Source organism: Anoplopoma fimbria, chromosome 24 (assembly GCF_027596085.1).
Source record: "Anoplopoma fimbria isolate UVic2021 breed Golden Eagle Sablefish chromosome 24, Afim_UVic_2022, whole genome shotgun sequence".
Lineage (NCBI taxonomy): Eukaryota > Metazoa > Chordata > Actinopteri > Perciformes > Anoplopomatidae > Anoplopoma > Anoplopoma fimbria.
The window spans coordinates 14,245,734-14,381,710 of NC_072472.1; the positions used below are offsets into that span (position 1 = coordinate 14,245,734).

Genomic DNA, 135,977 nt, shown 5'->3' on the forward strand with positions numbered 1-135,977 from the left:
GAACAAGGAAGTATAAAGACTGCAAAAGCCCACACAGGGTCCATCAGACGCTCACCCAGAAAACCGCTGTTCTTTCCCCGTGTTAACAAGAAGTTAACCTTGATTTATTTGTTATGCAATTTGCATACTTCAGTAATGGCACTACCGTTGTTATTTGGACCCAAACAATGATCTATTCCTTATCCTAGCTAAGTCGTTTTAGCTAGGATAAGGAAACCCTAACCCTAACCCTATAAACCTAAGTATGTATTTCCAGATCTACTCCTAAACATAACTGAGTTGTACCCTGTGTAGACGTCAGTTTATTTTGAAAGGACTGTATGCATCTAATGAGTGGGAATTGACACTAGAAAAACCATACAGCCTATGAGGAAAACACATGAAACATGAGGATTTACTTTTTGTAGAATATCATACAAACTGGTGTATTTGGATGTGTTGGATTGTTACTGACATGAAAATTGTTGTACATTCACTAAGAAAACTTTAAGCTGCCTCTAAAATATTGATGCGACGCCATGTCTAACTAGTTATATTAAAATATATACAGAAATGCACCACAGAACAACCAAACTCACTTTGTTGTCATTATTGAGTAGATCTTTCCTTTATGAATGATTATGTTGTTGACGTTGTTGATCTGGACTGAACATACTGCAGCTAAGATTAATAACCTCTACTCTGATGGATGCACAGTTCAGTAATACACTGTTTTTTAAATGCAGCAAAGGAGACAAAGGCATCCCATTCTCCAAGGCAAATTAACAAAATGTTTTATATAGTGCTGGTTTATTAAGACAGTTTTGATAAGCTTTGAAGTATTGAAACGTTATATAATACATACAGCTACTAGAGAGTTGTTCCAGTGAAAACTGATTATTAAGGGTGACAGTATGTTTTCAAAGCTGTGAGCACCATACATAATACAAATGATAACCTTTATTTAATCAAGTAAATCCTATTGAGATTGACATCTCATTAAACCAGGAAGGTTTAGGAAGGTTTAGGAAACTAAACCAAAACAATTTATCTTGTCATTTGGGTGAGCCATCATTGACTGGAGGTACTAGTGTCATTCCTCACCTGTCCACCAGGCTACCTCCGTGCTTTCCCACCTGCTGCCTGCCTCAACAGCTCCACCTTGTTCCACCCGCTACCTTCCAAGTGGTTTGGAACATAACAGCATTGCAAGATGTAGAATGTTTCCAAATGTAATTAAGCTTTAATATGCTTTACTATTCCTCCTGCTGCACCCATCCAGTGGCTCAACATGTTTCAGTCAGTCAATGTGATGTTATCTGTGTGCACCTGTAGTGTCTTCAGGATGAGCCAGGAGATAACCGTCTTAAACTTCCATCTGCATAACCTCTATCTGATCTCAGAGAGATGACAGCTTAAACTCCCCCTTGTTTGCTTTGCTTATCTGCAGAATTAGATACACCTGCTGGTGTATACTTATTCTACTTTTCCATTATCAGGTCAGAAAAAGGGTAAGAGGTGTGAGCTATGACAATGAAGTCTTCATAGATGGCTGAGACTTAGCTTTTCATACATTCATGAATGAACTGGTGGTTTTCCACCGTTACATTACCGTGCATGTTGATTTTTAAACTCATTCAGGCCTTGCATCATAATGACACAAGCAACTTGTTCATTCAAATATTCAGAATAAATTCTTTTTTTTTTAAAAGATCCTAGGGATGTATCAAATTAAACAAAGTACAGGGGTTTAGTGAGAAAGTTAATTATTGACCTTTGGAAAAAGTCTGCTTGCTTGTCTTGTCTTTCAACTGCATCTCATTGTCTCAAAACTTCATCAGCGACTGTAGATCACATCATAATTATGGTACAGTCGCTGATACTGATTAAATTAACCAAATCAGATTTATTGGATGGAAGATTGTTTGAAAAGAAACTAATATGGCAAAAATCAAATACTCACATCCTCATACTGTGCATGGTTGTGGAGAAATATCTGCTTGGTGCGTTTGTTTTCTTACAAAAGACGCTTCAGGAGGGGAGGGGTAAACATAAAAGGGAACGGTGGTGATTGTCTATGCAGCATTTGGATAATTCTCATTATGCTAGCATATGTTTTGTAACGATTTGTTAAGGAATTGCATTATCCTGCTATGGAATCAGAGTCGGCAGATGATGTGATGTTGCTGTCTGCTGCTCTGCTCGCTCCTCTCCACGTTTCCAGCTGAGAGCGAAGTAGAAACACGGCTAATTACCTAGTGTACACCACAAACGTAATTACACCCCTACGGAGACTTACATGTTGAGTCTGCGGTACGTGCTGAATATGAGGAAGTTGAGTGTGTGGAGTGTCTTTGCTCTGAGTGTGTGGATTTGTCACAGGTACATAAGTGAAATGTTTTTGGGAGGATCTTCTTAAAGCTTACAGTGCAGATTAATATTTAATTAAGCATTCAAACACCTGTCCAAGCAGGATTAATAGATGAATAGAAGAAGCATTTAATAGGGGGAACATAAAAGCACATGTGTGTCGAGCTATTGAGCTTTCAATACCTTATATCTGACTGAGAATAAAACAATGCAGCTTAAAGCTCATAAATCTTTCTCCCAGAGGGACGTGGCTAATCACAGATGCACCACATGTCTGAATCTGTTATTTAGCCAGATTATCAGAGCAGGAGGTAGTGAGCAACAATCCTGCAAACCACATTCCTCAACATACAACCTCAGGAGGTGGTGATTGCTGAAATTTTGCAACCTTGTATTAAATTAAATTTAAAAGAAAAAAAAAAGAAAGGGCTTATATTAAATGGGGGATTGGAGAATAGAGGCTGTCAGAGTGGAGTTAATGTGTAAAAATGATCTCTCTTCCTTGTGCTGTTATATCAACCTGCTCGCTTTCTTTGTCGTGAATTTAACCTACATGTAGCATGTGAGCTCACTTATTGAATCACACACTCACACAAAGCCCCCACTAATCAATCACACTCCCAAAAGGCTGCAATTATTTCAACGTCTTCTTTTTTTAAATTGTCATCATGGCCTCAAGTCTCTTTCCTGCCTGCTGAACATAGGAAGAGATGAAAAAAAACACAGTAATAGAAACTGGAATAAAAGTAATAGACCCAATCAAAAACCTATCATGATTGCACATAAGGTGTAGCATCTGTCCTTCATGTTTGAGGACGGCGAGCTGTAGCGGCACCATTTTAAGTAGAAATTAGAGGAGTGTTTAATTGTCCCTGTAGGGAAATTTGCCTTGGACTCCATGTTGCTGCGTCTTTTACCGGAACAGATAAAGCACTTATGTGACAGACGTAATCTGACATATCAATAAACAGTTTAGAAGAGGGTATTGCACAACCCGAGACAATACAGAGAAGAAGCAAGAGACAGATGGGGTGTGTCCTGTCACAGCACAAATGTCTCTGTCTTTGTGCAATACCTGCTTCTTTTCTTTGTCCCCTAAAAAATGATAATGTTTGCTCCTCCGTTCTCCTGACTGTATTATTAGAAAATGAAAAGACATCTTTGTTGGAGGATACGCTTCAGTATCCTTTTAGGAAGTGGTTTTACAAAGTGGTAACCACATATTGCACATAGACTGTAACTGCTCTTTAAAGGTTAATGTACATGAACATGTTCACTGCTTAAAGCTGTTGACATATTATTTTTATGAGCACATTGTATAAGGACCCACATCCTGGTGGCATGATTCACTGCAGACGCGGTAATGCATATTGAGATTAAGTGGCCATAATGCTCTAAAAGAGGAGAAGACTGCAAGCGGACTATATAACAATGCAAGTTAAAAACATTTTAAATAATGCAATGGAAGTGTTTCATAAGGTGAAATGGCCTCAACGTGTTTGCAAGGCATTGAGGATATACACCATTCATCTTGGTAAAATGCATGTTGAAAACATTTTACTCCAAAAATCTGATATTTAGGGGCCAGTTTTACTTCTTTAATGAGCCATTTTTTTTAAAAACTGATCGCAAAGAAGGACTTCAAAGCATAAAGACAGGTATCTTTTGCATCATTTACCAACACTCTGGTTGCTGTTTCTTTATCAAACTTTTTGATTTTCTGGCTGAAAAAGAGAAACTATCAGCTCCATTTCAAAGTCAACACCTTCAACACAAAAAGACACCGTGTTTATGTTCTTACACAAATACCCCTAGTTATACTGATGGCAGATTATACAGAATATTACTGATGATAATTTGTAGGGATATGGTTTTAATATGGTTTTATCATTATTGTTGGCTAGTTTTTTGTAAATATTTCAGCTATTTTCCTCTTTACAGGAATCCCAATGTTCTATTCTCTTGATGTCTTTTGAAACTGCAACTATGTGACACTTGCCCTAGGTGTTATCAGTTTTTTATAATATGCTTGCACTATTAATGAATGTAATACTAATCAATGCAATAATAGTACACAGCAAATATTTAAAGATAATAATTAAATATGTGAAACAAGCTGTATGACTGTGAGATCCCCTCTTAGGAAAATGTATCTAGCTTCATAGCTACACACTTCGTTTTGAAATACACTTTGTGATTGTGAGCTTTTCCCACAGCATCATCAATTTTATAGTGACATGTTCCATACATCCTCCTATCATGGATGTCAACAACATATTGCTCTAATCAAACAAGCTGTCAATATATAGACCTGCCTGAGTTCAGCTCTCCTACCTCAAACTCCCTAGCCTCCCCCTGTTGAATTAAAATGTGTATTATAGCAATACATCATTAAAACCTTAACTAAAATGTTTATTGCTTAAAATCTTACAAATTTCGGCAGCGAGAATCCATATTCATTAAGGCTCAAACATGACAGAAGTTAGCAAAATAAAACTAAAAGGAAAATTCGTATTTGTTCTTCTATCAAATGAGGTATCAGAATTGATACTAAAAAAGGAGAATGTAAATTTGGATGTGCTCTAATAAGGGCATCCGCCCCTTTAATCTTCTGTTAGTGGCAACTTTTCCCCTTTTAAAATGTAGATGTCTTTCTAATAACATAACAGAGATCCTCTCTGGTCGTTTTGTCTTCAGTCTAGTTAGAAACACTCTCTCATCAGTTCTTTGCCTTCCCATTTATCCTGCACCTTCTGCTAATGAGTTGGGTTTAATCAGGCATCCCATTTCACTTAGAAACCAATGAAATGTTGAGATCATTCACAAGGAGTTTTCATTTCATAAGAAAAATGATTTCTTGCTCTGCCTGTTCTTTTTTTTAATTTTTTTTAATACAGCCGTTCTCTTTGTGCTCATTCAAGAGTCACAGTAGATTACTTTAACACAAAGAACTCTCTTCTCGAAGCGTGTTTCTGAAGCGCAGATATAATTGGAGGGAAGGTTATCATACTGTGGAAGCTGAGAGACTTGTTTCGCAGAGGAATAATGACATATTTCATTACTTATAGTCTTGTAGTGAGGGTGTTCAGGGGAATAGAGAGTTATTGTGTTGTTTTAAGGCTGCGGGAGGACATTGTTCACATTGCTCCCTGCTCCAATCTCTTGGACGACAATTGCGAGGAAAAGAGCCAGAGAGCTAAAGACGCGGAAATATACTTCATGTAATATGCTGCATTCAGGCTCATACAGTAAAAACAAATAATTGATCAGTGTAGCCACTTATTTATGATTTCCAAAAGCACTGACTCAGAAGGCAACATGTTGTGAGTAGGCAGCTTCAATCAGTGACACACCTCCTTCTGCTAAGTGTGTGTTTGTAAGATACACAGAGGTAGGGAGTGAGAAACACACAGCAGGTTGCAGTCACAGGAAGAAGTACAGTACTGCACTGACTTTGGTTCCTAATTCCCTAATGCTGTATTTGTTCACAATACATCTGTCTACCATTACGTTTTACTGTTCCTCTATTTTAAGAACATTTCCAGCTGCCCACACAGGATTGGAATGATCATTTTAATCTAACATGAACCCAGAATTAGTTGGTAGTTTGAAAGCATATGGACATTTCTGGATTGTTCAGTGCTGATGCTCCACTTAACATCGAGTGATTATGAAGAGTCCACTGAGTTCAGTGGGATACTCAGAGCAGTTGAGTTATTCATTGTCCTGGTTACAATTGATCTTATAGAGTTGAGTATGCTGTTAGAATAAGTGTTAGGACTGCGATCAAAAGTGGATGCAGGTCAATGGTTTCATAGTCTAAAGTGTCTGGGTGAAGGGGCAGAGGGCGCGCCCCCTGAACTTTTCTTAAAGTGGCGTAACAACAGGTCAGAAATATATTTAGATATCTTAATAAAATTCACACAGGAAGCCAGTTTACAGATCTGAGAACTGGAGTAATCCTCTCCTCTGTCTATGTTCTATCAAGGATGCTAGCAGCAGCTTTCTGAATGAGCTGTAGTTGTCTGACTGACCTCTTAGAGAGACCTGTGAAGACAGAGTTTTTCTAAACCTTGCTGAGACATTCGTGTTATATTCTTAAGGCGATAAAGGGCTGATGTATTTGTCTTGATGTGGAGTAGTCTTTTAGCTGGGATATGTTATATATAATGTTGTAACTCACACACACAAATCATGCAGACATCGAGGTTACCTTCGATGCTTGATTTCTGTTGGTTTAACAACAATAATTTAGGGTAAAACTGCATTAGAGGACTCCTGAGGTTACCCGCTCTATAGCAAAAAGAGAGTCTGTTTCCACGTTCATAAGATAGAGGGGTTGTGTAGACCACCAGGCAGAACTAGGACGCACATACAATGTAGGTTACCATTTATGAGGGAGCAGGACTATCTGTCTGGGACAATACACCCGAGACAAAGTGTGTGTATGTCTATGTGTATAACCTCAGGAGTAACACCTGAGAGGCATGGTTATATGTAGGTGTTTGTGTGCCTGATACCCAGAAGTCCTAGGAGAGAGCAAAAGTTCCCCGGCCTGAGGAGTAAGTTAGCTGTCATCGGTAAACAGCTGCATGTGTGGTACTGGGCCACTGGGCAGGCAGAAAATAATGAGGACCGGCCGACAGAGCCAGATGGAGCTTCCCTTCATGCAGCATGCCTCTGCCCGACTTTTTAATGGACTGCGTTTTGTTATGTGAAAGAAAAAAATTGGGTCAGATTTCTATCAGTTGTCTTTCACGCCAAAAATAGAGGACTCTTTATTAGTGTTGAAAATGCTGATGTAGAACAACTGAAGGCCTGAACAAGAGGATGTTACAGAACACGGACGTGGTTCAGCAGCCTCCATATGGGAACCGTCTGGAGCCTTGTCAGATCAGAATGATTTTAATCTCAGCATGAAAAATGATACTGTAGTTGGTAATTAAATAAAATAATATAATAAAACAATAAAAGCAAAAGTAAAAAGGCTATATATTTGGAAAGATGACGGCAGTTTACTTGAGATATGTTATATAAGTGATCATGACTATGCTGGATTTGTTTTGACAGAACTTGGTGCTAAGTGAACATCATCACGCGCATGTGGACAATTGTGAATGTGCATGTTTGTTTTTGTGTCTGGAGCATTGACATGTGTGTTTGCAGAACAAATGGTTTAGTGGAGTGTACAAGCATGGCCTGCTGTATTTGTCTGCTGTAAACCCCCCGCCAATCTGGTACAACCAGAGCACACTGTCTGAGTCACCCAAATGTGTGTGTTTGCATGTGTATGTATGACTTAAGCTAACTCCTTGTGAATTGTAGGATAATGCATGAACAGAAAATGTCTTTCTCTGAACTCTCTTTTGAACAACAGCCCAGTGTCAGTCACAAATATGAAGTGATTGGGGTGAAGTTGGATGAAGTTATTAGATACTGTAATATGTTTTCAGCACTGAGGCCAAATATTAAATCACCAGAGCTTTAGTAAGTCAACTGTTTTTACTCAGAGGATAAACATTCTTTATACAATCCTGGGCAGAGCAAGGAGAGGGGTTACTTTAAAGTACTGGGGCATATCAATGGTTTCAAATACAGACCAGTTTATACCTCACAGGGTCGTCATCTTGGTGGATATAACAAAAACAGATTGATTACACCTTGAACCTCAAGTATAGACAGTCCACATTAATTTATTACATTTTGGAAAAAAACTAAACAAAAAATATCAAATCAAATCACAATGATATTGAAATATCAACAAAAAATCAAAGTCAGTGGACTGTAGTATGTAGAGTAAGTGCAAAAACATGCAGTCCAGCAACTTCAGCAGCATAGGTTGAGCCTCTAGACAAATTGATATGCGGGTTTAAGAATACAAGACAAGTTAGAGTACAGCTCATTGAAGACGGCTTCTTCCTGCTCGAGACTGCAGCTTGTGTTCACGTTGCGTTAAGGATTTGAGACATTTTAAAACAGGCATTTGTCAAATCACACAGGAAATATAAGAAATCTGTATTCCCATACCTGATAAATATAATATAATATAATAAAATATTATTTTACTTTTTTGTCATTTGAGGGCAGTGGAAATGCAACCGTTAACACAATGCTGATATATAACCACCTTTTAAGTTGTCCTGATCAACTGGTTGAAAACAATTGCTTATTTACACATACAGCAGATATTGTTTGCGTAAATTCAGTATCTATAATGACATGGAGCTTCACTGGCTTTCATTTAATGTTTCTGGCCATATGGCAATTATTCATTTTTTCTTTTTGGTCTACACCAACTCCTGAGAGAAAATCAGTCTTTTCAGCTGCCAAAATCCACCATGTTCACCAGCTAGCTGTTCACTATGAAAGTCAGGTGTACAGTGAGTTTTTATAGCATTTTTTTGCTGAAAATAGTTGCCTGCCGCCTCCCGTTGGTCGCCTCGATGGGAGGCGACCAAAAGCATATCTGGTGAGAGTGAACCAGGACAGCAAGTCACAGGCTGAAAAACACAAACGAGTTAAAAAACAGAGGAGACGGTTGATAATTCTCGGAAGGTCTGTCAGTGCCCCCTTTCACATTCACAGTTTTTCGATCCATTGTTGAAAATAGCATTGACTATAGCAGATTGGAAGAAAGACAATAGCAACTGCAGCGTAATATCTATTATTGTCTTATGTTTTTGTGCTGCCTGGGTAAAGTACAGATTTGTTTTTGCCAGAAATGTGAACTCATGTAGCCTCCTTTTTTTTTTTTTGTCAAGGTAACCATAACTTTAACTATATTTTTTAGCCCACATATCCACCAACAATTAAAGAAACAACTACAGGTTAAAAAGTCAAAATGAGACAAAGCCGCAAGATTACAGCTGAACACGTGACTGAATCATTCCCAAATCCTTCAAGGTAATGCATTATGTAGCTCTGTTTTAAAATACAGATCTGATATAGCAATCTTGTTTGTTTTGGTGAAACCACTAAACCATATATGATCCCTATACAGTGTATATATAGAATCCTTCTATTTAGGCCTTCATGAGAAGACGGTGAAGCAACTTTGTCACAGAACGACATAGAAAAAAGTCTCACACAGTAACAAAGAGGAGAGGAGGTGATTCACTTGACAAGGATGGAGGAAGTGATGGATCTCAGAAAAGCTGCTGTAGAAGAAAAGATGGGAGGCCTCCACACAGAGGCATGAAGAGGGAGTGACAGGGTGACATGGATGGGTGTCGCACCCTCCGTTTCTATTGGTCTTACAGTGATGAAAGTGTCGGCAGTGAAGACAGTTATCTATGAGACACAGGGGGAGGCAGGAAAAAACGGTGGGAGAAAAAGAAGAAATGAGGAGAAGGGAAAGAACGAGGGAGAGAGGAGCACAGCTGAGAGAGGGAGAAACCGAGAGGATGAGGTAAGAGTGGGAGGGTGGAAGGAAAGAGAAGAACAGCAGGACATATTAACACTTTGAATGTGAATCATAGGCATCTGGCAGGATAGAGGAGGGGGAGGGAAGGGGGACTGAGATGTGAGACATAAGGAGAGGTGACAGAGTTAGAGAGTGGGTGTGGGTGACAAAAGTAGACAGAATGATGGCGAAAACAAGAAGTAGAGAGGGTTTGATGGAGGAAACAAAAACCAGCAAGTAAGGCAGGGATGATGAGCAGAGAAAGAGAGGCAAATTAAAGTGTTATACATGTAAATCAGCTTGTTTATCCTATTCCTTCATTGCTCTCTTATTTTTTTGAGCTTTAGAGCTTGTAAGGGCGATGGGCTTTCCCTGCTTGTGTGTGAGTGAGAGAGAAAGAGAGAGAGAGCAGGAGGGAGGAAGAGAGTGAAAACTGACAAATCTTGTCAACTTGCTGTCCTCCCACATAATCTGCTGACAGCTTTTCTGCCCAGTAAAGATGAAAAAAAAGAAAAGAAAGATTTCAATTCCATCACTTTTTCTTCAGATATTAATGGGCTCTCCGATGGGGAGCTGAAAAAAGCTTTAGCGAGAAACAGTGAGTGACAATGAGTATTGGATGGCTTTTTTTTCAGGGGGACTTTTTAGAAGAGCGTGAGCAATTCGCAGCTCCATTGAGTTTATCATGAACCAGCAAGTGATGGATAGATTCCCTCCGTTTCTGGGGAATTCATTCTTTAGAATTTAGTCACTCTGTTGCATACGAAAAAGAAAGTTCAGGCATGTTATAACATTTAAAGCCACTTTTAAATCACCTCAATGTTTAGTTACATTTCAATATCTGTTACTGATTTTTAATAATTATTTCTCCTATGCAGTTTTGAATTTCAAAATTTGTTATTTTGTTCAACTAATTTTGAGATAAAAGATGTGTCTGACACTGGATCAAATTGCCATAATTTAGTTTGGGTAAAAAAAAACAACAAAAAAAAAACACTCGGTCAAGACAGCCCACTGGTGTCTGGAAAAGTTAAAGGTTCTTTATATGGAATCCAACATGAAGGCGCCTAGCAGGTAACGGGGATAACAGCGCAAACAAGAGCAACGGTGTTGACAGAGCTAACAGTATTGACCTGAGGGGGACCGGAGAGTGAGCGCTATTCCACGAAGACACCACAGGTTGGGATTTCGTTATCAGCTGTTACTGCTGTATGAGCACAGTGCAGAGCGGCGGCCATGAGCTAGCAAGTGGGACGCATACTCATTACAAGGTGATGAATGATGACTGTTGAACAAACTGTCTACTTTGTGTAGAGATATATTTGGATGGTTATGGCATTTACCTCAAAGGCTTATTTTCATTTTCATTTGCCGGAAGCAACAGTCTAAGTTTGAGAAGAGACACTTTGAATTTCCTAAGATCGAATACTCACTTAAAGACACAATACAACAAGATCTTCTAAGACTAAACTAAACATGGATCATTTCAGGCATTTGAACAAACAACTAAGCATTTCACCCCTTAACACAAGTTGTTAAGGTTGGATGATCCACTTAATCACAAAGACATGTATATATTGATGTATCAGCTTGTTCCAACCCTTCATTATAGCTGTATATGTCCACAGTTGATTGATATATTAAAATTACATGTTTTTATGACTGCACCACCTAATTTCCCCCAAGTTGAGCCTGATGTATTTGGTATCTTTGGAAACTTTTAGATTTAAGTACTACGCGTTTCTAATTACTGACCCAACGGCACAAGGTTTAAGGGGTTAAATATGCTGCTCCCTCAATGTGAAATAGCCAAAGGTAATTTCTCTTGATGAATTAAAGTCAGTATTTAAGAAATGACTTCACTTAACTCTCTCAGTCAAAGGTTTTGAATTCTAATTTATTCGGATGGTCACCTGAGAATTAAAAACACTTTTAAAGTTTAACTGAATTGTATTCTCTATGCTCTATTGTGTAGTTTGGAGCAGTTTACACAGCTTGTTAATATTGTATGCATCATATTTTTCGTTTTTATACTGTTTTATGCTGCCCTCTTGGAAAAAAATATCTTGAAAATTATTGTAATTTTACTTTTATCTTTCTATTACCTGCTTGAATAAAGGAATAAAAACAAGAAGAAGCAACACTATGATATATATATAAAGTTTATTTGTTGGAGCCAGTCATGATTCCTCTGATTAGTTCTGTTCTGCATGCACACATGTTCTAGTCTCCATCTCTAAACTACTTTCTGCTGGTCTACAACTAAGCTGCCTACCGAACAGCATTCTTATCCATAATGATGATAAATACCGTGGCAACTATCCCTGCAAAGGATTTGTTAATAAATACCGTTGCAACATGTTGTCAATAGTATTCCTGCCTTGAGGACTTACATGAATGCTACATCAGCCTTGGTCTCTAAGGACACACTGAGCAGTCTTGCGAGTCGGAATTAATGATAACCAAATAAACACTGCATTCTTTGCTGTAGCCAGCCCTCTGCGACACACACACACACACACCACACACACACACACACACACACACACACACACACACACACACACACACACACACACACACACACACACACACACGCACACACTCACACTCACACACGGCTCAGGAAGACTCATAAAAAACAGATTATACCATGATGGATCAGCACATCTGCAACACAAGTCAGATAAACAGGGTGAGGTTATGAAGTGGAGGAGAAGATAAGGATGAGAATGGCAAGAAGCTCTATTGTTTCTCCGTTAGTTTCTGAGTTCTGCTACCGCCCTGCTTTCTCCCTCCTCCTGACTGTTTTGTCTGCCATTATGTGAACACTAAAAATGTGCGCACGCACACACAAAACGCTCAAGGCACCACCCACCTACACTTCACTCATTGTTCTCTCCCTCTCTCTCTTTCGCTCTCTCTATGTGGTTTGAAATTTTCCAAATGCTTATTCTTTAATTAATAAGGGAAAGAGAGAAGCCCATTAATTGAAAGCATTCCTGAGAATATGAACTATTACTCCTGAGGACTGCTCCATTTTCTCCCTCTCAACAATGCAATGCTTTTCACTCCTCTTGCTAGAGCACCACATACTTCAATCCTAAAATACCACAGGACAAATTCTTCAAATCTCACAATATCTCTCAAATAATATGTCTGCGTGATGTGACGTATTCATGAAAACACATTTTGGCGGCTTGACCTCGTGTGATTTACTCATGGCACAAGAGAAGCCATGTAAGTAACCTTACGGACAGTTTCTGACACCGATGATCAAAATGGAGCGGTGCAGAGTTGAAACCTGCACTCCGGGCTAAGAGGATTACAGCTGAACATCATCCGCGGCCAGACAAAAGTCATTCTTGACTTTAAGAAGGACAGTCTCAGTATTGTGTGCTCTGAGGCCTGATTGGCCCTTTTGTATGGTGGCCTACTGCACTTTGAGATACTCACAACTCTCCACTGTTAAGAGCTGTGACACAGCTGCGACACTGGCTGGCGATGTACGCTTATATTGTCATTCTGTTTATTCCAATCTCACACATGATGAGATCTGAGAATTTCTGTTACTATGCAGCCATTTAACAGACGTGCAATATGAGTAAGATCTACCAAGTTCATGAGAGAGTTCACAGTGATTTGATGCAGTATTGATCCTTGCACTCAGGACTAAGAGGATTAAAAGTGAACATCTCCCTGTGTGTGCTGACTACAGATTTATAATTATTCATAACTTTGTCTTTGTTACTAAGACGTAGACTCAGTGCAATGAACTCTTGTCGGCCATATGGTGCATTCGCCTGCCCACCTCTCTACTGTTCTCAATGTGCTAAAGTTGCTGCAATGAGACAGTTATTTAAATACAATGAAGTCTGCCTGCATTTCAGGAAGAACTGGACAGTAATACAGCAATAAATTGCAATTATTTGTATTTATTATTTTTTAATTTACTCAAGTGATGTACCTAGTAAATATATTTTTTTGCTACTTAAATTGAGTATTAGCTTTCCCCTGCTTATACTCCCCAAAGGGAAATACCATTGTACTTCACCATCTAACAGCTGTAGTTGCTATTAACTTTGCAGTTTAAGATTTCACATAACTACGAGTTCATGAAATATGACAAATTATTATAGAGCAAACTATACAATAACATATAAAAGACTTCAAATTAGCTCCCCTTTTTTCTAGCTTCACCACTAAAATACTGCTTACATCTTTGACCAAACATATTAATACAAACCGAACACCATGCAGAGTTTTACCCACACGTGGAATCATTTTGCATAATCTGCATGGATTAACTCCCTATTTTTTCTTTTAATTTGCTAGTTGTTTGTCTGATGCATTATGATGCTTTCTGTTTATCTACAAGTGGTGAATTAGGATGTTTGAATATAATTAACTTGTTTCCATGCACTGATGGTTGGCTGCTTATAATTGTCTGATCCAAGCCATGTATTTGTTTTTAATATTTAATGGGCTCGTGTCAGTGAGTGAAAGTGCAGTGCATGTGTTTAGCCTGGCTGCTGCTGCTGCTGCAAATCAAGTGGATTGGTTGGATTATATTTATCCATATCGGTGGACTAATTAGAATATACCCCGCTCTGGTTGGAGTTGCTCTTCCAGGGAATAACCCCACGTCCACAAAATATCTAAGCTCTGTATCTATAATGTGGTTTTGGAAGGAGTTTTATCATCACTGTTCGATCGGGCTCTGCTGTGCTGATCTTGGTGTGAGCTTGTGGGATATCACGAGATCAGAGTGTTGCTGACAGATATCAGCTCTGTACATATTCTGTGTTCACATGAGTCCAGTCTTTGTGAGTCGTCTAACTATGTATTGTGTGTGTTGTGCTTGTGATGCCAATGTGTGTTTATGTCTTGTTTGGTAATACAATCAGAAGCAGCAGTTTAAAATGGATAGTTCAGGGCTAATTAGGAATTGACCTTATTGTCCAGAGTCAGTGAAATTCATTAATACCTTTTATGTAATTTCACACAGCGTGAAGGTTTACAACATCAGCTCTTCTCTAAAAACAGAGGTAACTCCATTTTTAGCTTGCAACATAGCTGACCTCAAAGTAAAATGAACAACAAAAAAGCTATCTCTCTTGTCACTCATACCATGGACGTGGATGTTGATAAGATTTACAGGTTAAAGCTGCTTAGTTATGCAGTTGACTTCAAGCAGTTTAGCCAATTGAGCTTCTCATACTATCCAACTGAGTGACACAAAGTAAAAATCCAACCAAAATCCAACCAAAAAACACCTAATTTTTCACTCTAAGTAAGCAGGGAAGTAGGCACAATCCTACAAAACTGAACTTACTTAAGCAAAGTGCAATGGTTTGTTGAATGTGAGTTCAGATGTTTGGATATAGTTAGTGAAGATTGATAAAAAATCATCATGCAGGGGTCGGACTTTTGCATCTGAAACACTAAAAAGAGTATGAGTCAATGCTTTAAAGCTGCAAATAATTAATAATAGACAGATTTGTTGTGTAGGAATTAATTTAAGACAGCATCTAAATGACAGGTAGAGGACTGAAAGTGAGATGCTGTCTCTTTTAGAAAAACCAGCACAGCAGAGCACTGAGAAATAATAGATGGGACCCCATTAGAGGGGGAGCTCTGGGTGATGTTCCCAACTTTTTTTTTTCTTATTTTAGAAAAAAAGTAGGAAAAAACACAGGAAAAGTTTTTTTTCACATTACTCAGCAAAGGTTTCTAGTGGGAGGAGCTGAGAATACATGGCATCACATTGAATAGAACTCTACCGCTGTAGCGATTCTTGGCACGATGATGCTTTTCTTTTTCACACATTGGTCTTGAAGTGAGTCATCTTCACAGGTCACTGGGCACTAGGCTTGACTGGTGTCTGACCTAATTTGAGATCTTGGTGTGTGTATAATCTCGGACTGTTATGCATTTTCAGTAGACGGGTGCTCAGTACATTGTTCAGGCAGCCACACACAGTACCCTGTTGGCAGCCAGTGTGGGTCGAAATGGGCAAATGTGTGAGACATAACTACATGTTCATGTGCAGATGCTTCAATTATGTGAGTCAAAAGGCCATCACTTCCAAGTGTTCTGTTCAAACATTTTACTATCGCTGACACATTTAAGCCACGCCAACGCTGTTGCTTTAAGGACGGCAATGTTTGACCGCCAGTTTGCCGTTTGATCCATACTGAAATATTTTGAAAAACTACTGGATTGTTATGAAATTGTCCCCAGAGGATGTATCGTACTGACTTTTATGATCCCCTGACTTTTCCATTAGCGCCACCATCGGGTGAAAGTTTTTTTTATCAAAAACCTTACCTTAGTGCTTATTAACACATGTTGGCATGCTTATATGATTAAATGGAAGTCTGAGAAAATGACTCTCACTTGAATTATTACCTCAGTAAACATCGTAAACACTAGTTTATGGTCTGAATTGCTCGTCTTGAGTCTTCTTCATTACAGTCTAACATTCATTTAGAAAATGATGGTCCCAATTAGAGTAAAATAGACGATAAAGCAGGTTATGCTTTAGGTTGTGGCTACCTTGTGATTGACAGGTCACAACCACGACGTTGTCTGTTCTAGGAGGAGTCTGTGTTTTTGTCTGACAACTTTAACCCTTTCACAGTGTGTTTTCAGTTCATGACCTGTCTTTTTCAGAGTTCAGTTGCACATAGTTCCACCCTCTCAAGTAGATTTTTCTAGACTACTTTCTTATTCTCACTGTGAGCATATTAGGATGCTGATGTTATCATTTAGCTCCATAGTGCTTAAGTACAGTCTCGCAGAGCTTCCAGTGTTCCTGTAGACTCTCTTTAATGTATGTTTGCTTCAAAATACATTTCTGTCACCTCTGTCTTCGTTTTGCTCTCCGCAGTATTGATTATTTAGGCCCACAAATATGTTTCATTCAAGCATGGTTTGTCAGTGTTATTCAGCCGTCTCTTCTCTACAGATGTGCCTCAATTGATTTGTTTGATCTGTTTTTTTGAGATTGTTTGGATGAGTGAGCAGTGCATTAAAAATGTAGTTAGAAACAGAAATCTTGTTTCTGACACAACACAGAGCGCCATGTTACAGTGCAGATATAGAGACTTTAACTTGTTTAGAACGTTAATCCAGGATGATGCAACATTTATTAAAGCTGCAGCAAGACTCCAAAACTGAGGAAACGCACTGACATGTTAGATTCAGCATGAACAGCAGATGATGAAGACACATTCAAATGCCATTTCTTTGATTTCCCGGTGCAAGTCCCTTCTGCGAAAAGGTTGGAAAATATCTCCAACTGTGTCTGACTGGTTCCCTTTTTTGTTAATGTGCACATGAACTTTTGTTACCCTTTGAAAAGACGTAGACGTCTTGAATAATTGAACCACTTGGTTTGGCCGAGTTAGGACTAAGATGGAGTAAAAGCTGTCGATAAATGTACAGTAAAAGTGCGTGTGAATGTTTTAGCGTTTATTCTTCTTTTAGACAGCTCCGGTCTGATCTAACAGGATAACCTCATGGTTTCATAGCTGCATATTCTTGTTGCGTCTTTTCCGGCCCCACACTTTGACCTTCCTCCTAATTAGAATCAGATATCTGCTTGTAATGAGTGCAGTGAAGCCTGATGGAGTTATGGTACTGAGGAGACGGCTGGTGTTAAATGGTGCTTACAGGGAGGGTGCTGTAAGGCATGTGAGCTGGTGCGTGATGGATGCCACGCGCTTGGATGGCGAATGACGAGCGAAAATCCAATCATGTAGTCGGGACATTCGGCTTCGGAGAGAGAGACAGTGAATACGGGACAAATGTTCGGTTTGGTGGAAACATCATACATTTGCATTTCAAGGTGTCTCTCATTTCTTAGTCTTCCAGCTTGTTTCACAAAATCTCCCACTGTTCTATCTGGCAGCGCTTTATTTCTTTCTTTCCACTCTCCCTCACTCTTTTTTTTTTTTTGCTTTTCTCTTGCTGAGTCTCAACTCTTTGGGGATTCACACAGAGAAATCAATTTTGCTTGGCCTCTTTGCCTTTGGAAGGGAACATAGGCATATATAAATATTCACATGCGGCTATTTCAGATCCTCAGCTTGGGGAATGAACCAGTGGATGAGCTGTTCTTCTGTTTGATCATGAAGCCTGTATACATGTGTCTCTATGGATGATTTCCGTCTTTCCCTGTGCGTCCCTCTCTTTCCACAACTCTTTCCTCGCTACCTTGTTTTCTCCCTAAAACCCCTTCCTTCCTTAACTTCTCTCATGCCTCTGATGGTCCTATAAGTACATCTTTGAATCTTTTGATTTGCTTTTCTATTGCCTTCTATCACATCTCTTTACAACTTTATTCCATTTGTTCCTTGTTCTCTTCATCCATCCTTCCCTCCTCACTTATTATCTTATCCTCTTTGTCCTTAACTTTTTCATCATACAAAGCCTTCACTATTCTACTGTTTTTACTAACTCTGCCATCTTTCTTTCTTTTTATCACTGCATTACTTCTTTCCTTATAAGAGATCATCGCTTGCATCACTGTTCATTTAATTGTTGTATCTTTAATGTTGCTGCCTATACAACATTTTATTCTTCCTTTCCTCATTACTTTACTCCTTTTTGTTGTTTATTTGATTCCTTCCTCCCTCTATTCACTCATCTTTCCTCCTTTTTAACATTTTAAGTCCCTTCAATAATTAATGGGCCTTTACCAGTGTGACTTCTGTTTTTAAAATCTGATTCATATTTCATATTCTCCCTGAACTCATTGAGACTGGAGCTCCTCATCACACATAGTGTCTCTACATGGTGGAACAGATGTAAACTGCAGCCCCCGGCTCTGTTTGGGACTCATGCAGTGATGGACGGACACAACTCTGAGCTGATGCTGCAGCCACCCGTACTTTGCCCACTTCCTCTCCCCTGGCTGCTGGTCTGTTTGGTACTGATAACTTCTTCATGGGCTTCTTCCTCAGATATCTCCACCTCTCTGCCTTTAAATCCTTCTGCTTTAGTCATTCTCTCTCTCTCTCTCTCTCTCTCTCTCTCTCCCCCTCCTTATTGTCAGCTTTGTTTTACAAACAGAGCAGTGATACTGTCTCTCAGAGGCACACCTCTTCCCTAGCCCTAGCCGACTGTCAGCCTGGATCTGCTGTGACAGCGGGCATACTCGGTACACCGGTGGACACGAACATATAATACACATACACACCGGCACGGAACAATCCAGTATCACGTGTAAACACTCATGCATCAATGTGAACACTGTGCAAATGGTCAGAGTGGACGCAGCACGTGCTCGCCCTCCATTTGACCTCACCTTGACCTGACGCAAGACGCCTCCTTTTGCCCCCCCCCTTCTTACAGCTAATACAGCTCGACAGGTGCGTGTGTTTTTTGAGTTTGTGCGTGCTGGTGCTTACAGTCATTCTAATGCATATTTTATATGAGGCTGCTGAGCATATGAGTGAAACTAGGGCAAGAAGGAGGCCAGAATACATCCTGGTTCAATGTGGGTATGTTTCTCTCCCAGCAGTAATAGATGAATTTGTGCACTTATTCCATTACCTTTTTTACTATAACATTTTTTTTCTTTCCTTTCGCTGTCTTATCCGTCATTCTCAGGGCTCATTTTGTAGGTCTGTCTATTAGCCACACACACACACACACGCACACACACACTTAGAGATGTTCATGTTACAAACGCAAGGCAAGCAAACACAGATCACCTCAGCCATTTGAGGACACTTTCTGTTTAATGTTATTTATAAACAGCTTTTGAGTCTGGCATTGTTTGATAACCACATACAAAACATTTGGGTTGCACGAAGGAGGAGAGGAGGGAAAAAGAAGAGGGGGAGAAGGAGGGAGCAACGAGGATGGAAGAGAAAGGAGAGGAGAAGGTGGAGAGGGAGGGAGAGAAATGCAGACATGAAAGAAGGGAGGGAGGGGTAGGTGAGGAGAAGGTGGAAGGGAAAGACAGAGGGATGAATAAGGGGGGATAGAGGGGGAGGATCAGGAGGGGGGCAGTGTTGTGTTAGTGTACCGTATCAATGAGTCAGCAAAACAAAAGAACTGCAAAAAATGAAATAATGATAATAATCTTATTGAATAAAAAATAAAGTTCCAGCTCCTAGCTCCCTGTTCAATTTTTTTTAAGGGAACTACCGAGACACAGCGGCGAGTTTCCCCTTTTTTTTCTTTCTCTTTTTTTTTTTTTTTTTTTTTTTTTTTTTTTTTTTTACAAAACGAAAAAAAAAGTCATCCTCACAGGAATAAACAGACACAATTTACATCACCTCTGGGTTCACGGCAGCACAAACAAGTTCACCAGAAGGGGTCTCTAATCCTACATGTCAGAAGAATGACACCGGTGACAGGCTTCTGTTCGTCCCCCAACATTTAGATAGATAGACATAAAAAGGCGGGGCTCGGCAGACACAAGCAGGGACCGAATGTGGCCCCTGCTCTCTGATTCCCGTCCAAACCACACGTGTGTTTAGGTTGCCAGCAAAACAAACTGATAACTTCTTGTGCTTTTTGTCAGCATGCCATGATTCTAGCTTTTTAGCTGAGTCATATTTTGCATACAAGGGCAGCTCCATCTTAAAATAGAATTTATAACTTTGTTATGCTATAAGAAATAAAGACTTTTAGCATTTCTGGCTAGTTAGAGTACCCGGATGGACCCTTGCGTGTCTGTACAGGTTTCACCTATTGTTGCTGAGCACTTGAGACTTAAAGTGAATGACTCTGAAATAGTTCAGGTCTGAAGTCATAACCTGCGGTGGTCCGCTCTGGGATTTGAAGTCCCTGCACTAACAGGGGTTAGTAGTTTGCAGTGTGACAGGAAGGCTGTGAAGGTTATCGGGCCGCGTTAGGGTTGTGTGTGTGCTTGAACCGCTCCAGTTCACTCCAGAACACCGTGTCCCATAGTCCTCTCTGTCCTTGTTATTTTCCTGAAGAAGCCTCAGAAAAGTGGCGGTCTTCTCGGATGTAGCAGCATTAATATCCAACTCTCCACTCAGTGCTTACAGATTGTCGAATCCCATCTGTTTTGGAGCACATTAAACACACACCAGAGAGGACAAGGACAAGAAATGCAGTCGGAGTTTGTCAGTCCCTTTTGCCCTGTGGTGATCATCATCACATATTCTGAGCTGTTTTTGTTATGCAGTTGTTTAGACCATTGCAGGAGATGAATTGTGGTGTTGTGGTGGTCATCAGCACATTCTTTTTCCATCATTTGGAACCTTCCAGTGACTATTTGGATTGACTCATCTGTGATTGATTGAAGGATATATTTTTTCCATTAGCCTCCACAGCATTACAAAGGAAAGTACATAACAGCTTCTGGAAGTCGAACATTTTGTGAGCCAGGCTCTGGGGTCTCCTTGGCCTGCATGTGTTGACCCTTCAGGCTCGTTGATGCCTCTGTTTTGTAACCAGTGATGTCAAAGAGTGATAAAGCCCTCCCTTAGCTCCACAGTTTGCCCTTCCTAGCCACTGGCTCTCATTAGGCTTTATTATCTAGTGTCGTTCTACCCGCATGGCTTTAGTGTTTTTTTGTGTTTGTATTTTTTAAGTGGACACACGCACACGCATACAATACAAACGGTTACACCGACATTCATTAACTCACTCATTTACACTTGTTTGGCTCTTTACAATGAAAGGTTGCTTCTGAATGGCTTTTTAAGTTGATCTGTTGCAAGGACAAAGAACACCTTTTAACAGGACTAGTATGAAGAATTTTCAGTTATATAGATGCGTCACAACTCCACAGGTGTTTTTACAGGAGTTTAGACTGTGAGACATGCAAGTAAAATCCCTTTTTTAACTAGAGATACAGTGATTCTAGTTATTACTGCTCTGACAGTACGATGATTGACTTTAGTGCCACTTGTGTCTGCAGTATCTTTCTTCTGGATCTTAAGGTGCTGTTGAGTGAGCAGTGTGACAGTTATGAATGACTGTCTTCATCTCAGCGTGAGTGACAGTTGGAGGTTTCCACCGAGAGAGCACTATTGTGTGGAGGGTTAAACATAGAGGCAGAGCCTTGAACTGTTTTGATCCTTATTGTGAGTTTTTTCTCACTGTTACTTGAATGAGTCATCGGCTTGTTATTCAATGTGGCTGTACGTTTTTTTAACAAGTACATGGATTTTAGTGAAGCAGTCAATGCCACAGAGACAAATGTTTAGTTTTCCTGATGTTTCCCTTGGTGACATCATCAAAGCAGTGGGCTAAATTGTTTTCCCTGCATTCCCATGTTTTGATTATGACTGGTAAAGATCCCTGCCTTAATACAGCAGGGATACTCTGACAGTAGATATTTGATATTGTTCTTTATACACAGTCATGTACATACACACAGTTATGCACACATGCCCGATTTGAAGAGCCAGAACAGGGTTGGTTCAGGAGAATGAATCATAAGGTTGGATCACCAGCACAAAAGTGTCCGTTTCCTGTCTCAGCGTAGGATGACAGAGATGAGTGACAGCAGCAGAGCTGTTAGTAAACAGAAGGTATAATCTGCAAAGTGTGACCCTGCGTTATTATTGACCCTCTGGACCCCACTCGGTGGGCCGACAGAAGTTCTGGGGATGCACTTGTTCTTCCTCCTCCCAGTTCCAGACAAATCATATTTACCTCCATCTGGACCATAGTCTTTCTCACCCCCCTCCTGCAGTACCTGCACCTCGTTCGGCCCCCCTTTTGCCTTGCGGCCCCGACGGGTGCAGTTTCTGCGGCCTCCCTTAGGTGGCCGCGGCAGGGGCGAGGGTGAAGGCAAGCTGTACTGATCCCCGTGGGGCAAGTACGGCCGCTGATGGTGGTTGTGATGGTTTCTGTGACGATTAAGGTGGTTCAAAGACTCTCCATGCTCCATCTCCCCACCTGGGCCGCCGTGTGCATGACCCTCTGCTGAGGGGCAGCTGGGCAGCTCCTCTTTCTTCAGCGTTTTTAGGTCCTTCTCCGCCAGCTCTGGCGGCGAAGCGCACATCAGAGACGAGGTAGAGCCTCTGAACCTACGCAGCCAATCCCAAAGCGACAGCGCCTTGCAGTCACACTCCCAGGGGTTGTCGTTCAGTCGTAGGTACTCCAGGGACGGCAGTAGAGTCAAGCTGGATCCGGACAGCTCGGTGAGGGAGTTATTAAACAGGTACAGGGTGGTGAGGCGCCGCAGGTCATGGAAAGCTTGGCGGTCAACCCACTGGATTCGGTTCTGGTGCAGAAGCAGTCGGTCTAAGACCCCCAGACCACGGAAAGTGTTCTGGCGAAGGCTCCATAGTTTATTGCCGTGCAGGAAGAGATGACTTAGGTTCAGAAGGTCGATGAACAGATCGTCCTCCAAGAACTCCAACTGGTTGTCCTGCCAGGATGTAGGGAAGGATGGAGGGTAGAAAACAAACAAAACAGAAGCTTAAATGGGGTTCAGTGCATTGAGCACCACTTTGATACTGTATCAGTCATTTTAGATACATTTGCTGAATTATGATATATTGTAATAGGAAAAACATTTTTATCCTACTGTACATTGATGTCAGCAGTATTCTGCTCTTGTAAAGTTTTTAGCACAGTTCCGGCATGTACAGTATAACATACATACATACAATACATACATTATGGAACACAAAGAATATGTTTGACTTATGGTACATAATCCCTTAACGAAGCAGATAATAGCTGGGCTATGCAAGGAATTCAAAGTCTGTATTGTTTTTTGGATGCAGAATGATCTGTAAGGCTTCCTGAGGGCAGTAGCCAAAAAATAAGTGAGTGGTGTTAGAGGGGTCAGAAAGGATTTTCTATGCCCTTTTGAGTGGTGCGTTTGAGGTCGAGGACTCTGTTAAAGGAAGGGGGCCCTTGGGCAATGATCGTGGTTGATTTACTCTCACATACACACACACACACACACACACACACACACACACACACACACACACACCCACTAGCTGTACATTTGACAAACTGTTACAGATGACATCTGAGTGCTATCAAACATCCAAGCTGTAACCTTCATCCCACTCACTCAGTGTCAATATTAATCGATTTTCCTATCAATAATATGGAGAGGAGCTTTCCTCTTCATAAACCCACAATCTAAATAATGAGATCACATACCCAACCTTGCATTTTAATTCCTGTACTGCTTTCAGCGGTTCATCACAGAAGCTATCCTGTAGGTTACTTTAATGTAAGGGCTGGTTTGTGCTATTTTCCCCCTGCACTCAGGATAAGAGCTAGCATTTCATCATTCTCCAATTGAAATAAATCAGAATATGCAGTAAGTGCTGAGGCAGGCTGATGGACAGATTACACCATAATGTGATTTGTGGTGGCAGATGTAATATATATTAGAGCTAAAAGCAGGCTGTCGTCCATGTACCTGTAAGTAGAGATACTGGAGATTATTGAGGCCCGCGAAGATGCCTGGAGGCAGCGTGATCAGGCCACAGTGGTAGAGGTGCAGCGCGTGTAGCCTCCCCAGGCCCAGGAAGGTGTCCGACGCCACGGCCTGCAGGTGACGGTTGTCCCCAAGATCGAGCTCCTCCAGACGGTCGAAGCCGTGGAAAGTGGAGGGTTGTATGTATGAGATGTTGTTGGAGTAAAGCCACAACATGGTGGTGGTGGGCGAGAAGTGGCCGCGGAGCAGCCGCTGGATCTTGTTGTTCTGCAGGAAGACGCGTTCGCTCTGGGCAGGGATGCCCTCGGGCACGGCATGGAAGTTGTGGGCCTGGCAGGAGACGGTGCTAGGTGAGGTGTAGCAGATGCAGTGGCGAGGGCAGGGCTGAGAGAGATCCAGGCCACACAGCACCAACAGTAACTCCACCCCACCATAACCTGAGAGAGGAGAGGGGAATTAAAGAAAGGAAAGAGAGCATTAGAAAAGGACGAGCAGATTTAATTGAATTCATACAGCAGAGCTCCTGTTATCAGTCACATCCTAAATTAAACACTCATTGCTCTCAGTTTACAAGGACAACAATAAGCATAGTTCAGTGCAGACAGATTACAATGCTCACAAAAATATCTTACAAACACACACAAACATTCATTTTCCTTCCCCAACTGTTTACTCTAAACCTTAACCTCATCTACCCACCACTGTTATCTTCATCCTAATCTCAAATCCAAACTCTGGGGAACATTTTTCACGTTTTGCAAAAACCTTGAAAATGCTTAACACTAAGAAGCGCCTTCACCACCACGCACGCTTGAAAACAAATTATTTTTGGAGCAGTGTGTGTGCGGTCTATTTTTTTATTTATTATTTATTTAAAGGTGGTATGATTGTGACATTTTCTTTATGTGTTCCTGGGACCAATCTTGATGATAAAGCACACAGAGCATCCTATCAAGCACCGCACAGTGTTATATCTTTTGGTTATCATCCAAAGGCGACAGGAAAAAAATCTATATTTCTCCTGCTTACAAGTGAACACGCACCTCCCTGTAATACATTCCCACAATAAGGGAACAGCGAGAAAATGGGAAGAGAGGAGGTGGAGGATGAAGCGGGAATCATCTGCAGCATGCCTGTGAAGTGGATATTACTTTTTGTTTCCAGACTCCCCTCATCTCACTCCTTATTTATTTATTTGATTATTCTTTTTCCCCTGCATTGGATCACTCCGGTGTTTGATGTATTGTGGTGTCGGAGAAGTAAAAAAAAAATAAAAAAAGAAAGTGGTAAAGGTAAAAGAAGAGGAGATGAGGATGGAGACATGCTAATCTGGGGAGTGATTACCAGACAGGGAGTGTTAGGATGCAATATGAACATCATGTGCTGACATGTGTCCAGCCTAATGTGTGTGCGCGTCAGTGATATGGACAGATGTCCGTTTGTCCCGGATACTGCTGCTCTGTAAAGAACAACATGTTCTGAAATCTCAGCAGAGGACAGAAGAGTATTATGTGTGTGTATGGCTCTGTACAAACGGACACACAGGTACATATGTGTTTGTCCTCACGTCTCTCTGTATATGTGACATTTTATCTGGAACATATTGTGAGAGCAGTGTCTGTTGTATTTGACAAGGCTGACCTTTACAACAACAAAAAACACAGCTATCCTGATGGCAGACGGTCTTCTGTCCTGTGGTACCAACAAGAAATCAATACTGTGCAGTCGTCTTTAATACTGTATGAATTAACATTTATAAATATAGATGGTTAAAGGGAGTCCATGAATATCACCATGGAACTTTCCCATTTTTTTAATTACATTAAGACAATTTTTTTTTATTCTACAAGTTTTCAGAAATGTTATGTTTAAATAACCAAATAGGGGATTATCTAATGCTTACTTTTGGTGAATTTTAGAGAAAGCTACGGATGCAAATAGACAACATTTAGTATGAACACCTCAATGTTGTATTTTCTTTCCACTCTGTAAAAATACATGTTATGGAAGTAAAATAGCCAAAAATCCCAAAATTGATCAGTAGGTGAAAAAATATGTTTTGCCTTAAGTGTCTGCAACAGAAACTTAATTATTTGTGAATGTAACTCATGTTTTTTACTATTTCATCATTAATAGAAATACATAATTTATCATCAATTTATGAAACAAACACTAATCACTAATGATGTAGGATAAAACAATACAACATTGTTTTATTACTTATTGGTAACATTATTTACAGCTCCATACTATAAACCTATATTAGACTTAGGGTTATGTTTAAGAAATTATTTGTAATCATATTGAGCCACTCTGGTGATGCAGCTCTATGAACGGCTGGGTGGCAATGTGGGTCTGCTGATCAGTCCAGACTGATATATCTCAACAACTACTGCATAGATTGCCATGTCATTTTATAAAGACATTTATGGTCCCCAGATTATGAACACTGTAGCAACTTCTTTAAAGTTAGAGACATCATACCATACAGTATATAATAGGTGAAATGAGCAATAAACAAGCGGGAGATAAATAAATAGATGGTTCCTACCAACCCTAAGGACTCAGGCATTAGCCTGACATTTCCTCTTGTGCCATCACAAGGTTGACATTTGTAGAAGTGAAATGTGAAATTTCTATTATAACTACTGGATGGATTAGAGTATAATTTGGTACAGATATTAATGTCATGTGTTCATAGGATGAATTGTAATCCCTTTGCTGACCATTGGGTCAGTACTTGGGTTTATGACCAAATACCTACAAAACTAAGCATGTAATTAGCAAGAGTTAGCATGAGGTAAGCATTTAGGTTGCAGCACCTATTTGGTTAACCGTATGGTCTCACAGAGCTGCTAGCATGGCTGCAAACTCTGTTATCTAGATAACAATGAATTAATAAAAATATGACAAATCATGTCTTCTTCAACAATTATCATTGACAATTTTTTGAATACAGTATGCCAATTTGTAATTTCGTTAGTGATTAACCAATTAACAAACTTAAATCTTTAACTAGCTGCTTATTTACTGTTGGAGTAATATTTGTTTATATGTTTAACACTCTGATCTCTACGTACACCGTACGTAGAGATCAGAGTACTTCCTCCACCATTGTATGTTAACATTAGTTTATGGAAATCTTCAAAGGGGTTTCTTTCTCACACACACACACACACACACACACACACACACACACACACACACACACACACACACACACACACACACACACACACACACACACACACACACACACACACACACACACACTCTTCAGATACAGTTTGTGCATTGTTATTGTTGTTTTCCATAATAGTTTGCTTTACATTCTTTCAAATATAAAAAAATCTGTGTATTCAGTCCCTTAGGGTAATCAAAATGATTTTATCTTTCTCTTCTGTCCTCCTCTTCTCTATTCCTCTACTGTGTCTGTCCATCTGTGATGCCCTTCGCTTCATTCTTCTCTGCCTCCTTCCGACACAGCTTTATCTTCATGTGCTGCTCTGCCCCGCATGCTGTTTCTATTAATTAGGTATAAAGCTGCAGTTTTGCTACCAAATGTATGTGTTAAAATGTGTTATGGGGTATCTTTGACTGTATGTGCATGTCTATATGTATCCGTGACTTTGTGCCCTTGTGTTTCTTTCAGTAAAACGCCTGACAAAACTGTATTTTTATGGCTTGAATATAAGTTGTATTAGTTCCTTTGAGCTGTTACATTTTATTGTATCAATTGACATGAACATGATACTAAGCTCTTCATGTACTTATATATCTTAAGGTCTTCATGTCCTGGTAAAGTACGCTCTACATGGGACTACAGAGGGTTTTGATAAATGAGAGTTAAGCAATTTTATTTGTTCAAACAGAGATGACAATTCTCAGCTGGTAGTGTAAGTTTACATTGTTAAACTCCCCAATATGGTGTTCCCACTGGTCCCATTCTTTTTTTTTTCTCCATACAAATTGTCAACAGTATAAGTCTGCTTGACACGTACTTGTGATAGTGCTTCTGGTGTTAGTTTGCATTTCCAATTGCTTTTGCTCCGTTGTTGCCTTCTGTTTACCCCTGCAGTCTTTCTTTTATATTTTTATTTTCATCATCATCGCCTTATATCTGACTTCCTTCTTCCTCCGCATTGCCTCTTTCATTCTTTCCAATTATATCCTCCAAATCATCCTGCTTTCATTGCGCAATATAATGTGCACGTGTTCGTAGTTGTGTGTGTGTATACTGTACATTTGAGCCCATCTGAGGGAAATGTACACCTCTGCTTGCTGCTTGTGGGTGTTTAAAGTGTATGGATTGAGATATGGATGTGATTTTATCAGATACTACAGCTAATAAATAGCTGTATACAGTAACTGTGGTACCGTATGGCTGTGACACAGGGGGCAGCAAATCTCCCACCAGCATCAACTCGTTAGAATATTTTATAATTTGCATCGTAAAAGAGGGCATTATCTTTATTAACTTATAGATATATATTGTTAGTCTACTGTTGATACTATAGTAGTATATGTAGTTATTTAAATCTATTGCTCTCAGCACCAGTGAGGAAGAATCTCCAATCCTGTTTCAACAAATTGCAAATTGCAAATCAGCAATTAGCATACGTATCAAGCTGGCATTATGCCAAGCATCAGACCTCCCAGTCTAGGTACATAAAAAGTATGTTTCACCAGTATTTCTTCATGACTCATATCCATGTGAACTGCTGTTAAATAGGAAAATTAATCAGGGTGAGTTTCTGTAAATGTGGTTTGGCCCGCTGTGAATCTCTGGTGAAGGGCGGTGTAATGTTTTATGGCTAATTTGATACCTACTACCTATTTAAGATTGATATATTTTAGTGATTTAGTCAACCAGGTGCTCTGTTGGAGCGCAGTATGTGGGCTGCAGCTTAATTTTTATGTTTGCTTGTGCTAAATCATTTGCAAATTTGATTACGCGATCATAATAAAAATAACAACTTTATTTTTATGGCACCTTTTATAAAATGAAGTTACAAAATGCTTTACAAATAAACATGATAAAATGCTAAGGGAAATTAATGGGGGGAAAAGGCAGCAAGCAAAGAAATATTTTTCTCTGCTGCTCATCTAACATGCACTGAACCAAAATACTAAACAATGACAGTAAACTTCAATCACTATAGATAGACTATATAAGTATGTGGACACCTGCGCAATACAACTACACAGCATGTCATTTTGAATCATCTCATTCCTAAAGCATTGGAATTTATTTGCTGCTACTGGCGACCCCGTAGCTCAGGGGTTAAGATGCTGACTGAACCACAATGTCCAGCTGGGACGTTTTGTTGCAGCTCCCTCATTTCCTGTTGTCTCTTAGCTGACTGTAATAAAGGCTTAAAATGACCCAAAATTAAACTCTGCTGTTACAGAAAAACAGACTCCACTCTTTTGGAAAAGATTTCTGCAAGGTTTTTAACCTGGCTGCAGGGATTTGCATTCTTGAGATCTGACATTGATGATGAGTGGTCTGGCCTTGTTTGTATTCAGAGTTTCAGTTAATCCCAGAAGAATCCCAGGGCTCTGTGCAGGCCTGGACCTCACAGCAAACTGGACCTGGCTTTATGCACGGGGGTATTGTCATGTTGATACAGAAAAGTGTTATCCTCAAAGTGTTAAAGCACTCTATTATCTTAAAGTTAAGATTTCCTGTATTTAAACTGTAGCAATCCCAAACCATAAAAACAGCCAGAGACCAAAAGAACACAACAGTATATAGCTAGCAGTCTCCACATATTGTGTCATTCTGATTTTAGAAAAGTGATGGTGTTGTCTATTATAGCACACTGTCAAATATGTTTGGCTGGTCAAATTCCAGCTTGATTGTATCTTAATCAAAATGGTGACAATGTCCTTTTGTCCTCTGGGTTGGTATATATGCATGGCTTTCACTTTACACCAGTAATTGTCCATTTCAGCAAGCGATGCCTTTTTAATCACAACTCTCTTTCATTTTCTCTCTTTGCTCTCTATGCCTCTCCATCCCCTTCCTGCTGGTTGTTTGTCTAAATTCTCACCTTAGCCTCCCCGGATGGATATTAGCTGAAAGCTTCATCAAGCACAGCCGGGGTTCAATTACAAGAGCCATCTCGCTCCTCTGTCTCTGCCCCATCACTCCACACCAGGCATAATTCACACACACACACACACACACACACACACACACACACACACACACACACACACACACACACACACACACACACACACAAACAGAGAAGAAAAGAAGCACATCCACATGCTGCTTGTCAGGCCATCATCACAACTGCCTCCCAACTACAACTTGGCATCTGTAGGAGACACCTGCCACTCATGCTGGCAAACATAAGGGAAAAAGAAACAGAGGGGGGAATGCGAGAGAGGGAGGGAAAAGGAAAGGAGGGGAGCCAGAGAGAGAGGGGAGGAATGGGCAATATCAAACTCAAAGGGAATGAGGAGCTCTTAAAACATGAAAGCTGAGGGAAGGGGAGAGAGGCACAGCATGGCGGTGTGGGTGGGAAAGCGAGCGGGGCGAGTGAGAGTGTAGCTTATAAAGGATGATGGGGTGACAGGGATCTACGGCGAAGCGTAGAACATTATATACGTAGGTGTCTAACTGTCTGCCTGCTCGGCACAGAACACAGCTGTGACTTCCGATGAATTGCCAACTAATTCTATGACCTTCTGTGAGGTGAGTCAGATAAACACTTGCAAATTGATTTACACACATGCATACTCAACTTGCAGAGAAAAAACATTTAGTCACACTGAATCACATGTATTCCCTTGTGCATCCAGGTGCGCACACACAGACACGTGCACGCAGGCCGCAGGCGCATACACCCACATACAGATACAGATAATCAACCGTAATTAAGCAGCAGTGGCAGGGTTTCACCTGAAAAAATTAATAAATCTAAAAGCAAGACAGAAACAGAGTGGGGGGAAAAAAGGAGAGAAATAAGAGTGGAATTTACAAAAATGAGGAGGCAGATAATGACACGGGGTGCAGGAGGGACGGCGGCTATAGCTCAGACACTCAATATAGATGCTGCTCCTCTCTTGTTGGTGGTTGATTTAGCTTAGCATAATCCCAAAGATCATTTAGCGTTGCTCATTCAAATGGTGATAAATCTCTGGCAGAGTTAATGAGAGATTTAAATGGTGTCATTGCCTCAAAGACACAGCTGAAATATCTCTGCACTATATAATCCTCCCCTCATGTAATATAGTACATAACCATTACATCCATCTTCATATTGGAGACAAACCAGGTCAATATTGCCGGCACTGCCCCACTGATCCTCTGCGGCCTCGGAATAACTATTTTGTAGTCTTGAAAGTTGTTTTTATTTAAAGTCGCACTTCTGTAACCTGAAACAAAAAAACTTAAAGCAAAGCTTACAGACAGATCAGTGGCTGACCAGGCAGAGTAGGAGTGACAATTGATTTATTGAAACCAACCTGAGCTACATTCCAGTCCTGATCCATGATCCGGTCTGACTGCTTGTGTTCGGGTAGTAATGCCATTGGGACATGACTTGAAGGTAAAAAACTATTGCAGTTTACACATCCCAAAATGGTCAGAGCACTCGTATTAAATGGATTTTTCCGTTAGTGTGTCCTTAACTGTCTTGAGCAGAATAAGTTGCATGCTAAACAAACAACCAAACATATGTCTTGCTTTTTATAAATTATTTACAAACAGTTGACACTACCAGAGACTTTTCAAAACTCTCCGTGCTTGTGAGTATACAGTATTAAAATAAATGGCAATAAAGTGCTCACTATGGATTACCATTCTCAAGCAAGTTAATGTCTATAGCATGTACATCAGTGGCTGCCTGGACAGGATGAGATCTAAAAATCTACAGTATAGTATACTAATGCACTAGAGCATCCAAATCCACCAGCTATAGTCCTTTATTTTATCTTGTATGATAATAGGAAACCGCAGACTCTTTAACCTCAGGATCTCCAGCACAGCGGTGTTGTCTGCCTCTGTCCAGCAGGGAAGCAAAGTGTTTAAATTTAAAAGAAGAATCGATGTTCATTATCATGAAGCACCTTAAGTGGTACCTCGCCTGTTTAACAAATCCGAGAGGGCCTGCTTAAAAACTATTTTCAAAGGTATCTAGGTATTGTACAATTAGTGCCGAACCAGTCCCGTGTGGTCTGTCTATCCCCCCCCCCCGCCTGACACTTCCTGGTCTGATCCTCTGCTGTGGCCCGGCGTAGCGACAGCTGTTCAGCAAGCAACATACTAACCCATTAAAAACGTACTCACAATCTACTCTGAGTGTGTATATGGGAGACAGAGAGGCAGAGAGGCAAAGACTTTGATAGAGAGAGAGAATGCAAAAATAACCTCTACCCTCTTTGCATGCAGTAATTGGGTCATTTAAAGGGTAAGCTTATCTCAACACTAATCAAGCTCTTATTATACTCAGAAAAACTTTGCCCAGCCCTCCCTCCCATATGCTTACTTTCCACATGCATAATCAGATGATGCAGGTCACAGCTTTCCATATTTAACTCCTGCCTATTAGTGTAGGAAAGATGTCAGCGGTAGTAGAGTAGTGCTGCTGCTGCTGCTCTCCATCTCGTCCTGCCTCAATGAAAACCACGATAACACAGACCGACAGGGTGACACGTGTCGATGGGAAACGGGGGACATGGTCCGACTTCGATGAGGAGGTGTGCCACCCCCTCCTTGGGCATCCAACACTAATGCATTCAGGCACGCAAGGACACAGGAAGCCGAGACCCACGCACTCCATATTCTACACAGAAACACAATGTACACTGCACTTGGGGAGCACTTGATCATTAAAAAAAGTGAAGAAAACTGGAAAACAAAAATCAAGGTGCAACTGCTTATTTACATGGAAAATCACAATCAGACGCTCATTTGTGCCATTGTTTTCAATATCTGAGTATCTGAGCTGCTAGTATTGGGGAAAAAACCTTGTTTATTATGAACTGAGAAAAAATGTTTTGTCGAAAATAATCAAGTAAGTGATAACAATGAGCATACTGAAAACTATGAGACGTGCACTATTCCGAAAACAATAACACACAAGCCTGAAGGCCTAAATGCAGATGCAAAGTGACACCCACACTAACACACAGATTTACAGCCCCAATGGAGCTAATTCACAGGATTTTCACAGCTGACTGACCCTGATCTGGCAGAAGGCATCTGTGTCTGCTGAGATGGTATGTATGAACGTGTGTGTACAGTTTTAACATCTGTGGAGTGTGTGTGTGTGTGTGTGTGTGTGTGTGTGTGTGTGTGTGTGTGTGTGTACATCATCACACACTCTACAGCCATTGTGGTTGAGGTTCTGGTTGGCATCCTGTGTCTTGCCATGACTGAATCTGGAACGCTCTTTGGCAGATATCCTCAGTGGAGAGCGGGGAGAAATGAGGCTGTCCAACAAGCCAATGAGAGGAGGAAGGGAAAGTGCAGCATGGCAGCCCAGAGGTTTCCTCTCTTAATAGCTGTTTGTCCAATTCCCCTCAGCACAAGGAAAATCTCTCTTTCTTTTCTTGTGATTCGCCGCTCTTTCTCCTCTATATACTGCAGGTATGAATCACCCTTTGTCACCCTCCTCCGCTCTCCTCCCTGTTGTTCGGTTAGTTTCCCATCTGTCTCCATTACAAAGACTGCTAAAAGTACATCAGGACTTATTATTGCATAAACCTTTCACGGCAATGCGCTCTTACACATCGTTTCCACAGTGTTTGTTTTTAAAGGCTCTCGAAATTTCCGTCTCGGAGTGAGAAATTTCCGTCATGCTCGGGGATTACACTTGTAAATCAGACACACACAGATTCAAGAGAATAGAGAAAGGAAAAAAAGAGGAAGGAGGCTGAAGGCGAAGGAGATGAAGGGTTACAAATCCAAATGTACAGAATGACAAGTGAAGGGAGCGATTTCAGCTCGGTGACATGTCCGAGGCAGCATCCGTCATCGGGCTGTTTTATTGGATAACGCGCTGTTTGTGCACACTTGCCTTTATACTGAGCCAATCACATTCAGAGATGGGCCATTTTCCAGACTGATTGGCCAAACAAGCAGGGGATGGGGGGGGAATCAGCATCAGGTCTCTCATTAAACGGGCTCCCCATGGAGAATGATTTTAAGCACTATAGAACTGTCAGTGCTTGATGCGATCAGTTTCGTTCCAAAATGAGTTATCTAGCAGCTGACAAATGTGAAACCTACTGCAATAGAATGATTAATGACTTGAGAGTGCAAGCACACATACAGTATATATACTGGAATAAAAATTGCCTGATCAACCCCGTCCATCTAAATCCAGAGTGTCGGAACGATATGTCTCTAATAGTTTACAACTGACAGCAATTTTAAGCGTTCTCACAACACCATTAGCATGATATTAGTGTAGCAAACAGCTGTGCCTCCCCCCCAATCAGCCTGCTTTTTTCTTGTTGACACTTTTCACACTAAGGTGCCGAAGAGAAGTACATTCGGGTGGCATGACAGAGAAATAGCCGAGAGAAGACATCAGTCAGGAAATATGAGAAGGGCAGTGAAAGGGAGAGGAAAGGATGTATGGCAGGCGAACAGGAGGAGGTGTCACAGCTTTGCTCCATCAGCTAAAGAGAGATGGATGTAGCGAGAAGAGCATGTCGGTTAAACTCCCTCCCATCAGTTATCGGATCTGGCCAATCTGAAGGTTGCTGGTTAAACTCCGCTATCAGTCACAGTGTTCGGCTCCTGCGAAGGTTAGAATCATCTGGAGATGTCTCGTCTCGCTTTTCTTTTGCTTTCTAGTTTGTTATGCTACGTTTCCTCCTAGTTGCTTAAAGGTTTTGCTCTATTTTTTTCTCAATTACCTTTTGATTTTCATCATGAACCTGCCTGCCCTCCCATTCTGGAAGTCCTGTTTCTATATAAAGAGATACTCCACTGATCCTCTCACTGCCTGAAGGATTGAAAGGTGGCTGTGAAAAGTTTGCTCCTCCATGGAGGAGAGCAGCAGTACAGCTTGAATTCAAAGCGGTTACAATGGATTCCAGCGATGACTCACAATCCCAGCATAATGATGTCTCCAAACATTCACAGAAGCCCTTCAGACCGCTCCTGCAGTAGAATCATCTTCTCTACTGTTGGGATACATGCTAACTGTCCACACTTCATCTTGAAGTCACACTCTGTGTCTTACTGCTGATGTGAACTGTGGCTTCCTTAAATGTTGCATCGTCCTACTGAAGATGGATAAAAATAGCCAAAGACACACTGGCATTGAAGTGTTTCTAAAAATAATCTCAAGGTTATTTTCTGTAGTGCAGTATGGCAAGGATTAAAAGAACAGAACGACAGTAGTTATAATTATAGTAATTATATACAATAGACACTGTTTTTCTGCAGTACAAATATAGGTGTACCTAAACAGTACATATAGAGAGGCACAATTGAAGTGATTTCTTGTCGACTCTAAAATGTCAAGCGTAATGTTTAAGATTCACATCCAGGTGATAGCATAAGAGTTGAGGAAATGTGTTCAAGCCTAAAATGGCAAATGACAAATTATGAATGTTAGTAATTTGTACTACTATTTGAAAATCTTGAAGTGCAGCCTCTCATTTGAAGTAAATGTTTAACTCTCTGTGTCCACACTAGTACGTTCAATCTCATTTCTATTAGAGTGACTTGGAAGACAAAAGCGTCAGAAAAGTACCAGAAGTTGTGAAGTTTGTGCGTGGCATGTTTTTTTGTTTCGTTTTTTTCCTCATTTGAAATGAACAAAAGCTCAAAAGCGGAGCTGAAAGCTTCTGGTGGCTTTGTGTGAGCGTCGAGCATGGCTGTACACCAGAAATGATGTGGCATGACATCCGTTCACATGATTCAGGCTGTGCTGTGAGATTTCTTGACCGTGAATATTCCCACGCTCAGCCATCATAATTCAATCACTCCCTTTCTCTTTATTCCTCTTCTCACTCTCCTCTGTTCATTCACTTCCTGTTTCCATTGCCCTTTTGGTTTGCTGCTGTTTCTTTTCAGAGTCTTACGTTTTCTGCCCACATTTGGATGCTCCCTCTATTCCTGTCTCTTTCTACACTTTATTTATCTTCTTTCATTGAGCAGCTCTCAGTTCATTGACAGTACTTGTTTTGGTAGAGAGCAATTTAAATAAAAGCAGTTCACAGAGAGGTCTGCGGATTATCCATGGTAACTGGGACACAGTTTCTAAGAAGACGTGTCGCCATTGAGGTTTTCATATGTCATTTTTCAGTGCTTTGAACATCATGAAGCACAATTTGAAAATTCCCTTGAAACTTTTTTTTATTCCAAAAGTAATTCCATCTCTTTTTCACACACACACACACACACACACACACACACACACACACACACACACACACACACACACACACACACACACACACACACACACACACACACACACACACACAGGTTTCTCCAACAAAAGACATCTTGGTCATTTTAAACTGAAACATTTTATTCCAGGCTGAGTGACTCCTATCTCTCCCTCACCTGAGGCGAGTCACGAAGAGAGAAGCGTAGCCACAGTGCAGCGTGTCCCTGATCTTTTTCAGCACAGGGGCAACGGCACTCATCACAACTCCATCAGTGTTTCGATTTCCTTCCTCGAGGCCACAAACGTTGCACACAAACACGCTTGCAAGAAAACCGCACACACACATGTGAGCTTGGTTGAAAAACACAAAAACATACATTCACAGGCACACACCAACACACACAGCACTGACCTAAAAACACCTGAAAACACACACACACATCACTACGCCCACATTTAGATGCTAAGAAGCATCACACATTTTGGCATCCGTTCGCATGATTCAGGACACACATTTCTGGACACACATTTTTACCTCCGCAATGGGTACTACTTGGATGGTTTCACAAAAACACGCGATCTGACGCTCGCACACATTGTACATCACAACTAAAACCTCACACACACACATGCACACACAAGCTTGGAAATTAATTATGAATGCATATCTCTGACTCCATCCTCACTCCCGACTCTCTATGTCCGTCCACTCAATCCACCTTCACCTTGGCTACATAATCCTCTCAATTTCTCACCTGCTTTGTACCACCTTCCTCTGACCCCTCTCCTCATTCTGTTTCCACTCTTCTCTTCCTTCTCTTCATCTTCCCCCTCCTCCTCCTCTTCTCCCTCCAAATGTGTCTTTGTATCTGAATAAGGATTGACCCATGCAGTGTGGCTCTGAATTCTGATGCTTCATTTCAAGGATTTTTCCGACAGTTGATAGTGTGTGTGTGTGTGTGAGAGAATTAGCGAAAATTGATAGAAAGAATGTGTGTGAAAGGGAGGTTTCTGGTCCATGCGTGTAGCTGAGTCGACGTTCATACTAAGCCAGTTAATTTGAACATGCTGTCTGTGTTTTTAAGGGTTATTTTTATTCCTGAACATTAGGAAAACTGCTGAATCTCTTCTTGTTCTGCACCCTATTTTGGTTGTCAAACAATCAAACTGTTTCACAGCCCCAGTTGTTTAAAGCTCTGTTCTGTCTCAATCACTTACACCGTTTCAAAACAGCTGAACTCAGTGTAGTTGGTCTCATAAATATTATCTTTTGAATACCAGGCAACCATTATGTACTATGCTACTGAACCAAGACGTCAATGGAAACCTCTATTTTATGATTCAAATGAACGTCAACAGTTGAGCCATGTCATTGGCTGCAGCAACGTTTAAAATGAATCATCATAGAGAAAGTTAGAGGAGACGGAAAGTTTACTTTTCTGCTAATATTAGGGGCTCGGATTACTCAATTATCAGCAACTGTTTTGACGATCAATCCCTTTCTAAACATGCCAAACAATCTTTTATCTCATCTCCTTAAATGTGAGGATTTGTTCCTTTCTTTTTTAAATTAAGGCTGCACGATGGATCGTTTCACCTTCGACATTTGGATGTGCACAAACAGTCATACACAGGCAAATTAACTTAAACACATCATGATACATGTCATGATAACTGGGAAATATAATGGACAGTTTCAATATTTTCTGATATTGCATTGGAAAAACAATGAAATGGAAAATAATTAGCAGATTATTCAAAAATGACAAAACAAATTTAGACAGCTTGGTGTGGGAATATTTAAGATGGTATTTCATTATTAAGTTGTTGCAATGCCAGTAACATAAGACTGTGTGTTTATGTGTGTGTGTGTTATGTATCTTACATATACTACTTTCTACTGCCAGCTTATGGCAGCCCTGGAGACAACACACACAGACACACAGACACACACACACACACACACACACACACGCACAGGGTTGTTCTACGCTGCAGGGTTTTGCATGATGGTAAAGTGTCTCTCTGCACTGAGGTAACACCCTTTACACACACACACACACACACACACACACACACACACACACACACACACACACACACACACACACACACACACACACACATAAACACACTCAACCTTAAATTTTCTCTCTCTCTCTCTCGCTCTCTCTCTCTGTCTTTATCTGTCTGTTTGTATGTCTCTCCTTAGAGCCCATATGCTAGAAGGCCCCGAGCTCTCCATGTGCCCCTTTGAAGTGAAGTCGATTAAAAAAACAAACGTTTGGAAAACCATAAATGAGCATTTGCAGAGCTGAGACACTCACATACTCACACGCACACATTCTGAGAAATACATTTATTAACAAGCATAGACTAAATTCCCCCTCAAACACGCAGTCACCATATTAATATTTGATTCAATATTCCTTCTGACCCCTGCCTTTTTCAGAACCGTACAGTATGACGCATGTGCTGAGAGATGGATAGAAATAGGAAAAAAAAATACCAACTTGTGCTGTATTCAGGAATAAGTATTCCCTGCTGAATGTAAAGCAGGTTTGGGAAATTGGATTTTGAAGCCATTTTGTCCACTTCTTTAACTCCATAGATTTCTCTGCTCAATGTATTCAGTGCATAGGGATTTGTTACCTGTAGAGCAGTGCATTATCTGTCTCTCACCGGTGGGCTCTCAGAAAACGTACACAGCAATTACACTCTGACTTTGCAAAATGTGCATAACACTACAGACACACTGAGGCTCACACACACACTGCAATGTAGCATTCACATGCACACGAACATCCTGCTGTGTTCAGCTGGTATTTACACCCCATCCCATAAGGCAATCAACAATTAACTAATTAAAATTCTTCTCAGCTCGAAAGATGAGATAAACTTCAGACACACATTAACAAGTACACAAAAACACACCAACACAAATATGCACGTGCTAAAAATGTAGAGAATATGATGCATTTTTTAAGGATAATTCCCGGTTCATTTACCCAGAAGTGAACTAAATGAGATTTTAATTTGTTGCAGACGACAGCGAATTATATCATCTGTAGCGTAACTGCTGATTAAATGCTACTGCTAATTCTTAAACTTCGATGGTTTGTCTAGAAACGGTCTTCAGCTGATGTTTAAATGTTTTTAGTGGAGTCGTTTCAAAAGAATCTGAAGGTTTTTGGATATGCACAGATATCGAATGGCCAACCTTTTGAAGGAAGGTGGTTTAAGGGAATAAAAGAGGGAGGCTGTTTTTGCACATGTAGTCGCAACCGGTGAATAACTTTTAAAAAACATATTTTGACCAAGAGGCGAAATGGCATGTAAACGCAGTCAGTGTAAACCTCTCCAACCTCAATGAACAGCATTCTAAACGCCAATATTCTGGCACCATGGCTTCCACTCATGAAAGTACCTGTTCAGAACTGAAATCTCCACTGAAGTAACCTGTAATCCCCCTGTGATATTAATATAAGACATGACAAGACTTCAAAAATAATGCTAAGTTACTACTATAGGGAATAACTGGTTAATTGCTGAGACTTTAAAATGCGTCACCCTCGTTTCTATACATTTCTTTGTGAGGGCAATGAATCATGCAGGTTTTCAACAAACCCTCAGGGTAGTCAAACTTGTTGGAAGAGTAAACATTAGTAAAGTAAAATTATTACCCAAGCTGTCTGGTGTCAACAGTTTATTTCTGGATCAACTCCTGCCGCTCTGACTGTAGTTATGCACACACAATTTTTCTTCAGGATGTAATGAGGGATAAGTACCGTCATTTCCAGTGTTCTTGCTTTTGGTTTAACCTCCAAAACAATCTGACTGAACTCTACTGATCACAGTTTTCTGATTGCCTTGTGTTTTTTTCCCTGTCAGACTTCGTAGCGACGTCACCGAGATTTAAGCAATTACTTTGTTGAGAACTCCCATCATCATATATTAGACACCAATAGAAATGATGGCCAAAACATTGTAATAAACCGAAATTGTCCTTTAAAGCTCCTGCTGGTAAACAAAAACTGTTGACAAAGAACAGACCTGAGAATGTTTTAATAAACTGCCACAAAGCAAACATTTTTGCTGATGTGAAAGGAAACCTGGACGACACCCCCACAATTTCCAAATGCAAGAGCAACTTTTCTGTCTCCTTTGATAAGACAAAGTCTGACAGCACTTCTGGAGCAGAGAGGAGAGTGTTTTCTCTTGTTTCTCATTTGGTCTCCTGAGGTTAAACTATTTGTTTGTTGGGTTTTAGTTTTATGGCCATTATGTAACAGCTTTGACAGTGACAAGAGGTTGAGCAGGGTCGAGGGGGAGCAGGGTGAGGGGGGGGGGAGCAGTGGCACATGCTCATTGCGTGGGCAAGGTGTGTCTGCATGCATGTGTAGTGTGTCTGAGTATATGTAGGCATGTGCCTGTGTGCGTCAGTGATCCTCAAATCCAGTTAAAATTTTCTGGGCTTCCATGCAATTAACTGCAGTCACCTGTCGGCTCAGGTGTGAATCGGACCCTAATTAGAGCGCTAGAATGAAAACTATCTGACAGGATAGAAAGAAATCCAGGACGAGAGGATTTAGGGAACTCTGCTACATGTATTCAAATCTACACTGCAGAGCACTGAATCCCACCTGCCTGTTGAAAAGACTTGTCTCCTCTCAAACACTTAATTTACATGCACACCAGAAACACAGATTATTGTGAGAGATCAGTCCAAGCAAGACGATTTACATATTTACATGTACTCAAGTAGTCTCATTACTGCAAAAAACTTCCCTCTTCCCTACCAACCTACTACATTGCCACCAAAGCAGTACTTTACCTGTCCTTTGTCTTTGACATGCAAATGGTAACACTTTCAGAAAGAGTTTAACTGGCCATATAATCCGGTTTCCCTTTTAATCCAGTTCAGTCTGGTTTCTCGTATTTAGGCCAATTTGCTAAAGAAACCTGTTTACATAATGTTTCAAAAATCTGGATTATGCCAAGAACTTTTTGTCAAATTCATATTTGGCCTCTTTTGTTGTTCATTGGTTCAGGTGCCACATTTGATACTTACATGTATTCAAAATATGAGACATGATATTAGTTTAGATATAATTTAGATGTTTGAGACGTTTTTTCCTCTGTTGTGTAATGAAATATTTCCTTGCTCATTTTAAGATTTCATATCTTGCAGGTCTAAAAGCTGGACATACAAATGTTTATTTCCTCTATTATGCGATAAAAGCTTTCAATATTGCATCTTCTTCTAATGCATTAGAAGATCTAAAATACAAATTAGAGTAGCGTAGGTGAGTTGAGACGTCCTTTACCTTCTTGGCAAATGCAGTGTTATTTTACACCCATGCATACTATCTTCCATTAAACCCACACTGCATATGTCTATCTCCTGTTATCCTGTGTGAGGTTATAAATCTGTAAAAGCACAATGTGAGAGGTTTGAAGTAGATCTTCCAGTTCTCTATGTGCCATTGCAGTATGTTTGTATGGTATTATCAGTCTTGCTCTCTTAGATGACCTATCTAAGAGACCTATCTTAGATCTCTCTCAACAGCTATTCAGTTTTCCAAAGCAAATTATCAAACTCTCTCTTCTGACCTTCTGAAGCTGTTTTATGGCAACTACACAGCGGCAAACTGTTTACTGAGCAGCTCCCCAGTATGTTAACATGAATAGCATTTTTGGCATCCTGTGAAGCAGTACAGTGCACCGCTGTGATTGACCAAGTGGTGAGCCACATGTGAGCTGCTGCATTTACAGGAGTTGTTTCCATGAAAGAAAACCCCAAATACTGCATATTTAGTCAGGCTGAAGCTGGGGAAATTACTATACAAAATAATGCTTAAAACATCTAGGATATTCCCACTTACTGTAATACCTGCTGCCTTAAAAACATGAAAAGCAGATGCAACATATACATGTGACATATTGGAACAATTTAAGAGGAGAATAAGGGTTTGAGGGTATAAAATACTAATGAATATATCAATATTCCTGTAATAATAGTCTGTATTTATACATCATTTTTCAAAAACAATTATAAAGTGCTATGCAATATCTGTCATCTATACATTTGAATCATCATCCGATGTGTACAGTAAAATGATTTTTTCATTGTACAGACAATGACAAGTTGTTTCTTAACCTCATCCTGTGTTCAGTTGGGATGTGGTTTGTTCTTTTGTTGTGTGCATTTCTCTTTGAGATCGTACTCTATATATTTGGGATGTGATTGTTGTAAAGAGAGCACAGCGCTACACTTTACTGTACGCAGCCAAGCTGCCCTTATGGAGATCCTAAAATACTGCACAGCGGGTTTTCTGCCTAGAGACAGATACAGACGCACTGAAAGATTGAGTAAGGGAGCAAAGATGAAAGCCGGAGAAGAGCACAGCACAAGGCGAGTTGGGCCTGAATGAATAATAGGCAATCTATAATGGATGACAAGTTGACAAAGTTCTTTCTCTCTCTGTCTTTCTCTCTCTCTCTCTTTCCTTCTCTCTTTTTCTCCCCCCCACCCTTCGCTTCTTTCACTTTCTCCTCTCTTCCTCTGTGCTCCTCTCACTATGACACCATGTCACTGCTTTGAGGCACATGTTCTGGAAGAAGACAGCGACTGCCATCCTCCCCTGAGCCTCTTAGCTGCCTTTGGAAGAGAGCCGCTTTACTTTATGGGCTTCTCAAATCTCCCGGAGCAGTCTCTCTCGTCTCGCTACTTCTCAGAAAAGTCCGATTAGAGGACAAGGGGTGTAAAACAGGGAGAGAGGAAAGACGAAGGGGGAGGGTGGAGAGGGAGGAGGGAAAATGACTGGAAAACTGAAGTAAACACTCAAAGATTTTCACAAGAATGTAAAAGGGGAAACAGCAAATGGGTGAGAGACACTCTGGGGTGCAACATTTGGCACCTGTTTATGGTTGGTTTTTGCACTTCAAGTGGAGCAATGCCATTATCCAGCAATAAAATGGAAACATGATGCATTTGAAACATGCAGCAACGCATTAAATGAGTGGGAGATTTAACTCAGTTGTAAAAAATCATTTATTATAGCCTCCATTCTTTGTAATGATAAAACAACCCCAATGCCTGCAGGAACAGACACTAAGACAGAGTTTGTTGAGTCGAGTTTCAACACCATCATATTTTTCTACTGCTTATTTATTCATTCATTCATTGTCATGAACATTTGCACCTGTTAGGAAAAAGCAACACTGCATGATTTGTCATGCTTGGCAGCAAGCACGATGAAAAATGGTTTAACTCTGTGTTGTTTTGTCTACAACAGCTGTGTTGGTCGTCCATAAGCTCCTAAGCTGCCTTCCCTACCGCGGCACTCCCAGTGTTGCACGGACCTCCTGTGGCGTTCCTCTGATAAGTTTATTGTACACATCAAAACAGAGCGTTGCGCGTATTACAACGTGGAGAGAGATGGAAAACAATATCCGGGGAAACATCTTCAACCTCTCGCTGCTTTTTAGTTCTGGTATTTGAGATTGTAACAGGAAAGAGGCAGGCAGAGGTTTTTCATGGATCAGATTTTTTGGCTTGTTATTGGATTTTAATGTCGTACAAACATACGTATTCTAGTAGAGGCCAGTTCAGTGACCGAGACAGTGAGAGTAAACACAAGAAAAACATGTGTCAAAGGAGGGATGAAAGCAACAACAGCTGAAGTGATTTATTTTTCCACATCGACTCGATTCCCCGTTGGTCTAACAGTTGTGTGGGAGGCAGCTGGGATCCAAATCGAACGGCACTCTGGGACAAGCTCAGTTTTTTCCATTACTCCAGCTCAGTCCATAACATTTGAGTTTTTCCAGCTCACACTTTCACCTCAAATGATACTCCAAACGGTCGTCATTTTAGCGTGAAAATCAAAGATAATAAACTGTTATTGCCTTATTGCTTATTGCTGCTTTAATGTGATCTATCCGCATCCATCTTCCAGCTGTTAACCACATCAATAGTGTCTCTCTGTCTCTTTCTTTGAATACAGCGAACGAGGACATCAGCTGAAATATTTAACACTGCTCTCATCGGCGTACAAGCGACACTATGTTAGCAGCATTAAACACACTCCAAACAATGTTGATGTGGTCTCCTCTCTACCCATCGATAATTGGCATGCTTCACGGTTTACGAGGTCAAAACTTGATTTTAATGAATATGACTTTGTTTCCAATTACGGAGCCGTGACTGAGACCAGGATGCATATATACATAAGTCAACACCCATTTGATACATGATTCGTTCAAACTAGACATATCCTAGTGAAAGCACACATTTTAGTGAAATGTAAACACCAATTCTAGGCTCCTGTCACATCTGGAGATGTGTTGCCGGATGATATAATAATTGGTTGTTGGTTTGTTTCGCACTCGTACTTAGTGACAGCTGAATGGTGTTATTTCATGCCAAACAGCATGGAAATGATATTTTAACAATTTAATTCTGTGCACGTTGTTTCGGGTGACTGACAGGGTATTTTCGTAATCTGTTTTGAAATGGGAGTGTAGGGTTTTTATTTTCATTGTATATTTTTTTTCCATTTACTGTTGCCATACCCCAAAGATGTCTCTCTGTATAAAATCCTGCACACCATTAGGTTAATACCAAATCTCTGGCCTACAGATATTTAGTTTTTTACTGTAGCACACCCACCACTATCCCTGCACAGCATTCTAGGAGAATTCCTTTAAAGCTAGACCCCCTAATTAGCTCAGTAATTTTTGGATGTGTTAAGGTTTCCTCAAGCAACACGATCGGTTGCAGAAGGGGAATCTAAAAAGGCGACCTTCGGTGACCCACAAGAATCTTGCACGAGTCAGCAGAGAACAAACTGCCCCACAGAGACTTAAGAGTCATTATAAAAACATAAAAATCAGGCAGATACATGCACATACACAAACAGGAGCACAAATACTAACACACATTTACGCATTACACACCAGATAATTCTCCTTTTAGTTACTCGTACTGTAAGTCAGCCTTTGTTGGCACCAGAACTGGGACACACAGCAGGAGGTTGGGCAGATGGAGCAGTATTTTCCTACATAAAGTAAAAGATCCAAATATACAATAACAGTCCTACTGACTTCACAAGGTGTGTGTGTGTGTGTGTGTGAGTGTGAGTGTGTTGTGTGTGCAGACGCACTGCTGTTTGACTGACAGCTGAGGTAATTATAGTTCCACAATGGCAGTAACCCCCGTGCAACCTCTCAGGCTGAGTCCTCACACCCTGGCACCGATGAACCCCAGCACGGAGGCTAATGCCAAAACGTACGCTGCCTCTGCTGAAAATATAGCTACTAAATGACCGCGAGAGGAGAGATGGACCGATTTGAGGAGGAGGGAGAAAGAGAAGATAAACAAGAGGGAGAAGGCACACAACGTGGCCTAGACTGAACCGACCAACCAGGATGGGGATGGGGGGGGGGGGGAATTATCAAAAGAGATAGGCGAAGATGAATATTACCAGGAAGAAAATGATTTAGGCCAGTGTGAAGAGGGGGGAGAGTGAGGGGTGGGTAGCAAAGAGGTGGTGTATAAGGGTGACAACCAGCGTACGCTTCTAACAGGCACAGGACCAAAATAAACCAGCAAGACCGAGCAGAGGTGATAAGAGGAACTATTTTAGATAGAGAGTGAGGAGGTAGAGAGAGAGAGCGGAGGCTGAGGGGAAGGAGAAAATATAAGTGATTGTATGAGCAGGGGGAAAAGTCAGTGTGGCGGAAAACAAGGCATGGAGGAGGTATAAAAGAGAGGAAGGAGAGCAAATTCCTTTCTGACGTCTAAGTAGCTGCTAGCTAGTTTAAAACTGCATCAGGTTACAAAATTAAATCAACACATGTATATTAACACAATAAGCTTCAGACTATGACGCACTTCGTACCCCTCAAGCGACAGCTTTGCCCATTGTGCAATATACCCTTGTTGTGGGCACAGCGTCTTTTAAAAATAATCTTGTTTACAGGAAGTTAGGTTTAGGCAACACAACTTCTTAGTAAGGTTCAGAGAAGACTGTGGTGGAGGATAACCGGACTAGGTATGTGACTACCGCAAGTGAGTCATGTGACTAACAACACTTACAACTGTCAACGTTCACTTATAGTTTCTCACAGTGAGCTTTGCTACTATGTTGTATCCTTACTCTGTGCAAACTCTGCTTCATTCTGCATGCTGACTGATATTCTGGCAATCCCCCACCCATGTGTGTTTTGTGGTTATCTATTTTTTTATTTTATTGATTTTCCTTTTTCTCAAAAATGAAAAATACACTATAACTAGACTCAAGTTTGAACCCATTAACAGCTGTAGATGTGAATGTCCTTCCCTTGTTCATTCTCTCTCTCTCTCTCTCTCTCTCTCTGTCTTTCTCTCTCTCTCTCTCTCTCTGTGTTTCAGGTCTTCACGAGCTTGATGAAATATTCATCTTCTTCTGACGTAGATTTGCTCTCTTACCCTCCCTCGTCGCCACCTCTTTCTTTCTGCTTCGTCTGCAAACCCCAATCACAGTTATCTCCTCTTTCCTAGTCCTGAACCCATCTGTACATCTCCTCCTTCTCTTCCATCACTCTTTCAATCCTCCCTTCATACCTTCCCACCTATCTTGTCTTTTTGTTTTTTTAAATCTAACCAAGCAAAAGAAAATTTAATCTGTGGTTTTAGTGCTATGATTGTACTGGAAATGTCAATGTAAAGGATGGCAGAGCAGGGGATTATATGTATGTGTTAATGTGATGTACAGCAACAGAAGAGATCAGAGAATATGATATACAGCAGAGTGAAACATGCTCAGCTAAACCTCACGGGACTCCAGCTGCATTTGACGTATCAAGGTCAAAGTTTGATACCTTTGGGAATTTCAGTTATTTATATGTGCTGTGTTTATAACTTTTGCTGGGCCAGAGCACATACATCTGCCAAGGCTGTACAATCCTTTAAAAGTGCCATTTTTAAAAAATAGTAAATGTGTAGAATTTTGAATATGCAGAAAAATAATTTTTTGGTAACTATAATAAAAAATGATCTCCAGAGGTACATTGTTGTGATTATATGAGCACATACAGTGCTGTGTTATTTTTCGAAACATTGATTCCAAGCAAATTGCTGAGTTGAGTTACTGATGGTTTTGTTTAACCTATTTGATTGATGACAGTGATTGATGTAATGCATTAAAGTGGAACATAGTTCATTGCATTGAATATCAACTTAAGTATATTACATAGGTTTACCTTGTATATATCGCTATAAATGTCACTAGTGGAAGCATCATTTTATTAATGTTGTGATATTGATTTTAATCTTTGACCCATGATCAAATTATCCACAAAATGCACTGAACTTTTTAGCTTGACATTTGTGGAAATACGTTAAAGTGAATCTAGATGCTGCAGCCATTTAGTGTAGCTAAAGACTACAAACAGGAGTCAAACAGCTATCTATTGAAGCTTTTAGAGTAAAATGGCAAAGCTGTGACTGAAGTAACACCTTTCATACTGCGCTCACTATGACTGCAGACATGTTTAATAATGAACAATAAACTGGCTGTGCTCTGACATGGGATGAAGTAAAATCATCAGATCATTTGTTGAAAAAGAAATTGAATGCCTCCATGCGCTTTTGGTCTACTTTTTTTTCTTCTAGCGAATACAATTTCACCAAACGAATCGTAACATTTTTGTGAAATGATCTGAGTGACTAAATAATGTCTCGACTTGTGCTTTTGCTGTGCTGAGGGATATTATTGAATTTAAAATTTTACGACTTGCAGGAAATGAAATGGAATGAACAAGATGGCAAACATGATGACATGATGCTCCTGATGCACAACGTCTCCATCTCTGCTTCACATAATTACTTTGGGGAATCGAGTGCAGATATGACTCCATTTCAATCATTTAGAATCAATATGATAACATTGGAGTGTTTGGGTAAAAAGAGGAGGAAAAATGTGCCTGTGCAGAGTGAGTCTCCATGCATGCACATTTGCCTGCTCACCTTTGTGCATTTCCATTAGTGTCTGAAATAGGGACACCGCAGCCTTGTCTCTATATGACACAGAGACAGCAAGACAATGCTCTCTGAGCCTCTGAACCAATCAAAATCTCTGGTAGGGGAGCTTGTCCAATCAAGACAAAGGTAGAATATCTTGAGAGATGCATCGAGAGGAGGCAAGACACAGAGAGAAAAGGAGAGGTGCTGTGCTCTATAGATATGAGGCTTAAAGCAAACATGTGTTGTTTAAAAGTTCTCGTTTCTCACTGAAACATTATAATATAAATACACAAAAAAAAGAAAATGGAGATGATAATTAAACTTGCCCGTTAGTCCTTCCATGCTGCTGCCGCTGTCTTGTAATTGGCTATGTCCATGTTGATTGCATTGTTTGTATTGAGCTGTGTGTGTGACTGTTCTTTCCCTGCCTGTCCAGGAGTTTTAGATGTGTGAATGTGCAAGGAGACTGTGTAAATAAACCATTAGCACTGCAGAGAATTGCAAAATTTTCTAATTCACATTCTCTGCGAAGAGCATAAGACATTTCCCGTTCCCTCTCTCTCTCGAAATAAATATATTGATAGAAAGTAAACGTTGCAGCCGAGCAGGCACTGTTCAGGTGATGTTTGTCTCCATACATGTGTGACTTTAAATAACACCACATGTAGTTCTCTGTCACACACACACACACACACACACACACACACACACACACACACAGACGCACACACACATACACACACACATGCACTGAGGCAGAACTGCTGACAACAGTCTCTGGATTATCTCTGAGCTTCTCCATCCTTCTTTACGATTCACACAGCCATCCCTGTTTCTCTCTGTCCATTTCTCCATTCTCTTTGTTTCGCTGCCTATTTTGCATTTGGTCTCCCACAGTCATGTTTTGGCTTGATATTTTACTGTGTGTGTGTGTGTGTGTGTGTGTGTGTGTGTGTGTGTGTGTGTGTGTGTGTGTGTGTGTGTGTGTGTGTGTGTGTGTGTGTGTGTGTGTGTGTGTGTGTGTGTGTGTGTGTGTGTGTGTGTGTGTGTGTGTGTGTGTGTGTGTGTGTAATATAAGATGCACTTCCTGGATTTCAGCTATTACTTTTAAAAATACACCCTCCACATACAACAACACATGCAGGAAGCCATATGTTTGCTTTTATTTATTTATGTCTTTGAGCATAATAGACAAATAAATAAAGATTTTTAAAAAAACAAGAGATAAGCAGTCATCTGTTTTCCATAACTTGACTTGGAGTGAGTCCAAGTGCAATCAGAATCAGCACCCATAAAGTGGCAGCAGGGCTGAAATATGTGTGTCATTGCATTAGTCATACTGTTGACTAGGGGCTGGGGCTGCACTGGAAACGCCAAACCACTGCAACCAGTGCTTAATGAGGTGTGTTCATCACACTGGCAACTCTAACCATTATCTAGCATGCAGGGGAACAAAGCCACAGGAGGCTATTGATTATCTATTTGACATGCTGCTGGAGCCGGGAGGGTAAGATGGGACAAGGAGGGGAAAAAAACAAAAAACAAGAGTTGGTCTCACAAATGGATGAGGACAGACAGACAGACAGACAGACAGACAGACAGACAGACAGACAGACAGACAGACAGACAGACAGACAGACAGACAGACAGACAGACAGACAGACAGACAGACAGGAATTGAACACATCTGGCATAAGCTTTAGTAAAATGTCTATTTTGTGAAAAATGGACATTCTTGCGAGATGACTGTAATTTCACTCTCTTCAAATAATTAGTTTGAAGCAGATTTTTCTTTCATTCTCCCAAGATTTGCACAGTTCCTTGCTGGTTATAACCTCAAGGTAATGTTAAAATAGTCTGTGGTGGATGATGAGCAGTTTAGTAAGATTAAAGTTGCTCTCATGTTCATATGCAATGAATCCTCATGCAGCGGTGCGTATTATATCCTAAGAAAAGTTCATTCTAATTTTCCGCGTGTCCTCCTACGATTGTCCAGCAACATGTGTCAATTTACTCTTGTCATATGCAGAAACTATTTTCAAAACAGACTTCCTTCATCGCAGGAAACAACATGGTTAGGTTTTTGAAGATCATGGTTTCGGTTAAAATTAAGTGGCTTGGCTTAAGTATGGAAGTTTAGTGATTAATAAGTCTGTGTTAACTTCTGGTTTCACATGGAACCCAAACAGCCGTCTGCTGGGTGAAAGTCAGGAGATGTTGTCGCTTTTCATACTGCTGCACAGTTATAGGGATTACATATGACTATTATATATATATGGCTTACATCTTTGGCTTTTATTCGATCTGTATAACCCAAAGCTGTCCACTATATCCTTGATGCCACACCAATTAGTAGGCATGTCATTGTTGCAATGGGTGTCCTGAAGAGAAACCAGCCTTATTACTAAGTAATGCGTTAAATTATCTTCATTGTCATTATTTTATTTGGTAACCCGTGGTGTAAGGATTACAATTTGATTGGGTCTGCTCCACAGCAGACATTTTGACTTGTCAAGTAGGAAACGCACAGGTGTTACTAATCCATTCTATTCAAGTGTCCAAGTAAGCCATGACGGTGAGCCAGCATTCACAATACCAGGACCCTGAAACTGAAGCAGCTAAATGGAATACAGAAATACAACAGATGTGTTGGCTTGGTGCAGAGGCTAGAGGTGATGAGAGGCCGAAAGCCTCTGCCAGAAAGAGGAGAAAGATGCTGCTGACTGACATAAAAAGATGCTGGATGAATGTTTTAGGCTCCAGTCGCCGATGTTGTTACCTTGAGTGGAGACTGATGGACAGGACTGATGGATCAGTCATCGCCCAGAGAGGATTGTCATTAATACTGCGGTATTCAGTATGCTGGCTATTGGCAGATATCAAGTCAGTTTATAAAACGATAATGATCAGAGCCAACCTCAGTGTGGATGTGAGAATAAGTAAAAAGAGCATCATAATACATAACAATCATAATGATCACATGGATGAGTAAATTCAAGGCTAACAGTACTCATATTGTGTTTCTTTTGCTAAAGTAGGGCACCATTCACTCGTGTGTGTGTGTGTGTGTGTGTGTGTGTGTGTGTGTGTGTGTGTGTGTGTGTGTGTGTGTGTGTGTGTGTGTGTGTGTGTGCGTGTGTCCCACAGCTGGAAACAAGAAAATCAAGACTTTAGTCTGTGATGGTATTCTTATTTGCATCCTAGTGACACTCGGTTCACAGTTAATCAGACACCGAATTTAAAGAGATTTGTGATTGTTTGAATATGTTATTCAAAAACGTTAAAATACATCATAATAATTGGTTCTGAATCAGGCTTGTCAGCTCTGGTATATGAACCTGAAATATACACTAATTCTATCTTAAAATGTGCCTATAAATAAGACACACACACAGCTGTCATATATGACAGTTTCAACTGACAGTGAGATAATTATATTTCTCAAGCCTAATGCTGAATATACAAAGGATAGAGAGAGAAGAGTAGAAACAGGAAGTTATTTGTCTTTTAAATAGAATATAAGGGTGTGATGGGTGGAAATATCTCGATTCATGAACAATAAAACGTTTTTTTCTGTCTGTTGTTTAAAGGAACCCAGTTTCAGGTTATTTATTGCTTGACATGTATTTGACACATTTTCAAAACTGTCTTGAAGTTCCTTTTTAATCAATGCTCAACAATAAACATGTTTGATATTTTCAGTGGGGAAGCAGTTGCAGGACAAGCTGATTTGCCATGTCCAGCATGAATCTGACCTCTGAACTCTTTTTACACATTAATACAGAGTAATCAGATTAAGACAATAGTTTGAATTAACTGAGCTTCATCAGATCCTCTGTTAATGTTGAGTTAGTCTGTGCTTGTTATTATAAACTTTGACTACATGATATCTCGATCATGTCATCACGATGCGATTCCATAAAAAGACCATAAGTTACCATATTGAAAAAGATTGTGGGGTCATTGACCTTTCATTTGATTTTAATTATTTCTTAAAATAATTATTTCTTTCTATATTTTTTTCATTAGTTTTTTTCAAAGCTATAAGATATTACAGCATTAGAAATACTATAAGCCAATGGTTGATAATTTACCTGTTTCCCAAGACCCCCCAAATTTGTATTTCCAAGGGAGCTCAGGCTTCTGTTAGAGGAGCTAATCCCCCCCGACCCTTGTAGTGAAGATTCATTCACACAGTTTCAGTATGTAGTTCACAATCTGCATTCCAGAGCTTAATCTCTGCATTTCATTACATTTTACCATACTATGCTTTTTTTGGAGGTGTTGGATGTTGTGATTCAGTGAAGGGCTGGAGGGAGTGCCAGGCATTAGTGGAAAGGTCAGTGGGTTGCCATTACTAAAACAGTTGTGTTTCTGCCCAACGCAGCACAATGTGACACACCATCCATTCCCTCTCAGAATAACTGCTCCCTCAGGGATGGTGAAAGTCTTCTTCACACGGGCCCTCCGTTATCAAAGTCATCTGCTAAAGACTGACATCAATACGTACAATTGACCAGTGATGTCAAAGAGTGAACGTGTAACATCAGGGTCACAAGATCATCTTCATGTAGAATGGTTAGTCTTAAAGCTATTCAGGTGTAGAGGTCAGTGCTTATATCCATGTGTGTGTATGTGTTACAATGTGTGTGTAAGTGTGTCTCTCTGAATGTTAGTGTGCAGGGATCTGTAAAAAAACAGCATCAAATAACCGGCTTCATGTTTCATTTCCCAGAGGGCTTTTCTCTGGCTTGGCCAAGGTCGGAGGTTATCAAGGAAAGAGAAAAATAGGATTTAGTAAGGGATGTTTTCTACCTTTTTAGCGAGGTGCAGACAGACAATAGAGCAAGATTAAAACGTAGAACGATGTGAGAGGAGTCCTCAGACGGCGGATTCTTACAGGCACGTTATGAATGTGTGTATGCAGCTACATAATGTATAACTCTCACTTTTACATCCAAAGGCATCCAGAGCTAGCCGTATCATGTGATTTCAGCAGGTTACCTGTGCTTTGACCTGCACTAGCTGCAGGCCTAGCACACAGGAACATGTTAAAATATCTGCTTTTTGAAATCACCTGCAAGCTCGGTACAGGGTTGTTTGTAAGGTGATTTTGTTCTGCTGAGAGAATAAGAGGTTAAAAAAAAAGCTTTGATTAAGCCATAAGCCTGGAATACACTAGGATATAATAGTTGACGCATGTGGGTATTAGTGGAGTAAGATTAACTGCTATGATAAAATATTAGATAATGCTTCATAAATAAGCCTGCCTGCCTGCCACCATGGAAAGTCCCTCTTATGACAGTGCAGCTGAGGCACATCATGTCCTGTTAACTGTGCTTATTGTTCTGTGTGTGCAGTTACTGATTATGAGAGAAGGTCTTGAAAGCATGCAGGACAATATTAATAAAACTTGTACCATTTTGCATACATTATATTGAATGAAGTCATCTGTTTACCTCGACATGGACTCTTGAGAGTGGTAGGAAATATTTGAAAACATCCTATGTAAACCATTTCTATGTAAAAATCTGTCTCTCATTCTGAGCTCATGAGATTAAAGCAGTGGTAAATGTAAGAGATAGTAGAGGTCAAAACTAACGATGCCTGGAAGAACAGGAGATGTTTCTCCACACACTCAAATGGTCACTTAATGAAGCATGTCATTGGTTATTGGATGGTCATGCAGCAAGGAGGTGAGAGGTGAAGAGAGACAGGAGAGAGAAGGGAAAGAAAAATGTAAAGAAAAATACAAGAGAGCAGTGCGTACAGTATATTCAGCATGGTGTCAAGTAGGTCAGCTTCATAGTTTTAAACGTATAATGAGCAGGAGTCACATAAACACAACCTCAGAGTGGGACTCTTGTGTGTACGTGTGTTGGTGGCATATTGCCTTGAGAAAACATGCTAGAATAAGCTTTAAAGTCATTAAATATGAGCATAATGAAGGTTTCGACCTACACTCAGTGACGTGGAAAGAGAGAATGATAATTGTGCAACGCTGTGGGGATTTAAGAAACATGTGTTTTATAATGGCGCTGCTCAACTCTCAGCTCAGCTCCACAGTAAAGATGTTCAGGTCAGGTGAAGCCATATGTTGGTGCATAAACTCCCAGAGATATAATCACTTTTCGTTGACCTTGATGGATTACGTTGTGAGGTTATCTTATATTATAAGGATTTATTTTAGGAAGCAGCTTCATATCATAATAAAGTTATCTTATTTCCTTTCTAAGGATGGTCCAGTGTAGGGCTGTCCCCTCTTAGTCGACTAATTGTTCTTTTGGTCTTAGTTGACTAAGATATCTTTAGTGAATTCGCCTTTTTTTATGATTTTATCATGCTCAATTACTTAATTTTTAAGTGGTGCTCTTGTGTGATTCTTTGTGGAGTTACAAATCTGTTGATCAAATCATTCAAGCGATCAGTCGACAAAATCGTGTGTTAGTGGACTAATTCTTTCTTATATATTTGACCAGCTGTTACCATGGCCGCAACTTTATACTTCCGGGTCATTTCCCTTAGGATTTTGACTATATGCACTATATCTTAATTTAGTGTTAGCCTGCTAGCATTACTAATTAGACTGTAAAGGTTGATGGAAAGTCATAGTTTGAAGGTATTTGGTTGTAAATGAAAATATTGCAAAACTTACAATTTATCCTCTGGGGAACATGAATGATCGATTGAAAATGTGTTTTATGATTTTTCAATTTTGACTAAAGTGGTAGTCTTTGCACAAAGCAGTGTGAAGAAGCCGCATCTAAACTGTGAGTGTACCTTAGAGAAGTTTCCCAACTGGATGTGATATGACTAACTTTGTAGAGAAGCAGAAAAAATATATATTTCTTCTACATGAAATTATGATTTTCCTCTTATCTGCTTTTCTTTCTTCTGAATTACTTTTCAGGGCTCCAAATAAACAAAGGAAAATAGGTCTGAAGTAGACATTTCTTCATTTTGAGGCGTCACAAGCCGAAAAGTTTGGGAACTACAGCCCGAGTGTGCCGCGGCTGAGCTGAAGAAGTTAACAGTGACAGACGTCAATTTTTTATCGCTGAACGGAGACTGATTCTGACTGTACAACTTAAAAATGTTCAACAGGAACAAGCACAGATATATAAAGACTGACTCTTGTGGGTCAAACATTATGTGAGAAGACTATGGACCAAAGCGGTGGAGCATCTAAATACACACAGCTCAGACTTAAATAATAACGCTTACAAACACAACTATGTGCATACTATTACAACATGCCCAACATTTCTACACAACTGTCCACTTATTATACTTACAGTACTTCATGTACAACTGCATTGCTGCAGGCAGTTGCCAATGGCTTGAATACTGACTAGGGAATATGCTACTGTAGAAGTCATAAGTATGGAAACAGGAGAATAAGAGTGAGGGTATGAATAATGGAAATGCAAATAATGCAAATAGGTCATTGTATAAGAGTAAAGTTAAAGAATAGCTGCAATCCAGCTCAAGACAGGTTTTAGGGAAAATTAATTCAATTGCAAAATGAAGGCAGGCTAGAACCAGAATAAGAATGTTTTTTATGCTGGAAATAAGCACTTGATTCCCAGAAGAACATTTGCATACTGTTTTAAGCTGAAAGACAGCATTTGTACTGCTGGAAGTTAAGGCATACTAGAAGTTGGAAGAATCAAAGCGTTGACTCTTGCATTATGCAGCAGTGCATGTTCTGAACAATAATAATTCTATAATATCCCTCTCTTAACAATTCCCTTCTCTGTCTCCATTACAGCACTCCCTTCAAATGCACATACTCTGGCTTTACTCGCTCGTGTCACATTTCTGTCACACAGACAAATCATATTCTCATTCATTATAAAAAAATATATATTTTGCGAGGAGTGCGGTGGATGATCGCTACTAAAAATATATTTCAGAAATTAGTCCTTATGGTTTGAATCTCCCTCACTGAGAATATCTTAATAATAATTTGGATAATTCTAATAAATGAGAAAACGCTCTATCCTCTCTTTTTATGCGTTCATCCCACAAAAAGCTGTTTTTGCTACAACGTGGCACCATATCAGCTTTCAGTATTAACCTATAGCTACTAGACCATTGTTTGTTTTGCCATTGTGAGTTTTTCAACCTATGCCCTCTGGTAATGGAACAAAAGTGCAGCAGCAGCTCAGCAGAAGCTTTGTTCAAAAGGAGAATTTCTGACATCAAGTTAAGTCAGTTGGCAAATTTTCCAATTCAGTAGTAAGCAGCATGAATTACCGTTTTGAATCGAGCTGTTTTGGAAGCACAAAGTGTGTGTGAGAATCTGAAATGAGGCCTCCGGATCTTTTGAGGGTTTTCTACACTGAAGAGTATATTGTCTGTAGTACCACTATTCCCAAACTGGGGTAAGTGTACCTCCAGGAGTTTTGGAGCTCTCCAGAGCGGTAGAAGGGGAGATTCTAAATTTGGCATCAAATTATTAACAATGAACCTCATTAACTTTGGGAGCCTTCTGCTTATCATCGCCTCCATTAAATTTGAGCATTTGTTACTAGAATCCCTAAAATATGTTTCATTAATACAAAATAAATTGAACATTCCGTGTACGATTGTGTTTTCTCTCATGATGTGATGGTCTCAAATCTTTATTTCAAACAGTTTCAGATGTCTGTTCTATTTTTGTCCTGCACCTGCTGTGTCAATCATATTATGCAACTATCTGTTAGTATATCAACCTGCTCTGAATGCTTTTCTGGCTCTCACTCTGTCATAAAATGATGGAATTTTATCGAGGAGTCCAAATGAGAACTTGTGAAAATTCTTGTCTTAAATCTTGTTGCAACATTCACATTAGCTTACTCTTTGATCTGCACTGTTTCTGCATGTGCCCAAGGCAACAGAAGGATGCAAAGCAGCAGGCAAACAGTAGATCAGTCAGGCACAGCAAAGAGATTTGGTATTCCTGAATTGCATCTGCTAGTAGTCCAGCCAGTGACAGCGTAGATTTATTTTTCTTATCGGCATGCAGCTTGTCCGTTCCATCTCCTCTCACATGGACGTTCTGTACGTTGTCTGCTTCCAGGCCAGACTGAGTAACTTGGCGTTCACAGCAACAAATCCTGCGACTGCCACACTGTTTCTAGACCACAGTGTGTCCTGTCAGAGTGTCCTTGAGTAATTGAACCCCTACCTGCTCACTCATTGAGAGCTACTACAGATGGAAGTGTGGTTTTACATAAAAGCACAATGCTTCAACGCTGACAATCTGTTTGACTTCAAATAAGTATTTTAATACGGAAACCAAAGCTGAGAAGAACCATTTAATGAACTGAAAAGATATTGATTAACTATTGTTTTACTGGAAATCAACATGTACCAATCAATTGATCCCCTAAAATGCACTCAGAGTGCATCTACACCAATGCTGATCAATCCTCCAATGGATGTCAGACCGAAGAGCCTCTTTACTGTCAATTACATTTAATGTGACATTGACTGTTTTTAACCGTTTGGATTACTCATGTGTCCAGTGGGTTCCTTTTTCTGCTTGTATTAATGTCAACCTAGTTCTTCCTAGAATTATTAGGATCTTCTGTTAAGGATAGTTTTAATTGTACAAACATTAACATAATAAAAAAAGAAAGAAGGAAGCACAACTCCAAATTTGAAGCTCCAAGTAACAGGATTTAGACATCATAAAATAAAACCATAACATTGTACTTTATTGATAGCTCAGACTATAGATACACTAGATTAGAAAAATAAACAAAGCAGTACATTATTTACAGATCACAAAATGGAATCTACTGTTTTTCCCTCTCAAGGAAGCCCAATTAAAAGTTTTTGAGAAAACTGCTTGTTTAGAAAAAAAATAAAAGCCACACTGCTGCTATTACTACTACTGGTGCTCCTGTTTCTTCTTTTTCCTATCAATAATATATCATTTATAGATCATTTTTATTTTTTCCCTTTTTCTTTTGAGGGATTTGAAGGTCTGATGTGCAGCAGGGAGTTAAACCATGCAGGTAAATGGTATCAGTGCAATCAGAAACTATGTTTTTTAAACACACTGGCACCCAGTGTGTGGAGGCTCATAAAACTCATTGCTACAGGGACCAAGTTCCTCTTTACACAAAGTTTTTATATAGAGAGTTCTTAGTGTACAGAAAAGTGACAAAGTACACTGAAAAAACTGAATAAATAGATCAAATAGATAGAAACATAACAAATGTACAAGGGCTCACAGGATGATTTAATGAGTATGAAAATTAAGTGAATCATATGCTAGGGCCTAGCAAATTACTGTTGAAATAAAAATCTTTCAAGGATGTGTCAATGTTTATGGTTAAAACTTGGTTAGGTCTGATTAGGTACAACACAGCGATATCCATTTACCTCCACCACTTCCATATTTGGACTTTGTCGCTTGTCACCTGCCTTTCACATTTGCTGCTTACTTACTCATTATTTGGGGCTGGGAAATAATTCAATATGATTCATATCGGGCTTACGTCATATATCGAGATATTGTGATACACATTAATGTTGTAAATTGATAATAACATACGACCTGAAATTTCTCAGAAAACCTGATAATTTTGATCTTTATTTCTTCATTAAATGACTAAATACTCAGTACTTTTTATAAGTATATGGTTAATTTATAAAGACTATATTTTTATTGAATTACCAGAAAAAATGCTTTATTGTAATATTAAAGGTTATCGAGATATGAAATGACCTATATGGTGATCGAAGCCATATCGCTTTGTAATTACTATGACAACTGGCTTTTTCACTTGAAAGATAACATATATGCTTTTGGAGCACTTGCTGAAACGCCTGATGCTTTTGTTCCTTCGGGGATGATCTCCAAAGTCTCACTAAGACACTTTATGTAGATTTTTCTATTTATTTGTCATCAACCTGTTTGGGTTGTAGTGATTGTTTTTTCAGGTAAAGACAGGACATGTCAGTTGTCAGATGCATAAAACTGTGTGAATGCACAAAGGCGTTATGCTTGTCAGATTTATAAAGCAGTGAGCAGGAATGGTTCTGTTTTACAAATCTCAATCATTGTAGAACAAGCCAAATTTCCCCTCCCATATTCAACCAGAAATAATTATAAACACACACTTAATCAGCCCTCTTTTGCATATTTAAACTTCTGTCGGGACTTGTCAATGAAAAGAACAGCAAAGGCATAGTGCCATTTGAGTGATTGTGATGAATCAGTGAGGTTTCCCACATTTTCCTGTAAAACATCATCAGATTGATATCTCAATCATACGTCAGAAAGATAATCATTGATTCTATTATAGTGCAGATATTGGAACAGACTTTACAAAGTATTTCACAAAATGAAAAGATCATTAACACGGAAAAATTATGGCTCCAAAGTAAATAAAACAATTCTAAAATTCAGCCCGCATACATAATTAGGTAAAACTAAGAGTATAAATGTCCTTTAATTGTCATTTTACTTCAGATTGCTGTGTAGAAAATGTATTTGCCAATGTATCATATTGTATGTCTACGTCTGCTCTACAATTCAGTGTGCGTGAGGTTCCCGCTTCCTCGCCACACATTCTGCTTTTATAAGTACCAGTTTTTTCATGCAGGAAAATAGCATATATATATATATATATATATATATATATTTAAAAAAATAAAATTGTTAAGACTCATTGCTCATACATCTGGACGCAGATCTAGGGTGTTGAAGGCAAACACGCTAACACTTAATCCCTCTCCCCAGCCTCAATACTGTCTTTATTGCACTGGATAAGAACACTATATTGTGTTTTAGCATAATTCAAAGGATTTATGTGGTCCATTTGAGAAAAAAGACAAACACAACACGTCATATGGTCAGCCCACATGACTAAGGGATTAGGAATCAGCAGAAGTGGTAAAGAAAGAGAAGTATTAAACTGCAGTACCATATAAGGAATCTGTCGCTAAGACTAAATTGATTTGTGTTTGATTTTCCATCCAGCTTTACATTTCAAAGGTGGTGATGTTTTATTTGCCAAAGTTATGGAATCTGCTGCTTCTGTGAGCTGCTTAGTATCATACACTGTTATTAAATTAAACAGAGTCCCGGTTCAGAATATCAAAGGTTCGGTTTTCTTTTGATTTTCTTTGTGAGAAATCTTTCTCTGCGTTGCGTAAATCAATCAAATACACCCTCTATTAATCTTACTCTCACTTGTGTGAGGAAAAAAAAGCATTTAAAAAAAGAGAAATATGTTTCTCTCCCTGCTCACTGCCTCTCTGAGCTCCGTCTCCCAGGAGTGGAGCTCAGTGGGCAGCCTGTGGTAACGTACCCATACACACTGACCGTATGCGCCGGCAAACACGCACATACACACCCTGATGCACACTCACATAGACACAGAGGCGTGCACACAGAGCGGGTAATCTGTCTGATTGAAAGAGCTTTCAGACGGGTAATTAAATTTCCCAATGATCCGCTGCGGTGGCTACACACGAATCTGGCTTTCAGAGGTGAGCAGACGACTGAGGCCCAAAGCAATAACACACAGCTACTGCCACACACACACACACACACACACACACACACACACACACACACACACACACACACACACACACACACACACACACACACACACACACACAGAGAGAGAGAGAGAGAGAGAGAGAGAGAGAGAGAGAGAGAGAGAGAGAGAGGTTATATTTCATGTTGACAAGGACAAGATAAACACTGGGGCCTTTAACGACCATTAGCTCAACCATAACCTTCATCTTCAGCACTTCTGCTATCCCACTGTTATCCAAAAACAATCACACATGTACACACACACATGCGTCAGTGCTACCTGCCACCAGTATTGACAGTAATGCCAAAGACAGCCTAAAGCATAAATAAAACATTTATTAATACCATTTATTTTGAGGACAGAACACACACCCATGATGACACACCTCCTCCTATCACACACATGGGTGATCCAGGTGCAGCTTTAGGTACAGAAGGCTCATTGATATTCAAATTTTAACAGAAAAATAAAAAATACATGATGGTTAAAAGGAATAGTTCAACATGTTGGGAAATGACAACTTTTATTTGACACCTGTGTGGAAGTTAATGGTTTATGACCTTAGTTTGAAGATGTAACTAAACATTTTGGTGTATGCTTATTTGCTCTCTTTCTATGGGAAAGAGATGGGAAGATATTAATGTATTTCATTAGGTAAGGATGTGGAGTCCGAACATAGTATGCTAGGTTTATACCATATTGTCTGTACAGACGGCAAAAAACAAAACATGTCCTCACCAACCTGTCCTCTATCTCACAACCTGCAACATAGCCGGATCGGTAAACTGCCGAGATAGATCAAATAGATCGTCATAAAATCAAAAATCGTCAAATCAACATCTTGCTTTCTGAAATGTTCAACTGTTCCTTTAAACTGTTTTTAACTTGGATTGTATGGCTGCCCAATAATCAAAATTGTTGTTGTGTTTTCTGCTGCAAGAAGACACTGTTCACTGTACTCGGTGAACAATAAATCGGGCTCTCTTAACAGCTCACAACACAAAGACTGAAATGATGGGAAACGGTTGTGTGCCAAAATGCCTCATTAAAAAAAATACACTCAACTAAATAGTTAAACTCCTATCCAATTCCCCCACTGATAATTTGTTTTGAACAATAAATTGCAAAAATAATGAGCCCACAATTAGCTCATCAAGGATCTCAACTTTGGTTTAGGGGAGAGAAAAATCACTTGTTTTCATCAAGCCTCTTCCCTCTTAGCTGTTGACTGGTTCCACTTACAGTATTCATCCTCCCAGGTGAATATAAATGAGCAGCATTACAAGGAGAACACGGTGTCTGTTCATTGCAAAGAGAGGCCGAGAGACACAATAACCACCGCCTGTTGGGCTAAATGTAGCGCATCGGCAGCAATGAAAAGAACAGAGGTTATAAAAGCACCGGTGTGATTTGATCACCAATTGGCATGGCAACCAGCCCTGGCAAGCGGCCTAAATTAATCGAGGTCTCCCATGTGAGACAAAGGCCAAGCTAATCGAGCTGCTCAGAGTCTGAGTCTGTTAACATCAAAAGGCAACAACAGCAGGTTCGACAGACATCTGGATCCGTCATCAAACACATCTAACACTGGAGCGTTAGTAACTCATGTTGTTGTGTAGTTAAGTGTGAGAGTTTATCCATTCCTGAGGGGAAACTCCATACTTTTCTCTGCACAGAAAGGTCAGAGTGGAGAACCGAACAGGATCCGTGTCGCTCATAGAGATACAGTGTGTTGCTCAAGGACACTTCAGTAGGTGCGTGTTTGTGTGTGTGTGAGAGAGACTGAGTGACAGAAGGAATTTGTATACATTTTTTTGAAAATGTGGCTTTTTTTTTCTAAGTTGCCAGTTTACCTGAAATTACAAAGATTAGGTGACTTGTGCCAGAACAACACACACACACACACATATTGAAAAGCAATTCTCCCATCACTGGTTTTCCTTTTTTTTCTCTTTTTTTAAATACGCAGTTACTCAAATCTGCTGATGACAACAGCTCACGTCTACAGCTTCCTCGCCCATCTGGACAATATGTGCACAGTGTGCAACTCAAAAGAGTGTTTGCATTTGCTGTGTGTGTGTGTGTGTGTGTGTGTGTGTGTGTGTGTGTGTGTGTGTGTGTGTGTGTGTGTGTGTGTGTGTGTGTGTGTGTGTGTGTGTGTGTGTGTGTGTGTGTGTGAAAGCACAGAGAAAACAAGTGAAAGGAGGCTTGGAGGGATGGAGAGAGGGATGTGTCTTGTTCTTTCTTGTTCCGTCTCCTTTTTTTTTCTTCCTTTTTTCACTGTAATTAGACAGGTCTGTGTGAGCGGCATAGCAAGCAGAATGATAGAGGAGCCACAGTGAGGTGGGGAGGATGAAATTAGTCAGGGGAGACATGATGATGAGCCAAATACTAGAACGGTGCGTGGCGATTAGATTCGATCTGATCGGAAAAGAAAGGTGGCCAAATAAACAGTGTTGAGTGGCTCAGATGAGACAAACAAGAAATGTGACATGATGTGATACTGCGGATGTGATGAAAATTCCCTCCTCTGTTTTTAATTGCGGATGCACAAAGGTAGCATGCTAATCGCACAATCAGAAGAGAATGCAGAGTGCTGAGGCTCAGCCACTCCATCTGGGCTGTTTATCTGATTTCAGCTGTAACGTGAAATTGGGATACGAGAGAGAGAGACTGGGACTAGAGAAAAACAGTGAAGGGGTATGGGGGTAAGGGGGAGGTATGTATGAGCTTGTGAGAGAAAAAGAGAGGTGAAGAGGAGTGGGACTGGGAGCAATTCACAAGCTTGTTAAAATACCACTAATTACCAGCTGGCCTTGAAATATAATGAGTCTACCTGAGTGCTAAGAGCTGAGGGGCAACAGTGAGACAGATATAATAGCAGGACAGGAGGAGAGCAGAGAGAGAGAAAAAAACGGTAGGAGGGAAAGATAAAAAGGGAAGACGCCACAAACGGTGTCAAAGAGGTGCGGTGTTCATATAAACAGAGGCACTGTCACATAAACAAAAGTGGGAGAGGCTGTAATTGTAAATGTGTGATAGAAAGATGCACATTGTTATGCAGAGAGAAAAACAGAGTCGAGACTATCAACACAGCAGGAAAAGTGATGAAGTTGTGTACCGTGTAACTAGGGCTGCAGTTAATGATACATTTGTGTCTTAATTATTTTGATTTAAAGATTAATTCAATTAATCAGCTTAATGCTGATGAATGACTGAGTTGTCAAGACATTTCTCTCTGAACCACAAAAAGTCAACCTCATGGTGGCACTAGAGGAAAAGTCAGGGATCCCCAGAGACGGTAGAAATTCACCCTCTGGTGACCATGAATGTCTGCACCAAATTTTATAGCAATCCATTTAACACATTTGAGTTTGGACCAACTGACCGACATTGCTACCCTAGAGCAATGCTAAAAATACCCATTATAAATTCCCAGAGTCCCACATCTTCAAAGCATGGCCCAACAGGCCCAAACTCAAACATAAAGAAAATCCTCACATTTGAGGAACCAGAAATCAATTTGAATTATAATTGTTGTATTCACCTTCTGTCATTTTCAGCACTACATTTGACCAGGTGCATCTTGATTAATGTAAATAAGCCAAAGTGAACATAACAATAAACAGCACAGTAAACACAATCATGAGTTGCCCATTTACGTTTGAGTTTTTAGGGAATAGAGAGTCTGCCTCACGAGGCGTGCACAATACCCACTAAAGATACAGATCCATGGGATGGAAACAGACTTAAAAAGGTCAGCGCTTACAGCAGCATTGACGGTACTAAATGCAGTGTTCTGGTAGAGCATGACAGTGTTAGAGAGAAGAAGAGAAATGACTGCAGTACCTTGTTGGGGGCACAATGGTTGGAGAAGCTGGTTTAGAAAGTCCCTTGTGTTAACTGTGTGAATGTTTTGGTACACATGAAACACAAGACCTCACAATGGTCATTTTTACAGATTACTTTTGGCTTTTCTTTTTCTTTTTTGACAGGCAATTGCAGAGTGAGACAAAAGAAGGGGGGGCTGGGTGTTGACATGAGACAAATGTCACAGACATGAAACCAGGACATCAATAAAACCGCTGAGCCAACTGAGTCACCAGGATGCCCTGAGGACTTCATGTGTGACAGTTTCTACAAAGAGGAAAATCTGAAATAAAAAAAAAGGGAAGATAATACATAAATCTACTCACATATTGTAAATGCTGATGTAGGACAGTCCCTTCACATTTTATTAAAACATTTGCGAGATTTGTTCTGTAGCTCAAGGAAATGTTTCTCTTTAAATCATATACTAAGTGATGGAGCTGTTTATTAAACTGTGGATTTGTAGTCCAGTGTCACATTAACAGAGATGTAGAGCATATCTAAGCTTGTAACTCTCATTTTGCATCATTTTATTTGAATTAGGTATTCCTAGGCTACATCTGGCTGCACACATACTAAAAGTTCCTCGCAGACATCTTTTAAGGCATGGAAATACTTTGCTTGAAATAATATTTTTTGTCTGATATGTTTTCCACAATTGCCTTGCTAATTCTTATAATTGCCTACCTTTCCTACACCTACTCCCATCCCCAATCCAGCGACTATGGATATGCAAACATTTCAAAGTTTTAACTGATGAACACAAAAAGTTACTAGTTGAACTCATCCTGAACTACTCCTACTGAAAAGTCGATTCTCATTGTATGTTCACCGCAGGATTCAAGTTTCCACATCACGCTGGTTTAAGTTGCATATTGGATCATGATTGGTTTCCGAACTAGTTGTCACAAAATCATGCTCGTATGCACACGTGTTAAAGCTGAGATTTAAGGTGAATACAGAGACACTTTCCTCCTTCAGCAGATGAGTAAAAACAGCCTACCAGTGTGAAACTCTACAATCATTATTCTGCACACTGAAGCTCAAACATCCAGGTGAAGGAACAACATACAAAACACATTTTTGAGGATTGGAGGACTTTAAAAACAGATTAAACAATACATTTCAGCAAGTACCATTTATAAATACATGTTGTCCAAGTACGTAGGTGTTTTGAAGGACGGACACAATTTGAAAGCTCTCCATTCCCAAGTAACATCAAGGGAAACCAGGGAAGCTATGCTGTGCACGTCGCTGACCTGAATGTACACGAACCAGAGCTGTTTGAAAAAAGAACATGCTGCATAACATTTTTTTTTTTTTCTTTTTAAAGAGAGTTGTTATATGACACAAAGCTAGTTACAAAACACACATGATTCATAAGCAACATTCTGCTGCCGTGTTGATGAGTAATAATGGCTCGGCTTTCATAAGTAGAGTATGCATAATGAATTGAGGATTATTTTTGGTGCATGCAGCTAGCGTTGTGTGAAAAGACAATGTTTAGATAGCATTATACACCTGTACCAAAGTACTGTTGGAGTATGGGCAGAGATTTAAGCGTTGACATTTGGAGCCCAGTGATCTCTGTTTGCAGAGTAAAAGTTTAACTTTCACTCAGAAATTCTTTTTTCGCACCAGATTCACTGAAAAGACTGATTCAGACTGAAACAATTGTTGTTGAATCACCCCTTAAAGGAAGAGATGAGAATGTCTGAGTGCAAATCACAAGACATGATTGTGTGGCAAATTACGTGCATGTAGGTGGCTGGGAACCTCTACTTTGAACATAATGCGGCATGCATGATTTCAAAAGCCCATCAGGATGTACACACTACTTCTTTTTCCCTGTTCAATCGTCCAACTCAGCAGGAGACGCTGTAAACAAAATGGAACGGTGCTTTACATTGTAATCATCTCTGTCACAAAGGGTTTGCATTCAGCAAGGATTTTTTGCCAGACTGGGAAGCTGATCAACACTTCAGGGTGAAGGAAAATCTATAGGACGATCTCCAACTGTTTGGCATTCTGCATCATGAAAGCAGATCAATGGAGCTCATGTGTCTGACAGCAGCACACTTCAGAGCGGCTCTCAATCAACTTTTCACTGATAGTGGCAGTCCGGTAGAAGCACTCTGTCTTCATCTACTTAAAGCTTAAAGCTGCTTTTATGCAAAGACTGTCTTTCATGGCTTTATTTTACTGTTTTGTGATGGTGGTCCAGGAGTGTTTTTTGGGGGGGTTTTGTCTACCCGAGTTAATAGGACGCCTCTCTCTTCCTGTTCCTTTAACCAAAAGCCCACCACTGAGGCATCTATCTGAAATTTCAGAAATGTTTTAGCTGCACTACAACAAAGGAAAGAACTGTGGCTCTGCCTCAAAGGGATTGGCTCTTGGGGGGCCCGCTGTCATGCCACTCATGTGCATAAGCAGCAGTGACCTTTTCCAGAGTACTGTGGGGTGCTGATGAGGTGCCGTGATGAGGACACTTTGACATCTTCTGCTTTACAAGTTGTATTTTTCTCTGGATGTGAATCTATTCCTGCTTGCTATGCAACTGTTCAATTTTTCAACCATCCGTTGACTCAAAACTTTGAAGGAAATTTGAAAGGAAATAGTGGTGTGCAAAAATGTCTAGTGGTGTATCAGGAAAAAGTTGCCCCGGTGGCTCACAGGGCTCTTGCTGTTTCTGGTTAATGTGTTGCTCTCATCCGTCTGTACTGACCTACATATTGAGTTCTAATGCAACCTCACTGCGCAATGGCATGCACAGACTACTTTTTAATTGTATCAGTAACAGAATTTGCAAAATGTTTCCCTTATATCGGGAAGTAATTACTGCATGCAATGGATGATGATGGCAGTAAAAAGGTTGATGTCGTGGTTTCATGGTCTGCACAGGTATGATCTGACAGATTTCTACATAGACTTTTTGAAAGGCATGACTGTGTGGTTCCCTCCATTGTTTTGAGTAAGTTGGGTTTTAACTCAAGACGCAAGTAAATGGCAGCAACAGCTCGAGTACAATTGGGCATCGAGTCTTCCAGTTAGTTAAAATGGTTTTCATGGCTTTATTTCAAATATACAAGCTCTGAATACAGGTAAAACTCAACAACCGTTCCTTTTTTAACACTCCAGCGCTGTGCAACTATCCTTTCAGACAGTGTCACTTTATTTAAACCTTCCTCAAAAGATATGACCTCGCTCTTTGACAACCTTGTATAGCTGAGTGCCTATCATCTGAAGTAAGATGACAGACCAAAACATGAAACGCAAGCTGTTTTTTGATGCACAACATGAATATAACTTTTCAAGTTCAGCGTCTGGAAACATTTGCTCATGAATGTTACACAAGTCTGAGCATGAGTTGATAAGAAGTTTGAAATAAGCTGTTGATGACCTGGACAATCTCTGCCTCATGCACAGCTTGGTCTGAGAATAAAACCCCATTACTACCATACAGCAGCTGCACTGTGATGTCGAGTCGATACTTATTTTGTTCTACACTGGTCGCATTAAATTTGAGCTTCCCTGATCTACATTTGCCTACTTTACATTGTCCACTGTAGGCTTTGTGCTTCACTAGCTTTCAATTTTTCCCAGCAGATGAAACTCTCTTTGTGTGATGTAAAGGTCATTTTGAAATTGTTTGAGACCCTCAGATGGGTTTGGCCTTGTGCATAACCCTCGAGTGCTGAAGAATCATTATCAACATCAAAGAACTTTCCACATAATGTTTGCGATATGCTTTTTTTTTTCATCTAGACCCCTCATCCATCTTATTTCTTAACTGCAAATTCATTATTTTAATGACGAATACTATTACAGCATGCTGAGAAAGCCATCAACTTAAGAAATAATAAAGCTGCAGTGTGTTACTACAAGCTGCAAATTACAGGCTGATGGCATCAACAATGGCACTTTAATTGACAGCTGACTTTTATCAACACTGCACAGTGAGCTTATTATACATCTTTTACTTTTACTATAATCTAGTTGAGTGAATGGAAGTGAAGTCAAATTGCCTGTCACCTCAGTTTAAGCTTTAAAGAACCAGTGCAGAGAGTTAAGATATTTATGAGCTCTAAATGTTTTAGTGTTTTTCAGCAGAACTGTCTTCACTGTTAAAAAGTTTAGCCGGAGTCTTAACACCTCCCACAATTCAACCAACCACTGCAGAGCAAAGCTGCAGCTCTATCGTTTGTCTGCTACGGAAGAATATTAAGTTTCAGGCACAAAGGACCATACGCTTATTCAAAATGGAGTGTTTACCACGACAAAGATCCAATCCTAAATACATTTGACTCCTTGCCTATGTGAATTCCTTTATCAGTAAACATGTGAAACGAAAAGCTTTTTTTAGTGACCAAATGAGATCAGTTTGTGTGCTATGTTTAACTCTGAAAGTAGATTAGTTGAATCAGTAGAAGTGCGTAAAGTTAGTCAAGGTAGGTTTTAAAGCGGTGATGGAACAACATGATTTTCTAAATGTTTCTGTGTTTACTTAAGACTCAGATTGCTAGAGGCTATGTGTGACATCAAAAGTTTGGGATGCAAGTACTTGGCCTGTCACATCCAGACTGAGTTTGCAATTTCTACGCAATTTTCTCTGTTGTTTTTTTTTCTTCGGAGCAGTGCTGGGAGACGGGCTGTGATTCAGGTGGTTGAGGTCACGACTGTATTGGGCATCCTCTCACGTCCACCAGTCTGACATGGTCAGTGGCTGAGATCTCACAGATTTGAGAACAGGAGAGGTTTGTCACAGAGGTGAAAGCTGACAGGGGTGGAGAAGATGAAGGAGAAAGGAGTTTGGCTGCAGCATCAATGTTTTGGTGTTTAAGAAATCTCGACATGAGTTACATTTGTCTGCGGTAATAGAGAGGATTTCCGGAGTGTAAATTGCCAATGTACAAAAAACGGTTAGAGCTGCCACAGTTGACGGGATCCTGGTATATTTCTCAAGTCACAGAGGGTACTGAGCTGTGCACTGGAAGTGCAACACATTAGGGATGGTAGCTGTTTCTATCAAGTAAACTGATGAGGTGAATCTAGGCAAAAGCCATTATCTCTTATGGAGCTCCGTTATTAAATATCAATCATAAAGTTAAACAGAACATGGAAACAGGCTGATAAACAGGAGCTGGTGAGAAACAGTAAAGAGATTATGATAATTAAAAAGTGACTGCAGCTGGAAATCAGGAAGATGTCCCTGATGCTTTGTACTTTCAGTGTATTTTTTTCCTCAGTGGGGAAAAATTGTCATTTAGAATTAAAATTTCTGACTCTAAAATTGCCTCTAATTGTATCTGACTGCATACTGTCATCTCTCTCTCTCTTTTAATTGCGTTGTTTTCCACCACGGAAAGGTTTGTGCTGCTGCAGACTTTTTCAACCTATTGTAATTTAATTTGTGAATATTTGTCTCCTTTCAAGTCGCACAACATACCTGTGTACATGCATATTCTAAGTCCTTGCAATCTCCACATTCCTTCAAACAATGCAGGCTACTTACACATGAATGTGCTACCCTCTGTGATGTGCCACCACAGCTGTCTTATCAGTTCCAGTTTAGACAGATTTCTATTGCTGCTACCTCTCATAGTTTGTCAGTGTTGACATGCTGGTGTTCTTGAGTGTGTTTGGGTGTGTCTGAATAAATCGCGGTGTCATGTATGTGACAAAAATAGAGGGAGTGTTTGTTTCAAACAAGTTTGATTTGCATACAGTGATAGAAATGAAATCTCCTGAAAAACTGCTTTATTAATTGGCACCTTTTCATCTGGGACACTTATCTGGGAGAGAAAGAGCTTGTGTGTGTGTGTGTGTGTGTGTGTGTGTGTGTGTGTGTGTGTGTGTGTGTGTGTGTGTGTGTGTGTGTGTGTGTGTGTGTGTGTGTGTGTGTGATATGAACATATGTGTGAATGGATTTGTCTGTGTATATCCATATTAGTGCACTGGGCCCGTTTTGCATAAATGCCTTCCTCCTGCGGCTCTGTGAAAGGAGATGTGAATTGGGACAATAAAGGAGGATTAGATTGTGTTCTCTATGAGTGTGAGTGTGTGTGTGTGTGTGTGTGTGTGTGTGTGTGTGTGTGTGTGTGTGTGTGTGCGTGTGCGTGCGTGCGTGTGCGTGTGTGTGTGTGTGTGTTTTGGCTGCTGTCAGAGGCATATGGGAAAACTATTTAATGTGATGGAGACTTAAAAAATGATGAGAAAGAATCTCGCACAAAGGCAATAAATAGCCAATGAAAAAGTGAAGAACTGCTGTTTTTGATTTGGACAGGGACACTAACATGTGAAATAAAATGTGAGTCCATTCTGTTCTATTACACAAAACACATTTGATTCTAACACTTGGATACTTCTGTTTATAAACAGAGAGATGATTGTGAGATTATGTTCCTGGGGCGTGGATCCTTGCAAATGGGATCAGACTCTATTGAATATGACAGTCAAACGCCTCTTCCTGCTAGTGTCCTTATAGGATTACAGGCATGACGTGGACAAAGTTTTCACACTTAAAGCGCCTAAAGACCTGGCCCAAATCACTTTTTTCACATTTAGTTAAACCTCATCAGATGTGTGGGCTTTAACCGTCAGGTCAAATCAGGTATGTATTCAATCAGGGAAAAGTAGGCTGAAATGGCTTTTAAACATTTTCCCTCCAAGTGCCAACATTTCTAAATTTGGCATCTCAGAAAGTCAGAAAAGTTTCCATAAATGCTGTTTGACCCAGGTCTGTGTGCATGCTTGGGTATTTAATTCAGTCACTTCAGCCCACTCCCATGACTGCTGTCTGCTTCTTTCACCCTCTTTCTCCCTCTCCTCCTTTTTTTTCCTCAACATGTCTGTCACATCTCAAGCATTTCTTCGGCTTATATCAACGAAGCCTCCAACGTCGGGCGGATGGGCTCGAATGGAAAGAGTATGAAATATGAAACACAGTTACACAAGGGGGAATCAGTCAGTTCCTGAAAGTTGAGCCGAGTTAAGCATCTGTGTTCAAGAAAAACACGTTCTCTGACACACACAAATATACACAGTGTATTAAGCTGTACCCATTGTGCATATCCTTGAGGTCTAACAAACGTGTTGAATGCATTGCCTTCCTCATAAAACATAAAGAAATAAAAAAACATGTAAACCCGCATGTAAAGATGGTGCTCCATAGCGATACTGGTGGTCAAAAACTCCACAGGGTGCCTTTAAGGTCACATTGGTGCAAATATGATGGAAATACAATATCGACACACTGTCTTGGATTGAGTGACAAATAAAGTGTTTTGCATTGATTTGGATGAAGCAGTCATGCTCATTGATTTATAAGATTGCCTGTAAAACAACAAAGTTTAAATATATCTGACAAATTTCTGACATCTGATATAGCCAATCCTAATTCAGGCATGACCTCTGCTGAGTTTTAAAGAGAAAAAATGCAATCCCAACCTTTGACCTTTAGACATATACAATTCAATTCAGTTACTTCTGTATTTAAACACTTGTTTTCTATTCGCAGAAAGAAACTGGTGATTCTATTTAGTGTCCGTCCTTATTAGAGAACATAAACCCCACAGACCCTGTGACTACTTCAGTGTACTCTGGCACTGGACAGTGTTATGAAACCTCCTTGGCATAATCAGCAGCATGTCCTCTCTGACCTCCATAGGTCTGTTTGTGTTTGTGTGAGAGAAATGGTTTGCTTTCATGTGTGTGTTTTAAAGAGCACGTGTAATTTTTGTTTTTTTAAAAGGAAGTATGCAGAGTGACTGTGATGAGGACTTAAGAGAAAAATAAAATGTTTATAAAGTAAGGGAGGAAATACTGAGCTGCTTTATGTGGGCAGCCAAGTGCCTGTTTAAACGATGTAAACACATATTGTAATGCTAAGAGTACTACGCTCCTCTGAAAACTCTCCTTATATATGACTACACAGTATGTGTGAGTCATCTCTGCAGCCACTCAGACTCAATCACACCGTCACTTGAAACCTCTAGAGAAACCAGAAGCTCTACATTCAATCGGTTTGCTTTTACGTGGTTATTTTCTGTTTCCTCCATTTGTAGGTAGACCTTTCCTCAAATAATGGGAAAAATTCTTAGTCCCACTGCAGCATGGCTGTCAGCGATGCTGTGTGAAAAGATCAAAGCCACCGCAGCCCCATTTAGTTTTTACACCTCATCAATTCTGCTCCAAATTCCTCTGTTCTGGCTGTGTTTTTTTAATTCTTAGTCTACTTAGCCTTTGTGACAAAGATTAGACTTGAATTGGATCCTTCTGCACTCACAGTACAAGTATTATGTACACAATGGTCTAATAGCTAAGAAATGGCAAACACAATCACGATATTAATATTATTATTTTATTTTGGGCAAGAATTTCCCAAAGCTTACATAGTCAACTAAATTTGACACGAACAAAATTCTCAAATGAACATGTTTTTTTTTTTTTTTAATCTAATTTACTTTGAAGCAGTAAAGCAAAAGTTCCATATAATCCCTATTAAGTAATATGACTGTATTACACTTTTAATCATCCTATATTTCTGATGAATCATTTATATGTTTTTTTTCCAATACTTACAAAAGGATGGAGATGTTTGTCAATCAGACAGTTCATATGCCCAATACCACTCCAAAATATATTTTAATTAAATGTCATGTTGATAAAAGACCAATAATACTGTGTTTGGAGACATTGTGACATTCAACCCTAGGTATTTAAAAAAAGATAATAATGTTTTACCCCTATTGCTTTTCCACTAACTTAAAAGGTTTTGTTCAGCCAGGGCTACATGAATGATCCTCCACATATGAGTGAGCCCATTAACTTTGTATTTCTTGCATTTCTTTGATGTCCTTCTCTCGCAGTCTTTTCAGAGACCAGCCTTCAATCTGACTTCAATCCCGGCTCTTCTTCAAGCTTCCTCTTTGCTCCCTCTTGATCCTCCTTCTCACGGTAGCACTGCCCTTTCTTAACCAAACAAGATCCTAATGAGGCCAAACCCCTGTTTTCACACACGAGACACGCATGCACGCTCACACCCGACCAGTTCTCCGGGTGGTACTGCAGACCCTTGTGGCTTTGGGCGGAAAATCTCCCCTCCATCTGTCAGTTTTTTACACATATCACTCTCTCCGTCCCTCTTGCTCCTTTCGTTTCCACCTCTGGAAAGTGGGACAGCGACAGAGATCACAAGAAGAGGTGACACAGATAGGAAGCACACTATGACATAGCGTGAAGGACCCCTGCCCTGCTCCAACCCCCGTCTTTAAATCTTCTCTCCAGTGGTCTGCTCTCCCCAGCTCGAGCGCAGCAGATGTTATGGAGTTAAGCCGTAATCGTTCTGCTTTAGCTGTAGGCGACAGCTGTGCTTATATATTCTAAAACAGAGGCATCTACTTCACTGTACAATCTCCCTCTCATCTGCTGGATGAGTGATAGTTATTGGACCAAGCTTATATTACTGCAAAAAAACAGACACTTTCTGCTCCAATACTCTCTCAACTTAAACGTTGTTCATTTGCATCGCTCTCTTTCTGTTGGCCTGATGAGTCGCTTTCTTTTGCATCCATTCAAATCATTCTTTTCCATCTAGCCTTTGTTCAACACCATCAATCTGACTTCATGCACAGTCTATCTGTGTCTTCGTCTTCCCATATTTCAGTATTTTGCCTCACTGTCTCATCTTCATCCGGAGTTCTGTCTCCCTTTCTTGATTGGTCTGTCCATAATGCATAATGCCATTCTGTAGATGGGCTTGGTGCCTCTCTAGCTTCCTTGTAGATGAAGAATTGATCGGTTTATCCTGATTCCATGATGACACAGTCAATGAATGTCCTAAGTAGAAGGAACTTCATTCAATATGGCTGTGTTTGTGTGTGTATGAGAGAGACTGAGACAGGCAAACAATCTGCAGTGGAGTTTGAAAGACTAAAAATAATGTCGTTCTTTTTTTGGGTCCAACATGTTTGATAGTAGAAACCAGCACAGATAACTGCTCTTTCCTGAGAATACTTCAGTACAATTAATATTTACTATGATGATGCTCTTGCACTGAGTACTCAGCAATTAGCACTATGGTAGACTAAGCCTCTATTTATGCATCACCAGCTATAAAAGAAACCAAGGGTGAAACTCTTTGAGTGTGTTTACCGTAATAAGCAATGTGGGTCATTAGATATATCAACGGCATTGTTTCTACACTGGAATATGACCTGTATTACTCCACCCAGTCAGAGCTTATTATCTCTCCTCTCCAGTGTTACCATGGTCCGTAGGTTTCCTGAGGAATTAATCTACTTTCAAGTGCTGCAGGTTGAGGTAATTCTTTTTTTGTCTGCTTGTCGGGCAGCCCTTTTTTGCATGAAAATTACAAGTATACCTATAAATAAAAATCCATCAGATCAGCGTGTGCTTGTAACATGGACAGCACACGCGCCAACATATACACACATGCACGTTTGCTCTCCGCCCACCACTTGATATTAACTCTACTAGCGAAACAAAATGGGAAACCCAAGGGAGAAATGACGCCTTGCATGTAGGCGTAATTTCTCCCTGGGGTTGAAATATGCAAAATAATAGGAAAGTGGAAACTACATAGCCTATTAATACATGCACAGTGAGTATATTATTGAAATGTTGTGAATTAACAGAATAAGGTGTAACCGTTGAAAAAACTTAGACATAAATGTTAGCAGGAAATATATAACATATTTACACATAAGGCCTGCACGAAAGGAAATCTGTGATGTGCTATAACATTGTTCAATATTGCAATGACGATATGCCTTGCGATAAATAAACAGACATTTAGGTGTGCATGTTAGCGATGCATTTCTTATGTCAGCCTGGTAGTCTTAAAATTTAGCTCTCAGAAATTAAAATTTTATATTTTTATATATATAGACTAAATGTTGTTTCTGGAGCAGCAACAGGAATGTTTACGACAGCGAAAGCGCTCTGTAAACTCATTAATATCTGAATGAAGAACAGACACATCAGTCAGTATCAGCACTTCCTCCTGTCCTCTGTCTTCCTCCATCTGATGATGTGAATCACTGCCTGCAGGTATGGCTGGTGGAGGTAGGAGGGCCTGCTTTGACTGAGGATTTGCCAGATTTTAAGATGCATAACAAACTAAAATAAACAGTTAGACTACATACAGACAGCTTTTGTTTTAGTTTGTGTAGCCGAGGGTAACGTTGCACCTATGCTTTATGAAAGTAATAAAATATTAACAAGAAGGCTCTGTAGTCAGCACCAAGATGAAACAACTTTATTACTTCAACCTTGACAGTGTATCACCACTTCACTCCTCCCGTCCCACATTTCACAATAAAATCCCTGAATAAACTGTTAACCCTGTCACAAAAAGTCATTCAGAGTCTTCACAAAGTGGCTACTCCACAAAATAGCTTACCCTTGGTTGTAACAATACGCTTTCAGCTGTGCTAGTGTAAATCATGGCGCCGATGGATGTTAGACTTTGGACAGAGCAGCTTATTAGCTGTTTTGTTAAAGTAATGTCTTTTTACTCGCAAAGATTTTATCGCTCTTACTTAAAGTAAACTTTAGGACTTGTGTTATCTTCACTTTACCTGGTTCACTTCAGTGTCTCCGCCGCAGCCTCTCTGATCTGCAGTCCACTGCCACAAAATTGCTTGTTACCCTTTCTCCATAAAGATAATATTCAGTTTGTATCCACTTGCATCCACTGCAAACTGCATATCTATGTACTTTGGACTGCTGATCAGACAAAACAAGACATTTGGAGACGTCACTTTAGACTACGGGAAACTGTAATAGACATTTTATTTTCTAAAGACAATTAATGGATTGTGAAAAAATTATTAGTAGGAAGCATTTCTATTGCCTCTCAACAGCTATCAATATGGTGACAGTTGACCTGGTGGCATGCAGCTAACAGAGCTAACAGTGCTAACAACGGCTATAGTGCTGACAGAGCTAGCAGTGTTAACCTAAAGGGGAGCCGTGACGACTCTGCTCAGACATTACTCCACTTTATCTTTACATAGATAATAAGTTGTTAGATGCTTTATTAATGCTTGGAATCCCGTATATTGCACCTTCAATTGCAGCCCCAATATACTACATTACCTGGCATTCTGTCAATACAAGGTACACTGTTATGGTTTGTGGTGTTATTAATATATGATGTGGAACTTTTACAGTTCTGGGCCTGTAGGCTGGTGTCCAATATCCACACATATGCAAGCTGTGGCAGTGTTATGTTACCGCACGGCCTGTTGATGCTTCTATTAATTGTCAAATCTGCATCACTTCCCCTTACAACCCATTTTTGTCCTGTATAGTTGTTGAATGTTGGTCAAAGTGGCAGCTCTAGTAAGATCTTTTTATTAAAGTTTTTGGCCAAAGAAACTTTTTGGAAATGCTGCAATGTGACATAACTTCATCTATGAAAGGTCATTTATCTGTGAAAGTTGTTGTTAATGGTGATTCAATGTGCATTGTCACAGCTTGTGTTAATCGAATTACATGGAGAAATATTCAAGCATGTGCCACTGACTCATCACAGCTGAAGTGGAAGGACACAGAAGTATACTTTGACCACACTGATTACAGTCACTGTATTGCCTGTTTTTGTGTTTATGTGTGCAAGCACTGGACAAGGAACTTATATCCTTGTCTCTTTGAAGATAACTGTGTGAATATTTATGCAAAATCGTCGTACTGGCAGTAACGTGAAGAAAAATAACACTTTGTTGATCTGTTAACAGAATAAAAGCAATCTGTGTTGTGTTTCCTCCCAAAAATGTATGAAGCCCCTGAAAACTTGGTCTCAAATCTTGCTATTTTTCCATACTATTAAATAATCATGACTAAATGAGAAACAATCTAAGTTAAAGTTCAGAAACAAATATTCCTGGTTATTGTTTTTTTAAGAGCTTGCAAACTCTCCATCGGGGCTATGAGGGTGAGGTTTGACAGTGGCTGGCATTGTAAGCAAACAAACACACCAATTTTAAACCAAGTGACAAAACCCAGAACAAAAAGACATACAGAAATCTGTCATGTGAGAAAACTCAAATACTAACTCATACTAAGCTGATTGAGAAAAATGATTGTCAGGGCTTTGCATATAATAATATTAATAAAAATGATAGTAATAATATAATCCTTAAGATAAATCATTGCATTAGGTACTATATATGTTTGGTGTGTGTGCTTGTGTGAGCACTCACCCACATCTTTGTGAGCATGCACATGCTTGTGCTTTGGATATCAATGGCTCATTTAGAAATAAACTGATGCTCATAGTCCGATAAGAGGCTTATTGTGTAGTGAGACCATCTCATAATTAAAACTGAGTATGAATAATCTCTAGAGAACATGTTTCGCTAATGCAACGTAACTGGAGCGTTTACTCCAACATTTCTGTATGACACGTAACGACGCCCACGTCAGTCCTGTGATAATATCTCTGTCAGGCTATAAAAACAAGCGCCAAATCTGATAATCTGCACGTAAAACATCACGAGTGCATCCAAACTTAATAGTGCTGCTATGTTTTCCAAGGATGCTGGCATTTAAATAACACAGCTCATATCTAAGAAAGGAGAAACAAACTGCAACACAAACTGGCCCCCAAAATGAATTGAGTGATTGATTTTTTTTTTTTATGCCCTTGTGGGGGAGCTTGCAATTAAATATGCAGGTCTGAGTGGAAGGTAGCGGCACAGCATGAATCAGCTCCTACAAAGCGGGATTGATAAACAATAAGCTGTCAGGATGATAAAATATGCCTTTAAAGTTAAGAAAGTTAAGGTTGGCACAAATAGGCCAGAACTCACAAACACAACTAGAAAAACACACACTCTACACACACACACACACACACACACACACACACACACACACACACACACACACACACACACACACACACACACACACTTTTAGAAGTGATGAGACAGCTCTACTTTTGAATTGAAGCTGCCCATCTTTCGTGAGCCCATAAAACTCCCCTCAGAATCACAGGTCTGAACCATAAAATTCCAAAGTGACAAAGGGAATATATGACAGCCCCCTCCTCTTGGTCTCCCCCCCATCCCCCCTCTCTCTTTCTGGGGGAGATGGCTGTGGATGGCCCATCCCCTTTGATGTGAGTAGCGCAAGGGACTTAACGCTGCTCTGACCTGGCTGAGTAACTCCGATTCCAGAAGGTATTACTATGCTAACTATTTAAGGTAAGCCTGTGCTCAGCTGTGTCTGGACCACAGGGGGCTCGAGGGTTAACACGGAGGGCTTGATGGAGGAATTTGGAAAGTATGTGGTGTGGTAGGGTTGTAAACAAGGGAAAATACAATGACCTGACAGAGTTTGTATGTGCTTGCAGTTGTTGTATCTATTCTTCACATTTATAATCTGGATTCAGAACATTATTATAACAGCAAACACCTATCAGCTATGTAAAGATATCGTGGAGTAATGTCTACCTGAGCAGAGAATAAGGTCGCTCTCAATCTTTGTGTTGTTGTAATCAGATCTTCTGCTTTCTTTGTTGACATAGATGGGGTGGCCATGCGTGCTTTTAGTTAGCTCAGGGCCATCGCTGTGCACTGCGCTCATGCGCCAATAACAGCTGCTGTAACAGTCTCGACCAAAGGCTTCATCACCAAAGCTTAGTTCCCAACCCCATGCTTCCACTCGTTTGAAAACTTTTAGCTCTGTCAGCACTGTTGCTGTTGTTTGCACGGTTAGCACCGTTATCTGTGAGCCTCCGGCTTAGCCATCGCCATGTTTAGAGCCACTGAGAAGCAATATAAATGGTCCCAATATTGTGTAAAGCACCTTTAATACAATCCATCCACTTTTGCTGAAGCGTCCTTGTCTTTATTAAAAAACCAAACTAACGTTCAAACAACTGGCAGCAATATTGAAGAAGTGGATTTTGGGTCATTACCCTCCATCTCAGAATGATTCAGGGGGAATTATGTCCCTCCATCTCATTCCACCTGTTTAACAACACACTTTATTTCCTGAATGTTCTGCTTCTCCTCTCACAACATATGCAATCTGTATGCTCATGACAAATGAAACAACTGGTTATTACACCGGCTGATCCAGACAAAAGCATGGCGTCTAGAAGTAGACTCGACTCCCACACTTTGTCAGCCAGCAGCACGCATGCACATGTGACTACATGAAAAACCTCTTCCTTGAACGTGTCTGGGGAAATCCCAGAGTCCCGAAGACTAGCAGGGAAGACAGATGGGAAGAGAAGGGGCAGGTAGGAGCAGGCGGAGGGAAATACAGACCAGAACATATCCTGATAGGTAGGCGGGAACCCTGGCACCCTCTATTAGTGTCATATACATAACATTTCAATTTTACATTTTATGATAGGATACAAAAATCTATTATTCAATTTGATAACATTTTTCATGTTTCATTTCATCGTTCATTTGTTTTTACTTTTTGCATAAAACTGCTTTTTTCACAATATTGAATAAAAAACAGATTAGTCTTCAGTTCTCCGTCACCCAAAGAAAAGGTTATTTTGTTGTCAATTATTAGCCACAAAAATCAATATTATTTTCCTTGCAGTCCTCACGGCCCCAGGTAACTTCCCATGTAAATAAATTAAACTGCGGTTTGCAGCACCACAGCAGTTCCTGGGAGTTATCCATATCAATTAGTTTATTACAAGCTCTGAGTCATTGGATTGTGAGTGTACCTGATTCTGTTCAGTACAAACCTGAAGCTTTCCATGATTGCATGCATTTAGATCAATGGCGGCTGACTGATTGGGTTAGGGCAATGATTCACTTTAACTTCAGGGATATACAGTAGTTATCTTGGTAGTAAAATATGTTTTTGTTAATAGCCAAGTTTAATATTCATGTATCAGCTCAGAGTCAACATCAGTCAGCCTGAAGACAGAGCATTACCTGTCTTTGCAATATAGACAAAGGTACTCATCTCGGTTGCACTAAATCTTGAGCGGTGCTGCACAAATCTGCCCTGGGGATGGATGATTTGCTCTGAGAGTTGTCGCCTGACATGATGTTAGTCACGCGTATTCAGAGAGGGAGGGGAGAGAGAGAAAAGGCATTAGAACAGTAAACTTGATAGTTAGATATGTATGGGAGTAGGTAGTAGAGAGCGAAAGACACAGATGCACAATAATGATGTTTGTTTTGTTTAAAAGGTCGTCTTTTTCCTCCTCAGTTTAATGTTTACTGTGGCATTTGGTCTAGTTCATTAAGAGATGTTAACAGCAGTCAGACCTTTCAACATCTAGTGTTTCTAACAGGTGCTAAAGCCTGTCAGAAGTTACTTTCTGCTTAATATAGTGTACTGTATTCTGTGTGGTTGCATACCGCTTGTACTATTACAAGACTGATTGCAGGGGTATTGATCTGCCCGGCTGAGAAATCGACCTCAAACTTGTTTGACATCATCTTCTTCTCCATCTCACTCTATCTCTTTCACGCTATGCCCTTCGTCCTTTTCATCATTCAACAGCGTCGGGCCGTTTTCCTTCACCTCAGCGCCCTACCTACTTAAACAAATCACTCGCTCACCTTTCCTCTCCTCATTTTGTCCCTTTCATCATCACTCTTTTCCCAACACTCACCTTCAACCCCACCTTTACTGTTAATGGGCTTCACCTCGGTTTACTTCTTGCTCCACTTTTTTCTTGCTTGTCACACCTCACCATGAGTTTTTTCCTCATGTATCCGTTTCACCTGCTTTGCATCTCCTGCTTCTCAAATCCATCACCTGTTCCTTCCTGCTTAAGCATCTGCATTCCCCTCCTCTTCCTTCACCACTTCCTCACCTGTCCCCCAAATGTTGTGCATTCTCCATTGTTCCTATCTGCAGTTTTCCCTTCAACTTTCTTCTTCTGAACTTCCTCACCCTCACCACTTGCTCTTTCTTTCTTTTTTTTATCGTTGCAGCTCATCCTCCCTCCTTCTCCCTCCCTCCATCCCTCCGCAGGGTGATTAAGTGATGGTTGGGCTGGCACAGCTGGTGTAGTTGGGCAGGCAGCCCATCTTCATGACAGCTGTGCTGCAGTGTAGCCGGATCCTTATTGGGGCAGTGGCACTGTAGTAATCATAACAACAACGCAGGTCATACAGGCTTTTTGGGATTGACTGTCTTATTAGGTCGGCGTCTGTTGTGTTGTGATTATCTCTTAGGTTATTATATCACTAAATAACAGGTGCGAGCAAAGGTGTAAATATTCCGGCCTGTGAAGCTCCTGAGCATGTTTGTGTTGCTGCCCACCACTCTCATCCTCCATCACATGTTCCTTTCCTCCCTCTTTCACACATCCTCGCAGTGTTACAGCATTTGCTTCACACTGCTTTTGCATGCACACCTTTCAATCGATCACACCTGCATAACCACACGACCGTCTTGTTTCATCTGTTAAAACATATTAATACAAAAAAGTCTCAAAAGTCTTTGTTCTTCAGCCCCCCCTGGTTCACAGGGAGGTCACACACACACCAGGCGGAGTGTTGGACTGACTTATGAGTGAGCAGAAACATCTGAGGTAAGCACCATTCTCAAAGCAGTAATTGAATTGTGCCAAGGTGATGGTTCTACAACTCAGTTATGAGCTTGGTGAGCTGCGCTAAACTCACTAATTGTCACAAGCTGTTGTCTACTCGGCAGGAGTTTTTCCCCCTCTTTTTCTGCGCACTTGTGCATCATCAGTTTTAGGTCATGCTGACAGCTTAAGAAGATTAATGCAGTATTGGTTAAAGGGGGAGAGGGAGTTAGGAGGATGCACTGTGGATGTCTTCACCCTTTTCTCCCTCTCACCGCGGTAACGCTCCCTTCAACTGTGAGACACCATGCATTGGTGTCTGCATTGTAGTAATCATCCTCTAACAGACCCTAACCCTCGACAGCATCTGTGCCGGCAGCCTCCGACACAGATGCTGCAGGGGAACGTCTCGCATAAACACCTCTTGCATGGGACAGCAGCATGGCCATGAAACCAGCTCTATGAACGATTGGCTTTACCATCTTGACATTTTTATTTAAAGCTCACTATATTTAATGTTCTTTTTTCAGCACACACAGCCCGGGGTGTGCATTCTGGTCAATTTGTATAATATAAGCCTGTGATAATCTCACCATGAATTAAAGTCAAATGTGTTGTACAATTGTTCACATGCCATAAATGAGATGTTTCATTCCCAGCCACGTTGCTCCACTTGAATGAATATTGACATAAAATCAAAGCTGGCAACATAAAAGGAAAGCTCCCTATGGATTATTGCAACTAATACCTTGAGTCTATCACGTACAAATCATTTATAATTTGCAGAACAAGGTATCAATGTTGGTTTAGTAATTTGAATGTTTCCCTTTGATATGTTAAACATAGGTTCTAACACGTTTCTCTCATTTTAATCACGCAATCAACTAAATACCTTTTTATAGTCCTTTATTCATTGTAACTTCCCGCTACAAAAATAGCATTTCCAGGCCTGTATTCAATATGGCGAGAAAAAAAGAAAAGCTTTAAACAAAATATGTAAAAGCCCTTCCTAAGTGTTCTGACTCACTCATTCTGGAAAAGAACATCAGCGGTGCCTAAAATATAAATATGATGTCATGAAAATGGCTGCGGGTGTGTGCAGGGATGTATCATAATGATGCTGATACCCATTTATGAGTTTTCCAGCTCTGAAAAAACTTTGTCTCTGATTACTTTTTTAGTTGTGTTCCAAAAACAAACTCCACAATAGATCCAATAAAGAGCTGTCCTGGGATTTATCTGTATAGTGTCCCTAGCTGAGCATCGGATTGTTACATAAGACTAAGTGCGACACATACACACACATGAATACGCATGCACACACACAGTGCTCAAACACACACACACACACACACACACACACACACACACACAAGTGCCTCAGTGTTATAATGAGACTCAGACTGAAGACACAAACAAGCTGTGGCAGCAGACAAACAACACTTTCTCACACGTCCCTCATCTCCTGTTCTCTCACATCACTCCATCTTTACTTCCTGTCATCACTCTGAAGCATGCATCAAACACTGAATGCCACAAAAAAGAAGCTTCTTCCAATTCCAGCCATTTCATGCGTCAGTATCTCCGTGTGCCGGTGCACCTATGCGTGGGCTTTGTGATGTGAAGTCCTTTTTGGCTTTTCCCTATTTGTTCTAAGGCTAAATTAGGAATTTAGTCAGGACTTGGATTTAGCATCAGTAAAAATGGAACAGAATGAGCTTCATTAAACCCACTAGTAGGTCCTGGCAAATGTCTGTATGTTTGTGTTTGTGTGTGTGTGTGAGTGTGTGTGTGTGTGTGAGTGTGTGTGTGCTGGTAGTGAGGGAGTCGCTGTACAACCCAGTTCCCCCATAAAGCACAGACGAATGGTATACAAGGGACAGAAGTAAGGCTTTAAGTTATGATCTCTGTTATCAATTAATCTCTCATGTATTTGTTGATCAATAATTTAGCCGATAAAGCAACACTTTGAAAAAAATTGTTCCAAGAACGTGGTGCCAGAAAAAAAAAATGCTTTTTAGTTAGTTAATGATTTAAACAATTATTCATTTATCAAACTTGTCGATGACTTATTTTGAGTCAATCGATTAATTCACTGATGGTTCCAGCTATAAACAGAAGAGCATAAAAAAGAAGCAATGTATAAAAAAGACAACAGGACAAAATGAAAGAGTAGCATTTGTATTAGGTACACCTAGCTAAAACTAACGCAGTTTAATATAACTGTCTTGCAATAAATCCTACCTTAATGACGATTAAAGTGTTAATATTTGATGTCATTGTTTAGGACTGCAGTTGAATTGTATTCGGTTATACTGGGAGATGTTTCTAATATAACACTTTTATGTCAATTATAGCTTACTAAACATTAAAACATCTCTAAACAGTAGGGTTATATTATAACACAGGGTAGGATTTGTTGCAGGACTGATTGGACTGCAATAGTTTCAGCACTGTTTACCAAATAAATTTACCAAATTCATTTGAGTGCATACTATATGTCGCTTTTTGCCTTGATTGCAACTTCAAAGTTTAAAATGGTTGATAAACTACAAATAAGTACATTTAAGTCAGTGTTTTTCTTTTTAAAGAATAACAATGTGCTCAGCAGAGACGATAAATAGGGAAGCGTTAAGTCTGTGTTCACCTGGTCAGTATACTCTTGGGCAGTTCAGGTGGTCTTATATCTTGTGCACTTGTATTGTGTGTATCATTTTAACAGAGCTCTAAGTGTAAGCACCAGTCAGAGGCAGATGGGCTCGTTAATGCAGTGATGTAGTTATGTAAGACCTGCTACTGCTGCCGCTCCTGACTGTCTATACTGCAGTACAGAGAGAGAGGGAGAAAATGTAAAAGAGAGCTTGTGAGAAAGTCGACGTGTGAGTCTGTTTGAGTGATTATTTATATGCAGACACGCACGTTTTGTGTGTGTGTGTGTGTGTGTGTGTGTGTGTGTGTGTGTGTGTGTGTGTGTGTGTGTGTGTGTGTGTGTGTGTGTGTGTGTGTGTGTGCGTGTGCGTGTGTTTGTAGGAACACTGTCAGACAGAGGGGAATTGATGTGGTAAATCAGGAGGATTGATTTGTTGTACTGGGTTTGATGAACTCTTCTCCCTCTTTAACCCATCTCCTTCAATTCACCACATGCTGGGTAACAGGAACACAGGGCTCTAAACACTTTACTGCACAGAGGTAGCCGAACGAAGCGAGGGGGAGCTAGCAAAGCGCAGAGCCTCAGAAGGCCGAGGTAACAAATAAAGAAAGAGGGTTGTAGGGGCCGTTTCTGTACATGCAAATTAATATACCAAAACATTTTGGGATACTCAAGTGCTCCATTTGCAATTTGTTGCAGGATGTAGACAAAACAACATGAATAATAAATGAAAAATGACTTAACCGTGAAGTAACTGAAATACAAACAGAGTTTAAATGTTAATGGATCATGTGAGGTTGAATGCATTTGTTAACGACAAAAAAAGGTCCAGGGATCAGAATTTGATATGAGCATTTTGAATGCATAATCAGGACAAAAGGGCTGCATGTCATCTGCGGTACAAACTGCAGGTTCATTGGTCAAAAAAACAGGACCACATCATTGTCAGTGCATTCCAAATGTTGCAGATCACTATTACAAACAACCACCACCATCATAGTTAAGGTAGGCATAAAAACAACTTGGGAAAGGTTTGGAACAACTGTCATGGTTCAAAGAAGAACCACTTTGCTCTTCAAAGATTGCAACCTTAAATAAAATAAACCAGCATTATCTGTTGGTAGGAAAATATCAGCAGTCAAACAAAGTCACACACAGCCATCCACCACGACATATAAGGTGTTGCGTTACAATTTGTAACTCCATCGGAGGTTCTCGTCAGATGAGCATAAGCCACATTCGTCTTGCATAGCCAGCCCTATTTCCACCCCTGTGTCAGTGCTAAAGAGAGGTCTGGTTCCACACATAATCATTCCGTTATAGGGGAAAAACACTCTGGCTTTGTTTGTATTTCTTTAATCCAAACACAATCATCTTGGGTGGCGCCAAGCCCAGGATGCAGTGATGCAGCTCTTGCAAAATAGATACTGCCAATACCGGAAAGGGAGGCGAATGCCTTGTGAAATACACGACCAATGGAGGACTTATACCCAGTCTAAATCCGGTGAGTCAGACTAAGGCCCCGTAAGCAGCATTCAGATCAAAAGAGAAGGAGAGGGCTGCTTTAGTAGGGTGTATTCTTTCAGTAACTGTGAGACGATGAAATATGATCCAGGAAAGCTGATTGAGTTTAAGGTGGTTTTCACTTGAGGATACTGCCTTATCTCAGTGGAATGACAGTCTAAGGTTGAAACTTACCTACAGGGATGTGATCATTGGCCTGCCACCTATTTGACCTCTCTGGAAGTGTTTGAAATGATGACTCATCCACTTCAAAGTGGAAACTCTGTGGCATGCATGGAGTTTTCCTGTTATTTTGTCTACCTCCTGCAAACACCGGGGTGAAGCTCAGATCCTGAGTCAGATCCCAAGCAACCATATGCATGTGATAGTGGGGCTGCTGCAGTATTAGCCAGCTTATGGATCATAATGAACACCTTATCATATTTACTTATTATTCTGTCTCTACAAGTTCTGTTTCCATGGTAATATCCAGAGAAAAAGAATAAATGTATTAATGTTTGCAGGGTTGTTTAAGCTTATCTAGAATATAAACCTGCAATAGCAGCCGATGTCTACAATACTGTACATGCGTCCAAACATATTACCAGAGAATGTGAGAGGGGCATATCAGAAAATTGTGGAAGAGTAGGAGATGAGATAAAAACAGGAAGGAGGCAGAGTGAAGGAGGGGAAGACGGAGAGAGTGAAAGAATGGACTGAGATGTGTGATCTGCCGTGAGGAAAGCAGCAAGCCCACACTGCTGAGAGCTATGGACCCCAAACACTTTATCGGAAACCAAAACAGCTATCAATTATTCAACAGGTACAGAGCGAACTAGCTACAGAAGAGAAGACATGGGGGGATGGAGATTTGAGGGGAGGGTGGATAGAGAAGATATATCCTGCATGGGAGTGAGACACAAAGGATTTGATTTTCTTCCTTTATTTCATCGATGTGCTCAGAAACGTGCCACGTGGTGTTACCTTTTGACTAATGCATCGGCAGCAATGAACAAATATGGGCCTTTAAGCCTAGTGTCAGTTAGTTGATTAATGGCTTTAGTTTAAAGGAACAGATCAACATCTTGGGAAACATGCCTCATTGCTTTCTGTCCGAGAATGAGGAGAAAATATCGATATCAATCTTGGCCTAACAAGGCGAGCTGTGTACTTCATGGACAACACCTCTAAAGCTCAGGTATTTGACATATTATATCTTAAATGCATGATGAGAAGGGTAAAAACAACCGCTCGTTGTTCTAGGGGTACTCTACATGTTGGATCCATCACCAATCTGGCAACCTGCGTTATAGCCGGATGTTTGAACTGCTGTTTTATGAAATAGCTTAAACATATAATTCTGCATACAGTCACAAATGTTTACATTTCTATATACTGTATGAACATGATTAACAAACAGGGAACTAACCTGTTATGTTGTAAGCTTTAGATGTCTTCAGGTATATTTTTGAACTTTGGAAAGAGCCAGGTTAGATATTTCCCCCTTATTTCCAGCTTTAATGCCAAGCTAAGCTCCTCTAGCTCTGTACAGACATGAGCTTGATCTTCTCACCTCTCTGACATTTAAAAGTTTGTGGCTTAAAATGTCAGGTATTCCAACCCTCTACACAACATGTAAACAACAGTACTGCTGGATTTTTCACAACTCCTGCATCCCAACCCCCCCTCTAATATAATCTTATATCCCATACTATATTATACTGTAATATGATGTGATACTGTTTTATTACATGCTATACTATATTATATCTCTTCATTAATACAAACACTAAGTATCATTACTTGATTATATATTAGTCTAGAGTATACTGTTTACATACAAGTATACCTTGCTGACTATGCTGCTACTTATCACATCACACCAGTCACTTTTGCCACGTCATTTTGTCTTTAACTGCTGCTGTATGGCTTATAATTTGACTTCTAAACTTTTAGATTTTCACTTTCTCTATGTATCTATACTTATTTTTGTACTTGTACCGCTGCAACAACACGATTTTCTCTGGGGATCAATGAAGGCTTATCTTACCTTATCTTATATTATATTACAAGATAAGACATACCGATGTTACAGTGAGAAATAGTGGCGCATGCACTTCAATCAGCAAACAAGGATGTGGCTGCAAGCGATTGGTTTGTCCAACTGTCTCTCCCTCTGGAGGGAGGAAAATACCAGACTTCCTGATCCAAACAGGGAGAAACTGAAAATCAGCCTGAAACACACACGCACACATACACACACACACACACACACACACACACACACACACACACACACACACACACACACACACACAATCAGCTCCCGTCAGCTCAGTTTTCACTCCCCACTGGCTCTCTCTCTCTCTGTTCTTTCCTTCATCCTCCAGGTGAAGTCTGTTTCCACATAATCACAAATTTTCTCCCTGTGTCCATCTTTCTGTCTCTGTATCACACTTTACTCTGCCTTTCCTCTCTTACTGCTTGTCTCTAGTCCTCCAGCTCTGACATTTAAACAACACTTCCCGAGGCTCATGCACACACACACGCACACACACACACACACACACACACACACACACACACACACACACACACGGACTCCTTATGATCATCTGTGTTACCTGCTATGTGATCATGCACATTTGTATCCCTTTCATCCAAACAAGTTCTCATGCTCACGTATACTGACACACCCATGCATCTAAATCCCTGTCTCTGTGTATCAAACACACCCAATACATGCACAAGTAGCCTAGCTGTTGCTAAGTGAACCTGCAATCCGAGGCCTCCACAGGGCTCCTGATGGGGAGGAATGTCTCATTTGATTGGCCGCTCTATTCACAAAGGACCTTCCTGCTTGTGTGTGTGTGTGTGTGTGTGTGTGTGTGTGTGTGTGTGTGTGTGTGTGTGTGTGTGTGTGTGTGTGTGTGTGTGTGTGTGTGTGTGTGTGACTCTCAAGGTGAACCGCAGGGATTCATAAGCAAATTAGTGCACCATATTTACAAACAACCTAGCAACAATTTCACTGCAGCAGCAGGTAGTAGCCTATGCATAACCCATTTCATTTTGCTAGCCTTATGGTTCTTGCTTTTTATTTTATTTTTATTTAAAATTGTGCAAATGTGTCCTTTGCTTTGGCTAGCTCTATATAACTGTTGAAAGAGCAAATTAGTATGTGTGTATATAAAGATAAATGGGATAGAGCTGTGTTTGGCAAGAAAGTTGGAATGAAACACCACAGGGCCATTGTGAAATGCCATTTCATGCTCTATGCAGCATAATTTCTAGTCGTTTGTTTTGCTTCAAAACAACTCCTGCTCATTAAGTGTTTCTTTTTCTTCTTTTTTTTTGCATTGTGTTTGTGAGAGTTCATCACTTTAGAAGCTCGAAGCTGTAAAAACATCAGTCCCCGTAATTATTTTAACGCTTTTAAACGCGGCGTATCGGTTGCGAACACTACACACATTTATGTGCAACTTAATGATAAAATATAATTCAGCAGGCAGACCACACTGAGCTCAAGATACAGCAGAAGAAAGAAGGAGTCTGTGAGCGACCTTGAGATCAGGCAGGCGGAGCGTTTGCAAAGGTCATTGATATGCACAGCCATCGCACGGACGCTTGCTGCGTGTGGAGAAACGTTTCATCCTGTTCTCGGCTGTGACTTGCATTAGAGATGTAATTGATTATCATATGAATTCCATTCCAGTCATCAAATTCCCAAGATGATTTAGTCCTCTAATATGATACATCCACAGAATTCACACAAAGTGCCACGTTCCCTATATTGTCTAGCCCGCTGCCTAATATGTAAAATCTGTCCACTGCCTCAGGATGTTGGTACTGCAAGAGCAAATTTGGATCAATCTCAGCACTCAATTACCCCGCCATTTGGTGCTTCACGACCCGAATAAACATTTTGTCACTAATCCATATGTTATTATCATCTACCAAGGCTATCAAAGATGCAAGCAAACACACACATACTGCAACACAAAACAGCAACAGCAGCTTCTAATTGTTTTGACTGTAGACTTGACAACAGCCTGCAGGCGAAATGCATGTGTGTGCCAACGCAACTGTCAGCTCAGAGAGACAAAGTAAGGATGTGGCATTATGTCGCAATGCCATCAGATCAAATGAGAAAGTGCGTTTGATAATAAATTTCCACCTAATTATCATGAATAAGTTATAAAGAGGTCAACATTCCTACAGGAACATATGTGAAAAATGTTTGGGTTGATTCAAGACAACGTTCTCATTCGTTTAGGTCCAAGTAAAGCAGGAACTCCATAAAAACTCACAGAAAGTTTCATAATCAGTGCAGACTTTATTCACATTTGGACCCGGAGAGAGCCATTGGCCCTCGAGCGAGGTTGAGGCTATAGTCTGAATGAACAGTGACTTGCAATTTTAGCATTGTGTAGTGATATTGATCAGTGGATTTCAGTGCTGAGTTCAAGTTAGCTATATATTATCATGGCTGAAGGTAATATCTCAGAACATTCTTCAGAAATTGTACATTTTCGTAGACTGGGGGAAGGGAGAGGATGAAATCTTATTATCAAGTAATGATGAGAAGAAGAGACAGTGTCGTGCCTTTTAGAAATTCAAGTTCCCAACTCCAGAAGTAGGAGTTTACATATAATTCATTCACATTATTCCCTAAATATGTCAAACTATCTGGTCAAACTCACCATTTTTTATGTAAAAATCTAAAATGAATGCTGCCTTCTATATAAACTGAACTTGTGTGTCACAATCACCATCAAATCACACTTCACACTACAGATGGTTATGCAGTCAGTGTTGTCTCATGAAATGTTTAGATCAGAGGTTGAAGGAGGGCCACAGAGGGAGAGACATGAGGATACTGTCACAGACATGAGACTCCGGTGACCATCACAAATATAAATCCATGAATCAGCTTAGAAATCATAGAAAGAAGATGCTTATTATCATATCAAAGTATTCCAGTGTTATGTAACCCCATGGTTATATTGCAAACAGGAACTCCTAATAGCTAATTTGGTATTCAGTACTTTTATTGGTGCCAGTTTGCCAAAATGTAACAAATATAAGATAAAAAACAATTGTAGCGTAAACACCACATTAAAAAGTTTAGTGAAAGTACGAATAAAAGTTTTGGATGATTTTTCACAAGTTTTTCAGTTCCAAGTTGCCAAACCATAGATTATATTGTCATCGCTTTGCCTCAGACTGCTTTCAACCAACAGTGTTTTGAAAATCACTGTGTTTATCACTGTTTATTTGCATGCACACTCTTATTTTACACTTAACACTTAAATTCCAGAAGATAGCAATTTGCTAATTAACAAATACTCTCATTAATCTCCAAAAGCTTCAACAGGATTACATATATTTGACTGTATATTAATGTCAGATCCAACACTGTCACTCTGACTGCTAATCAGCTTTGCTTGTTAGTGTTTTCCACTATTTGCTATGGTGAAAAGCTGCTAATCTTTTAAAGGAAAAAAAAAAGATGAATAGTGCTTAGTTTGGGCAAAATCTATATCAGATTAAGCATGGGCTTTATTTTTGAATAACATCACCATGTCCCAATAAAATAATCAATGCAAAGTGTAAATTATTAGTTTGAAGATATTGATTGATTGACAGCTGATAGAATATGCAGAAAAATGCTAAATCAATTAATCATTTATTGACTAAATTAATCAGCAGCTATATTGATAATAAAAATAAAAAAATCAAACTTAAAAATGCAAAATATTTGCTGGTTACAGCTTCTCCAGTGTAAGGATCTTTTGACATTTTATAGATAAAATGAATAACTGAGGGAAATAATGTGCAGACGATTCGCTAATAAAAGTAATCGTTAGTTGCAGGCCAAGCTAAAAACATAAAAATGCAGCTCTGAGTGTGTGCACTTTTACAGACTGTAACAGAGCACAATAAAGCCTTTCATTTGTGTCTTTCTTAATAAAAGAGCTTCTCTCTTCATAACTAATTTTAAGGTTTGGCATGTGTTGTGTTCAAGCAGTGCCAGTCTGTATGTGACTGTGAAAAGCTGTAGATAAAGAGTGAGACAACTTAAAAGTTGAGGCAAAGTCAAGTAAGGGAAACAAATCCAGCTTCAAACAAGCTGGGAAACAAAGGTTCGGCAGCTACCCAAACCCAACCAGCTAGTAGCCAATCAGCCTGCCAGGCCTCTCTCCTCTCAGACTGGAGCTGGCAGCAGGAACTGGCCAAGCAGAGAGATAGAGAAAGAACAAGAGACACACAGAGAGAGAAAGAGAGAGAGAGAGGGGGAGTTTTCATTACACAAAAAAACACTACTCCCCCTCCTCACTCTCTCTCTTGTTTTATCCAAACGCAGAGAGATACTGTGGGTAAAGGTGACAGACATAGATAACTGTATCTCAGGCAGACTGCGCACAATTACCCTGAATTTTATTATTGTTACTGACAGCCACATATTTGTATAGGAGGAGATACAAAGCACAACGCATCAGCACTGTGTGGTGTCGTGTGTGTGTGTGTGTGTGTGTGTGTGTGTGTGTGTGTGTGTGTGTGTGTGTGTGTGTGTGTGTGTGTGTGGGTGGGTGACATCCATCTGAAATTACAGCGAGATTAAAATTAAAGCTTGTCTGCCTCTAGCCAGCGAGCCCTCTCTGTCTTTCTTTTGCTCCGTCATACAAACACACACATACGATGACAGCACTAATCAGCCCTCTGTCAGGCCCATTAGGTCCCACCCTTAATGAGGAGATCGCCCCAGCTTGTGCTCCCGACCAAGTGAGCTAATAGAAAGTGATGTGCACGGATGTGTGAGCGTTCTCCCCCTCTGCGTTGGGCTGCATTGATATGACGAATGACGGACTTCCAGTGTCTCTATTAATGAATGTTTTTCTTTTATGTTCTCTGGGTTCAGTCAGCCGTGTGCTACTACCCTCATTAGCAAACTGACAGTATGTTTTTCATGGTAGCCCCACTGTAGGCCTATTTTCCTTTTTTTTTTTTTTTTTTGTGTGTGTGTGTGTGGGGGGGGGGGGGGGGTATTGTCAAATGAGTCACTTCTCCACTCCACAAATACTTATCTTTAAAATGTGTGTGTTGATTTTCCTTCAGATTTTACATAGTAGTTTTAATAATCACTAAATATATGTTGTTGGTTTTTTTTTTTTGCTTGGATCATCAGTTTGTGGTCGGGCCTTTCATGATTTGTCAAAAAATTGAAGCTAATATTGTATAGTGTACTTTCTGTATCGAGGTAGTGTGATCTGTTCTGGGTTGGGGGGTGGGAGGGGAGGAAAACTGAAAAATAACATGTACATTGTATTAATGCATTCTTTGTGCTTCTGAGAATAAAAATAATATATATATAAAAAAAAAAAACCGCTAATCAGACCTTTCTCTTTCTCACACACACAGAACAGGAGTCTGACGGTGGGGCTGGAGCCTCCACGTCGACACCTACAGAGGCAAGGTCACCCTGCTAGAACCCGGATGCCTGTTCCCGCCACCACACGGCGGGAGAGCCTCCATCTCCTTGAGTGCTGACAGAAGTCAACACATCCTGTTGTTGGTATACGACCGCGCGCGCGCCATTCTGTCACGCCAATGTGACCACGAGAGCGCACGCGAACCCAGAGCCAAAGTTGCACGCGCACAAAGTGCCTAAACAGGTGTAACTTTTGTGACAGAAAAACAAAAAAAAAAACACACAATTGTGAACTTTTCCCCTGACATCTCCACCACGCGCACTGGCTTTCGCGCGGCAACAGCACCAGCCATTACCTCGTGCAGCAGGCAAGTCCTCCTAACTGCAGTGCGGCAGCAGGTCGCTATTTTAAGAGTAATTCTTACATGAAGTGGATAAATATTTAATTCATCCTTGCATATCCAGACCGCCAGCGCGGATGGAGGACGGCTGGTTAGTTGTTACGGGCACCGAGAGGCTCTTCTGCTACTCCAGATGTAAGAAAAATAAATAAATTTTTAAAAAAAACATTACACTCGAAGAATATGTATCAACTCACGCGCACACACATCAATTAACAGCCCAGCAGCACGCGCCCCATGCCATCAGCAACACAATAAAGTCACTTCCTCTTGTTCCTCTTGTTCCTCTTACCTCGCCTAAACATCTTGGCAGCCGCTGTTCGGACCGTCTAGTGGTGCCTGTGCTGGAGTAGCATCCTGGTGAGGGTCCAGTCCTGTGCTGCTGGTTGATCAATTGTTATTTCGATTCCCTTTGACCGCTGTGCAGGCAGGCTGTAGTCTTGTTTTATCAAGTGAAGACGGGTGGAGGTGGAGGAGGAGGAGGAGGAGGAGGAGGGGATCGGGATGGTGGTTAACAAAATTTAAGAGAAGAAAATAGAAGGTCCGCCGCCGTTAGACACGAAGTTTTTTTTTTGTTTTTTTGTCTCGTCCGCAGTTGCAATGAACGAGGGTGAAGGAAAAAGCACCCGGTCCCGTCCCAACACACCCAGGTGTGTGTTTTTTTTAGTGATGTCTCAACTCACCGCCACCTGGTGTTTATGAATCAATAACGTGGATTATCCTTTGACTTTATTTGATGCCAAAACGAATTTGAAGAGAAACGTGCTCTCAAGAGCGGATCGAAAACAGCTCCAAAACCAGAGTTAAAGTTCCGCGATGTGTCCCTGCTGTCGGGCTGCAGTGGTCGGGGAGCGTCTGGTGCGTGCTGCGTGCGGATCGTCGGTGCCGTCTGCTGTGTCCGTTACCGGAGAGCTCCGAGGCAGCCGCTTCAAATCCCCCTCCCACAGCGACGAGACTGATGAAAGCCACAGCAGCCTCTCTCTCCCTCTCTCTCTCTCTCTCTCTCTCTCTCCCATTCCCTTTCTCTCTCTAGCAGCTGGCAACCTCTCACTCATTCACTTATGTCCAAGTGTCTTCCGCTCCTTTTATCTCTCTCAATTCAATATCTGTTCAACAATAAAGCAAGCTTTATGTGTTGCATAAACAATATCACCAAAGCCTCAATTACAATTCAATTACTACCTTCCTTCTTCTTCTTCTTCTTCTTCTTCTTCTTCTTCTTCTTCTTCTTACTCTTCTTCTTCTTCTTCTTTTTACTCTTCTTCTTTTTACTCTTCTTCTACTGGGGGGCGGCTGTGGCGTAGTGGAGAGCAAGGTAGTTCTCCAATCAGAGGGTCGGTGGTTCGATACCCGGCCAGTCGATGTGTCCTTGGGCAAGACACTTAACCCCAAGTTGCTCCCGAAGGCTTGCCATCGGTGTGGACTGGATGTTGCATGAATGTTAGTTAGAGTCTGATGGTGGCACCTTGCATAGCCTGTCATCAGTGTGTGAATGGGTGAATGATATGTAATATACTACTGATCGTAAGTCGCTTTGGATAAAAGCGTCTGCTAAAATGACTGTAATGTAAAAAGGTGTTGCTTTATCTTAAGTTCTAGTTGTTGACAGAACTGACATAATCGGTTTTCTCTGGGTTGCCAGGTCTGTTCTGTGGTCACTCAGTCTGAGTCTTTCTCAGTTTCTGGTCACTCATGGTGCCCAGATATTGTCGCTGCTACTCTGTGACACCAGTATGCAGTACCAGATGCAGTATTCTTCCAATGGCTGAAATACTTCTGTTTTATTGTCGGCTATAATTATCATCAACCTGATTGTGTGAGGCCTATAGTTCTCTGTCAATCAATAATATCTTTCCCATTTTTCTCCAGTTTTCATCACCGGTTTTAAGTTGAACAAACTTTAATATGAAACTGCCAAAGCACTTTAACCCCGCTAACACTACTATGAGTGATGTTGAATGTAATGCAACAGAAACATAACCATCATGTTAGGACTCTTGAGAACAGTGATGCTCACAGTTTTCATGGGCTTTTTCAAATGTGTTTCTCTTCAATGTGGCATGCTCTGATATATTTAGCTGTCTCTGGGGAGGTTTTCTCTTCCAGGAGGCGTTGCATTTTAATTTGGTCAGAAAAGGCATTTCTCTCTTTAAATTTTAATTTAATTTCTATGAAGAATTTGGCCTCTGTCTGCTCCATATTTCCTACAGTGGAGCAGAAAATGTTTTTCTGTCTTCGCATTCTGAGGGCAGAACTGACGCATCCTGTTTTCTCTCTTCTGCCAGGTTTGTCTTTGTGTATTGTCCAGTCTTAATACCCTCCTTCTGCCCGCTAACTCTAAATCTTTGTTTGTCTCTGTTGTTGATAAGTGGTTTTATTGTGTTTAAATCCTCTCTCCCTATGTTTACATCTACCACTTAGTTTTTTCTTGTCTTTGTTTCGTCAGAATTCAGAACTGTTATCATATTAGCATTTATATTGTGACTGCACTTTAGCCACAAACTATACTTAAAGCACCAAAGCCTGAACAATTAGAATGTGAATTGTAACCATTTGAATGAACTGTAGAGTGTGTGATGTGACTGGTGTGCGTGTGCAGGATTGTGTGTTCGGGTAGTTGTGCGCATGTGGTTGGGAGTGGACGTATTGTATGTTACAGTGTTTGTATAAGTAGACTGGGGTGCGCCGTTGCAGCAGTTCATCAGTGTATGTCAAATTCAATTTCCCACCTTCATTTGACAGTCCATCAAGTCTTCTTGCCCACTTCATATTTTGATATGTGTTGACTTTTTTTCAGAATGTATGCTGACAAAAAAAAGCAGGAAAAATTAAAAATAAATCTCACTTGAGTTTACCAAATATGAGGAACCTGTTCCCTCGACGCATAGCATCCATCTTTCCATCACTCTAACAGGCACATGCCAAACACACATACAAAACAAGCTTTAAAAGGATGGATAATTCAATTGAAAGCAATTGCAAGATTCATTGTGGCTTAGTGTTTGCCATTGTTACAAACAAGGAAGGCTTCCTTTGGTAAAAAAAAACAGTGAAAACTGAGACTGAGCATCAAGACAGGAGAAGGAGATGACTGCCTCTAGGAGCCTATATGCAAATAAGTCAGACAAGGAAACCATGAAGAGAGAAATACATATACATTTAAATCCAAAACAACTTAAAAATGTGCTTATAAATTTAAAGCTGTTATTGTGACAGCAAACATTGACCTTTTTACACATCAAGCAGACTTGGAGCCACATAAGCATTCCTTCTGGGTTGTGTCTCTGGCTCCCTGACAAATGTAAGTCTAATAGTCAATTTCCTATTAGCACCGTATTGGACCTTCTTCAAATGTTTTGCCTTAATGAACCCAAATTTTCCCCATACTACAATATAATATAGGAATAATTCTCAGTAGAGATACATTTTAGCAGATTTTGAAAATCCATCTATAGTAACTGGCTCTATGAACAGGCTACTATCTGCTCCTAAATGCAAATCATGCATGTTAAGTCAACACTGAGATGTAAAAGATTAACACATCAGCAGTGCTGGTATCAGTCCATGCCATCAGAGTTCTGACATTCAAAAAAATTCGACAATATATAATACTACATAATGTGCTGTTCCGGAGGATAACAGTGTTTTGTTTTTTTCTTATTATTGGAGCCTGCTGCAGAATTGATTGAGGTAAATGTAGTGTTGTAGTCAAGATTGGTCTTTGTCTCTAGACCAGCTTTTGAAGATCTCATCTCGGCAATCGACCACATTTTTACTGGGTTTTATCTCTATCTTAGAGTCTGGGACTTTGGATTTTGTTTCAAGAACGGTCAAGACAACAGCTGCAGGGATATCATTAATTCCATTTTATTGTCTGATTTTTTAACATTAATACTGTGGTTGCTAATAGAAAACATAGAAGTATTACCACAATAAGATTAACCTCTTTAATCTCTTTTGATCATTTTATCAAGACTTTTCTCTTCATGCACTTAAACATACACACACACACACATACACACACACACACACACACACACACATACACATATATGTATATCACAAGCAAATATGTATTAGTTAGAGAGTAAAAGAAGAGGAATATGTATAATTTGTGTTTAGTGTTGCAGTCAGTTCTGTTGTGCTCCAGTCAATTCTCTAACCTTATTTAGCTTAAGGCTGTGTTTATTTTATAGCTCCCATGGTTTGTTGTTTATTTTAAAGTTAACACTATTGTAAATAGCATAGGGTGAATGTGTTAAGAGTATCATAAGCACTCCTGTATAAAACACAGACCTACATGTAAGGCAGAAATCATGATACATTTGTTTAGATTATGCTACAGTGAGACAAATATGTGTAACAATTGTATAATGGCCTAATAAAATATGCTTTATGTTCCTTCATAAATTTTCAGCATTATAGGGCCATAAAAACACTGTGTGTAAAATCCAACTCTCTTGTGTCGGTTATAATGTTATATAAGTTCAGCGGCTCATCTTGAGCGAATGGAGAAGAGAAAGTGATTGGTATGGGGACTGGATGCAGGGTTTAATACATCAATTTTATTCTTGAAATTAATGTGCTTTAGGGCCCTATTAGAATAAATCTGCATATTTTCATGAAATTAAGACAATGATGGATTTGAAGATTTACTTGAGTAAGCCAATATCTAACGTTTGATATTCAGTCTGCGGTAGTCAGTCTTTTTTACAGTTGGTCCAGTATTGATGCTCAGATTTAAATTACAGTAATATATGTCACTAAAAAGTGTGCTAATGTGCAATGCTCTTAATTGTGGGAAAAGTTGTCCATAGATGTTTAAGATCGCGGGTAGGTTACATCTAAGGATTAGAATATCAGAAATGTAGTCAGGGCTAGAGTTACATAGTTAATTTAGGATGATTACATGTGAAATTAAATATGAATAGGGAGTATTATGTGTTATATAATGTATCTATGAAGTGCAGTATTTTACACTGAAAAGGGTCTTGGGGAGTACTACTACTTGTGTGAAAAAAGTTGTAAAGCCTTGTGGCTCCAGAGGGAGCTGTGTGAAGTTTGATAAATTTCCTCAAGTGATGTCACTTGACGCTGCGTCTGTCGGGGCTCTAGACGTTTGAAAATAAAAGAAATCTGGAGGTGTGGAGTTAGAAAGAAGTGAGCCCACCAAACCTCTGTGGCTGCTCCTCATCTTCACTTGGATGTTTAGCTTCACAGTGCAGAATAATGCAGATGTTATTCACGCTGTTCTTAAGGTGATTTGCTGAAGGAGGAATGTTTCTCTATGCTCCTCTCAAAATCTCAGTTTAACACGTATGATTTTGTAACATCACAACTATAGTTTTGCACCCGATCATTGTCCAACATGCAAACTTGCAGAAGTGTGATTTGGGAACTTGAAACTTCCAGTTCACATAAACCAAAAACAGACTTTTCATTAAAGTAGGAGACATCTTTAATCCAGTACTCCAGTCCTTGTGCTTTAAAGAATATCAACAAGGCCGGAGGGGATCTCCAAACCAAGTTCAATCAAAATAAGATCTGCAGTTATGCAACATTATCAGATCGTAAGAATAAACTTTCTCCAAACCAAGTTTTACCTCTGTGAGTGAAACCTTTTCGGCTAAACATGGTCTTCTTCCTGGTTTTGATGTCGACACCGGTCAGCCACCATCTGTCCATCCAGTCCCTCATCCGCCAAATGTTGTTTAGTATTATCTACTTACGGGTAATTCTGGCAGGTAACCAACCATTGTTTGGGGATTGTATTTCATGATTAAAACTGGTTCCTGGGTAAAACAATCAAAAATGTTTAGTAAATACCAGGAAATATCTCTGTGAGAGAAGCTGAGGGCTTTTGCGTATGCACTATAGCAGTTGCTTGTATGGATAAAGTACTGTATTATAGAGGTGAAAGAGAAGTCATCAGGGACATCACATTAGGTTCCTTCATCTTCCATCAGTTTGTTATGCTCCTGTTCATCTTTCCTGATGATGCATTATATTTATGAATGTGTTTAATTGGAAACATATTTTTTTCCTTTGTCCTCCCAGCATCCCTTGCATCATCGCTGTGAATAACGTGCTTCCCTTCTTGGTAACTGCTCTTATGACGCTAATTTCTTTCATGACCAGATGAACTGTGCCTATTTTCAGTAAACGTTTCACTTCAGCAAAATGTATGCAACACCGAGTGATTAACAAACTCCTCTATGTCTCGCTTTCTTGCTCACCTTGCAAGAATAGGTCATTCTTAGAGATGATGGACAGGTGATCTGTGCCAGGCCGATGTGACCTCCATAACCTTTTAGTGACCTTTCACAACCTTCTGACCAGCCGATTAGTGTCCACACCGTCCTTCTCTGATTAGCCTGAAAATTGGAGCTATTTGGACGACCTTTTCAGCGGAAAGGTCCGCCTGCTACTCTGCTCTCCCTTGTCCTTCTTTTTCTACCACCTTCATTTGCAGCCGAACTCAACCTCAAACACACACACACACACATACACATAATCCAACACTCCACAACACACGCAAAATCCAACACTCCACCTCAAGCAGCCCATCTCCCATCTCCCCTTTTTGCTTCTGAAGGGTAACACGATGAGGCGTATCGACCACCTTGTTGTTAACCACAGCAAATTTGTAGTTTCATTCTCCTTTGTTTCACTGTGTCCTCACTGAGGACTCCAGCCCAAGAATGTTCTTCAATTACTCTTCAGTTCCTGTAGCTGCATGCTCTCACTTCATACCTTTTACATTACAGTATATCTTTCCTTGCTTCTTTGATAAAGCTTACCGTGAAAACTGCAAATCTGGCTACATTATAACACCAGTAATTCAGCAAAGCACAAAGAGGCAGTGAGTCATTTGGTGAGGCAAATAGGTGAAACGGAAACACAATTTCTATCAAATTGATGAAAAGAAATGGTGGTCAGATGATTTTAAAAGACCACCAACAGAGCTCACAATGTACCTTCATCCTCTGGGGTCAATCAACAGCTCAGTTGGACTTAATTTCAGCCGGGAACAGTGCCACAGCTGCAGATGGAAATGTTCAATAGATTACATAAAGCATTTACTATAGGCTACATTGTGAACTGCCAGCAGTGGCTCCCACACACTGCATTTATTCCTCAGAGACTCAACCCAAATGAAGGAGTTATTTTATATCCCCAATCCATATCTTTCACTTGTCCTATCGTTTATCTTTCTCTCCCTGTTGTATTTTATCACTGTCTATCTTGTTTTACAGGGTTTGGGGAAATGAGATACGGGAAGAGAGAGCGAGGGAGAGAGGAAGACAAAGTGGTGTGTTTACTGTGCAGCTTCACAGCGTCTGTTGTTCCCTGTGGGAGAGCCCGTTGGCATTCACCTTGAGGTGTACACATACAGGCAAACATGCTCTTGCTAACACACTGAAACATGCACAGGTGATTTAAGTGGTTGTAGAAGTCAAATGGGGGTATACACATTGTAAACCTTAATCGAAAAGGGTTATCAATTTCAATTATTATCTCTTTCTTTAAAATTGAGTTGTTCCTTAAAGGGCGGGTTTCTTTTTTTTAGGCTTTTATATAATTCTTTAGCTTTCCAGTCGTGTTCCTTATTCAAATACGAAACATTAACACTTTGGTTGAAGTATGTATGTTGGGAAAATGCTATTTTCCCAGCCAGCCCTACTAAAAACATTTCCCCATGTGAGTTGATGTTTTCTGCATGAAGACGTTTATACATGCACATAGTCAGTGCATTACCTACAGTAACTTAGATGGCGGTCAGCATGCTCCCAGTCTGGTTCAGTTTTCTACTGAGACATCAGCTTGATCTGCAGATGATGATGACGTCATATCTTATCAGAGTCCTGTACATCAGCTTCTGCAGAAGCTCACCACTGATAATCTCCTAACCTGGACTTCTTGCTAGCGATGACCACTGCGGCGGGCCATGCTGGGCTCGTTGAGTCGTCTCTGCCCTGGTTTTTACTGACCGGCTTTCTTCTTGCCCCCTCTAGAAGACATCTGCCAGTGTCGAGGCATCCTGGCAGCAGACCCTGAAGACGGGAGCCCGGTTGCAGGTTAGGTGGATTTTCACGGTTACAGGATTGCGTGGAGATATCCTAGCGGCCAACCTGCTTTCACAATCAGCCAGCTGGTCAGATAGCATGAAACCTCTACTACCACGCTGCTGGGTCACAGGGAAACGTTTGAATATTTTGACAAATATTTCAACCGAGAGCACAGCTAGCTGCAGCTCCTAACAACTTGTGCGCGACAAGCGGTTCGCTGGCATCTCCCCAACCTCACGCCTCTACCCCTCCATCTCAGACTGACATTGTAAAGCATAGCATTGGCCAAATGCATAGGTTGAATCAGGGAGATGCCAGGGTCAGCCAGAAATCTGCTAGGCCCAGTTTGTGCGTTGGCATGTTATGTTGCACACACGGCCCCAATCAGACGCTCTGAACAACTGTTCGCAGCTTCAGTGGTGGTGTGGCCGGTAAAGCCCTATCGAAGAAACGTCTGGCGGGATAGCTTCATGAGTGCATCACCCAAGCCTGTATGCAGGCAGGAGGACAGCCTTTCATTAAGGTCTGCAAAAACTCTAGATGGTGATGCCTTGTACATTTATATGGTTCTATCTCTTGGACATTTTTTTCAGGGTCTGGTGGAAAAGGTGGGGTAGTGTTTTGTGTAGGGGTGTTTACTGCTTGTCTGTTTTATTACCCATAGAGTCCAGTGGAGGGCTCCGCCTGCGCTTATAAAAACTATTGTAACAACAGACCAAGTCATGACTAGCTGTTGAACATAGTCGAGTACTTAACAGCTTAAGAGCCGGATATTTCCCTCCATATTGGACTAACATTCATCAGGTGGCCAAAAACAAAACATTTTAGTCATTAAAAATAGGTCACAAATATATAGGTTAATTTCTTAAGAGCTGGGCGTGTGGTTTTATTTGCAAATGTAACTCACACAGAACAAAATGCTGAATGTGTTGGAGGTTCATACTCATAATCTGAATGTCTTAAAGTAGTTTATAAAAAAAACTTATTGAAGTGATTATATCTTATCTGGATCCAAGTTTCAAAATTGTGTGTATAATAACACCACTCTTCAGTACATGTTGTCTTCATTTGTTGCCAAGCTTTCTGTAGCACTTGGTAAAAACACTGTTGGCGGGTCAACAGTGTCACCTTAAAAGTGAAAGCTGAAAATAAACACTGCTGGGCAACACAATTATCTGACTGCTATGAAAACTGCAAGTAAACATTTGCAAGCCGAGTACACCACCCACCACAGAGTGCAGAGCTTTCCTAGCCAAACGACCGCTCAGCCCCTCGCTGCTCAACACATTTATTCTACTCATAAACAGCAAAATATCACAGACCAGAGCAAACAACTATAATTCACCAACTCCCCTCTCCCTGCAATAATTAGCCTTCCCCCACCATTTCCTCCTCTGCAGTGCTGTCTCACAAATTGTTTTAAATAGCGCCACTCATCCTTAACATTTAACATTTCCAAATATGAAACTTCCTACATAATAAGATTATAGTCTTCACTGAAACATTTTAGCAATAATAAGCTTCATAAATAATTCAAAAGCATAGGGATGTATAAATAAATAATGTTTCATTGGATACCACAGGGAAATTACGAGCCAACAATACCAAACCAAACAAATAATAACCTTCCTGATAACCTCTCTGTTTGCATTGCACATTCTTTTCTTATTTTGTTGAGAATTTGAAGAACTGGATGAACTTATTAATTGCTGTTTTTTAGGTGGCTTTTGAAAAAGAAAATTTAATCAAATATTTTGGTTGTGCATCAAATATTTTTGGTAGAACTAGTTAATTAAATTTACATATTACCTTGTGAATTTAAAATTGCCCTAGGCCATTCAAATATCCCCTGCTCTTTTTAAGCAGTGCTTTGTTCTGCCTTTGTTCCTTATTTTTTGTTTAAGGGTAGGCTTTTGATAGGAAAGTGGAAAGTAATACACATGCTATGGAACTATTCATGAGAAAGATCTGAAATGTAAACATAAACATTATGTTCTCTGCAGCAGTTAAAAGAATAATCTGATATGTTTATTTGCTTTCTTGCAGAGCGTTGGATGGGTAGACTGGTGCCACTCTCATGTCTACATCAGATATGGAGCTACAGTCAGGAGTTGAGTATCAGCTAAGCTGAGCATAAATAGGACTTTTTCATTCGGACAGAGCTGGGGTAGCAGTTTCCCTGTGCTTTCAGTCTTTATGCCGAGCTAACAAACTCCTGACGTAGCTTCATATTTAACTGGCAGATATGACTGTGGTTTCTGTCGATCTTCTCATCCAAGCATATTTCTTAAAATATCTCATCCATTTAATTTAACTTGATCAATCATCTTGGCTACCGAGAGCACACTATTTTTGTCTTTCACTCTGGTTAATGCCATTAAAGGAGATTAATAAAACATATGGAATAAACACCATAAGTTTGTGTTTTAGAGACTCTGTTGACTTCAAGTTGACCCTTTAAAGAGGAGAACTATAAAATGCTATGTGTGGTGGTATTTTAGACTCGTTGACTAGGGATAAGGGTTGTTTTAGGTTAAGGTAGGGAGAAAGACATATCGACAGGAAAAACAGTATTCGACACAACACCCAATTGATGCACTTGCCACTCTAGTTTGAATGGGCATGACACTATTGACTGAAATACCTCAACTTCTATTCATCTTTGTCTTCATTTTCCTCCACTAGCAACCGGGTCCGTACCTAGTTCAAAAAGGGCCCTGCTGAGTTGCTCCTTGGTGCTTGCAACACCTTCTCCATCAACCTGGACCCTTTTGTCGATTATGTGTGATTGCATTGCGCCTTATAGATGGTTCTGCTGTAAAAAGCCCAATGTTAGTTACTCCTTCAGTGGACTTTTTAAGGCTTACTGTGCAGTCATCAAGGTGCTGCCACCAGTATTTTGCCTGTGATTTCTGAAGTAGGCGGTCCAATGAGGATGTCCCCTGTCTGTGCAACCAATGCAATTCTTAATGTCTTTTGACATCAATTATGTTGCTGATATTTGACAAACACTGAAGAACGACTCTCCGCTCTTTGGTTGGCACGACACAAACTCTCACATGCATTCATATAGAACATCTGGGGGCGGGATTGATACAGGGAGGCAAAACTAATTATTAGAATAAAAATATAATAAAACTGAGCAGCGAGCTTGACTTAAATCAGTAGTCGGCTGTTTGGCTGACAACCGGAGCTTTTGAAAAGCTCTGCTCAAGACGGTGTTTTTGCTACGTTAGCTACACAGTGTTTGTGCTGTAGGGTAGCTGAAGAGAGGCAAGGCACCTGGGAGCGTGCATAAACATCACATCCTTTGGATTTTACAGTCTTTTTACATAGAAATCAGTCCGCAGGCTGTTTTAGGCAACCCAGAAAGTCTGGGAAGGTCTTACTTTTTAAGTTGTGTTCCAATCCATTCACACATTGGCAACACTAAGCAATTAATATATGTTAATTGTGACATATAGTTCCTTTAAATTGGGTTAAAGGAAGAGAGAGTCTCAGTGAGAAGTACAGTGGTGAGAGAGGTTTTACATATCAGGTGTATTAGGGCTTCTTAGAGGAGAGAGGAGTGCTGAGTGAGCTGAAAACAGACACACAAATCTTTCGCCTTCTCTTTTGTCAGTTGTATTGACCCAGTGGCAACGGCACCAGATCTGTATCACATTTAATGTAATCAACACTGTGTTTTCTGTCCAGAGTGCACTGTGAGCACAGATAGATACCAAAAGCACTCCCAGAGATAGTTGGGAGTAGTGTTTAAAACCTCAAGCAGAGGAACTATAAGCCCCTCATGGCCGAAGAGTGGGTCCTCACTGTTCCCTCTCCTCATTGTCATCACGTACTTTTCCTTATTTCTGTCTTAAAGTGAACTGCATTGTCTCTTATGAAAGAAATCAGGCAATTGAAGTCAACTCAGACCAGGGGAAGAGCCTGCGGGGAGCATTGTCTGTCACCAATTGAGACTTTTGACTCAGGACTTTCTGCCCAAAAAAGGCACTTGACTCTCTTCAAAACTAAGTTCAAGAAGATAAAAGAGCTGGTTTGAAGTCTTTGAGGCAAGTTCATTTCAAGTCTCAAGTCATAAGCAAAGAAGAAGAAACACCCAGATCCTTTATTTATGTAAAGGTTGCGGCAGCTCAATCTATATTGTCACAAGTCAGATTCATGCATCAAACATTTTAGCCAAGAACAGTAATATCAGCAAATAGGGTACAAAAGTACTCTTTATGTGGAATTATATTACAATTACAATTATATTGTTGGATTGTAATGATACATGTGGAAGTGTCATTTTAATTTAACTCTGTGTACGTCAGGGTTATTTATAACTATGCATGTCAATTTATTTATTTATCATGTTAAATCTGAATCTCTAAAGTAGCTATTGACTAAATCTCTCAAATAAATGTAGCGGTAAATGTACTTCAAAATAGCAATGTTGCGCAAAGTTATACTCCCTATAGTATAACTATAAGTTATATATAAGTTATATTCCCTAAAACAGGATGTGTGGTATAAAATAAGCATACCATATTAATTGGGATACAGTAGGTCTTAGATGCTTTGTAATTCACAACATATAGTATGACATTCTTCTATCCAAAGGTACTTGTAAACACACATATCATTACTGCACGCTACCTCTCCTGATAAAATGTTATTGTACTAATTAATGATAATCACTGACAACATTGGTCAGCTCACACATCTTTCAGGAGGTCAGGCAGCTCATCGATACCAACACCTACGCTGCAGCAAAAACCAAGACAGCTATGTCAGCCAATCTAACTGGATGCCAAGTCAGGTGAGTTAAAATGTGGGAAAATAAATGTGTAGAGAGAGAAGCTTTAATTGTTGTAGCTGGGAGCTCATATTTCCTCTATATAGATCTTATTTACTCCTCTCTTCTTTCCTTTATTCCACTATGCCTTTCTCACCCTGTCTCAATGTTTTCTGCACTGTTGGATAAAGTGAAAATTATTCATGAAAACCAAGCCAGCAGCATCTCTATTGTGTGCAGTCAAATACTGCATGGCCACTCCTAACTTTTCTGCAACTGCAGCTCTGACCTCTCACAGAACCAGAATACAATACTGAAAATACCAGTGAACAAAACAGGGTACATTGCTGTTTTCTGGCACCAAAACTCGTTACAAAACGTTATTCTCACCACAGGAATCAGGGATGACATGGTCCATCTATCTCCTTAAATTAATAAAATATATCAAAGCTTCTTACTCATTTCAAAAGGGAAATGTGAAGGAAGCGACAAGTATCTTTGATCTTATTTTCATTGTTTTATCCAGGATTCGTACATGCAATATTAAACACCACTCACTAACCAGCCACACTGCTTGAAAGAAGTACATTTTTCTGTATTTGTGGTGCGGTATGTCTAGTTTTACTTCATTTGAATACCTCTTCCAACACTTGGTTAAACAGACACATTTGTCAAACTATCTCTGGTATTAACGCTGAATGAAAGAGTAGGTAGGCTAGGAAAATGTTTTGTCTCCCTCTCTACCTCTCTCTCTCTCCCTCTCCCTCTCTCTCATTTTATAACCATCTAACCCAATCTGATAGCAACTAATGAGTGTGATTACTTTAGAAGCTGCTAATAGCTGTAGCTAATCCCCCCTCTGCCCCCTTTCATTTCATCTCACTCCACTCCACTCCTCCTGCATCTCTCAGCTTTCTGACTTTGCATGCCATTATTATTAAGTGTGTGCCCCCCCCCCCCATCATCTATTATCCATCACTAATGACAGGAGGCAATGTTGTAAATGTTCTACTTGAAGTGGAATTAGTTGCCGTGTGTGTGTGTGTTTTGTGAAAGGGAGTGTGTTAATGTTGTGCTGTTCTATAAATGGGAGTGCTGCACATGAATACACCTGAGTGGGATTCAGGCCCGTTAATGACAATTTGTCCCACCACCACAGCAGTAAAAGTAACGTTTTACTCTTTTGGGAACATTTTCACCTTTCATCAGACTTGAGGAGCTGTCCTTGTTTCTTTTCATAACCGGCATTCACTTCCTCCCTCTTAACAGAAAAAAGCAAAACGGCTCTGTAGGACACAGAGTTGAAATCACATTACCAACATTTGCTGGTACAAGTTTTTGATGACGTTTCCAAAATGAAGGTTAAAAGGTGGTGCTGACTGGAGGTCCCTAGAGCAGCCAGCGGTAACAAATTGGAGGTAGGTAAACAAAAAATGTAAATGTTGTGCCAAAGTGAAAGATTGATTTGATTCATGGTTCTCGGTATTCTCATTAATTGAGATCATTAGTAGAATCCCATCTGTGTATACTCATACCAATATTTAATTATTATTATTATTTTGTTTTAATTAAATCTTGGAAATGCCACAAGCTCTCGTACATGAAGCTCATAACTAATGTGTATGAAAGTAATGTATCAAACAACACATAAGAAAAAACAACATGTAAGCAGCACATAAACATGATGGAATGTATACATGTGTTTGTTAGGGGGTTGTTAGGTGAGACGTGTCGGTTCATGAATGACTGTCATAAGGGTGTGACAGAGGCAATTCAGAGCAATACTTCAAAAGGAAAAGCATGGAGAGTCAAACCTTCTCTCAAGGTTATCAGTCTTTTCAAGCTGTCCTCCTTTTCTCTGTGTGCATGTTCTGCAGTGATAAGGTAAATTAAAGCCACATAATGAGCCACGGATACATGTACACCCCACTGTACCAATGCGAGTAGAGCACAAACTTCTGGGAAATCCCATAGAGTTGCAGCTCTCACACACTGGGATGAAATGAAAAAGAAGCCTCAAAATGTGAAACTGACAAAGCTAAGACGTCACATGGTGTATTTACACACAAAGATGTACAGAAATTGCAAATGCATATCAAAGTGCTGTGTAGATGCAGTTTGTAGATCAGTAGCGGCATGTGTTTTACTAAAAGTCCACTTATTGTTTTGATGTAGTTTCCTTTCTGGTTTCAGCTGATTGGAATTTTGCCCCTTTGCCTGACTTGTTTGTCTTAGATGCACATACACACATATGCACACATTTTAAACCTCCTTATTCTCCTCTTGCTCCCATTTCTCTGATTTACAACAGCAATATTATAATATTTCTGTTCCTCATAAATCACTGTGACAGGGAAGGGCCACATTACACCTGAGTATAGGAACTCCCCGCTTTCTTTCTTCCTTTTTATCACAGCTCCTCTTATTTGCTCTCTCTCTCTCTCTCTCTCTCTCTCTCTCTCTGTGCCTCCCTCGGGGATCGTCACATGGCTCCTCATCAGTGCGGGAGAACGTCAACAGCAGCCTTGTCCCCTGGGTGTGTTTTTTTTAACACTCCTTAATTGGCATGTGCATCACGACACAACAGGAGGCCTGTGTGTGCTCTCACAGCAACAAAAGACCTTTAATAAACCCGACTAGCACAGCCTATATGTGACACCTCTCCAAAACTAGCGTCATAGCATTTAGGATGAAAAATAGAAAATGAAAACAATCACAGAGATACTGAGAGGAGACAGAGGGACTGAAAACACTTCTGGGAACTGCCTCGGAGCAGGTTCAGAGACCACACCTATTAAACAGCTGCCTCACTAGCAGGTCCCATCTGGGCTCTTTGGTAGCATGTAGATGCTCACAAGACTGTGGGTTACCTTGCAGGGTGCAGCTGTCTGGTCACTGATGTCTCTCTTTAAACGTACAAGCATTTACTATTCATTATTTCTATCTGAAGCCGGTTGACAAGGGGCAGATCAGATGACATAAATTGACTTGGATATTCCACCGGGATAACTTTCTCTAAAGGACCACCAAAACAGTGTTTCTGCATGTCTGCATGTCTAAGCCAGTATGACAGTACACTATCTACTATTCCTTCCTTCTGACTGTTTCACTACAGTGCAAATATCCACTTGCAAACAATTGAAACTTGTATGTTACAGCGGGTGATCTGTCTGTTTCTGGCTAAGTTAAAGCTCTATTGAACATATGATCACCTTACAACGTTCTGGATTAAGTCTACATTCAGCATGAAGCGATATTATCATCTCATTTGGGTTTTGTTTCTGGCTACCTGACGCTCTTATTTTTGTCCCATTGTGGTTTCTACCAACTTCTGAGAAATATATTTTGTGTGTTAAATGTTCAATTGACTTTGTTGACCAGCTAGTCATCACATATTTCAGTTCTGTTTCTGTTTCAATTTGATGCCTGTAAAAATTGGGTTAATGAGAGCTGGGGAACTGAACCATACAGTAAATGTGACATAAAACCAAGACAATGTGCTAATAATCTGAAAATGCCGTGGTTCAGGTGTGGTTAGGTTAAGCCACGAACACAACTTGGTTAGGTTTAGGGAATGATAATAGTTTGGGTTAAAATAAATAATGATTTAAATTTAGAAAGAAATATCTTGGTTTGGTCTAAAATAATTTCTTTATTAGTGTTATGGGTAACTTCGTCGTCATGGTGATGATAATCTTGTGGTTACGGAGAAGGAATAATTGTGGTCTTGAATAATAAAACAACATTGACCGTTGGAAACAGGAAACAAACAGCTGTCTTTCACGGCAAAGCATCATGTTTTTGTTGACCTACCCATCAACCTCTTCCATCCATGGACTCTGGCTCTACAATAATGTCACCTGACCTTGCGCATAATTAGTCATAATTAGTACAGTCACTCAAGAGGGCCTTTGTTGCTACCAAGTAAACAAATATTGTTTTAGGGAAGGTGCTAAAGTCTCATTTTATCCAAGGTTGAGAAGAACAATATCGATTGGTGCAGCTTTTGTTCCTGTGGCATGCAATGCAGTTACAAGCAACAACTCTTTCTGATGTCAAAGTTGCTCCAACATCCAAGACTTAATAGCTGCCCAACAACAATCTTTTAAATACAAGTAATTAACTAATTTCACTGTGGTGAGGGCCGCCAAAGATGGTGTGCAATCTACAAGCACCACAGTGTAGTTATTGGAGCATAACATGTCAAATTACAGTATTTTTCATTCATTGTTAGATTCTATGAATTTCTGAGAAGAGCAGAGGAAAGTAAACAAGGTTGTTAAGGAAGTTCCAATAACATGTGAGAAAGTAAAGTCTGCAACTTTTTCCTCTGCCTCTCCTGCGAGCCACTATTAAGTTTCCATTTGCTCTAGGCAGTTATAATGCCAGAAGTCCTTTCAACAGAAGTTAGACAGGGATGTCTTTCTCCATGGTCTCTCTGAGAGCACTGATACACTACCTCTCTGTTCATCTCTTCAATCTTCATCTTCAGTGTCCGCCCTTCTCCCTCCCTCTAGACATTTATCCTGCTGCAGCTTCCTCTGTTACAAGCTGTGAAAACTCTCTACACAACCAAAATTCCCTAATATAAAATTCTGCAAAAGTTCAGGGTCATTTATCTCTCTGAATGTTGGACAACAGATGCACCTTTTTTTCGAGAAGATCAGCAACACTAGTCACACTCATTTCATTGCTTTGGGTTGACAAAGTGGCGGACTGGGTTAATATTTAATAACATATGCAGTGGTTACTTGACTTGAAATAAATGTAACATAAAATCTAATAATTTAGCAGCATGTGAGGCAGATGATGGTGTGAGGATAAAAATGGGGATTTTCCATGTTCAATGTTTGATTCCCATGCGTCTGATCATAAAATTAAATTTCTGGTAGGGCCATGGTTTATTCCCTCGTCTAGCCTTTTATCAGTTAGATCTCTTTGATCTATTTTTTGTTGGAAGCCTGCAGCCAAAAGCATCAGGACCACTTGTAATCGACTGAAGTTATGCTAGCTCTGCATCAGGCAACGGGCTGAGAATTTGGACAGAGATACATCAGTGCATCATTTTGAAACCCACACCAGAGAATTATGTTGAGCAGCTTTCTACAATGCAGAAAATTCACTGCCATTCAAGAGATGTTATCCTTCCCACATGTGAGAAAGAAGTATTTAAGGCGAAAGAATGTTTTTCTCTTTGCTGATTCACTGAAAGGATAGGTTCACATACTTTCAAGTCTGTAATGCAATACTCATATGCCTCTCTCTCTCTCTCTCTCTCTCTCTCTCTCTCTCTATATATATATATATATATATATATATATATATATATATATATATATATACAGAAACAATGTTCTTGATTTTTTTCCTTGCTATAATTTGTTATTCTCTCTCCTCTGACCTCGAAGAAATCCATCTGTTTCTAATGTGATTCCCATGTAAAATAATGAAATGTAATGTAAAGTCGTCCATCAAGTAGAAGTCAATACAATCAATCAATACAACAGTGTAAAAATATTCCATTATATGTGAAAGTTTTGTATTCAAAACCTTAAAGGTGCGCGTTCTGACCTGAATTTAAGTTGAAAACGTTAAAAATATTAACTGACATCAAAAACATGTGGAGAAGTAACAATTTTGGGGTGTGTGCTGGCTTAATTCAAGTTGCTACAGCATCTGACTGGGCAGCCTTCTCCTGGAGCTCCCAGATGGCTTGAATTATGTTAGAATATTTAATATTATTTGATTGTTAATACTGATACATTATTTTAAAAGGCAGCATTTTATGTACTGTTGGGTAGCCTAACAAAGCAACAAAGCATACAAAGCATCATATTTGAGACACTAAGCTAATTTTCAATAGGCTAGGATAATTTGTATGACTGTCAAATAATAATAATTAAACCTTTATTAGTCCCACAATGGGGAAATTACAATTCTCTGCATTTGACCCCCCCGGAGGAGCAGTGGGCTGCAATGAAGTGCCCGGGGAGCAATTTTGGGGTTAGGTGTCTCGCTCAAGGACATCTCGGCATGTTGCCTGTAGAGGGCCACCGACCTTGTGGTTGGGGGTCAAGCGCTCTACCTCATGTGCCACAGCCTACTTTGTGTAAGTACATCAAAATCATTCTGAACAGTACTTATGTAAAATGAATTCCACCACTTAAGTTCAAAAAATGAATATGAGGCTTCAGCAGTCTGACTTTGTCAAATTAATTATGAAATTCCTTCTTTATCCATCTATCACAGCTCTGCAAGGAAAAACTGTCCAAAGGTTTTTTAACTTTCAGAACAAGTCTATGCAAAAACACAAACAAGAGACACACAGGCCCCCATCCCGATACACCCGTCGACATTTGATTTAAACCAACAAAAAGGGTTAAAGAATAGTAAATGATTCTTCATGAATGCCCAGATAGCTGCTGCTACAGAAATGTCCATACAGGCTGGAATTGTCCGTACGTTGGGCCAAATGGTTACAGTGTGAGGATGTGCAATGACCATGATCTAGGAGGTAGTTCAAAACAACCATAAATTAAGCCAAACTCAAGAAGGGCACATAAATCATCAAATGCTACGTAGTTACAGACGAGTCAATTTTGATCTCAAATCTTAACAAATCTAACAGTAGGAGTCAGACATGGAGTGTAAAGTATTGTTTCAAACCAATTGCAAAGCATTACTCATACTTGACCGGCTTCCCCTGTTACTTATATGTGACTAAGTGAGGTGATATGTGCCTTACTTCTACTAGTTGGGTCACATAGCACGGTTTGTTCCCAAACACTCACCATTGAGATCACAGAGAGTTCCTCCTGTATGAGTCAATCAGAATCGTACTCAATGCTTTAAGTTAATACTAGCTCTTAGATTTTAAGGCTGCAAAGAAGAAATACGGGGTGGGTCAAATAGTTAAAGGATTATTCCAGTTATTTCATAGGAGGGGACATCAGATCAGCTTCAGTCTGTCCATCTCTCACACAGATTATCTCAAATACTACTGATTCTGATTGGCCTAGTGGGGCACTACATTAATGTTTACCTGCACTTTGCCAAAACAATAGTCTCACTCTGATAAACCAGATGGGAAAGTACAACAAAATAATGACAACAGTGTCACACACTGACATGTTCAGTCACAATAAATGACATGTGTCCAACTTCTGCTGCCTCACCTGTGACCTCCCACCCCACGATGACATTTGTCAGCTGTCAACAATAGACCAAAACAGCCTTTTGCACTACGCTTGTCATGATAAGAATCGCAGTGGTGTCTCTACGAATAGAACTTATAACTTAAAGTTTAACACTTCCAACAAGCATGAAGATGGGTTTCTTTTCATCCATCTGCTTTTCTCCAAGGGCATTTACACTGTGTATGGCCTATATCACCAGCTCCAGTGAGGATCCGGAGCCGACAGGACATTCGTCATACTCTTCTCTGTTCCCTTTATGTGCACACAGACTTCACAGATCACATGGCAGAATGACAGGGTATCTAATGATGTCACTGTAGAGGACAGCAGCACAGATCTTCCACTGGAGGAAACATCCTGCCGGTCATTCTGACCTTAGGCCACCCCCCTATTTTGGTTCTTGGCTCTGGCTGTGAAGCTTAACCTGTGTGTCCTGCTGTACATCAGTAGCTGACTTTACATTGAGAATAAATATAGGATTTTCTTGTTACAGATACTGTAATTTTCCATCTGTGTGCACAGTGTTTTCAGATTTTCCTAATTACAGTATTATGCATGACTCCCCTCTCAATCGTTATTCTGCACAATTACTTGCAGTGAATTTGTTTTCTTGTGTGATTGCACACACAGGTAGGTCTAGCTTGCTGGTAGTTCTTGGCAGCCAGGGAGGCTTGAGGTCTGCTTTAACCACACAACCTGAACATACAGTGCACCACTGCCCCCCTGTGGACTACATGAAGGGAGACCTGATTTAACCCAAAAGCCATTATTGGTAACTTTTTTAAGTCTTATGAAACAGATTTGCCACGCTGTCTACCTTTGCTTTTGCATGGCTTTGTTTTTACAGCAAGTGATTTTTATATTTGATAGTTTGAAGCACTCCTTCACTTTTAATCAGCCGTATTATGTAAAAATGGGATTGGATATGGATATTTGAATGGTCTTTGGCCATATGCAAGGCTCATTATTCACCGTTCTTCTCACTAAAGGTTGTATATTATATCATGCTCCAACACAGTGGTTCATGATGAAATGCTTATTTTGAAATGTTGTTCGTTATTTATCTTATATTAGGATGTGATGCTGCAAGTTTGTTGTTATTACATTGTTATGTGTTAAAATCCACATGAGTGCTCAGGATGCTAAGATTTGCATAACGGGGGTTGTGCAAGTGTGGAGCTGGGAGTACAGCCAGACAGTAATATGTTGCAGCAACCATTACTGGAAGGAATTAAAAATACAAAATGAAACAGGGGAGCAGTTTGTCTCCACCAGCAAAGGTGTCTCTCTCTCTCTCTCTCTGCCTCCCTAAGGGAAGGACACATGGCTCCTCACCAGTGCTGGAGAACATCAACAACAGCCTTGTCCCTTGGGTTTTTTTCAGTTTCCCTAATTAGCATGTGCGTCATGGCAAGGAAACACGTGCGCTGTTACAGCAACAAAAGACCTAATTGACGGAGCCTGTATGTGAGACTGCTCCAAAAACATCATCGAAGTAAACTATCGCTCTTTTGGCGAAGACCCTGAGAGGACTCAGAAGCAGGGCAGACCGCCTCCAGGCCACCCCTACGAAACCATTCTCCATTCTCCCAGCTTTATTATGACATCTGCAGCTGGGTAAACCCTGACCCTGAGCTCTTTCATAACACACAAATGCTCACAAAACATCTCGGTAAACATAGAAGGTGTGCCCTGGAGCCAGATTATTATTCTTTTTTTTTATCAGTGAAAAGCAAAATAGACTATGTTAAAGATGAGTCAACAGAAAATAACACACTAAATACTCCATTAGGAAAACATAAACATTTTAATTTTGTCAGGAATTATAGGAAAGCATGGGCAATGCATGATACGTCAATGCAGGGTAAACCTGATTAAACATCCATCCATTCATTTATTCATGGCTGTCGCTGCTTTGGGCCATCCCTAAAACCTTAGGAGGACTGGCTAAATGCCAACTTCTGCATATGATTCTGAAGTGAGAATATGGTGTTTGGGATATTGCCTTCATATATTTGTCAAAAGGAAATTTTGATCAAAGATAATGTCTCTATTGGGAGAACTGCGCTGCCACTGTAGCTGAAAGAGAGTCTGATAAGTGAGTTCCTGTGGCCTAAAATTAGCATTTTACTTTTATCTTTGTTGAAAATAAAGTTCCTGTTGTTGTTGCAGCAAGATAAAATAATTAAGTGCTGAAAATGTTTTCAATAGCTGCTTTATATCACCCGTCTCATCCAAGAGTCATTCTCATCTGAGTCTTTAGGGGTCAGCCTCTCATCAGTTAGCAATGAGTCAATCTTCCTGCCCCAGAAATGCAAGCAAACACTATAGCGCATCAGTCAGACAGTAAAATGCATCTGTGATGAAGGAAGAATTGTGCTTGATTACTTTCCCATTTTTTTCAGGATGGTTGAGATCATTAATATGAATGTGTTTCGATTTTAGGTCCTGGGTTATAAATACAGATGAGGAACTGAGTTGCTCTGGCTGGGCGTTCTATAGCCTGTTTATTGAGTGGCTGAGATTTAGAAGGTGGAGCAGGTTGTCTTTTAATCACAAGGTTGGGGGTTCCTCGGCTCCTACTGTTCTTGGGCAAGACACTGAACCCCAAGCTGCTCCGGATGGGAAGGCCAGCGCCTTGCCACGGCTGGTGTATGAATGTGTGCGTGTATGAGTGAATGAGAGGCTAATTGTTAGGCGCTTTGGTTGTTATGGTGAAAAGGCTCTCTATAAATGCTTGCCATTCACCATGAAGGTAGCTCAAGGCTACGAATGCATGTTCTAATTGATTTGCACTTCTCTACAGAAATGTGTAAGGCTTTATATTTCAAAAGCACGTATCTATTTTTTATAGAAATTCTAATGAATTGACTTTCTGTCCAAATAATTCAGAGTTACAGTCTTTTCTCGTCAATGTCAGAGATTGTATTTAACTTTCAACTCTCAGAAGTTCAACTTTGCAGCATGTATTGACAAATCTAAGTCTTTATGTTAAAAAATGGGATGTGAATGGAATATAATGAAGCACAAGATAATAATATTCCTGTGAGAGCATCATGAGACCAAAACTCTCCACCTCATTAACTCAACACAAGATTACAGTAATTTAGCTGAATTATCCCCTGCATCATAAGTATGAGCCATATGTTCAGCAGGCTGTTAATCGGAGCTGCTGCAGCAGGAAAGCAGAGCAGGCAAGCAGTAATGTAAAAAAAAAAAAAAAAAAGTTTGATTTTAAAGGTTGTCAAAACTTCTGTCATTTTTAGCCACTACAGTCACTGAGTGTCATCTGATGAAAAGCAGACTGATGACTGTTTGGGCACATGTCAGGTTCAAGCAAATCAAGTATTCAATAAGACCATCTTCACAAAATCAACCTGCACAAATTACAAATTAAAATAAATATTTTTAAAATGTCGGGGTTCATTTGCATTCGCTATAATTTCTTATTTAACTGTATTCTTTATGTTATACGGTGGTAACATTTCAGTCATGTTTAGCAATCATGGTTTTATTTTGAAAAGAATAAACGGAAGTACTCTTATGTCCTTCCGGCTGACGTCATGAGTTACACAGCTGTCTCTCAAATTCGCGGAACTTTCGGTTTTTCAAGCTACACAACTCTTCGTCTTTTGTTCCACTGCCCTGTATGTAATCTGACCAGTGAAAGCGGGTTGTTGTATAGAAACGAATAGTTATAATTATATGCCGGTATTTAAAGTAAACGCTATCTTAACTGTTATTTAAACTTCCTTCTCTGGCTCACGTTAACTAAGCTAGCTAAGCTAAGCTAACTCCTCCATGGCCCCCCTCCGGGTCCTGTGTATCCATGGTTACCGTCAGAGCGGCGGCTCGTTCCGGGAAAAGACGGGAGCTCTGCGGAAGCTGCTGAAGAAACACGTGGAGCTCGTTTACATGAACGCGCCGCACTGTGTGCAGCAGGCCAGCGGTGAAGGTGAGTTATACTTCAACCAAAGCACACTGCCACTGTGTGAGCGAGTGGACTTGTATGTTCATGACAGTTTAGCTTGCTTTCACTTTGTGGACTGTGAATGACCCGTTGACGAATCAGGAGTGAGTTACAGCCGCAGATCGTACTTCATGTTAGCAGCTTTAACACAATCATTCATTAATTGTGATCTGAACATTACTTCCTGCTTCCGTGCAAAAAAAAAACACAACTAATTAAAATCATGCTAATTTCCCATCAGATTAGAAGAAGAATATTAAGAATATATAATGTTAGAAATACATAATATTAAGGAAATATGTACCTATTTCCAGGCATTAATAACATAATTAAAGATGTAATGTAATAAATGTTTAAGTCCTAATTAAGTCATTTTCAGAGGATAAAATAGACTTTGGCTCATCTGTGGGGCCTCCCTTTTAATTCTTATAGAAATGTAACACGGCAGGATAACCACTTTGTTCTTCTGTCGTCTCAAAAGCTCAGGAGAAAGAGAATGGACCTGGAGGCGACGAGGACTCGAGGGGTTGGTGGTTTTCTGATGTCCAGGCTCGTAGTTTCAGTGCCCAGCAGCAGTGCGAGGAAAGCTTGGGGCTCGACGAGAGCGTGACGGCTGTGAGAGAAGCTGTGAAGATCCAAGGACCGTTTGATGGCATCCTGGGCTTTAGTCAGGGAGCAGCTTTTGTGGCCATGTTATGCTGTCTTCAGGAGCAAAAACTTGAGCCAGAGTTCAGCTTCCGCTTTGCCATCGTTGTCGCTGGTTTCCGCAGCGCATGTGAGGAGCATAACAAATTCTACAGCTCTCCCCTCCAGATCCCATCCCTGCATGTGTTTGGACTAGAAGACCGAGTCATCCCCGACAACATGAGCAAGGAGCTCCTCCCCTCCTTCCAAGACCCTCAGGTCTTGACACATCCTGGTGGCCATTTTGTCCCTGCTGCATCCGCTCATAGACAAGCGTACCAGGACTTTCTCAAAAGGTTCCAGTGAGAAGCAAAAGTCACAGAAACTCGATCAGGTGCCTAAATGAATGAAGAGCCGCGATTCAGACTCAAGCACTTAAATAAGGCAAAAGAATGTTGATTATTTAATTATCGAAAAAATATCTTGTGATCTCATAATTGACTCCAGAGGCTTTCTCTGGTAGCTGTTTTTGTCCTCTCGTCTTATTTATGTAAATCAATCAATGACTGCTGTCCTTCTCAGGGAAGATGTCTTGTAACAGACAATAAAATAAAGTGACATTTGTTTATTTAATGTTTTCTGGTCTCTTGTTTCTTTTGTGAGCTGTGTAAAATCTTTCAAGTCACCTTTATTAACACTCTATAGCTTGAGTCATTGTAAATGCATAACCTTTTCTTTATAACATGTATTTGAATTATCATAGCAGGAAATATGTGTAACTAAAGCTGCAAGCAGCGATGATCCGGCCCTCGCACCTTTGTGCAGTTCGGGGTTACTCGTGGGACACCGGTTGACGCGTGAATATCTGTGACCATCAGACACAGATGCAGGAAAAAAACTTATAGCGTGTGTTTTTTTAATAATTTGTTTGGAAACCAGATCAGTACCAGGAAATTATTTGAATTATTTTATTGGAATCAATTCCTTTTTTTTCCCTGCCCCAGTCTCCGTTTATATAAACAACGCCCCACCATCTGAGGAATTACTTTTTAGTTCCTGAGAACACTCCACCATGATTGTGGAAAGTTATAACAAGAATTTTGTATCCGAGCCACAATGAAAACCTTAATTTAATTAGTTTGAGAAATATTCGGCATGACAGCTTTGCTAACTGCTTTACCTGTGTACTGTTGTGACAGCTGTGTAACAATAGAACCTCATACGGTAACAAATAGATACTAAAAAATGTAGTTTATACAAATGAAAAAGATCAATTGTTGGAGTCGTCTTTACGCATCGTCATGTGGCCACCGAGTCATTTTCACCCACGTGGAAGTTACATCTGAGTATCGGTTGTGAAGAGTAATGACGAGTTGGACTGTCATCCAGGGGCAAAGTATCTAAACGACTGGTTGAGGTGTTTGTCCTATAGGGGTGCATGAAGGTGTCACTTCATATGGGAGTTAAATAGACAGGTTAACACACACGCTCAAATACACAAGTTCAGGGACATGTTGTTCTTTTACAGCTGAAGCATGTGCACGTCAGACTGCACTCTTGCGATTGTTTCCAGATGTGTGCTCTCTCCTCCACCTCCTTCTCTCCCTCCTTTCCTTTTTACTTCCATCTCCTTCTACCTTGCTCTGAACTCTCCGCTACATCCTCCCCCCTTTCACATCTTGTGTGTCATGCTCAGCATACCCCAGCTCTAAGTCTGCTGCATTTATGACATGGACATAAATAGTCGTCTGGATATCTCACCATCCACTCTTGATCTGAAAAGTACAAACAACTGCGGGGCTGTTGTGGGTTGTTATTTGCCTTGATGACATGAAATTCCAAAGTTAAACATCTGCGCATCAACTTCCTCTCTTCTAAATGAAAACTCTTGCTCTCTTAATCTGTTTTAATGTTTTTAACATGTTACCTGTTTCAACACTTTAAGAGCCACTGCTGCAGCTCACACAAACACACCCACATACGTATATCACGGCTATGTCGTGGTATAGTTTCCCCGTAATAGCCCTCATATTCACCGTCTCCTGTGCTCCCCCGTGGCCCTTGTGTCCCTCCAAGACCTCACAGCACACACTCACACATTCATACACATGGTTTTGATAACAAGTAGAGACGAATGGAGAGTGAGTGAGCGGGGGAAACAGTAAAAGAAAAACACAGAGGGTCACTCTTGCCAGTAAGTTTTACAACAGAGCCGTGACTCCCTTCTTAGGAATCCGTTCTCCCTGTTGCACAACAACCGGGAAATAATGGAATGAGAGACAGAGACGGATGAGGGTGGAGTCATCCTCTCTCCCTCTCGGCCTCCCCCCTTTCCCTTTCTCTGCCTGTCTCTGGCTGTTGCGGTAACAAAAAAGGGAGAGCAAGGGCACATACAAGTTTTCGCTGCGACTGAAGGATCACTTTTTCCCTCTTCCCCAGTGGAGTATGGGGGATGGAGCAGAGGGGTGTGTCAGAGCACAGATGGGCTCTATTTTGATTATGGAGCGTTTGTTGTTATGGGAGACGGACGGAGGGGAGGGGCCACGCGGTGAATGTGTCTATATAAGACTTGCACTTAAACTCCAAAGAGCCTGGTCATCCCATGGCCCAGGCTGGTCCAGACACTGAGAAAGTTGACCGACTCTATTGATTCCACAACTGACCGCTCCCACTGGAATAATCTGTGATATTCAGCAGAGGACTTGAGATTGTATCATCTGGCCTACTACTTGGATATTTCTGCATTGTTATCTACAATGTTCTGATCCCAACAAAGAGAAGATGCTGAAGACAGAAAGGGAGTGTTGTGTCATTTGGATTTTTAACTTGATATTTCACACCTCTGAAAACGTAATTTAAGTCTACGCCATGTCTGCATGAGTGTCCTTTCACAGTTGGTACGCAGATGGATGTGATGTAACATCATGTTGGAGGTTTTCCAGAGGTATGGCCTGTGTCTGATATCAAGGGGGATTTAGCCATGTCTCCCTGCATCCCGTTGTTGTCTGTATGGGTTGGTGCGTTTGTGACTACATGTGCATCCATGCCTGCATAGTCTGCATAGGGAAAAAAAAAAGAACCTAACTTCATGATGTGAGAGCTGGTTAGATATGCAAAGTGTTTGACGTGTGTGATGTGTGTTGACATATGAAACAGGGAACAGTGGGAGTATTTTTAGAGCTGTCAGTCGAATTGCTATTTAAAGAACAGAAAAAGGCATGAAAAGTCAGTTGGTGTCAGCTAATGACATGAAACTACACAGTGGAAGAAATCAATGCTGCAGTGATAGTGTGTAATCTAGGCCCAAACAACATGCAGAGGGTGTTTATGTGTGTGAGTGCGTGGGTGTGTACCATATTTATTTTCCTCCATGTGGCTGTGATTTGATCATTTGTTATTAAATGCTTTCATACTTACTCACTTCTGGTTTTGCTCTGCGTTGTGGTTCTCTTGTTTGTGTGGACAAAATGTACTTTGGTTAGGACCAAAACATGTCTGGTTTTTGTCCAGTCGTCAAGCATGACTTTTTCTCTGTCTGCCCCTCGCACTGATTTCAGACATACTATATATACTGGACTGTCCTGTCACCTTGAAGACCTTCCTATTAACAGCCATATATTTGTTTTCAGGCAACATTCTTCCTGTGATTGACTACTCAACCTGTTCCTTGTTGGTTGTATCTGGTTCAAACTTTAACACCAGAGTAGTTATGTTCAGATGTAGTGTTGATTGTTGACTGAGGAGGTGCAGAGGTGAACTGAGGACACAGCGGAGGACATCCATTTGATGTATGATGTCATCGGCAGTCGTTTATCTGCTTGCGTGCTTTACTGGACTGTTTTAGAGGCCTTGGCCGAGCCCTGGCAAGGACAGCCGTGGTTTGGCTGTCCTTATAGGTGCCTAACTGTTGGGGTAAATATTAGTCATCGTGACTGTGGAAGAGAACTGTGGTAGGGTCTGGATAAAACAGACAGAGAGAGAGAGGGAGAGAGAGAGAGAGAGAGAGAGAGAGAGAGAGAAAGAGAGGCATGTCTTGGCTCACATATCCCAAAAATGTGAACCCTGTTGTGCAATCTTGTTTAGTTTTATAAAATGTTTGAGAGGTTTGGTGGGCGGAAAAGGGATGTTACAATTATTCAACAAGAGCCTTTGCTGAGCTTGTGTAGCTCTGGGATAAAGATGTAGAGGAATACTTTGCAGACTAAAGATATTATACAAACGATAACAATCACATGACCACCGTGTGTGTTTGTGTGTGTGTGTGTGTGTGTGTGTGTGTGTGTGTGTGTGTGTGTGTGTGTGTGTGTGTGTGTGTGTGTGTGTGTGTGTGTGTTTGTGTGAGTGTGGGTGTGTTTTCATGACTTGTCGGGGTCAAAAAAATGTGTTAACACGGCCACATCGTGGGGACTCCTCTTCCTTATGCGGACAAATTTGCACATGCCCATAACTTAAATCATTAAGTCTTGGTTTAAGGTTTGGCTAAGGTAAGGTTTAGTTTAAGTTAAGGTTAGAGGTTAGGTTAGGGTAAGGTTTAGGATTGGGCTGGTAGCAGTTATGTATATGGTTCGGGTAATCTCCAGGATTATAATGTAAGTCAATGTAATGTCCCCACAAATCATGTACGACTGTATGTGTGTATGTGTGTGTCAGATAACATTACTTCTCAGCCCTGAACAGTAAGAGTTTATGTGCTGTTGTGTATCTGTCAGCACATGAGCTTTTACGTTGCAGGGAGGCAGAGGATAAACAACTGTTCATCCAGCTTTCCTTTTCTTTCCCTCTCTTGTCTTTTTTCTTTTCTTCAGTCTGTCAGCACACTGAAAATATGTTACCATTTTTTAAGATCACAAAGAGAATTACACATAATTGAAATGTGATGGTGGAGGATGCAGTGAAGTGAAAAAACAACTTCTGTACATTTTCGGTATCCTTTTTTGATAAACAGTGAAAACGCTATGGGTCTCATATGATTTAGTCATGATTGTAAAACTAATATTACATTGGTGCAGCCTTGATCTGTATGCTGACTTTTTGTTGTATCGATTACCAATCTCCCCCCCCCCCCCCCCCAGCCTCTCCTCCGAAAATGCTTTTTTTTTTTTTTTTACTAACTTTGCAAAACTCTGACTGTGCAGAATATCTCAGAGTTTGAACAGCTGCCAAACATGATTTGAAAGACAAATCAACCTTTCTGTCATGGTTGAATCTGCAGTCACTAAAATAGCATCTGCCGTGTTTTAACAAGTTTATCTACTCAGACCTTAAATAACACCACCATCTGTCCCATCAGTTACAAACTGTGAAACCTGAACACATGTACAGTGGTACGTTAGCAAGTATCCACAAAACACTGGCAATCTTTTTAATTTAATTTTATTATATTAAATCAGGCACATGCTTTGCTCTAAAATGTTTCATATTGAAATAGTTTAGTAGCTCTGTTATAAGCAGATGACAGACAAATCCTGACCTGTAGAGGGCAGAATAACTCTGGATATTATAGAGTGGTGCTTATGATGAGTAGGCCAGGGACTAGTACATTCTTGGTCTGTGTGTGTGTTTGTTATAAGCATACCATTGGTGCGTGCCTGCATGTGTGCATGCAAACATATGGGTTAACCTAGGACCCAGTGAGGGGTTTGTGTCTGCCTGCAGGTTACAGTGGTGCCTACTGGGAATTCCTGGCTGTGCTGCATTAAAGTGAGGCTGCTCTTGTCTGATAAGTAGAGAGGGGAACAGGTGTTGGAGCTGGCTGACTCATCCATTCAGCTTGTGCTCTTTGCATTCATTACTATGTTTAATAATCATACCATAAAGAACCCCATTACCTAATAAAGTTAAAGTGAAAAGCCATATGTGTCCATATGTGTCATTGCAAAACCTAATTGTTAAACTGTGTTTGGTGTATTAGATAGATTCCCTTATGTGTATTATTGGGATACTACACAGAAGCACAACACCATATATAAATATGCAGATTTTATATATAATCCAGGGAAATATGCAACCATGAACAAGTCAATCTGACTAATCTGCTCCACCAGATAGTAGTGTGCTAGGATGAGTGAGTGACCTCTGACCTACCTTTTTTGTTTTTAACATCTTAATCATATGCAAACTAAAGTGTTAGCTACAAGTTAACTTTTAACATTCCTGATGTCACCTGCCCCTAACGACCATGGCTGTAGACTGTTACCATGGTGCTGTTGCTAGAGTAACAATCTAAAGCCACGGTCGCCATGGAGACAGCAGGGTGGAGGGAGAGCTGGAGTTGGCATGGTAACTGGAAACCGCAGGTCTCATTGGTTCGAGCGTGGATATTACGCACTTACATGGTGTAGGACTCCCCCAATGCAAGCCCACACAGGTTTCCTTACTGAGCAGGAGAATAGAGACACCGGAGAGACACAGAAATATCTAACGTACACAGTGTACTGAACAGTATCTCCATGATGGTTTTTTTCCCTTTAGGTTGACATCACTACGGCTTGGCCTCTGCATGTCCATGTTGTCTTCAGTGTGTTTTGGTGCATTGCCAGGCTTCAGTAGCCATGACTGTAGACTGTTACTGTACTGTGACACTGTATAAGCAGTAAGCAGTCTAAAGCCAAGGTGCTGATGCTCTGGCCAAGTTAGGAGGACGAGGAAGAGATGTCAAGAAGGGCAAACACATCCCTTGTGGAAACCTGCATCGGCAAAAAGAGAAGAGGATATAGGTATAACGTTACTGGAATCAAGCCTGACACAATTCCGAAGAGTTGGATGCTGATCAATACACTCATTGTTGACCAGGGGCATCCCCCTGACCTAAATAGTAATTGTGGGAGAGTAGATAAGATGCTGATAACTACTGCTACTGCTTTAACCATAATGGGCATATTTTCTTAAGTTGTTGCACCATCTCTGCATCATTATGCAGACGACCCTGTGCAGTTACTTTAAAACAACATGTTGCTGATTAAAATTTGAGGTGAAGACTATCACAAATGTGCTGTTACTGCTATCCTCTAAATTGGGGTAAAAGAAAGAAGCGAATAGACATTGGTGGATTGTTTTTTGTCCTTTTGAAACATTACAAAGTGTCCAATTGTCAGTCCTGTGTTATGTCCAAGCTATAGTGATAAGATGAGTCTCAATCCTGATCTCTTGTCAGGGACTGATTTACTAATGTGATGACAGAGAAACTACGGGGCTGTTGAAATGGAGGACAAAGCCTGAGAAACTATGTAGTTATAACACAAAGATGGCAACAATTGCAAAAAGTTCTATTTATTTACAGTTGATACAACTGAGGAGGCCATCTGAGAAAGTGGAAAACATAAATCAACCAAATCAATCAATGAATCATCTTAACATTATACTGATTAGCCAGTCAATCAGTCAAGCAATGGTAAAAATTGTAATAAAATGTCAGCAAATGTTCTCAGTTATCCTGCTCTTTATGAACATGCATTTGAACTATTTTCAAGATTGGCATTTAGCATCATCCACCAGTGTGTAAATGTATGCAAGTTTGTGTGTTAGATAGAGTGAGTCAGGCAGAGGGACAACAAAAATAGAAGGAGAGAGAGGAAGTAAATTGTTGGATTTTTTTGATATAATGAAAACAAAGTCACCAAACAAAGAGGAGAATAAGAACTTTTTAGTAGTATCCCCAATAATGTACACCACTGACCTTCCATTAGGTTGAGATTATGTTAAGTATTTGGATTAGTATTGCACTGGCTACCATACCATCAAGAAGTCCCAAACAAGTAATTGTTACATAAGTATTTTCAAATCTGTCTAACTCATTTATAAAAAAAAACAACTCTCTCCTTTTCGCCCTCAGCACCCTTACGCTGTTGTGTTTTTCAGCCCTTTAACCAGGAAATGTGCTAAATTAGATCAGGTGACTTACTGGCCAAGTTCAGGGGCCATTTAAAGCCAGGCAGTTATGTGTGTACTATGTTAAAGACCACTGACAGCATTCCAACATTATTATTCACGACAACGAATCAACTCGGTCTAGTGAGAACAATCCTAGATGAAGCCATCACTTTTCACTTTTGAAGGATATGCTACGAAAAAAAGCATAAATTAATTTCAACATATCTGTATATCTGTTCAAACTTTTCATTTCTGAAGTTGTTTCTGCAACAGGTTCCTTGTCGTATATTTCAGCACCACGCCGCTGGGACAGCGACACCACGGCGCTGTCCGCGGTGCTGAAGTGGAGGACGCTGACTGCGGCGAGGCAACGTACAGGTCTCATCCAGAGAGTCAAACATCCCAAAATCTTACTTTAATATAGTACTTTGTATTTTTAACCTCATAACGAATTAAATCTACAGAATGTTACTATAAAAGCTTTCCATTACACACTACAGCGCCCTATCTTCACCGCGTCTGAAGTGGACCACAGGCTCTGCAGTCTCTGCTCTCGTTACCGAATAGATGGTCGGTCAGGTGATGAGCACCGTCACTCGTCTTACGGGCACATGACGTCACGTCACGAGCAAACCAATCGGCTCTCGTGTCATTCTGCCGCCTGGCTTATCAGAGCGCGTGGGCAGTGGCCTGGTCTGGCTCGGTTTCCATGGCACCCGGGAGAAACTGCTTCACTGGACCAGCAGCCAGTGGAAATACGCACGAGATCATAGAAAGTGAGCCTGGATTAAAGCTTTACAACAAGAAAACACCTCAACGTTTCTATTGCGTCACAACATCTCAGCTTTTGTATTACACTCAAATAAAGCATTCAGTATAATGATGAGCAATGCTTTTTTTAAATGATTGTCCTGGTATCACACTACACTATTAATCTATTCTTATCTCTACACATCCTATCAGAACATCTCAATATGTCAGGCTGCTGTGCTGAAGTGAACACGTCCTGATCAACAGCAGCCACAACAGCGAGTTGTGAATGAACAAGGGGCTTCATTGACTCGCTCCACCCACTCCTCCACCCACTCCTCCCTCGTACTGTCCGCACGCAGGCCTGTCACGTTGCGCATTCACACCCCCGCACGGCGGAGGATCACACTGCATTGTGCGTGCCCGTGTGCGTGCGCGTGCCCGTGTGCGTGCGCGCTATGCCTATAAAAGGGCTATAGTAGGTGACTGCGCATCTCATCTGCAAAGTGCGCAAGAATGACGCAGGGCTGACTTCACCGGCTGACAACGTCACAGCACGGAGACGGGGAGGAGAAAAAAAAAGAAAAAAAAGTTAAAGGAAAAGCCGACCGGAAGTGCACGAAGGGGAGGGAGGGAGGGAGAGGAGGAGAGAGGAGGGGGAGAGGAGTTTACCGCCACACCGGAAGAAAGTGATGGCTATAATGTCATCACTATCACCGGAAACCTCCTGGTGCCACGCGCTCCAGAGAATGCAGAGCACACACACACACACACACACACACACACACACACACACACACACACACACACACCCAACACACACACACACACACACACACACACACACACACACACACACACACACATGCATACACACACACACACACACACACACACACACACACCCCAACACACATGCATACACACACACACACACACACACACACACACACACACACATACACACACACACACACACACACACACACACACACACACACACACATTGGGGATACAGAAGAGGTGTGTGCGCCTCTATGTCTGGGCACGTGTCACAGTGTATTTGCACCATCAGGTGGACACCATCAGGTAGACACCATCAGGTAGACACCATCAGGTGGACACTACCGGAGAGCCTGCAGAGGATCCAGTGAAAAACAAAACAGATTCTACCTTTTTTGATTGTGAACCAGTCTCAACCTGTGACAGGTGAACATAAATGAGCAGTGGTGATACGTGTATACAGATGTGTTTGTCCCGTGCGTTATTGAAGCAGATTAAACCAGACTTTTCCGCAGTTTATCTTTTGTGAGATTCTCTTTTTTTATTTATTTTTTTATTTTTTTCTCTCAGGTTGCTGCCCACATGGGAGAGAAAATGAGTCACACTGCAGCAACTTCCAACCCGAGAGTGAAGATGGAAACAGTGTCAGTCAAAGCAGACTATTTGGGCTTCTTAAAGGGGATGGCCCGTCCAATAAACCCCTCTCTCGTGGTGGCACTTAATCAGATGTGATTGTTTTCGTCTCCAGGGTTCAGATAAAGTCACACAAAATCAAGTCTGTGGGAATAAAGAAATGAACTTACCTCAGTCAAAGTTCCCTCTGTGGCCAAATGGGCTGCGGCTTCTTGCTGTAGAAATATGTCTTTTTTTTTTTTTATCTCTAAACTTGCTGTCATCATCGACATGAAACTGTCAAGCTGCAAATCTGTGCCATGCCGTCTTCGCGCCCAGACGCTGTCGTCCCTCTTCTCCAAAGTCGCTCTCCATAAAGACCGGGCTCTCCCATCAACCGTAGGCTTTTTATAGAGATCCCGTAGTAACTAGTAGAGGGGACGGAGGAGGGAGGAGGAGGAGGAGGAGGAGGAGGAGGGAGGGAGGACGGTGGAGAGGGAGAGCTCATTCAAAGATTCACCTACACATGTACGTGCGTATCCCACGTCATTGAAAGGAGTGCAGCTATTTATAAAAGGGGAGAAAAAGTATAGCCTGAATCACTGTGCGGGTCTTTAAAAAGCAGGATGGAAATAGCATGTTGTTGTGTATGTCGCTATTTACAATGATGTGTCAAATATTAAAAGCGTTTACGACAATATTCCTATAATATAAAGATATCCGAAGTCTATGAAATCACTAATAAGTGAGGGTAGGAACATCGTATTTCCATTTCCCAATATTGCCAAAACAGCCTATTTATTACATAATTACCGTCGTTACATTTCGCAAGGGATACATTTCAGATTTTTTTTTATTTTTTTGCTTCTGTCGATGGATTAAGTTGTTGCTTCGGTGGTGATGTCTTCTTCGGTTCAAGTTTCTACTTTGATGCATCGATAAAATATGATTCTGTATGTTTAAATCAGTCAACCATATCATCCTTAAACCATATTACAGTTTCAGTTCTCTCTCGATGCAGACGATTTATTCGAGAATATTTATAAAAAAAAAAAAAAAGAAATAAATGTCTCCAAAGTAACACACGAATATGTTTCAAATGTGTTTGACAAATAATGATAGCGATGAGCAAATCGTTATGTTCAGATAAGGCGATGAATCACCGCCGTCTGCTTAGAGAGACTGGACATGTTTAATGCGGTGCATTGGTATATATATATATATATATATTTTTTGTATATTGATGTCATTTCATGAATAAAACTTGACCCAACTATAACATAGCTGTAGAAACCTCTGCAGAGGTGTGACGGGGTTCGTGCGTAACCCATCCCGACGCTGTTGAGCTCCACAACACATTCGGGGGAGACCCTCGTGCGTAAAGAGGTGTGTCAGTAGACTGTAGATTAGGTTCTCTGTGGACTCGGGACTAAAATGCCTCCTTTCTGTTTTTTCAAGAAGTCCTCTTGAGTTCAAAAAGCAGGCAGTCACGCCGAGCGAGAAAACTTATATGGCCCTGCACTCCTCCAAACACTCGCCAGGTGAGGTTTATGATCTATCACAACCCACCTCCACACACACGCCTCCTTTATCCAGACATGGCTGAATAAATTAGAGATGAATTTCGGTTTAACAAACAATTGATTAAAAAAAAAAAAAAAAAAAAAAAAAGGTACATTATAATTCCACTCTCAATTTAAAGTCCAAATTGTAGCAATATCATGCAGCCACTGGAGCCTGGAGGGAAAGTTTCTTTAATTTTCTTTAATTTGATACTACAATTTAAATATGTCAAAGTGGCAAATGAAGAATTTTACATTACAACATTACAATTCCATTGCTCCACATCATGTTCAATCCGTTTTGACTCCAAGGTGTAATTTGAAACATTGTATGAGTAATAAACATGTTTCAGACACAACAAATACAAACCCAGCACTCTTAGAGGAATACACCCTAAAATTACATTTATATAAATTTGTGAATGGATTTCAATGCACTCCTTATTGAAACAACCAGCAGAGAACCAACCCTGTTACTCAAGGTTATTCAGGTCACTCCCATTGAGCCTTAATTGATTGTCCAGAATAATCATATATTTATTAACTGAGTTTGTTATAAAGAATATGTAGTGTGTCTATAAGCAAGGATAACTATGATTATTTGCTTGTATTGATGTTTGAAGGATGATGCAATATGAAAAGATGTATTGATTGTTGCTCACTCCAACTATGACTTTGAAAACTACATTCCATGTCCCAAATAGAGGCAGCCCACTAGGATGTATGCTTGAAAAAGAAACCATCCTTGCTGCATGGTAGGAAATCAACAATACACCCACAGAGGCCAGTGCAACATGACGATTTTTTTCACTCTGTTCACATTTCTACACTCACATTTTTTGTCAGTGACTTGTGCTCTATCTTACTTCCTCTTTTAAAGTAAACTCGCGTCAAATATTTTTGAAGAAGGGTAGGAGTGTGAATCTCTCACCCTTGGGGCCTCAAAACTGAAGAATACCCACTCACTGCCACCAAACGGCGCTATAAATGTGCTGACGTGAGATTGAGGGTGAGCATTGTGCAAGCGTGTGTACACAAGCATACACAATCCAATTTCCTCATTTTACACCCCACATGAATATGCAAGCAGGGGGGGTGAATGACGAAAAAAGTGTGAATGAAGTAGTCCCTCACTTACTCCCTCCTTAATTGTACACTGTCTCTCATTACTGGTGCCATGGTGTCATAAACACACACCCACACTGCCACAATATCATATTCCTAAATTTATAATTTCAACATCTTTAATTTCATCATTTGTAAACGTTCACCTCTTTCTTCTTGTTTTGACATCAGTCCTCAGGCAGTACGCCTTCATCTCATATTCAACATTTCAGCTCGCCTATATCTGGAAGCTTGATTGTGAATCAGGATGCCGATTATTTCCTGTTTAAATCTCTAATCTGTCTGTCATGCCCATTTGTTGGCTCACTTTCTATCTCCTCATCTGTATTCCAAACAGAGATTGCAGTCAGATAAGAGAGAAAGAAACAGAAATTCATCCCTCCCATACGCTCCTCTCCCTCCTCACGACCGCCTACCTTGCCTTCCCACCTCCCTTGCTCCCATTCTGACTCATACTGAAATCCCAGTGAGCCTCCTCTCAACCCCCCCACCCCACACACACACACACACACCCAACCCCTCCGCTCTCATTTGTGTTTTCTCTCCCTTTGATTGCCAAGCTGGCTCAAACGCAGTAAGCAGGGCAAGAGAGAATGAGCAAATGAAAAAGATAGAGAGGGAGAGAGGGATGGAGACAGAGAGGGAGAGAAGGAGGAGGAGGCGGAGGAGAAGGAAGAGGACGCTGTCCTGCCAAACGTGCCGGTAATGAGGATTCTGTCAAAGGAGAGCAGGGGAGGAGGAGGAGGAGTGTGTGTGTGTGTTATGGTGGGGGTGGGGGTGTGTGTCGGAGGGAGATGGAGGTTTTGAGAGAGTGGGTGTTTATTAGTGAAACCCCTCTCGCCCCCGCGTCGTTACCTCCACTGTCTCCACTTCTTGCCTGCAAGATTTGTGAGATCGCAAACCCACAGTCGCACACAGCAGCAACTCCACATCCACCCACGCACACACACACACACACACACACACGCCTAAGCAGTGACAGATATTCTGAACTGACATCTAGTCAGAAACTTTTGATGTATGCGTGTGTGTCTTTTTTGTGTTATAAGGTCGTGTGACAGAGGGGGAGGAAGAAAACATGCGTGTAATAGTGCATGTACTTCCTCAGTGACAGTTGTTTCTCAGCCTCTGGAGCCAATTAAAAGGCTTCAGCAAAATTAACTTACCTGAGATGCACATGACAAGATTACTCCCATGATTTCATTACATTTACAGAGCATCTGTGGCAAAGAATGTCTACATGGGCTATCCTTTTGTAAAGTCGTATGCCGTCTCGTCTCGTCTGTTGTTACTCCAGCAGTGACTCACACAAAACTTCACAACATTATGCCAAAGTCATATGCTGCTGATGCAATGCCAGCTGTATCAATGTATGTGTGTGCACAAGCGTGGGCGTCGTGAATACTGCATATACATAGCCTAGTGAAAACGAAGCAGGAGTTTCAATAGTGTATGTTTAAAAATCAGCTTTAAAAAAATAAAACTCACATACCTGTTTCATTACAAACTCATGCTGTGTGCACATTTTTTATTTTAACGCGTTCCAGTCCTGGATACATATATTAGAAAACTTGAAACATAACATTTAGAAGCCTGTGGATTAGTTTGTTCTCATGTCGGCCAACTGGTTCACCATAACTGGAGGCCACTCTTGATTGCAGCATTCTGGGCTGCAGACAAATATTGTTCAAATACACAGAACTTTATAGGGAAGATCCAAACTGAAATTGCAAAGGATAATAACTTTATCAGGTTGAATTTTGGTGGAATGTGCAGCACAAGATCATAAGGGATATTACTATTGGGTGAAAAAGTGCTGCCATTTAAGTCATATGGAGTTTGATACATTACTCAGCTCCAATGAAGAGTTGGAACAAGATAATCCTGAAAATACAGTGAATGAGACAATGTGGAATAAGAGGATTTCAACAAGCTTGAAGCTACTTAAAAAAAATGTATATTAAGGGTTTAAGTTGGTGCTGTTAGTGCACAACGTGGTCAGGAGTAATGAAATGTAGTTTTGGTCTTGGATTAATGTCTTCAATGAAACTTTTATTGAATCAGGTCATGAAATACAGTCAATAGCTTCCACCGCTACAATATGTGATCCATTCTGCCTTCATTGTTTGAGATTCTCTATTTTCTGTTTGGCTCCTCTGCATCGACGCGTCACTCCGTGTACTCTATCTCATATTGTCTTTTAGCTCATTCCTCCCCTGTCACTCCCTCTATTCAATTTTGTGAAGTATGCATTAAAAAAACAGTCGAAATGGATATACTCCAAACATCTAGTGCCAGCAAATATGCGTCACACAAGTCTTTCTGTCTGTCTGTCCTACACACGCCCTTTTTCATTTCTGTCTCCCTCACCACTTATGTGGATCCCATTTCAGTCATCTCACTTTCATCTCCTTGCCATTTTCACTCTTTTTTATTTGTTGCCCGATTTTTAACCCCAGCGTTTTCAATCTGCTCCATCCTCATGTCCCACTCTTGTCTCTCCACCTTTCTCTGCTGACTGTATTCCCCCATCTGTCCTCCTCCTCCTCCTCCAGTCCAATCATCTCCAAAAGTCATCTCCTCCCACCTCCCAGTGTCCCGGTGGGGGAGACAGAGAGAGACAGACAGACAGAGAGAGAGGGAGAGATGGGGGCAGAAGACATAGAGATATGATTGGGCTGGAGAAACCCCCGGTGTCAGAAATTCACCTGCAAAAACACCCTGCCTCCCCCGCTTTTCTCATCTGTAGTCACAGTGTCTCCCCCTCCTGCTCTCTCCTCCTGCATCATGCCTCCTCACCTCTTTACCTCGCTTCCTCTTTCTTTCTCTCTGTCTCCCACCCTCACCACCTCCCTGCCTCCCCCTCTCTGTCCTTCTGTGTCTCTTATCATCCTGCATTGCTCCACCTGCACTGTGGTGCCGCACTGACAATCAGAACTCTGCACACATACACCGAGGCACGCCAGCACACACACTTACAGACTCACGCACACACAGGGAGACACACGCCCACCACTTCCGGCAGCCCCCCCCCCCCCCTCCCTCTCTCACACCTCTCCACTGCAGACACGAAACATTCTACAACCCCTGGTGTGCCAGCGCTTCATCAAGAGACACTGCTAGCACTACATCAAAACAGTATTGTGCATTCACGCACAATGTGGCTGATGGTTTTATACCTCGAACAAATTAACGTAATAACAAAATGAAAAACAGAGAAAAGGTTGATTAATGGAATGATAGGCTTATGATAATTATGAGAATCGTGATCAACATGTCATCTTAATTTAAGTTTGCATTGCAAGAGCTTTACATACAATATGAAGTTCATTAATAAAACATAGTAATAGAACACAACAATAATGAAATAAGACAATGAGAGTAAAACTAAACCTTGTGTAATTAAAAACATTTTGATATGAACAGAAAATGCAATAAATGAATAAACACATCTATATCACGTCTATAAATTTGTATAAATAGCCCAATTTAACGGTTGCCTGCCTGTTTTGTGATACAGGGTATACTGTTACAGGCAATTTAGGACCAAAAGAACTTACAGTATACACACATATAAGTATGTGTAGACATATCTGATTACTATGCCAAAGAAGTGAGCCTTCCAGCACCTTGGATAAATAATTTAGTGACACTATGAAGGAGCGTGTATGGAAAAAGAGGAGGTTTGGCTCTGGATGAAAAATCATGTGTGGGAGATTTATAAGAAGGACACGAGTCTCTGTCCCTTTAATTTGGTGTTGCTAGGGAAATGAAGCTGTTTACTCTAGCAGCAGCCACACCGATGATGTCTGCCTGAACTCTCCACCACCACCACCCCCACACACACACACACGCACACACACACACACACACACACACACACACACACACACACACACACACACACACACACACACACACATATAAGCGCACACACTCACACACACATACGCATGCACTACCCAGTCTTTCTGTGTATGTTTCTGTCATTTGGTTGTTCAGTCCCACAACTACCTTCCTTCTGCAATTTGTCAGTTCACATCAATGTCATGAGTGGAAGACATGAGAAAAATGATGTAGTAAGGAGGAGATGTTTCTTCATTCAAATAAATTACTTAAGACTGAAAACAAAAGTAGATTGGGAGAAAGTTC

At 40.5% G+C, this 135,977-nt stretch overlaps 2 protein-coding genes across 2 annotated transcripts; one reads left to right on the forward strand and one right to left on the reverse strand.

Moving 5' to 3' along the window:
• Positions 1-22,220: 22,220 nt before the first annotated feature.
• Positions 22,221-82,984, reverse strand: LOC129113894 (reticulon-4 receptor-like 1). The gene is made up of 3 exons (XM_054626377.1): positions 82,858-82,984; positions 24,138-24,592; positions 22,221-23,120 (listed from the first exon to the last, which is right to left on the reverse strand). The coding sequence occupies exons 1-3, from the start codon at positions 82,982-82,984 to the stop codon at positions 22,221-22,223; spliced, it is 1,482 nt and encodes a 493-aa protein (XP_054482352.1).
• A 35,084-nt stretch (positions 82,985-118,068) lies between these two features.
• On the forward strand, positions 118,069-119,738 carry ovca2 (OVCA2 serine hydrolase domain containing). The gene is made up of 2 exons (XM_054626445.1): positions 118,069-118,485; positions 118,982-119,738. The coding sequence occupies exons 1-2, from the start codon at positions 118,332-118,334 to the stop codon at positions 119,488-119,490; spliced, it is 663 nt and encodes a 220-aa protein (XP_054482420.1). The 5' UTR covers positions 118,069-118,331; the 3' UTR covers positions 119,491-119,738.
• The last annotated feature ends 16,239 nt before the right edge of the window (positions 119,739-135,977 follow it).

Coding starts and splice junctions, on each gene's coding strand:
- LOC129113894 (XM_054626377.1), bottom strand. CDS start 82,984: ATGGTAAAGCCAATCGTTCATAGAGCTGGTTTCATGGCCATGCTGCTG. Junction 24,593..82,857: donor CGGCACAGATGCTGTCGAGG/GTTAGGGTCTGT, acceptor CTCCTCTCTCAG/GTTATGGTGGGGTGGAGTTA. Junction 23,121..24,137: donor TCCAGTATCTCTACTTACAG/GTACATGGACGA, acceptor ACATCCTGGCAG/GACAACCAGTTGGAGTTCTT.
- ovca2 (XM_054626445.1), top strand. CDS start 118,332: ATGGCCCCCCTCCGGGTCCTGTGTATCCATGGTTACCGTCAGAGCGGC. Junction 118,486..118,981: donor GCAGCAGGCCAGCGGTGAAG/GTGAGTTATACT, acceptor TCGTCTCAAAAG/CTCAGGAGAAAGAGAATGGA.